This window comes from Acinonyx jubatus, chromosome A3 (genome assembly GCF_027475565.1).
Source record: "Acinonyx jubatus isolate Ajub_Pintada_27869175 chromosome A3, VMU_Ajub_asm_v1.0, whole genome shotgun sequence".
NCBI classification, from domain to species: Eukaryota; Metazoa; Chordata; class Mammalia; order Carnivora; family Felidae; genus Acinonyx; species Acinonyx jubatus.
Genome location: NC_069388.1, coordinates 56,410,264 through 56,554,442, shown reverse-complemented (window position 1 = coordinate 56,554,442; position 144,179 = coordinate 56,410,264). Strand labels below are relative to the sequence as shown.

Sequence of the window (144,179 nt, the reverse complement as noted above, 5' to 3'; positions counted from 1 at the left end):
AGGACAGCCTGAACAGAGTGGTCTGGGACACCTGGTCTGGGGAGGGGAGGCTGGGGTGTTGCCGCTTTTCTCCCTATCACCAACGAGGTGGGGCTTCAGGCACCGGACAAGGGGCCCACAGTGGAGGCGGGACCTCCTACCTCTGGTAACTGCTTGTCTACCAGAGCTAGATTGACATTGACCAAACCAGACAGCCCCTCCTCCAGGCCACCAGTTCCAAGGTATCAGTCCAGCAGTTTTGCATTTTCTGATTTGATTCTTGGTCAATTCTTATTTTATACACACACACACACACACACACTCATTATATTATATTATATCATATCATATCATATCATATTATAAACATGTAATATAGTATTATAGAATATATATACATATATACGTATATATACCTATATATATATTTTTCCTTCCTTTTCCTCCTCTTATTTCTTCCCTTTTCTAGTCTAGTTATTCTGGTTGTTGTTTTGTTTAAGCAGACATTTTTAATCTATTCTTTTTACACTGCTTCTGTATCTCCTTCTTTATTTTCCTCTCTCTCTCTCTCTGGATTAAGCCATATAGCTTCTCTGATTCTCTGCTTGGTCAATTTTTTTTTTCTTTTCTTTTGCCCTGCCCCTGTCCTTTCTCTCTTTGTATGGGGTAAGGCTTCTCTACCACCCCACCTTCTTAAAAAACTGAGATCTCACAGTGGTCAGAGCGGCCAAAATTAACAACTCAGGGAACAACAAATGATGGTGAGGATGTAGAGAAATGGAAACGCTGTTGCACTGTTGGTGGGAATGCAAACTAGCGCAGCGCATTGTTCTCTGTATTTAAGAGTCTCCTATGGTTTGCCTCCCTCCCTCTCTGTTTAAAACTATTTCGTCCCCTTCTCTTCCCCCATGGTCTCCTGTTAAGTTCCTCAAGTTCCACATATGAATAAAATCATACGGAGTTAATCATGCTAATTATAAAGTTCATTAGGAAGAAAGAAACACGCACCACTTTCTTACGGCAGACACAAAGATAAACTCAAAATTGGTGAAAGACCTCAATGTAAGACAGGAAGCCATCAACGTGCTCGGGGAGAAAGCAGGCAAAAACCTCTTTGACCTTGGCGGCAGCGACTTCTTACTCAACACGTCTCGGGAGGCCAGGGAAACAAAAGCAAAAATGAACTATTGGGACCTCATCAAAATGAAAAGCTTATTGGGTACTTATCGGAATGAACACTGGGTGTTGCTCATAGACTCAACTTCTGGGCATGTAAAGCAGAACGTACACGAGAGGGACAGAGGAAGGCCCATACAGGATAGTTCATCAACTGCAAGCCTGTTCAAATTCTATTCAGGTGATCAAATTCAGTATCGAGGTCTGCATTAGGATTCTGAAACTTCAGAAGGACTGCTTCTACTTCCACATGACTCAAATCCAGTTCAACTCAAAAGTTATTGAAGGGGCGCCTGGGTGGCCTAGTCGGTTGAGCATCCGACTTCGGCTCGGGTCATGATCTCACGGTCTGTGCGTTCGAGCCCCGCGTCGGGCTCTGTGCTGACAGCTCAGAGCCTGGAGCCTGCTTCGGATTCTGTGTCTCCCTCTCTCTCTGCCCCTCCCCTGCTCATGTTCTGTCTCTCTCTCTCTCTCTCTCTCCCTCTCTCTCTGTCAAAAATAAATAAACATTAAAAAAAATTCAAAAGTTATTGAATACCTGTCATAAACATCGCCTTATGTTGAACTTTCTCCTTCCATGCTGGCCCCCAGCATTCCATCCTTTCCCCAGCCTCCAGGTCTCCTGCCTTTCTTCTCATCAGTGTGTTGCCCCCATAGGACACTGGGAGCCTGGAGTTCTACATGCCTTTCAGCTGCTTCCTGTGACCTCTCCTGCAATAGGTCTGAAAAACAAACAGTCACATTCTCTTGGAATCCCACACAGATTTATGATTAGTGGCAGGTATATTTGAGGGCTCATTCCTGGCTATAATTGCTAATGCCCTCTTCTACCCTAACCGCAGGTAAACACTTGTTTTGCCTTCATCCCAAAGTGAACTTAGTCTTTACTTGTGTTTTGTGTTCTCCTCCAGTTATGTGTAGAGGTGGTCGTGGGGCTCTGCTGCGCTCAGATGAATCAGCCTTATCTTTCTTAGAATATGAGACTCTTAGAGCACCTGGGTGGCTCAGTCAGTCGGGTGTCCAACTGTTGATTTCAGCTCAGGTTATGATCTCACGATTCTTGAGATCAAGCCCCACGTCAGGCTCAGCACTGCCAGCACAGAGCCTGCTTGGGATTCTCTCTCTCCTTCTCTCTCTCTGCCCCTCCCTGGCTCATTCTCTCCCTCACTCAAAATACATAAACTTAAGAAAAAAAAAAAGAATATGAGACTCTTAAGGGAAGCCAATATCAAGGCTTAACCAACATGCTTTCTAGGCAGAGCCCTTTCGGACCGTGTGGTCTCAGGATCCTTACAAAAGTGATTTTAGTTGTTCTATCAAAGGAATAGTGGTGCTCTTAATTATATGTTATATTTTGAAGCTTTCTATATTAATGAACAGGTACCGAAAACCTTGGTGATTTTAAACTTTAAATGTATTTCCTCTCTGTCAATAAATTATTGCTTTATGTAAAGAGCGTCAGAGAGATACTATTTTTTTCCTTTTCCAGAGTTAATAAGTTAGTCATAAGAAAGGCCTAAGTTTATGTCTTAAGGGTTACACTTTCAGAGGTTAGTGTTATAAGACGAAAAAAAAAAAACAACAAAGTTGAGAAATTGAGTGCTATATTCTTTACAGGAAATCCCTGTAAAGGAAACAGGCTTACTCATTCTTTGAACTAAACCTGACCACAAACCTTATCTAGTCGAGGAGGTGGGTCAGAGAAGAGTTTCAGATGTTTCATCTTCAGTATATTTCCTTCTACTGATACAGGTAGTTAATTTGATTTTTCTCTGTGTGATCACGGATTTGGCAAAGACGATGGTCATTTGCAAACTAATGAAAGTTTTCTTTTGTCCTCCAGGTATAACTCATTATTTCCAAGCATGTGTGAGCCAAACGGCTGTTGCATGCTCTCCATGTTCTCTGGCTAGGAAGAAATAATAGTAGAATCCTTTGAAAATGGATATTATTTACACGTTCTTCGGATGCAAAAGCCAGCAGTTACTGAAATAAAGACTTGAAGTTCCTTCCTCTTTTTTTCTGTCTTCAGCACAGAAAATAAGGTAAGAATTGGTACATTTTTTCCCACTAGATTTCCTAACCAGAAAACATAAGTTGAGAAAAGAACTTAAATAATTTTCAAAGTGAATTTCTCTCACAATTCCTTTTCACGAGATTTTTAAATAACAGATTGCCATCTAAGAAAATTGAGATCTTCCTATCTATGGAGTCTTCACTTTATAAAAACATGATGGTTATGAAATATACCTATGTACTATGATTTGAGCATTTTGTGGGACAGGTTCAGAGTAAAAAGACTCAAGATGTTTGTCAAATTCTAATCCCTATCTTGGCTTGATCATAAGATCATAAGGTCAAGTGAGTGAGAGCAGGCACTACACGCTGGATTTTCTGTAATTCCCAGCCAATCAGGTATAAAGCTAACATGGACCATGTGAAAATCATAATAACATTAATTGAATTCAACAGTTACTATTGTCCTAGACCATATCTCTCTGTGTACCTGTGTTCTCAGTGTAGAGTCACTGCTGATCCTGTGAGCAATTATAAAGTACTTTGTTTATCTTTGGCAGTAAGATTTTCCTTCCTAAAGCTCTGTTGACACTTACCTTCTCTAGCATTTTCCTCTCTTTCGCCTTATCTCATCAAAAACTTAGGCCAGCAAAAATTTTAGTTCATTGTCAACCAAAGATAATTGAAGGTGTAGCTTTGACCAATGGAGGCGGAGGAATCTTCAACTTCTAACAAAAGAATTGTGGCTCTCAAAAAGCAGGTATGAGATGTTTTGGAGAAGAGACACGTCAGATACTTGAAGATGCCCTGTTGGCCTCCTGTCTTCTTCTGTGACAGGATAGCATGTAGTGATGGGATAGTCAGAGGCTTTGAGACCTCTGAATCTGGAAATATTAATCTGGAATAATATTCTTCTAATACTTACCAGATGTGTGATTGTCATTAATATTGGGGACTTCTATTTCAAACAATGTGAGCTTTGGTGGTCCATCAGTAAAACGTGAAGGACAATCATCTTCCCATCTGTGACCAGAAAATAAATGAGAGCAATGCACTATATTCAGTGACACCTGTCCATGGTTTTAACTCCTATCAACAGAGACTCTACAGACTGTTTTAGATTAAGTTGTCCTTGCCCAATAAAGCATATACTATGCCTCTTGTGTGATTCCATATGATTCGTGAAAGTGTTTTGGTGATGGTGGAATGAGAATCATCACATAGATGTTAAATAGTCTTCAAAAGCAGACATTGACAAACAAGCCACACAGTGTGTTAACCCACATAAATGGGGTTTCCAGAATAGGCTTGTCTTTGTGTTGTTCAGTTGCCACCAGTGCTGACAACAGCTGTTATAACTCAGCCCGGACCCACCTCCCCAAGGTCTATTATTTCTTGAGCAGGGCTTCCTGAGGATGCTCCCTGGACCATAGTGATGGTCCTGACACTCATTTATAAGGTAGATTCCAAAGTTCTCTTGGCGAATCTGATTTAATATGATTTGGAGAGTCCAGAAATCTGCATTTGTAATCAGTATTCCAGGTGACTCTTGAAATCAAGAAAATTTGAAAAACGATGTCCCAGAGAGAGCTGTAGCATGGAAAGAGCTCCAGGCAACCTGAAGTCCTAGACCAGCAGGTGAGTGCATCATGGAGAGAGCTTCTGTTGGCTCTGGTTGGGATAGAAATTTCTGAGGTCTGGAGACTGCTAGGTGTGGTAATTAATTTGCTATAGGCTTTGGATATTCAAACATGGAATCACAGAAATGTTAAGCTGAAATGATATTAGAAATCATGTTCTCATGGTTCCCTAGCCAAGGAGCTTAAAAACAATACACATTTCCTATCTTAGACCCCAGAAGTTCTGATTCTCTAGCTCTAAGGTGAAGGAACTACTGATACAGTCCAAATAATTCATTTTGCAGATAAGAAAGCTGAAGTACAGAGAGAGGCTAAGTATCTTAACTGGAGTCACACAGCAAGTGAATGGTCAAACGTAGATTGATGTGCATTTGTTCTGACTCCTCTCGAAGTATTCTGTATTTATCTGGATGACAGAACTGATCGTGATTTATACACAAAGCTTTGTCCAAGGATTTGAAGATAAGATTTCTGAAACAGGATCCCTGTTCTTAAGGAGCTCCCAGTCTAGTGGGAGAACACAGTATATGAAATAACAATTACAGTGTGGTGTGGATAACTTACCAACAAGGAGTTACTAAGGTCCTGTTGTTGGCCAGCCACTATTCCTGGAGAGAGCATGAAGCCTGGAAAAGACAGACTCAGTTCCCACTGGCATGGAGTTTTGATTCTAGTTGAGGGAGAACTTTTTTTTTTAAGTTTATTTATTTTGAGAGAGAGAAAGGGAGAGAGCATGCATGAGCAGGGAAGAGGCAGAGAGAGAGACAGAGAGAGAGAGAGATCCCAAGAAGGCTCTGTGCTGTCAGCCCAGAGCCCAACACGGGGCTCAAATACTGAACTGTGAGATCATGACCCAAGCCAAAGTCAAGAGTTGGACACTTAACCGATTGAGCCACCCAGGTGCCCCGGGGAAGAAATTTTTAAAACAACATATTTTGAGACGGTAACGTGAACTAAGACAAATATAAAATGAGTAATAAAAGATGGTTGCTGGCCAGTACAGTGGTGAGGAGGGAGGGATGAGCTTATTATGCCAATGGCCAGAGAGGGTCTCTCTGGAGAAGAAATTCAAGATAAGACATGAGAGAGCCAAATCAAGTCCCACAGGGTTTTATAAATGGTGGCTGGGATGAATTCGGTGTCTCACATACAGTGGAGCTGGTGAAGTCTATAGCATGAAAAGGGCATGCTCAGGTTTGCTTTTTAGGAAGATGTCTCTAGAAGTTGGAGATGGAGAGATTATTCTATGAGGCAAAGGGAAGAAAGGCGAAGGGGAGGCCACATCTTAAAAGGCAGTTGCTGATCTTGCCTTTTTCCTCGACCACAGTCTTTAGAAAAAGAGCCACCAATGGGGATAAACAAAGCAGTGACTCTAGTCCCTGTGCCTGGCTCCCTTCAAGGTGCTCCACCATCTCATGAAGCCTCTTGCCCCCTGAGCACACTCTCTTCTCAGCAGGTCAGTGGCCAGGTGGAAACATCCTGTGCTCTGGTCCCCACCGGGGCAAACTGGTCTGAATGGACCTTACTGCTATGTATGGCCACGTGCCTCCCACCCAGTCCTGATTTCTCCATGGTTTGGGGGATTCTATCGCTTCCTAATTCCTCACTCTGACCTGCTAGCCTGCAAACTCATTCCCCTAAATGGCGTATACGCTCTGCCCTTGTCCACAAGCGCTCAAACACCACCTCTGGCTTCTCTGCGCATTGTGTGCAGCCTGTGGACTTCACGGCTTGTCCCCACCCCTCACATTCCTCCCACTACTTCTTTTTCTTGTCCTGCTCTCTGTCCACTCAGCCCCGGCCCCTGCCCAAGCTGATCTGATCTATTGGAGCCAAGGCCAGAGGACATTTCTCAGTCCATTTTGTGCCTACTCGGTAGCTTCTGACACTAACATCCCATCTTCCTTGCAGACTCTCTCTGTGCTTAGGATGAAGATGGTCTCTATGTTCTGTTTCTCCTCTTCCTTTTTTGGCTTATTTCGTTTCATCCTTAGCCCTGACCCACCCTTGCCAGGCCGGTGTTCTTTAGGGAAATCTGTCTGCCCTTTCCTGGCAGCTTACAGATGCTCCTGGCTTGAATGCTTCCCTATGCTGCTGACCCCCAGAAGCATTTTTTAAGTTTAATTGTTTATTTTGAGGGGGGAAGGGGAAGAAAGAGAGAATCCCAAGCAGTTTCCACACAGTCAGGGAAGAGCCTGATGCGGGGCTTGAACTCACGAACCCTGAGATCTTGACCTGAGCCAAGGTGGGACGCTTAACCAACTTAGCCACCCAGGCACCCCACAGAAGCATTTCTGAGTCCTACCCAGCTGTCTTCGCAATGCTCCAACTGGATCCCCAAAGACAGCTCAAGCTCACTATTTCTGTTAGGGAAACAGTAATTATTGACAAAAAATTATAGACATTAAAATCACTTTCTCCTCCTGCATCTGAAGATGTTGGAGATATGCCATGTGTTCGTGTGTGTGTGTGTGTGTGTGTGTGTGTGTGTGTGTGTGTGTTGGAAACTGGTTGAAATGAAGAATTTTATAAGATGAGGAAAGTCAAGCATTTATTTATGATACAACGTGGGAATACCTGGAAAGAAAGGTCCTGGGCAAGTTGGGGAGTGGAAGCAGTGGTTGCAGGAAGGACAGCAAGGCAGGGAGGGGTGAGGAGAGGAACTTGGTTGGCTGGTTAGATGTTGAAAGAGAAAGAGATTGATTTTGTCAGCTTCCTAAAGAATATGGATATTGAGGGGAGACTTTTAAAGGGGCCAAGTGACATTTCATATAACCTTTCTTTCCTTTCTCTTCCTTCCTTCCTTCCTCTCTCTCCTTCTTTCTTTCTTTCTTTCTTTCTTTCTTTCTTTCTTTCTTTCTTTTTCTGTCTGTCTTTTCTTCCTTCCTTTTTACTTTTTCTTTTCTGTCATCACTGTATTTCTGTAATGCATTCTTCTGTATTGCTTATTTGCATGTTTATGTTGACAAAGACACTCTTCTCTTTCTTTTTTAACTGCATATTTATTTTACAGAGAGAGAGAGAGAAAGAGAGAGAAAGAAAGAGAGAAAAAACATGAGCAGGGGGAGGGGCAGAGAGAGACACAGGGAGACAGAATCTGAAGCAGGCTCTGCATTGTCAGCACAGAGCCCGACTTGGGACTCAAACTCGCTCATGAACCGTGAGATCATGACCTGAGCTGAAGTTGGATGCTTAACTTATTAAGTCACATGGGCATCCTGACAAAGGGTCTCTTCTTGACCAAACTTTAGTCAAGCTCCTCTGAGACCTCTTCTCCACTAGGCCTCCACCCTGGCCCCAGTCATATGTTTGGTCTACCCAGACCAGCCTTAGCAAAGCGTCCTGCTAAATCATCCTTCTACACTTCATATCTGATCAAAGTCCTCTTCTCCCATCCTTGATATCTAAGCCCTTGATTCACCTTGAGCAAGAACTCCGTTAGATCCATTTAGTAAGAATCTCTCTACCCTTGATGTCTCTTTAGTAACTTTCCATCCCTTGACCCCCTCACCTTGCTCTTTGACTATAAATTCTCCCTCGTCCTTGCTGTATTCTGAGTTGAGCTTGATTTCTCTCCCCTATTGCAATAGTTTTGAATAAAAGTATTTCTTACTGTTTCAGTAAGTGTCAGTAAAATTTTTTTATTTAACATTGTTCTCACAAAAACATGTTTTTGACATGAAATAAAAGTGTCAATGAAATTTAAAAAATAAAACAAAGAATTCAAAATGAAAAAACAACAACAACATTGTTTTTCACATTGTGACAGATCCTTGAGGACAGGGACTTTACTGTTTATTTTGTCCACCCCCTCTCCCAACTTTAAAGAGCCTAAGACTTTAGGCTCTTTGGGAGCCTAAAGTATGGGAGTGTCTTAGGGGGAATTCTTAGACAAAACTCAGGGATAAGTTTTCTTATACCTACCACCCCAAGAGTAACCCACAGAGTAATACAGAGTAATTTTTACATTAGTGACAATAGTTCAGGACTCTAAAAGGACAGATGAAAACAGTCATATAAAAAAATTTACTTTTATTTTCTGCTCAAAACAACATTAAACAACAATCAAATATTACACACACTATTCTGGTCTGAATGTGTTCTTCCCCAAATTCATATGTTGCCATTTTAACCTCTAAAGATGATATCACTAATAATGAGTATTAGGAGGTAGGGCCTTTGGAAGGTGCTTAGGTCATAAGGGTGGAGCCTTCATAAATAGGATTAGTGTTTTATTTTTTTTATTTAAAAAAATTTTTTTAATGTTTATTTATTTTTGAGACAGAGGGAGACAGAGCATGAACGGGGGAGGGTCAGAGAGAGAGGGAGACACAGAATGTGAAACAGGATCCAGGCTCTGAGCTGTCAGCCCAGAGCCCGACGCGGGGCTCGAACTCACAGACCGCGAGATTGTGACCTGAGTTGAAGTCGGACGCTTAACCGACTGAGCCACCCAGGTGCCCCAGGATCAGTGTTTTATAAAAGAGACTCAAGAGAGATCACTAGCACCTTTTATCACCCGAGGACACCGTGAGAAGGCACTATGAACTAAGTAGAGGGTCTTCAGGATAATACGACCATGCTGGTGACCTGATCTTGGACTTCCCACCCCCAGAATTGTGAGCAATAGACTTCCATTGTTTATAAGCCACCCACTATGTGGTAATTTATTATAGCAGCCCATTGGACTAAGACCCACACCCAATATCCTTATCTCTCATCTCTTATAATTCATTTGAAAGTTGCAATGGCCACCCTATCAACAAGGGACTTAAAAGTGCCATGAACGCAGGGCAGGGCTCTCATTCTGTCTCGACATGATCTGCTCCTTTACTTTTTCTATTTCAGAGGATTATTTTGTTCCCCACCCCACCTTTACTTTAACTCTTTTTTTATGTTTAGTACTGTTTTGTTTTTTTTTTTACTTTTAAATTAATTGTTTAAATGGAATTTATTGTCAAGTTAGCTAACATACAGTGTATACAAGTGTGCTCTTGGCTTCAGGAGTAGACTCCCATGATTCATCACTTACATACAACACCCAGTGCTCATCCCAACAAGTGCTGTCCTCAATGTCCATCACCCATTCCCCCCACCCCTTCAACCCCCCACCTTCACTTGTTAAAATTTATTTTTAACACTTATTTATGTTTGAGAAGAGAGAGACAGAGCAAGAGTAGGGGAGGGGCAGAGAGAGACACACACACAGAATCTGAAACAGACTCAAGGCTCCGAGCTGTCATCACAGAGCCTGATGCAGAGCTCGAACTCACAAGCCGTGAGATCATGACCTGAGCCAAAGTCGGACTCTTGCCTGAGCCACCCAGATGCCCCAACCCCCACTTTCACTTTAAAGAGCCTAAGACAGTATGGGAATGTTTAGGACAAATTTTTAGGCAAAGTTCAGGAGAAAGTTTCCTTATTCTAACAACCCCAAGGAGTAATACACAGAGTAAGACAATAATATTGATACCCAGTGACCATTTTTCCTTTCTTATTTGGGGAGAAGAGAGTCTATTCTCTAACAGCTGTTACAACTACTAATAAAAGCAAATAAAACAGACATGTGGACATTCTCAAATTTTATACATATGAGCTACAGTACAGGCTTCTTAACTGTGGAGAACCTGACATTTTCAATCAATTTGGGTCCCCTTTTCTGGAAAAGTTTCACTTAACTTTTTCCAAGATACTCATGGAAATATGCATGCTAGGTGATAACATGAAGAAGAAGAAGAAGAAGAAGAAGAAGAAGAAGAAGAAGAAGAAGAGGAGGAGAAGAAGAAGAAGAAGAAGAAGAAGAAGAAGAAGAAGAAGAAAGAGAAGAAGAAGAAAGAGGAGAAGAGGAGGAGGAGGATGAAGAGGAAGAAGAGGGAGGGGAAAGGGAAAGGGAAGGGGGAGGGGGAGGGACAGAAGGAGAATTCCATGAAGAAATGGCACCAAAAGAACACATGGTATGGTGCAGAGGTCCAAGTGGTTGCCATGAGTTTGAGACGCTGCTCTTCCTCCTTTAGATGTACAAGAAATGACACGTTCAACGAGCCTGCCACACACTATTGTGGGCACGGGAAGGCTCGCTTGGGTGTGACCTGCCCTTTCAAAGCTTCCTGTGTGACTTGCATTTTGATAACTGGTTCTGATTTCTCCTTTTCTCACCTCTTGACTTACAGAAATGAAGAAGGTTCTCAGGCAAGAGCTCTGAAACACAACGTACCACAGCCTGGCAAGGGAACAAATTCATTCAAGTGATGACAGGACCCAGGGAGAATGACGCTTTATTTGGGCTGGATATTTCTCTGGCTTGTCACAGGAGAGAGAACTAAAGGACTGAGTATTTCAGGTAGGGATTTCACTTTTCATGTTAACACTGTGCGTCTTGTGGTCAAAGTATAAAGTGACAGATATTCTGATATATCAGCAACTTGACCTGTTAATACAGAGCATTTCCTTCTTATTGTTAAGACGGGTGCAGAGGGAGAGAAATGACTGGGGTGAACAGCTTTCAGCTTATACCATGCATCAGTGAGGAACCCAGTTACAATAGCTGGGTGTTCAGTGGGAGCAGCTGAAGACAAACGAGGGGTGGTTCAGCCTTCTCTAATAGGAAACTGCTCTGGCGGCCCCTCAAGTCCATGAAGAGGGAGTTAGAACATGAACTTCTAAATGGAAACAGTGAAGAGGACAGACACACAAAAGAGCTTAATCCCTTGTTAAATCCAGCACTGTTTGTAAATGTAAGTTAGACTTTGATCTTTTCTTCCTTCAGTGTTGTTGAGATATAAGCGATATATAGCACTGCGTAAATTTAAGATATATAGCAAAATAACTTGACTTACATATATTGTGAAATGATTACCACAACAAGTTTAGTTAATACCCATGATCTCATATAGCTACCAAAAAAAGAAAAATAAATTTCCTTGTTTTTCAGTTGTAATGAGGACTCACAAAATCCATTTTCTCCCTCTTCTTCTTCTTCTTCTTCTTCTTCTTCTTCTTCCTCAAGAGCATGTAAGTGAGGGAGAGGGGGAAGAGACAGAGAGAGAGAAGAGAAAGAGAGAGAGAGAGAGAGAGAGAGAGAGAGACATACACACAGAGAAAGAATACCAAGCAGGCCCCACACACAGCACAGAGCCCAACATGGGGCTTGATCCCATGATCCTGGGATCATGACCTGAACTGAATTCAAGAGTCAGACACTTAACCGACTGAGCCACCCAGGCACCCCTCAGAATCCATTTTCTTAACAACTTTCAGATATATCATACAGAAGTGTTTACTGTGGTCACTGTATTCCCACCACTCATGTATCTTATAACTGGAAGTTTGTACCTTCTGACCACCTCATCTAATTCCCCCACTCCTCACCCCAGCCTCAGGTAACCACAAATCTGATCTCTTTTTTTATGAGCTTGGTTTTTGTTTTGTTTCTGCTGTTAGTCTCCATGTATAAGTGACATCATATGGTATTTGTCTCTCTGTCTGACTTCTTTCACTTAGCATAATGCCCATCCATGTTGCTACAAATGGCAGGATTTCCTTCTTTTTTATGGCTGAATAATATCCTATTGTGTATGTGTGTGGGCACAACTTCTGTATCCATTCATCTGATGAACATTTAGGTTGTTTCTATATCTTGATGATCATGAATTATGCTGCTATGAACATAGGGGTGCAGAACATCTCAACAGAGCATTTCTATTTCCTTCAGATACATTTCCAATAAATGAAATTTCTGGGTCATATCATTGTTCTATTTTTTACTTTTTGAGGAACCTCTGTACTGTTTTCCACAGTGGGTGTACCAATTTATAATCCCAACAGTGCACAAGGGTCCCATTTTCTCCATCTCCTCACCAGCATTTATCTCTTGTCTTTTCGTTGATAAGCCATCCTCCCAGGTGTGAGATGATATTTCACTGTGATAGTGATTGTTATGTCAAGACCATTCCCCTGATGATTAGCGATGTTGAACAGCCTTTCATGTACCTGTTGGCTAATTGTATATGTTCTTGGAAAACGCTTATTCAGATTCATTGCCCATTTTTAAGTGGCTTATTTGGGTGTTTATTGTTTGTTTGTTTGTTTGTTTTTGTTGGTTTTGCTTTTGAGTTGTATGCATTCTTTATGCATTTTAGATGTTAATCAGATATATCTTATTAAACATAGTGTTTGCAAATATTTTTCCACTTCATAGGTTGTCTTTTCATTTTTTTGATCATTTCTTTTGCTGTGCAGAAGCTTTTTAGTTTGATGTAGTTCTGCTTGTTTATTTTTTATTCTGTTACTTGTGCTTTAGATGTCATATCCAAAAAGATCATTGCCAAGGGAGAGTTTCATCTTCTAATGTATCTCTTTGTTGTTTTGTTCCTTGTGGTTTTCAGATTGCATCACCAAAAAACTTCTTTGGGAATATTCTTCAGGGAGTGAGAAGTTTGTCTTATTTTGTGACTTAACAGAGTCACAGAAATCCCACTTTCACCACAGAAGTCAACTCTCACCAACCCAAGCCCCTGAAAACTTGCCCTGCAGTGGTAGTAAGGATCTATCTGATGTCCAGTGGTACTTTCAACCTCAAAATGGAAATCCATTAGGGGAAATAACTAACAACTATCATCACATCATCCAGGACAAGAGCATCCTACACTTTTCGACCACAGGAATGCATAATGCTGGGTCGTATATCTGTAGACCCAGGATTCGGTATGTCCCGCATGCATTCTTATGAGAAAACGTTCCCAAATCTTATATTACCTGGATATAACCTCTACGTTCACAAGACCTTGTTAACTCTCCTAGGAGCCCTCAGGGTGAGGCCTGTTGTGTCAAGACCATCTTAGAAGTTAAGCCTAAGACCAATGTATCATGTGTACCAAATAACTTCGTATCACACGAGCAACAACTTCTTATTGGCAGCACTGCCTATATTAATTGCCCCAGCTTCCACTGCCAAAGTGATGCCCAAAGTTCAGAGGTGACCTGGTACAAGGTAAGAGCGACTCCTCCAAAACCGATGTGAGAATATGGTTTTCACGGGAACATCTCCATAGGTACTTTATGGAAACGTGGGTTTGAGAACCTGAGGTCTAGAGCTTTGTGAATACGGACCTTGTGCCTACAGAGAAGGCCTGGGTCCCTAAAGTGGTCTTTCTCCTAGGTAGCCAGAGTCTGATATTATCATCGTAAGAACCGTCTTTTTGATCAGTGCCAGAAAAATTTCTAGAATACCAGTGTATTACACATGAGGTGAGACATAACCTTAGGGCCATCTGCCAATACAGAAGGCCAAGTGGGTTCATTTGTACTGTCTTTGGAAAGCAGTGGGCATTCCTCGGGGGAAGGGAGACCCCAACAAGTGAATCCTGGAGGGTTTCTGAATGAAATCGCAGACTGGAACACTTTCCAAAGAGAGCATATCCGAGAGGGCAGTTACAGCAAACACAGGAGGCCGGGGTAACAAGTGTCTTGCGCAGGTGAGATGGGGGTGGGGGTGGGGAGTGCAATGTGAGGATGAAGAGGGAGGAGGGGGAAGGAAGAGGCAAGTTTCCTAATCATTTCGGGTTATGAACCACATGTGAGTAAGCTTCATAACAAAAACACTTCACATTATCATTACATCTTACAGTTTTTCCAAGTGCTAACAGATATATAAATGCTGCATAGGTGTCTCCTTCTTGTTGGAAGTCCAATACTTTGCCTTCAAACATCCTGCAAAGCTTTAAATTAGACTTCAAAATACATCTGTTAGTATAAAAATGTCGTTTTAAATTGCCAGTGATCAGTCAAGAAAGTGGTTCATGTTTACCTGGTGGCTCTATACGTTCCAAGGCTCAGCAATCAGGGTCATGGCGGCACAGGTACCATGGTGTGGAAGACATTTCATCACTTGATTCTCTGGCGACTTGGTGACGATGGGTAGACAGGTGTTATCGTGTCCACTGGGGAAATAAGTACACAATGAGGAAAAGTGGTGTGCTCTAGGTCTCACATTTGTATTTTGAAGGAACAATGAAAATATGCCGGCCTCAGTAAAATCATAATTTTAAGAACCACCTTAATTTCATCATCTCTAAAATGAGGTTAGCCAGGAGAGACCACGGTTCTGCTTATTCTTTTCAGTTCTCTTCAGAATAAAACTTCCCGTGGTTCAAAAGTATTTGTGATCCAGGAAGACAAATCTGACTATGGCAAGGTGGGCTTGTTCCTAGGCCAGTAAAGAAGGCTTACCCCTAGTTATTTCAGATGAAATTGCATTTGAATTTTCAATGATTAGTATCCCTGAAATGAAAGCTATTTTCACTTTCAGGTAAACATAAGCCACACAGTAGTTGCTAGCTTTCTGCATATATTGTACTTGTAAACTAAACCCGAAAGGCATATGGCAGTCCCATAAAGAAGCTTCATTTCCCTTCTCCCGGATCTTGACAGCAAATTTCAGGGTGTGTTCGGTGGTGAATAGGCATCCGCCAAAAAGTGGGCCAGCAATGGCGCTCCTTAAAATTGTACTTTCTGATGCAAATTTGGGTAGGTTATCATTCAAGTCATGTTTCCTAATTGCACGCGTGCGCGCACGTTGCATATACACATACGCACACACGTACCTACACTGGCATGCGCACACACACGCAGTAACCTGAAAAGTCACAGACCTCACAGAAGGAGTGTATCACTAGAACGGGTGACATTAGGCAGCAAATAATACGCAATGCTCCTTTTCTTCATGCTAAGCCCCAGGTGCTCATGTGGTGGGCAGGTCATACTTAAGCCATCTCAGAATAGATGACAGATGCTAAACACTGGCTGAGCAGAGGAGAACATGGCGTTATTGAATTCAGACGAAACTCCTGATCAGGGATGCACCTGCCAGATGCATATCCAACAAGGTAGAGGCTCTAGGAGCTTTCAAAATATGTTTAATAGACACATCAAAAAATTTAGGCTTGGAGATTCCTCACTGAAATATTAAGTGACCAAGAAGTCAGGATTAAAGTGAATTATCTGGTATTTATTCAAAGAACATTTCCTCTGCATTTTGCTAATTTCTAAAAATACGATAAAAAATGGCCTCAACAGACTTTATCTGAAATAAATGACAATGACATTGAACGAGAAGGCATTTTTTGCTCTCCAGCTACGGAAATCTGTGACGTGGGAGAAATTATATAACAGGGCGTTGGGAGAGGTCCTTCTGCACTGGCACCGAGATACAGGTGTCAGTGACACCACTGGGGGCCTCTTGTCAGTTAGAGTTGTGCCCTGAGTACCCTTTCCATTGGTGGTTTAAGACAATCTCCCTCATATGCCACATTCACTCGCCACAATGATGACGTGGCTGCTGCGTCGTCTCTGGCCAGGCATTTAATGGAATGTGCGCACGCAGACCGGCCACTTCTCCTTCCCATTTCCTTTTGGCCTAGTTTTCTTGTAGTGATTCTGAGAACTGGTGAGTATTTGAGACTGGCTGAACCCAAGATCGATGGGATTCCCAATAGGAAAGAAGTAAAGATCATTTCAATTTGATTTTTGGAAAGTATTTTCAAGGTCCCTACAGTGGCCCCTTTTGTTGTTCTCGCTATGGTATTTCAGAATGCTCAAAATCCTGCACAACGTCCTAACATCTGTTCAGTGCTATAACCCCCATGTGGCCTAACCCATAGTGAAAACAGAGGCTACTTTCTTCCTTATTTTGAATAGTGTATCAATGTGGTCTGGATGGCATTAGCCTTGGGACAGCTCCATTATGTGGTTGATTCATTCTTAGTTGGCAGGTAAGCAGTTTTTTGTGTTTTTTTTTTGTTGTTACTGCTGTCGTTGTTTTCTCAGAAGCACTGCAATCAGGCCAATGCAATTTTGTGCTGGGTGGAATTTGTAACTCGTCTTCATGATTTCACATTTATTGCTGTTAAATTCAAATTTGTTGGTTTTAGCAGCATATCAAGAGGATGGAATTCTGAGTTTGAAATCCACCATACTAGCCATCACTCCCAGATTTGCGTGACTTGTAGATGAGAGGCAGGCATGACAGGTCTTAGCAAAAATACTGAAAAGACTGGCACTGAACAGCCCGTCGACTCAGCTATTGATTCTAGCACGATCCTTTTAGTTATACGTGGTCCCTTAATCCACAACTTGGGAGGTATTACTACTCAACTAACTGAAAAAAGGCACCTAAATGTTGACTCATTCAGCCCATGTGTATACATTTTATTTAACAAAGACACCGTCAAAGTATTTTCCAAATGAGTCAGTCACTACAGTGGAGACAGAACATCGACTGTAGTCCTGTATTCCTCTGAGGCTCTGGTCTATTCATTCTATCGTGGAAGGAAATGATCAGACAGCATGCCATGGCCTGAATGTTGACAGTGAGTGCGAGCTGGCTGTTAACCAGCGTTTCCTTTTTAAGGGTTCATAGGAAATAACCCATTCAAGATTTTGGCTAGAGATTAGTATCTAACTCATCAGTCTATACTGTTCATAATGTACCCTTTTCCAATTAAGAGGTAAGCACTAGTACAAAATTTATGTCTGAGTAGAATGTTATCAGTTGATGACTGGGGCAAGAGACCGGGACGGAACAGGCAAGAACAGGCACATGGGCAATGGAAAACAGAAACACAAGGGGCACATTCTGTGAATGGTGAGTGGCTCAGCATGGTGGAAGCGGAGAGTTCCCGAGAGGTGTAGTTAGGGTTAGAGCTGGAAACAGAGGCTGTAGGTTGGTTATGTGGTATGGTTATTGGGGGGGTTCCTGTTGGTGTGATTGAACTTTGTAAGGGTGAATCCTGATCTAGGGAACTAGCAGTGGGACCAGAAAGAAGGTGGTGGGTGCAGTGATATCTTCAGAATTAAATACAAGATTAAATATTTAGGGAAACGTGAAAGAGATGACTCATATGTTGGGTCTTTCTGGCTCAAATATACTCACAGCATTTAGGAAGTTGACCAAATAGAAGTAAATTCAATGAGGGGTGAGAAGAGGTCACAGACACAGATCTGGACATAATGAATCCTTAAAACAGATGTGAAAACGTCAAGTCCATCAGGGAGGATAGGGCTGAAGATGTACATGCCGAGAGTCCTCCCAGACTAGGTAGTGAAAGCCCCAGTAGGAGCTCGACTGTGTCACCCAACTCCAGGCAGCACCATATGCATAGTACTCCCTGGAGTGGCTGCACTGCCCAGTAGTATTAGAGCTTGGTGATATTAGAGGGTAATATTACAAGAACAGTCCTACTAGAATACATTTCCTTTGTTTTTCTGGCTTCACACATACCTTTAAAAGTTCTATTTTCATGTGTTCCTCTTTTCTGCATGCCTCAGTTCTGTCTCGGACTTACTGACCCAATTCATACAGGTTCACGCTGGAGATGCTCCTCCTTCCATATTTTGTTCAAGACTGTTTCACGGCTGAGCAAAACAGGCCTATTAGCACCCCTCTTTTCTGTTGGAATCATTTGTGATCGTCTTACCAGAATGGGTCTCCCATCATTCTTGACACAAATTGCCTCTCCCTTATCTGTTTTCTTTGATGTTACCTTTTAGTTCCATCTTATTAAGTTTTTTTTAAGTTTATTTATTTATTTTGAGAGAGAGAAGAGTACATGTGAGGGAGGGACAGAGAGAGAGAGAGAGAGAGAGAGAGAGAATCCCAAGCAGCCTCCGCACTGACATCATGGAGCCCAGTGCAGGGCTCGAACTCACAAACCATGAGATCATGACCTGAGCTGAAATCAAGAGTCGGACGCTTAACTGACTGAGCCACCCAGGCGCCCCATTTGTTAAGCCTTAATAATACATATGAAGCCATACTTTTCTTTTTATGGAAAAAAAAAAAATCAGGTTGACTTTGTTTTGACCCATCCTCCCTGCAGCTTAGCTGAGGTCTTGGTCACGACTGCATCTTCTCCCCATTACTTTCTCATGGGACTCATGAAACACCTCCACTCCAATTTCTGCTCTTTGTATGTATGTTGTCTAGGGTTTTAGCTCTGAATTTTACCCCATGCTCTGAAAAGGGGTTCTTGACCCCTGAGATCAGCTGATAGATATTTAACCTTATCTGCCCCATTTCTTCGCTTCCTTTTACTTCCTGCAGCCTGCAACTGCCCCTCTCTGATCAGTTCTGACCCCGCACCTTGGTCTCCCTGCCAGTCTACTGGAAGTTCCTTCTTGGGCCACAGGAACCACACCAGAGACTTGGAGTGGGGAAACCCTGCTCCTACCAGTCAGCAGGGAAACGGAAGGGAAACTCCTCAATGAGAACATGAAACTCAGAGTCAGAAAAATTCAGATTGATCCTCAGCCCTCTCACTCGCTAGCTCTGTGATAGAACAACACACAAACGCCAGAGCCTCAGTTTCTTCCCAAAGCCTGTGCAACCCAAGTCAGAGAGTCCTTGGAATGAGTCATATGAGATAATACACGAGAAAGAATTTTATAATCTGTATAGATACTAGGTGATTTCGCTGTGTATGTCTTTGCTTTGGACTGTGTGGTAAGACACACACTCCAGGTGCTATTTGCTGGAGATTGGAAGGCCATGGGCTACATGGAGGTTAGGGGCTACAGAATTATTGGCAAAGGGATACTCAGCCATTCAACAAAGATTTTTTGAGCCCCTACTAGGTCCTAGCCCCTACTGATAACTTACATGATTCTCACGCTTCAAAACGTTTCAATTATATATACTTTATTCACGCATCATTTACAAAGAGCTTACGATTCCTGGCCTGCTTGCCATATAGTAGAGACACAAAGACCAAATCCGTCTACATGCATCAGCCTCTTCACCTTGGCCCTATTTCTTACATATATTCTCCGTTTCAAATATTTCTGAGAAGGCACTTAGCTTAATGGAGTGATTCCTACATACTCCTTAAGGTCTGATTGGCCTGGAGGGAGTAGCCCTGCTTCCTGTGAGTTGAGGCAAGGTCGCCCAAGTGCATCACACTCTGGCTTATTGCTTGGGACCTGCCTTCTTAGACTGAGTGCTCTCTGCAAGGAGGGATCTGTGTTTATTCCTGCCAGTGTGTGCAGGAGCAGTTATGTGTCTTGGCACAAAGGCTGGTCTTCACACCTTCAGAGAAGGAGGTAACTATACACATCGTTATGATCAGAGGGCTATGAGCGATCATGGAGGTCTGGGAGCACGAAGGGACTGGTTCTGCTCAGGGAGTGTGTGATCATCCTCTTCTCTCTGTGAGAATCATCCTTTTGAGTTGGAGTTAAAGACTGAGCTGCAGCCTACCCAGGGGGAGAGAGTGCTGGGAGAGACTTACAAACGGGTGGCTGATGAAGGAATATGGTTATTTCGGGAATGGCAAGTGAGTGGAGGGGCAGTAGCAGGAAAGGAGACCAGGAAGGAATGGCAACTGCAACCGGGGGAGAACTCCAGACCTTAGAAGAGCATCCCTGAAGGATATGCTGAGTAAGGGAGAGAAATGTTCATAATTGCATTTTAGTTCCACGTGACTTTGGGTCCGCCATGAGTTCATTGTGTCTCACTCACTAGTCATTCCTTGTCATATGTCTGTACACCTGTTTAGTTATTTACTTAATATTTTAAATTTACACTTCACCTTAAAAAAAATAAATTTAACCTTTTTTTAGAGTGAAATGTACTTATTATGTTTTTGAGAGAGAGAGGGCGGAAGTGAGAGAGGGGCAGAGAAAGAGAGAGGTGGGGCTCACCCAAAGCAGGGCTCATGCTCACCAGATGTGGGGCTCAAACCCATGAACCGTGAGATCATGACCTGAGTCAAAGTCAGATTCTTAACCAACTAAGCCACCCAGGTGCCCCGAGTGAAATTTATTTAAACAGGAAGTTTTATATTAGCCCCTCCCCGCCACAAAACTATGTCAATTTCTATAACCATAAATATACATGTTTTCAAAAAATTCATTGAGGTGTCAGTTATTTAGAGTACTATGAGTTTTCTAGAATATTCTCAGGGTCCTGAGTCATATTTTGGGAAATACTAGGCCACATAACTCTTGGAAGATTAGTCAGATTTGGTGCCTTGATCTTAAAAGATAATGTAATTGTATGTGAAAATGCCTCTCATTAACAAATAAGACTCTTACCAATACAGTTTTTGAACAGAAGCCCTTCATACTTGGGTGATGCCCTTATTTATGAAGTTTTTCTGTAAGTTTGACTAATATTACTAACAATTCTCTGGTTAGAGAAAGTTATTCACTTTTTTGTCCCTTGCATTAGAATGGAAAACTACTCTCTGAAGAAAGGAGCAACTCAATCCTAGTGGATGAAGTTTATGACCACGACCAGGGCATATATGTATGTGATTACACTGATTCAGATAACACAAGTTCATGGACAGTCAGAGCTGTTGTCCAAGTGACAACCATCGGTAAGTGAGATTTTCCATTTCAAGATTTGGGATTTGAACCCCTATTACCCAATTAAAGCTATCTTCCTTTGGTTTAGTAATGGTTTCCTTTTTGGGAAAGAAAAAAGATAATCATATACTGGTAGTCATGTGAAGCCTTAAATGTGGGAAAACATTAATTTCCCCATAAATCTAGATTCTGTCCCCCAAGGAAGGCCTCATTCTGGATCATATTCATGTTGTCACAAGTTGGGTTTTCCATGCACTGATGAATCCTGCTAAGTTTTTGTAATAATTTAAAAAAATGATTTTAAATATTTCACACACAGAAGTGGCACCATGAACCTATCAGCTTTAACACATATTACTGTTTCTCTGCACACTTAGAATCTTGCTTTTTCTTTAAAGAAATGAGACATTGCAGAGACAGATTGAGGCCTATGCTCTTACCCCTTCCTGCTCCTTCTCTTCCCAGCTGTAGTCCAATCATGTACCCTATATGCTTTCCATTTATGTCTTTATGCTTTTCGACAAAAGTATATATCCATTAATAAAATAGAATACTGGGGCGCCTGGGTGGCTCAGTGGGTTAAGCATCCAACTCTTGGTTTTGGCTCAGGTCTTGATCTCCTGGTTTCGTGGGTTTAAGCCCTGCATCGGGCTCTGTGCTGACAGCATGGAGCCTGTTTGGGATTCTCTCTCTCTCTCTCTCTCTCTCTCTCTCTCTCTCCCCCTCTCTCTTTGTCCCTCCCCTACTCATGCTGTCTGTGTCTCTCTCAAATAAATAAATAAACTTAAAAAAATAAAATAGAATATCGTTTTATATTACAAAATGTGTTTTGTGTTAAAAACACACGGTACTGTTCTATCATTTTGCCAGTTTATACCCCCCTTAGTGAAGAACAGATTCTCGTTATTACCAAATAATGTTTGATGTTTACAGACTTTTTGACTGGTGTCAAGTCGGACCTCTTTCTCTCTCCCCCTTTTTAAATCCCAATTTACATGTCTCTGAGTACTAATGAAGTTTAATACCTTGTTATGTGTTTGGTGGTCTGTTGGGTTTGTTCTTTTGTGCTCTATTTTGGCCCAGTCTTTTCACTGAGCCATTCTTCCCAGATTTATAAGTATCCACATGAATAAATTATACGACGTCATTAATTTAAACATGGTTCTTGTCAAAACACAACAGGGTCAGTCATCCATGCTTTGTATTAAAGAGCTACAGAATGGTTGACCTAGCTCTTAGTAAACATATCGATTATTTTTACCTCTTCTTCTTTTAGTGTAGGATACAAATTACGTTAAACACCTTGAGGCCAAGGTAACCACTTCTGCCTACTTTCCTGGACTTCAGCAATGAACATTTACATTAGACTCTTCTTTCGAGGAGAAGTTAGAACACAAGCACCCCACTTGCGCCACTAGCCCCCTCCAAGGGATGTGTGATTCCTCTTCCCTCGGACATGTCACTCAGCCCATCAAGTTTTTAGGGGCTGAGTCTGCTTTTCTCCCTCACCCGAGGGATTCCCCGCAACATTGATTGCGTCTCTTTCGACCAAGCCTTCTCTGTCATCATTCCTGTCTTCCTCACTCATTCACTTTTTCACATATTCATTTTCACACAAATATTTGTGGGACATCTAATAGGTATCAGACATTGGGCTTGGTGCTCAGGCTGTAAGAACGAATACCTAGACACATTCTCTGTGATCACCCAGAACTTCCCACTTTGTGGGCACACAGGCTGTCACTAGACAGTATGATGAGTGGGGAGAAAGGGAAGCAGCGGGGCATACAAGAGGCCCACTAAGCCCAAACCTGGGCATACCACGCTCGAGCAAGAACAGACGGGTGAGGACCAACCAGCCCAAGGAAGGTGGGAAAATGCCGTTGCGGGCAGAGAGCTGCAGTGGGGATGGACAGATGTGGACAGACTCAGAGACTACGGAGAGGGTACAGTTGAAAGGACTTGGAAATTGGGAGTGAGGAAGAGGAAAAAGGAGGGATCCAGGATGAGAGAGAGTTGGGTTTTAGGTTGGGCAACTAGGTGGATTTTCTGTTGGACACTGATGGAGGATGGCCTTGCACGGCATACATAAGAACTTACACAGCAGGTCTGATGCACATTCTTGGAAGGTATCTCTGATTGCTCACTGCACAGACTTAGCAAAGGAGGTGAGGAGCGGCTTTGTTTGTGCATCCACAGAACTTGATGATGGATTTAATGCGTGAAGAGGGAAACCAAGGATGTTTTTGTTTTCTGGCCTGGATAAGATGGTAAATGGCGACACCATTTCATGAAACAGGAAAGGCTGCAAGAGAAGAGGGTCTAAGGAAGAAATTACACATTACGTCCGAAAGGACTTTGGGTGATCCAAATCACAATGACAAGGAGGAATTTGGACAAACCAGTCCGGAGATGATAGGGCCAGAGGTGTAAATGTGAGGGTGGTCAACATGATAGCTAAAGCGAAAAGACTGGGGGTGCCTGGGTGGCTCGGTCGGTTAAGCATCCGAGTTCAGCTCAGGTCATGATCTCACAGTCCGTGAGTTCGAGCCCCACGTGGGGCTCTGTGCTGACAGCTCAGAGCCTGGAGCCTGCTTCAGATTCTGTGTCTCCCTCTCTCTCTGCTCCTCCCCTGCTCATGCTCTGTCTCTCTGTGTCTCAAAAATAAATAAAAACATTAAAAACATAAATAACTAAAGCAAAAAAAAAAAACCACTGAATGAGCTCATCTGGGGAGTGAGTATAGAGAGAAGAAGGCCTGGAACCGAGGACTGTAGCATTGCAACACTTGGAGAGGTTGGGAGAAGGGAAGGGATCCCCAAAGGGGGTGGAGCAGGGGTGTGAGAACAAAGGGAAACTGTCCCAGGGCATGGTGGCTAAAGTATCTCTGGGCAGAGGGAGTAACACTCTGCCTCAGGGGTGAGGTCTGAGAACTCATCGCTGGGTTTGGGAAGGGCAACAGAGGTCATTATTTACATAAGTTAGTGAGTACCAGTGGGAGAGTGGGGATAGGAGCTGTAAAGGAAGTGAAACTGATGATGGAGGAGACAGATCATGTAAAGGTTCAAGATCTTTAGTAGGGAACAGTTCTAGAGAATGAACGGTACCACCCAGAGACAGTAGATAGAACAAAAGACCACGAGCAGAGAACGAGGGAGAGAACTGATGTTCACGAGAAGCCCAGAGGAAGAAGAGCCCCCAAACACACAGGGAAGTGAGCAGAGAGGCAGAAGGTAAACAGGAAAGTAGGGAAGCAGGGAACGAAAAACGAGAGGATTCTAAGAGGCCATGCCCAACAGTGTCCGAAGCTGCTGAGAAATAAAGCAGAAGAAAAACTCAGCTGTGTCCAGTGGATTTAGGGGCAAGGACGTCACTGGGGACTTTAGCTGAAGCAGTTTCCGTGGAGTGATGGGGGCAGGAATTGAACTCCATGGGAAGCGAGAGAATGGAGGAGATGAGCACATATCGCTCCTTCAAGAATTTGGCTTGCAAGGAAGGAGCATGAATGTGGCAAGGACATAAGGTGTAGGGAATGTTCTCTCTTTTAAAATGAAGAGACTGAGCATGAATAAATGCCAATGGGCAGAAACCCAGAGAAAGAGAGAAAGAGAGAGAGAGAGAGAGAGAGAGAGAGAGAGAGAGAGAGAAATATACAGGGAAGATAATGGAGTCATTGAAGGAAGGAGGACCCCGAGAAGTAAGAGGACAATGTCCAGAGCAGAGGTGATGAATTTTCCTTGATCAGGAGATGGGCCATATTCAGGAGGAAGTATGACCACAGAGCCCTATTTGACAGTTTGTGGCCGGAAACTCAGGCATAAATGAGTAATGGAGGGTCGGACTCACTTTTATCTTGAAATAAACCATGAACTTAAGGATGGAGGAGTGGCCTCTGGTCTGGCTGATGTGGGCATTGAGAAAAAATGCATTTTCTCAAGTGCATTCTTCTTCCGGACTACTCAGCCAGATGGTACCAAAAAGCAATGTTGTAGAAGACAGGAATGGGGGCTCAGGTCTGTAGCAGTTGAGCAGGGCTGGTGTGGAAGAAAACGCACCGGGTGGACAAGGATTTATCAGGGACTAATGTTTCACTAGCACCTGCAACCTGATGTCACGCTCATCTTTGGAGGCTTGCTTTTCATGTGGAAACCTGAGTTCCTACTAACTTTGTAGACAATGCACCAAAATCGAAGAGGGAGCGCCAAAGCATTTAGATCAAAGTGCTACTTTGCACGCACATCTTCAGCAAGCAGGCCTTCCGATTTCCCAATGCAAATAATAATCACTATTTTCATCTTTTAGTGAAAGACACTATTTTCAAGCCAGATATTCTGGACCCCATCAAGGACACACTGGAAGTAGAACTTGGTAAGGTGGGTTGTATTATCACCATTGAATGACATTGTGCTTCTGGGAGCAGGTCTAAGTGTCGTATTAAGGAAAAAAGTATTGGGATTTTAAGTCAAACAGAATTCCGTGTGAATCTTGACTCAGTCACTGGCTAGTTTGTTGACCTTAGAGAGTTATTTAATCTTTCTAAGCCTCAGGTTTTAAATCTGTAAATAGACAAAGGAAAACTGACCTCATCTGGTTTCAGTGAGAAATGTAGGATAATGTATGTTAGGTGGCTAGTGAACTGGTCATGTTCAATAGATTTTAGATTTCTCCTTACTCATCCCAGAAACAGGTGGTTACGTATATTAGGTCCATTGATTAAATCTGTAAACGTAACCGATTTACCACCTTGAAGAGCATTAACCTTTAAAAACATGGTGTTCGGTGTGGGCTTTAAGATACCTATGGAGGAACACTACATCTCCTGCTCAAGTAATTTGTACTCCCAAGTGGTGTCTTTTGTGTAGAGGGGCAAAGTGACCTTTCTCTGGTCCCCTTTTATTTTATCCACTTCAGTAACATCTACATTTTCCCCACACAGCCAAATAAGAACTTCTCTATTTAAAACCAAGTGCTGGTTGTTCCAAGAAAATAAGTGGTTCTTTTAAATGCTAACACATCTATACTTATAGAAATAAAAGTCAACATAGATACTATGATAAGAGACCACTAGGTGGCGGTATCAGGGTATAGCATTAGCAATACCCACAGCATCGCAAGAATGTAAGGAAGGAGGAAAGAAAAAAACATTAATAATTCAAAAATAGCCAAGTTACCTACAGCTTCAATGAATTTGAAAACCCTAAAGGGCGGGGGGGGGGACATTATTAAGGTGCGAAGATGATTTTTAATGGAGTCCTTAACCATTTCACGGTGAAAATACTGAATTTGAGGCAGAGTGTATCTGGAGACCCCTTGTAGAAAAAGCGGGTAGGAAGAGGGTAGTGTCATCACATGCATGCCCACCCATAGTGCATTGTTCAAGAAACTGCTGAATATCTAAATAATTCCTTCTTTAAACTACATTATAGTAACCTCACGATTTTAAGTTAATATGCAAATGTTGGTTAGTAGTAAAATGTTCTTTATTGACACATTGTGTATCAATAGCAGCATTAGAAGACCAGACTGGTCACTGAGAGGACTCCTCATTTTCTTGGTGTCTGCCCTCAAACCATATCAGAATTCTTAGCGCTGTGACCAAAGAGTCACAAGTCTGAGATGTAAGTGTTGCTCAATGGAGAGAAATATACCTGGTCTTATTTGCTTGTGAATGAGAGACCGGTAGATGTTTGGTTATTTCTGGCACGCCTATTTATCCTGCAAACGTGATTGCAGCAGTGAACAGTGTTCGGATGGCGTCTTCCTCCTACACAGGACCAAGTGTCCTCACGGACTTCCTTCCTATTTTGTGTGTCTCTCTCATTTTCAGGAAAGCCTTTAACTCTTAACTGCACGGCACGATTTGGCTACCAACGAGATTTTAAACCTGTAATGAAATGGTACATTAAAGATTCTGACCAGGAGTGGGAAGTTCCAACACCTGAGCAGAAAAGGTAAGAAGGAAATTAGCAGACCATATTCTTCGCAACCTACACTGAACACTTTTTAAAACACCTTTGGAAACCTCTAAAATGGACTCACCGAGATGAACAAGCGCGCAGTTGATGGTGGCCACTGGCGCCAACTAGTGGTGAATAGAAAAGGACAGAAATGCAAAGTGCAGGATCCTTTTCAACCCTGAGATCAGAAGCAGTTTCTTAATAGGGCCGTAAAATGAAATATTTAAGCTGTTTGAAAGCTCAGGGCTTTTTAAAAATGTTTATTTATTTATCTTGAGGGGGGAGGGAGGTAGGGGCAGAGAGAGAGAGGGAGAGAGAATTCCAAGTGTGCTCCACACTGTCAGCACGGGACCCAAGCCGTGTTGGATCCCACGAACCATCCCACCAACGGAGAGTTATGACCTGAGTGGAAATCAAAAGTTGGACGCTCAACCAAACGGAGCCACCAAGGTGCCCCTAAAGCTGAGTTTATAGCAACAGTTTGACGTTTAAACATCAAGCTGGCAAGAAGACAGACATACCGAGCCAGGATGGCAGAAGAGAAGTAGCACGTCCAACCAATGGGAAAGAATGCTGCCCTCTGCCCACACCCCATTTTCCCCAGTGCCATTCATTTAGAGTAGTGGTGAGTTCAGGGATCCAAATATGCAGAGTCATTAACAGTCTGGAATGTATGGAGAGGAAAATGCACAATAATAAGGATTCTGACCAAAAATATGTGAAGTGAGGAATAGTTGAAGAAATCCAACCTGGAAAAGGAAATGCAGAGGTGAGATATCTTGAAGTACTTGGAAACCACAGTGTTTTATGGAAACGAGGCTTAGTTTGTTGTCCAGATTAGTGAACAGAATTTACGGGGAAGACAGTTGGGCTCAATAGAAAGGAAAACTCTGTTATTCAGTGCTATCCAGTGCCTCACAAAACTGGACTCCGGCCACTGGCGGGATTACGGGTTTCGATCCGATTGGTCAGGCCTGTTACTAAAAAACAGAGTCCCTCATCTTTCCAAGATCCGTTCCACAGTAATAGACTATGTATTAAGCACGTCCTTCTGAATTTTAAAAAGATTTCAATGAACAAATGTAGTATCATTTTGAAAAGTTTATGTCATTACGAAAAAATAAAGGATGAATTTTGAGAACAGCAATAAAAGTTATCAGGAGCTTCTAAGACAAGGGAAGTCACACAACTTCTTTGGGTTTGGATTTCTGTTTTCCATCTCCTGTCAATGTGACGCTTGACCCCTGTAAGCTTTCACTGCACCATCTGTAATCTGTGGACACTTACGTCCACTTTACTAGGTCCCTGTACGGAGTAGATACAGTAGAGGTGATACGCTCATCACGGTTCCTGATTGGTAGGAAATATTCAGTGAATAAATGTTGGTATTGTAGGGCTCCAAGCAACACAGCCTAAAATATCATCCACCTAGGCAAGATGCCTTAGTTAGTAAAGAGAGACTGTAGATTGGCAACCTTAGAGAACACAAATTGTGCATAAATACTGAGACTTACAACTTGCTGGATGGGGCAGAATGGCCCAGACCCAGGGCATGGGCTGCCACTTCCAAGCAGAGTGACCATGCACGGTCACCTACCTTCTATGCCTGGTCTGCGTTGCTGGCCAAGTTAGGATGATCATACTCTTTCTTACCTTGTGGGGGTTCCTGTGAGGAATGAAGACTTGATAGTCTACATTTAGTGTTAAAAAGGGTGAGCACAAGGGCACCTGGGTGGCTCAGTTGGTTAAGCGTCTGACTCTTGATTTCAGCTCAGGTCATGATCTCACAGTTTGTGGGATCAAGCCTTACATCCGGCTCCATGCTGAGCGTGGAGCCTATTGGGATTCTCTCTCTCTCCCTTTCTCTCTGCCCCTCCCCTACTCTCTCCCTCTCTTTCAAAATAAATAAACATTTAAAAAAAAGAGTGAGACGGGGAGCCTGGGTGGCTCAGTTGGTTAAGTTTCCCACTTCAGTTCAGGTCACGATCTCACAGCTCATGGGTTTAAGCCCTGCATCAGGCTCTGTGCTAATAGCTTGGAGCATTGAGCCTGCTTTAGATTCTGTGTCTCCCTCTCTTTCTACCCCTCCCCCACTTTCTCTCTCTCTCTCTCAAATAAATAAATAAACATTAAAAAAAATGAGTGAGCAGAGAAACACGGTCAGCCCTTGGTGGAAGTGCATCATGTTCAACATTATTCTTAAATTATTATTATTATAGTCTGTTTTCAAGGAGAACACTTAGAGTAACAGAGGTCAGATGAGGCCCACAGTAAATTAAATGCTGGTGATACATAAAACGATGCCCAGAAGATTCAATAATCAAAAATGAACTCCCTCTGACCATCTTATGGTCTTCTGGCATCTCCTTCTATGCTTTGATCCGATAGCTCTCCTGAAATCCAAACTGTTGGCCACGAATAAGAATTCCAAATACTGCAAAAGTGGTCAACTTATGCTGGTGAATGAGTGGGGTATTTCCCCTTCTTTCCTAGAGTTAAATACACCAAAAAGGATGATGTTATAGAGCGTGTTGTCCACTTGAAAGAAGTCACTCAGAGGGATCTTCACCGGAAGTTTGTTTGCTTTGCCCAGAACTCCATCGGGAACACGACCCAGTCCATCCAGCTGAGAGAAAAGAAAGGAGGTAAGCCTGGAAGGTGGCTGCAGAAGGCACACAACTGCTTTTATCTGAGAGGAGAGGAATTTTCCTAAAGAAATATCCTGCTGATGATGTTGATGATGGTAGCAATTAACATTTGTGAGAAGCCAGACACTATGCACTTTGCTCATATTAAACCATTTGATACTTTGACCGAGGACACATCACTAGTAATCACAATCACATCACAGTGATCCAGAACTGGTCCTCTTGACTAATACTCTTTGTACGGGGCCTGTGTTGGAAAAGCCTGCCATCCATTCATTCATTCATTCATTCACTCATCCATTATTCTACAAACACCTAAAGGGCATGTCTTGTGTAACAGGTATTGTGCTAGGACCTAGCTCCCTTTCAGGGTTTTCTTTTCCAGTCTTCTGTATCCAGAGACCATGATGGTAGGGTACTGGAGAGTGGAGGAGAGAAGAGTCATCTTGCTCACTGCTCAGAGTGATATGTGTGTATCACAGACCACAGTCTTTGACAGGCGGAGTGGAAATTCCTGATAAAGAATAGCTTCGAAATTTCCTTAAGAAGATACTCCGTGATGGAGTTGATATCATTCATTCATTCAATTAAGAACCGATTACAGAACAAGCAAGTTTTGACAGCTAGTGAGGCTTAAATAAGACAAAACTTGTGCTCAGTGTTGTGGATGCTCTGTAGCGGGGCTCCCGTCAGGAGAGGCGTGTGAAAGTTCTCACGCATTAGGTACCGTGAAGAGTGTGAAACCGAGCCACGCGTGCCTCCTGGCCTCAGGAAGTTTAGACTTTTGTAGGGAAGATAGGGCATGAAGATAATTTATAATATGCGATGAGAAGGATGCAAATGGGTTTTGTGGAGGTTTATGGGGGAAAAATAACTAAAAGTGACCATGATTAGTTTCCCCATCCGTTTCCTGTTCAGGAACGCGCCATTCCCCGTGGGTTCTCTCCAGTTCATTGTAAGCCAGTTCCCTCAAGATACGATTTTAAGTGTTTCCAGAGTCAAGAGGAATGCTCCCAAGAGCAGTGATTTTGAGAAAATAATAGAGCCTGAGAAGGCGCTGGGCGGGCCCACAGCGTCAGCCCAAATGTGGTCTCGCAGAGACATTTGTTCATGGCTACCGTGTTTCCCCCAGTGGTGTTCATCTACATCCTACTTGGTACCGTCATGAGCCTGGCAGGCGTGCTGACCACAGGTGCTCTGCTCTACATGTACTGGATTGAAATAGTGCTGCTGTACCGAACCTACCAGAACAAGGATGAGACACTTGGGGGTAAGGTGACCCCGACCTGCCTCTGACATTTCTTCTCAGACTTAGAGGGAGAAGCTCAAGAAATGGATGTTCCCTGATGGATAAAGTCATGCCCCTCAGCCTTTTAAACCTTCTTCCAGGTGTGGTGGCTCAACCTGGGAGAACTGGGAACAGGTGGAGAAAAAATTTCTTTTCATTCCAGTTTCCAGGAATCTTGCTGATCAACAATGCTATTGCAGAGCATGTTGGGCTCGAAAACAATCTCTCTGCTCACCAACCTGACGCAATATGACAGATGAGCTAACATCTCCATGACTTAGTTTCCTCTTCTGGAAAATGGGATTATGATCACAACCACAATGAAATCTATGAGGACCCATTGGGTTAAGAAATATTTATCATTTAGAACAGCATCTAGCACGTGGTAAACAGTCCATGCCAGTCAGGTGTATTAGCTACTTTGTCACTTGAATCCTGCAATCAGACAGAGAGACGTAAAATCGCGTGCCCAAAACCGAACTGCAAGATGGTGTTAGAACTCAGGATTTGGACCCAGGTGATTTGGCTCAGAGCCCCCATTAGCTATTACCTCAGCCTCATCTGTAAAATGAGGGGCTTGAAGATGGTGGCAATGTCCCCAAACATGTGGCACTCTGTAAAAGGCAACCACTATTACAATTAATGGAGCTGTCTGCCCATTTCCCCAGGAGACAGGATGATAGTGCTTCTTTAGAATAGAAGAGCTGCTGGCGTGTTTTTCTAGCCCTGGAGGTCTCTAAGATTAGGTGTACTGTTTTACTGGATGGTTCTCTTGCTTGCAAAGGGCAGCATCCATTCTGCTGGAATCCGGGGATAATTACTTACCTGCCTGGGATAATTAATTCCCACGCCGCTGCTCCTCCCACGCCGGGAATGCAGTGAAAAGCTGTCAGATTTACAGGAAAAGGAGAAGTCAAGAGATGCATCAATCATACCTTCCTTTCAACTAATTATTGAGAATTCACGCTAGAAATCCCTCAGCCAAGAGTGTTTTTTGAGATTTATTTTTTAAATTAGCTTCTTAGCGGTTTTGAATTGAACAAATTATTTAGCCAATGCCTCAATCATCCCCCTAAATGATTTATATTTCCTTTACTAAAATGTTATTTATCTTAAGATTCTAGAGCTTGTACAAAAGAGCCAATCAACTGTGACACTTTTCAATCTGCCCTTTCTCTTTTTACTTTGCACAAGACACTACCCTGATGAGGACGCAGACGCCGGTTTTCAAGCACGGTGATGCAGTGCCCTCTGTAGCTAATCTAATGTTTTACAGCAAAACGGCTGTGTCCTTTGAAGTTAATGCTGAATATCCAAAATTTTAGAGAGATGCAGAATGTCAGAGTTGCAGAGGACCTAAGAGAGCTCTAATACTCCCATTTGTTAATTTTCTTACTAAAGAAATGTAAATGTCTCCAGATGATAGACAAATCCAAGCTTGGAGTTTCACAGGGACGTGGAAGGAATCCGAGGTGACTGTAGTGTCTCACACATTTAAACTGCACAGCACTTCCTGCCGGCCATGCCCCATGAGCCTCCTCCTTCCCACCTGGGCAATGAGGCGCTTCCCAGATGAGCCTCCTGGGTCTCTTTCTTGTCTCCTGGACCTCCTCCACTCCCTCTTCTTCTTCTTTTGCTGGCATTTCCATCCAGGAAGGCCTCTTCTTCCGTCCACATTAAGCAAGCGTTCTGCCCATCACATCAGCCACCGGCGCTATTGTTTGCTATTTTGTAACACTGCTATTTGCCAGCCATTGTGCAAAGCACTAGAATATGACACCGAATGGGTATGTCCAGACTCTGAAGCCCATGAGCGAACTTTTGAGATTTTCTGCCTCTCTTGGTTAGTTCGGTAGCACAACCCAGTAATCAACATGCATTTGTACTAATCAACTCAACAGAGGCACATGAGACTTTACAAATATCCTAAAACGAGTTTCATAAATAGAGTTTCCCATCTGGAAGGCGGGGGGGCGGGGGGTGGTGGATATTTATCTTGTGCCCTGCTGTGAGCCAGACACCACGTGCTTTATATACGTTATATCATGCAACCCTGAAGACAGTCTGCCAGGGAGTTACTATGATCTCATTTTACAAGGTGGGGATTCTAATAGAGGTACATGTGCCGTCAGCTCTCTCGTTCACGTGCAAGGTGCTGGGTCTTGGCCGTGCTCCGCTTGCTGGATATTATCATGCTTTGATGGAACAGACTCTTCTTTGATGTGTAACTCATGACACAGCAGCACTGCAGTGCAAAAAAAAAAAAAAAAAAAAAAAAAAACCCAGAGGAACCCCTGACTAATGTGATTTAATCACAGAAGCCGCAACTGTTTGATCTGACCTCAGTGAAAATGCAGGACCACGTCATAAATCAGAATTCGAATTTGGTTGGGCAATCGATACCGCTCAGCAGTGTGATTCTGAATTGGACGCAGCTGCTGCTTTTTATTGTTAAATCAATTCAGTAAGGAGCCCGGCACTTAATTCTTGCCCGTTTGCCATATGACTCAAGCACGTGTAGATATGCCACGATAGTGAGAAAAACGTAAATGGCTGACTTTTTTTTCCTAACATTTCTCTTCCTCAGATAAAAAGGTATTTGATGCTTTCGTATCCTATGCGAAATGGAGCTCTTTTGAGAGTGAGGCCACTTCATCTCTGCATGAGGAATACTTGGCCCTGAGTCTATTCCCTGAAGTTTTGGAAAACAAATATGGTTACAACTTGTGTTTGCTTGAAAGAGATGTGGTCCCAGGAGGAGGTAGGTCCTATAAGCCAAGAGAAGATATAGAACAAAAAGAACAGTTGAATGCAAGTGCTCTATGGGCTTCCCTGCTATTCCTTCTGTTGGGATATACACCCTCTGGAATGTTTCATGAGCTTAGAACATGTTGGGCAACAGCACAGAAAAACATGCATTGCAGAGATGTGCTGCATCATCCAAGAATAAGCCATCTTCAGAAAGAAAAAATTATTGGGCCCTAGGGATGCCTTCCAGAACAAGATATTGCTCCTGGGTCCTCTGTAGGAAGGACCTCTGTAGGGTCCTCTGTAGGAAGGTCCTCTGTCATCCTGAACAGGTGGTCTCCCTGCTTTGTAGGACTCTGCTGGCCACAAAAATGAACAAATCAGGAGACTATAGATGCTGGAGAGGATGTGGAGAAACGGGAACCCTCTTGCACTGTTGGTGGGAATGCAAATTGGTGCAGCCGCTCTGGAAAACAGTGTGGAGGTTCCTCAGAAAATTAAAAATAGACCTACTCTTTGACCCAGCAATAGCACTGCTAGGAATTTACCCAAGGGATACAGGAGTACTGATGCATAGGGGCACTTGTACCCCAATGTTTGTAGCAGCACTCTCAACAATAGCCAAATTGTGGAAAGAGCCTAAATGTCCGTCAACTGATGAATGGATAAAGAAATTGTGGTTTATATACACAATGGAGTACTACGAGGCAATGAGAGACAATGAAATATGGCCCTTTGTAGCAACATGGCTGGAACTGGACAGTGTTATGCTAAGTGAAATAAGCCATACAGAGAAAGACAGATACCATATGGTTTCACTCTTATGTGGATCCTGAGAAACTTAACAGAAACCCATGGGGGAGGGGAAGGAAAAAAAAAAGAGGTTAGAGTGGAAGAGAGCCAAAGCATAAGAGACTCTTAAAAACTGAGAACAAACTGAGGGTTGATGGGGGGTGGGAGGGAGGGGAGGGTGGGTGATGGGTATTGAGGAGGGCACTTGTTGGGATGAGCACTGGGTGTTGTATGGAACCCAATTTGACAATAAACTTCATATATAAAAAAAAATTAAAAAAATAAAAAAATAGTATATATAAATAAATAAATACATAAATAAATCTATCTATTAAAAAAAAAAAAAGGACTCTGCTGGCCACAAATGTCAGCATTGGGTGAGGCGGGGCACAGTTCTTGCCACTCACCAGATGTACAGACATCACTCCTTCCCCCCATTTCCTCTGCCTCAGACACCCCACCAGGGAGCCTGGGACATCCCATGCCCCTCTGTTATCCCAGCCTGACTGGTGCCAACAAGCTCTTCTCCTAGAGGGAGTGACAGTTTGAAGAGACAGAACACAAAGAGAGGAATGTAGAGAGTCCCCGGATACTTGAGTGTATCTTCAACTGTCCATAGAGTTGATACAGGGAAAGCGACATAGCAAACCAAGCTTCCTTTCCTCCTTCCCTAAAAACCTTTGCAGGGAACCCTCTGGGTAGGTCTGGGAAATTTGGGGTTATCGAAACTCCGGGTTCAGCCATACAATAGCAAATGATTCAATTCCTTATTTCCAGCATATGCAGAAGACATCGTAAACATTATTAAGAAAAGTAGAAGAGGAATATTTATCTTAAGCCCCAACTATGTCAACGGACCCAGTGTCTTTGAACTACAAGCAGCAGTGAATCTTGCCTTGGATGACCAAACACTGAAACTAATTTTAATTAAGTTCTGTTCCTTCCAAGAGCCAGAGTCTCTACCTCATCTTGTGAAAAAAGCTCTCCGGGTTTTGCCTACCATCACTTGGAGAGGCTTAAAATCGGTCCCTCCCAATTCCAGGTTCTGGACTCAGATACGCTACCACATGCCGGTGAAAAACTCCAAAGGATTCAGGTGGAACCATCTCAGAATTATGCCTGAATTTTTTTCACTGGAAATGACTCCGTAAAACAGAAGCCACTGGGAGGAGCTCCCAGCCTACGGAATGGTAAAGCAGACCCTGAACCACCTGCCCTCAGTCCCTGGCGAGTAGAGACGTTGATGGACAGAGCACAGAGCATGAATCGGGCTGACATAAGATGGAGAGTGTTTTGCCGACCCCGAGCAAGCCTGACAGGCAAAGCAATGACCCCGAAACTATGGTTAGAGCTTCTGATTTCCTCTGGACAGAGGAAGAGTAAATTCTGCAGACGCATGCACACGTTCAGCACACAACGCTCTTAAGATTTGCCAAGGGGTCTGAGCAGAAGTGGCAGATATAGCCACTTCCGTGTTGGGCTACCTATTGGCTGTCATGTCTACTATGGATTGTACATATAAATTATATATATTTGCAATCAAATAAATATTATTTTATTAGGAGCAATTGATTTGAACTTTACCTAAAGCTTCCCTGTAAAAACAAAGCAAAACAAAACAATTTTTATTCAATGTCCACCCATTAACTCTGGAGCACAGAAAGCAAGTAGGAAAGGCAGACACCGGGGCGGGAGCTGGGGGGGGGGGGCAAAGGGCAGACAGGACCCCAGTCAATCTCTACTCTGTCCCTGCCAGAAGCACCCCCTGTAAGCAGGTGAAATAGAGGAAGGAGACCCTTCTGGTGGGCAGTGCAGCTCTGTGCCAGACACAAGGCTTGGAGAGCAGAGTAGGGCTGCCCTCCGCATCTCCTCATCCCCTTGGCCTTGGTGCAGGGCAGGAGGTCCCCAACCTTACCCTGGGCCGCTGAAAGTAGGAACGAACTAGGCCAAAATGCTCAGGCCAGTGAGGAGGCAAGGAATGGCCCAGCACATACTTACAAAGTAGAAAGACAGTGACAAGAGCTAGCAGCCAAGGTAAGAGTTTGGTAAGTAAATGTAGAAACTGGTTAAAAGACAACAAGAATGGAGCTTGCACAGAGCTTTAGTCTGAGCTCTTTGCCCATCAAGGCTGGCACTCCTTGTATGTGCTTCCTGACCGAATGATCTCAGTGGAGTCCTAAGTAACAAGGCAGGATGCTGGAGCACCAGGAGAGAAAAGGTGGATTTCACGCTCATAGTCTGTTTTCCTTATGAGGGTTCCAGTTCCAGCTAGAGTTAAAACAGTGTTCTAGTCACGTAGGGATATAAAACCTTCATGCTCTGTCCTCCTCGCCTGACTGGAATGATTCATTTGAGCCTGAAGACTAGCAACTTCTGGACTCATTCAGATGTAATGTGTCACAGTCACTGGGACGAACACGATCCAAGTTCAGAGTGGCTAAAAGTCATTGTCATCTGGCTACCGCTTGGAGCCTGTATGAAATGGTCTTGAGCTCTTTTTCCGCAAAGGCTCCCACATCATAAAAACCACTGCGGCCTTGGCACCGAGAAACATCCTTGTTGGGAATTTCAGTGATAAAGTTAAAGATGAGTTAAAAGGTATAAATTATTCCTGGAGGAAGTTTCTTGTGGGAAGGCTCATTGTAGGGTCTCAGTGGGGAAGAATCCACACTGTCATTGTGCCATTGTGCTATGGTGATGGTCAGAATCCCTGGTTTTCCTGCCAGCTGCTCTCTGAGATCTAAGACTCAGAAACCTCTTGGGGCCAGTTTACCCGGGTTTATTTTATTCTAAAATAAATTTTTCTATAACCGATCTATCCAGTAGTCCAGAATTTTGTTCTAAGCTTAACAGAAACTCAAACTGAGCCTCAGGTTTGTATAGATACTCAAAATAAAAGAAAAAAAAAAAAAAAAAGAAAAGCACTTCTCTAGGCCTAACATTTACAGAATGCACTCTTTCCAGGTTAGTAGATCCACTGAAGATGACAAATTAGCACTTAGGACAAAGGTTTATTTACATTTCTTACATGCAAATCAATCAAAACAAAGTGGGCAACAGAAGCACATTTTCTCTACATAGGAGACTAATGGTAATCAAACAACTGAACTCAGTGAAATACAATGAGAAAAGAGTATAACTCTCTCTCTACATTTTCTTTTTTTTTTTTAATTTTTTTTTTTAACGTTTATTTATTTTTGAGACAGAGAGAGACAGAGCATGAATGGGGGAGGGTCAGAGAGAGGGAGACACAGAATCTGAAACAGGCTCCAGGCTCCGAGCTTTCAGCACAGAGCCCGACGCGGGGCTCGAACTCACGGACCGCGAGATCATGACCTGAGCCGAAGTCGGCCGCTTAACCGACTGAGCCACCCAGGCGCCCCTACATTTTCTAGATAAGGTGACTTGTTTCTGGTTTACACCTGGTGTCTAACTATAATGAAAACGTGTCCTCGTTTGAATGATGGTCACCCTACCTCTAACACACTGGAGAGTACTCCTTAGTAACCCTGGATGATTCCTCAGGCAGATCTCACAGCTGTCCTGGTCTCTTCAGGGTTTCAATATCTACATTTTCTATTTATATTATTTCCAGGTCACAGTTCCAGGTAAGATGGAGTAGGAAGGACACCACCCCCTCTCTCCCACTCATTGCAACTATAAAACCTGAATAAAATGCTTGCGAAATCAGTTTGAGGATTTCCGAAGTTAAATCAAAGCAGAATGATAAGACAAGAGTTCAAAGTTCCATGACTTTATCTTCCTCCAATATCCCTTGGCTTGGACTCAGTGCACTGTGAATCCCACAAATGGACATTAGTAATGACAGAAGGTTCCGGAAGGAGCCCTCTTGTCCCACCTTGAAGACTGAGAAAGGAGTTTCCTAACACTCTCGTACTTTTTCCTTTTTATATTCTTAGTGGCACCAACAAAAACAGAGGGAAGGGGGCCCTTGAGAGCCTACATCTCTGTGGAAGGAGAACTGTCCACTTTGATACCAAGAGAGTGTGGTAAATCTTTTTTGATTTTGATTTTTTGGTCTCTCTGTCCTCTTACCATTTAGGTGTGGAGACAGAAGCAGTCGGGGAAGTGCACTGCAGAGTAGGGTATACACACACCAACACTCTGGCCAGAGAACTGCATAAAAAGGCTAAGAGGCCTCTAGAACCAGAAAGTGCCATGGAGATTGCAGACAGAAAGGTGGTCAGGAAAGCAAACCCATGAAGTTCCTTGCAAATTCCCGGGCTCATCCCTAAGCTGCATATGCGTGAATCTGACCAAAAATAGAATACCATAAACTCTGAGAATTAAACTATAGGATAGACTACTTCCTGAGCTCCAGACTGACCACTGAAAGGTGTATATATGGAATAAGTCTAAATAGAACTGAAAGACAGTGAAATAGAACAGACATTGAAACCACAAGGCTGGTTAGAATTTGGGGCTTGAATCCAACTGGGTCAATTGCTTGCTAAACAAAAATAGCATTCTACATAGGATTTCAGCAAGATCCAAAGTCGCATAACAGAATATTTAAAGTGTTCAGGATATCATCCATTGAAAGCAAAAAATTACATCTTCTGATTGGGTTTTCGATGTAAGTTAAGGTAATATGTAAGTTAAATACAACATAAAGGAGAGAGGGTAGGGGAGCTTATATGGTGGTAAGTTTATCTACGTATCTCTTGAAGTAGTAAAATATTGACTCTAAATTGAAAATGAAAACATAAGTATGTTATATTTTAATGCCTTGGGAAACAACTAAAGCAAACAAAGAAAAAAATTTTAATTAGAATAATGAAATTTTGGGGGCACCTGAGTGGCTTGGTCAGTTAAGTGTCTGACTTTGGCTCAGATCACGATCTCACAGTTCACGAGTTCGAGCCCCACATCAGGCTCCGTGCTGGCCGCTCAAAGCCTGGAGCCTGCTTCTGATTCTAAGTCTCCCCCTGTCTTTGCTCCTCCCCTGCTCGTGCTCTCTCTCTCTCTCTCTCTCTCTCTCTCAAAAATAAACATTTAAAAAAATGTTAAAGTGGTAAGTACTTACATTAGAAAAGGAAAGTATGTCAAATTAATAAGCTAAATTTCCACTTCAGCAAGAGAGAAAGGAAATAATAAAGATAAGGATATAAATTGATTATATTCATTATATTGAATACCACAAAACAATAAGAAAATTAACAACACTAAAAGCTGGATCTTTGAAAAGATCAATAAAATTGATAAATCCCTAGCAATGCTGATCAAGAAAAAAAGAGAGAAGACACAGATTACCAATATCAGGAATGAAATGAATGGTAACACAACAGACCCTGCCCACCCTAAGAAGATAAGAAGGGAACACTATGGGTAACCATATGGGCAATGGACATGTGTTTGGCAACCTAAATGAAATGAACAAATTCTCAAAAAAAACCCCTAAAAGCTATCAAAACACAGCTAGATAAACTGAATTTCACATAGCTATTACATAAATTAAATTCTCAGTTTAAAATTTCCAAAAGCAAAATCTCCAGAACCAAGTGTTTTCACTGCCTAATTCTGCCAAACACTTAAAAAGGAGGGGAAAAAACCCCACCAATTTTATACAATTTCTTCCAGAAAATATAGAATGAGGGAGCACTTCCAAAATCATGTTATGTGGCCTGAATTTTCTTAATGCCAAATCAAACAAAGTATTAAAAAACTGCCAACCAAAGTCCTTTATGAACACTGACACAAAAGTATTCAAGAAAATATTAGCAAAGTGAATCCAGCAATATATAACTATAACAATATACCATAGCCAAATAGAGTTTATCCTACGTGTACAAAACTGGTCTAATATGGAAAAATCTTTCAATATAACCCTCCATATTAACAGCCTGGAGAAGAAACTTCACATAATCATATCAACCGATTCCAAAAAAGCATCTGACAAAATTTACCACCCTTTCATCATGAAAACTCTCAACAAACTTTCTTACTGTGATAAAGGACTCTACAAACACACACACACACAAAAACTATAGCTAAGATCATTATTGATGGTGACACACTGTTTGCTTTCTTCATAACACTGGGGAAAAAAAACAAGGATGTTTGCTCTCACAACCTATTCAAACTTGTACTGAAAGTCCTCGCCAGTGCAATAACGCAAGAAAAAGAAATAAGATGCATGCAATTTGGAAAGGAAGAGATAAAACTGTCCTCATTCCTGACACAGGAATTTTTATGTAGAAAGAAAGCTACAAAAAAAAAAAATCTGGGACTAATGGGTGAGTTTAGCAAGATCTCAGGATACAAGATGAAAATGAAGAAACCAAATATATTTATTTATTATTATTTTTTTTTAATGTTTATTTATTTTTGAGAAAGAGAGAGAGAGAGGGGCAGAGAGAAGAGAGAAACACAGAATCTGAAGCAGGCTCTAGGCTCTGAGCTGTCAGCACAAAGCTGGACTCAGGGCTCGAACCCACGAACCGTGAGATCATGACCTAAGCCCGAGTCGTACGTTCAACCAACTGAGTCACTCAGGTGCCCCAAATCAAATATATTTCTATCTTTAGGAATAAACCGTTCAAAACCTAAAATTAAAAAGCATTATCATTTACTACAGTTACCTCCAAGAAGAATTACTTAAGAGATAAATCCACAGAATGTGTGGATGTTCTGTACACTGAAAAATACAAAATTCTTATGAAAGAAATCAAAGAACAGTTGAATAAATGGAGAGGCATAGCATGTGCATTTACATAAAAACGCAACATATTCTCAAATCAGCAATTCTCCCCAAACTGATTTAGAAATTTAATACAATTTCAATCAATATCCAAGCAAGTTTTTTTTTATAGATACAGGCAAACTGATTAGAAAATCGTATGAAAAGGTAAATCATCTGGAATAACCAAAGCAATTTGAAAAAGGAAGTTGGAGGAGTTACATTACTCAATTTTATAAATCAATATACAATTACGGCAATTAAGACAGTGTGATATTGGCAAAGTGATAAAATGGAACAGAGTCAAAATTGTAAAAAATATACCCACACAAATATGGCTTGTTGAATTTTGATGAAGTTTCCGAGGTAATTCAGTGATGAAAGACAGAGTTTTAAACAAATGGTGTTGGATAATTGGGCAGAGATATGTGATAAGATGAACTTCATACCTTATGCAGACATTAACTCAAAAATAGACCATGTATCTAAATGTAAAACCTAAACCTATAAAACGTTTAGAAGAAAACATGACCTGAGATTAGGCAAAGAGTTCTTAGATATGTCACCAAAAGATGATCTATAAGAAAAAGACTGATAAATTGGACCTTGAGAAAATTAAAAACTTTTGAGAAAAATGCTATTAAACAAATGAGAGCACAAGCTTTAAACTGGTAGAAAATATTTGAAAAATCATACATCCAACAAAAGACTTGGATCCAGAGCATATAAAGATCTCTCTAAATTCAATAATAAAAAGCAAACCACTTAATTAAAGAGAAGCAAAAAACTTAGACAATTCATTGAAAAGGATCTACAAATGGCAAAAAACACATGAAAAAAAACCCATCATCTATTAGAAAAACACAAATTAAAATGACAAACTAAAATGGCCAAAAAATAAAAATTAAAAAAAGGAAATAAAAGGAGGAAAGGAAAGGAAAGAAAAGAAGAGAAAAGAAGAGAAGAGAAGAGAAAAGAAAAGAAAAGAAAAGAAAAGAAAAGAAAAGAAAAGAAAAAAGAAAAGAAATCTGACAATCCCAAATTCAGGTGATGATTTGGAACAACTGGAACTCTCATGCACTCCTGGTGAGAATGAAAAATGGTGAAGACACCCTGAGAAAAGCTTAACAATTCCTTATAAAGTGAAAATCCACTTAATTATATATCCCAGAAATCCCATTCCTAGATAATCTACCCCAGAGAAATAAAAACTTATGTTCACACACACACACAAAACCTGTACATGGATATTTATAGCAGTTCTATTCATCATCATTAATATCTGGAAAAAACTCAATGACCTTCAACTAGTATATCCGTTTGGGTCCAATCAGAAGACAGAAACCACACAGTAGTCTTAAAAGGGAAGTTTTAATATAAAGAATTATTTGGCTATAAGAGAGTAAAAATGTGAATAGAACTCCAGACTATATCAGGGCCAAAAGAGACTAGGAAGACAGACTTGTGGGGGGGCATTTCTCCCATCTGGGGTTCAGATGTTGTTGGAGAAAGTGTGGTACTGCCCACTGAATGGCAAAGTTCTCTCGGTTGCCTGTGTCAGAGCTGGTCCACAGTCGCTGGAAGACAGCAAGCAGACCTCTGGGACATGGCAAACCGTGGCTGGCGGACAGACCTGAGACATGGGCATGGCTGGGGGAATGAGGTCTGGAACACACAGTGTCGGGAGCTTCGGAGAACAAAGGAGAGCTGCAGCTGGTGTGGGCGTGCACAGGGGCATGTGGAGTGCCACCTTGGGCATGAAGAATTGGAGGGTGGTGTCCATGTCAGGAGGCCGTGGGCAGGTGGCCACCTGACTTAGGCCAAGAGAGACTGCTTCCTCTGGGTGCACGGCTTGGGTAGGGCCCCACAGATGTCTCACACACCCACGCTGCTGACTGATGGTCCATACAGCTCAAGCAAGAAAAATGCGGCCTTCAGCGCCTGGACTCAGGAAGACCCTCATGCAATGCCCCTCCAGCGCCCTCTACTGACGGAGCTCAACATTGCACTCACTGTAAAGGATAAATTCTCCACAACTATCTAGTCCGTCACGCAGAGCAGACACTGAATGGTGAATCCGGGGCGGACAGCTAACAAAGTGATAGCTGGCACAGGCCAAGTCAATAATAGCCGTACATGAGAAAGATTAAATACTTCTCGGCAGTAAAAAAGAGTTCACTACCGAGATGCAATAACTTGGACGAATCTTAAAGCGTCGCAAAAAAGCTAATCCCAAATGATTGCATTTTTTTGTCATTGATCTGACATGTTCAAAAAGGCAAGAATGTGGCAGAGGAGAGATCTGGGGTTTCCAGGGGTTGGAGGTGAAGAAGGGTGTGACAAAGGGACACATGAAAGGCGAGAACCTGCTTGTCTTGGGGATTATGTCAACCTACACGTGTGTTAACACTCAGATGGCTGTACTTTATTATATTTTATTTTCTTCCATTGTATTCTATTATTTTAATTGTATTCTATCTCATTTTAAAACAAAAAGTTTAAAAGTCTAGTCCAACCTAATATCAAAACTTTAGTTTTGAATCCAGCTCGAACTTCTCCCTTTCCCCTGGTTGAGACCCAACCTGTGAGTCTGTAGACCGGCAATGGGACAGAGGAATGAAATCTACTTTTCCCTGTCCTCCTGCCTGTTCTGTCTTTTTCCTCATTGGGTTATGATGGGGGAGGAAGTAGAGGAGGAGGAAAAAATCTGAACTCAGATGGTGTTCTTTGAAATGCTCTCTGAACAGTAGAATGCTGCTCCTTCTACCCGATGCCAAACTGCAGGCTCCTTCTGGGTGAGGCATTCTGGTGAATTGTTTGGACAACTTCCCCTCTCCCGCAGCCCCACCAGGACCCCCACTGCTTGTGGTGCACCTGCAGCAGGTGATGCCTTCTCGGGATCCCCTTCATCTCCTGCCCCATACACTGGCCCCTGATGGCCCCTGATGGCCAATTCTTTCAGTGTGATTCACCTGGCTCGGGAGGAATCAGATGCCCACTTTCCCCACCACCGTGGTTCTTCCAGCTGATGTCTTACTGCCAGCGATATTCTGCTGAGGGGTCAGGCACCCGCCTGATCTTTGAATCCCAAAGGAAAAGTGCCACGTTCTCCCAAGAGTGTTTTGAACTCTTCTATATCCAAACCCCAAGGATGCTGTGAGAATGATAAGTCTTCAGCTCTGCATACCTTCAGCTAGGAGTGGTAGGGGTGAATTGTCAGATGTCAGTCTTCCAGCTGGCAGATAAGCCCCACCTCTGGTTTTCTCTTAAAGGCTCTCTCCCTGGTGATAGTGATGAGGGAAACAAAGGCAACAGAAATGTAGCTTAAATGAAATCTCCTTACAGTTTGCAACCTGATGACAGACACCCGAAACATGCGGAGTGTGACCTTGCTCAAGGAACTCATGGCCGCCTTACTTCCTTAACGTTTTTGTTTTATTACAGACGAAAAGCAACCTTATCTTAACAGTAGCTAGCCCCTCAAGGTCCTGAAAGCCTTGCTTCCAAATTCCTTAGAGACTTACACTCTCCCTAACTCCCACTAATTTAGAAGTATATAATCAGTCACTCCTCACAACCCCAGTGCAGCTCTTTCTGCCCACGTGTCCTGTCCCCATGCTCTAATAGAATCACCTTCTGCGCCAAAGAATTCTCAAGATTTTGTTCTTAGCTGCTTGCTCAAGAGCCCCATCAGGAGGGCTGAGGCTCCCCTTCTGTTGGTGGCTGAGGGTTATGATCTGGCAATTCAGCTGCCCTCAGAAAGTCCTGCAGGGGACTTGCTAACACCTTTGTCTAACACCTCTGTGTGGACCAGGAAGGCACCTGTCACTCACAGTCCTTAAATTTGTGATGTCTGCCAAAATTCAAAGTCCAGGGCAAAAGCCCCATCTAACATCTCCTTGTACCCCTCTTGGGTGAGTTTCTGTGACCTCTTTAAATTTTTTTTTTTCAACGTTTATTTATTTTTGGGACAGAGAGAGACAGAGCATGAACGGGGGAGGGGCAGAGAGAGAGGGAGACACAGAATCGGAAACAGGCTCCAGGCTCTGAGCCATCAGCCCAGAGCCCGATGCGGGGCTCGAACTCACGGACCGCGAGATCGTGACCTGGCTGAAGACGGACGCTTAACCGACTGCGCCACCCAGGCGCCCCTCTGTGACCTCTTTAAAACCAACTACAGGGACACCTGGGTGGCTCAGTCGGTTGAGCATCCAACCCCTGATACCGGCTGAGGTCGTGATCTTGTGGTCGTGGAAATGAGTTCTGTGTTGGGCTCTGTGCTGACAGAGTGGAGCCTGCTTGGGATTCTCTCTCTCTGCCCCTCCTTCACTGACCCTCTCTCAAAATAAATAAATAAATAAATAAATAAATAAATAAATAAATAAATATTTAAAAACATAAAACTATACAAAAGCAAGTTTCTGACCACAGCACATTTAAATACCACACACTGGCTATTCTTACCTTTCGAATCTGGCTCATTTCATGTCTGGAAGTTTTTCACAACCTCTCCGACTGTAAGTGGATTGTTGAGCAGGTTGAATTTACTAAGATATCTGCAGGAAATGTCTTTATTCTTCTCTGACCGGTGCCTGACCGTATTCCCTAGAGTCCCTTTCACTTCCCCTGCTCAGATTCCAAAGGAGGATATTTACAAATCACCATTCAGTTGTGGGTGGATGATCACTTACATAATTGCACCTTGAGTCTAATTAGAGCTACTGCAGGGGTGTAGTAAACGTTGCTATGTGTTCACCGAGACCATTTCGTTTTTTTGAACATACGGGATGGTCACTTTGTCTAGCCTCCTTTGCAGTTGGATGAGACACATGACAATTTTTTTCTAGAAAGTGAATGGAAATGATATGCGGTCTCTAGACTGAGGTAGGTAAGTGCAGGTATCATGTTTCCATACTCTCTCCCCCTGCCATTGTGACCTTGGAGTCCACAGCCTGAGATGGCATTTCCTTGTGATAAAGAAGGGCTTCCTGGGGTGCCTGGGGAGGTTCAGTCACTTAAGCGTCAGACTCTTGATTTCGACTCAGGCCATGATCTTACGGTTGTGAGACTGAACCCTGAATCAGATTCCGCGTTGTCAATGTGGAGACTGCTTGGGATTCTCTCTCTCTCTCTCTCTCTCTCTCTCTCTCTCTCTGCCTCTCCCCCGACTCTCTCTCTCAAAATAAATAAATAAACTTAAAAAAAAGAAGGGCATCCCAACCCACTTTGAACTGCAGTGTAAGTGGGACATAGACTTGCTATGTCGAGCCCCTGAAATTCCAAGATTATTTACTACCACAGCAAAGCCTAAACTGTCCTGACTAATATAAGGCAAAGACTTTTCTGTTTGCCTTCTTAATATCTCAGAGAACTCGCCCTAGGCTTTGCTGTTTGAAACTGTCGTGATCTTCAGAGTTAAAGAAAATAATATGGAAACAGTTCTATTTTGGTGGGGAGGATCATCATGTCCCTCCATGTTCTTTCACTTCATTTCTCCTCTATGACCTCTTCCTTTTGCCTTCTTGTTCTGGACAATGTGCCTGTGATGGAGTAGGTCAGTCAGTAATTATTGAATCAAACTGAGCCCTGGGGTTCTACTTTAAGCACTGCTAATGAAGAAATCCGTCGCCATTAGCCCCAGAGATATTTACAACTTATTCTGACAGGAGCTCTTTTTAATTTTCCCATGCCTGTCTTTTTTCCTCCTCTTAAAATTAACTAAATGGCTCTTCTCTTTTGTTGGGGAAGCAGAACGTAGAGATTCCTGAGAGGGATCCAAATACACCAGAATCACATCAATTAGCATATTTCTCGGTAAAATGGGATCCACTATGATTGTGTGGATATGGGTACTCCATTGCAAGTGGGTGTAATTGGTGGGAAAAGGTCACATCTCCAGTCTTTTTCTTTTGCAACACACACACACACACACACACACACCCGGTGTGTACTTGCACATGAACACTGAACTCAGTGGAAAGAAGTTGGCTGCCCCAGAAGGAGCAGATGCAGCCTAAAATGTGGCTGATTTCCCCAGAATTTTAGCTTTCTATTGATCACAAGAAGCCAGTCACTTTCTCCATCCAATGAGATTCCTGGCAGAGTAGAAAGTAGTACTCGACAAAATAGCACCATTCTTGGGACCCCACTAGTCTTGGTCCTCAGACCTTACATGAAGTTGTGCTAACGATCCGTGACTTTGGTTTAAGGAATTTAGAAACCTTATGCGTCTTTAGGTCTCACACCAAATTCAACATTGGTTAGGCCACATCCATGAGTGGGGAGAAGGTAGAGATAATGCCTGGGCCCTTGAATTTACCACTGCCCTGTTTTTTTGTGTCCCAGATACCTTTTCTCTCACAGAGAACATCCTGACTCTGATTAAAATCTCTCCTACCTGGGTGGTTCTGTAATGACTTTGTACTAAGAATCTTGTGTACAAATCCATTTGCCCACAATAAGACATGATCCCAAAGACTTGATCATAAAAATTGACACCGTAAAACTTCTAGAAGAAAACATAGATGATAAGCTCCTTGACATCAGTCTCGGTGATGATATTTTGGATTTAACACCATAAGAAAAGGCAACAGAAGCAAAAATAAATAGGTGGGACTATACTAAAATAAAAATCTTCTGTACAGCAAAGGAAACCATCAACAAAACGAAAAAACAACCCACTGAATGTGAGAAAATATTTTCAAGGCATCTATCTGCTAAGGGTTAATATCCAAAATAGAGAGAGAATTCATACAACTCAATAGCAAAAAACAGAAAAAAACAAAAACAAAAACAAAAAATAAACAAACAAAAAAAACCCCAAAAGCAATTCAATGAAAAAATGGGCAGAAGATCCAAACAGACATTTTTCCAAAGAAGACATACATATGACCAACAGGAACGTGAAGATACATTGTATATCACTAATCACCAGGAAAATGCAAATCAAAACTACAATGAGATATTACCTCACACCCATTAAAATGGTTATTATCCGAAAGACAAGAACCAACAAGTGTTGGCAAGAATGTGGAGAACAGGGAACTTCTGTACCCTGGTGATGGGACTATAAATTGATTACAGCTACCACAGAAAACAGTATGGAGATTCCTTTAAAAATTAAAAAGAAAACTACCATATGCTCCAGCAATCCCACTCTGGGTGTTTATCTGAAAGAAATGAAAATGCTAACTCAAAAAGGTATATGCACACTAATTTATTGCAACATTGTTGTTTAAAATTTTTTTAATGTTTATTTATTTTTGACAGAGAGAGAGAGAGAGAGAGAGACAGAGGGTGTGGGAGGGACAGAGAGAGAGGGAGACACAGAATCTGAAGCAGGCTCCAGGCTCTGAGCTGTTGCTTAGGAAGCAACCTAAGTGTCCATCAATACATGGATGGATAGATGTAGTGTGTTCACACTTACACACACACACACACACACACACACACACACATACACGCACACACACACGCAGGAATAGATTATTCAGTCATAAGAAAGAAGTAAATCTCGTCATTTGTAACAATACAGATGCATGTTGAGGACATTGTACCAAGTGAAATAACTTAGAGAAAGAAATACGGTATAATCTCACTTATATATAAAATCAAAAATAAAAACATGAACTCATAGATACAGAGAATAGATTGTGGTTGTCAGAGTTAAAGGGCAGGGACTGGACAAATGAGTGAAGATGGTCAAAAGGTATAAACTTCCAGTTATAAAATAAATAAGTTCTAGGGATGTGATGTACGTCCCAGTGACTGTAGTTAATAATACTGTATTATATATGTGAAAGTTGCTAAAAAAGGAAATCTTAAAAATTATCATCACAAGAAAAAATTGTAATTATATGTATGGATGGATACTAACTAGACATCGTGGTGATCATTTGCAATATACACAAATCTCAATCATTACATTGTACACCTGAAATAATATAATGTTTAATTAATTATAGATTCATTATATCTCAATAAAACAAAATAAGTTTTTAAAAAAGACATAACCCCATTCAAATTGCTTCAATTATCAAAAAGCTGTAAGAGCCTTTCTCTTATACCTGAGCTAGGCGTTTCATAAATATCCCAGAAACACGGTCCTGTCTTACAGCTTTCAAGAGGGAATTGTGTTTGGGAATCTCCCAGAGTTGATTAAACCTTTAAGCAGCCCCCTCTGTTTCTCTGAGCAGTAGTAGGTCGACTTTGGTGAGCAGGGACAGAGCTCAGCTCTCTTGTCCTGAAAGCAGGGTCAAAGCTCTTGACTTCACTCCAGTGTGGGATGCAGGCTTTCAATTTAGGGGTATGATACGCCAGAACTCAAGCCAAGGCCATCCAGCTTAATTGCTAGCTAGGGGCTTGGAAAGAAAATCATGTTTCTGGACAGCACTGACCAGTTGTCTATCACTGCTTTCTTTTTCTTCTTCTCTTAAAAAAAAAATACAAAGTTTAGCCATAAGAAGGTAATAAGAGATCAGGGGCAAGCAACATATCCTTCAGTCCCAAAAGTGCTGCACAAATACTTTCTGGTAAAGTCAATTACTGCCAGACACTGGGAAGGAAGAAAAGATGTGCTGATCATTTCGTTTAAAACTGCTCTTGGAGAGAAGGGATTTTCTAACTCATCGTGTGCAGGCACAGAATATGGTGTCAGTTTTACCCTTGTTTCTTTTGGATCTTCTCCTAAAACAAAGGTTGCCTTGGGGAAAGTGAGGGTGAAAAGGGAAGAAGACCAAACTCCCAAAACTCTGCTTCCAGCTGTGTGCAGCTGGAGCCCTGGGTGAAGGGCAATCTTTCTGCTGGGTGCACCACCCTTAATTAGTCCCATGAGGGTGGACCGGATATGGTCACTTAAATTATAAGGGATCCACTGGGGAGAGGACATCAGGTCATTCCTTCCCTACCACTGGGCCATATGAGTAGATGGGTTTCCAAGAGCAGATGACAAGGATCACAGGGATTCTTGGGACCTGTCACCAAAGGTCAGAGCAGGTCCGGTTTCTACCGCCAATCCAATTATCTGGATAATCAGACCAAAGGCATCGGATAATTCAGTAGCTTGCTGCTGACCTAAAATTCCAGAATAATTCCTTCAATTCTCTGTCTGGCAGGTTAAAGCTGGTTCTTTTCTCTTTCCCTTTAAAATTTCTCTTTCCATATACAACTGTGGATGGATAGGTGCCTAGCACCCTACAGTGCCCTGAGCCTTCTCAATTGATCTTTCTCAAGGAATTAAATTAACTGGTAATTTTCACGTAGATCTCATTACAATGTAGACTCCTAAAGAAGAATTTGTTTCAGCTAAACAATGCAGATCTAACTGAAGTCTCCTTCTTATCAATTGCCTGGACCCTTCCTAAATGACCGCATCCTCTTGGTTCTAGTTGGAGAAACCTGCACAATGCAAAATGTGTTTCTTGACACATCGCATATTCTTTCCCCTAAACAGCATCTTTTCCTTCCCCTTATCCTCAGGACATATGACAACAAATTCATCGTGTTTGTTGAATGAAGAAACGCCCTCCTCCTCCTCTCCTCTTCTTGCCCTTTTCTTAAGCAAAGCTTACTTACTGTTTCTTATGTGCCAAGCACTGTGCTAAGCACTTTATAAATATCAACCCACATAATACTCAAACGCTTTTTAAGTTTATTTATTTATTTTGAGAGAGAGAGAGAGAGAGAGAGAGAGAGAGAGAAAGAGAGAGAGATAGCACACAAGCAGCTAAAGGGCAGAAGGAAAGAGAGAATTCCAAGCAGGCTTTGTGCTCACGGCATGAATTGTGAGATCATGACCTGAGCCAAAACCAAGAGTCTGACGCTTAACTGACTGAGCCCCCCAGGCACTCCAATACTCAAACACTTTTATGTTTAGGGGCACCTGGGTGACCCAGTTGGTTAAGCATCAGGTTCTTGGTTTTGGCTCAGGTCATGATCTCACAGTTCATGAGTTCTGACAGTACAGAGCCTACTTCAGATTCTCTCTCTCTCCCTTTCTCTGCCCTTCCCCTGTCCTCTCTCTCTCTCCCAAAATAAATAAATAAACTTAAAAAAAAAAAAAAACACTGTTATGTTTAGTATTCTCCTTACATTACAGATGAGGAAATCAAGGCACAAAAATGATGAGGCAACTTTCCCAGGTCACTTTTCCAAGCCAGTAAAGAGGAGAGCTGGGATTTGAAATCATCTACTCTAGAACCCGTGTTCTTAACCACCCCATGGTACTGCTTCGCTAAGAAGTTTTCTCAGTGTGCAGCTTTTCCAGCAAGGCCTCTTAGTGTTGTCTTCCTTAGTTGCGACTTTTAGAAGGAAATGGGTTTGCTCTGAAACTTTGAAGGAAGAGTTTAGTTTTTCCTTATCGAGAAAATCAGAGTGTGGAATAACTGAGATTAGTGGGGAAAACTTTTCATTTCAACATGGATTTTTAACATCTGTCAACCAAGCGCAGCCCCTTTGTGCCAGACAAGGCACTGGGCACCGCAAACTCTCAAAGATAAACACGGAGGTACTTGCTCTGATGAGCTCATCATCTGGTGGGAGGAGACAGGTTCACGAAGTCCCAAGAGAAACCTCTTCCAGAGTAGAAGAAAGTGAGATGCTCCTGGCTTGAATCCTGAAGGACCAGAATGCCTCGTTCAGATTAAGGGCAGTGATGGGATGTAGAACTGAGGTAGCCCAGTCAAAGGGCATTTTCAATTATGCAGGCATGAAGGGCGAGTGTAGGGCTTTGTCTCCAAGGAACTGCAAGAAATTCGGATAAGAGGAGCTGGAGATGTTCTCATGGGTTAGAACCTGCAAACGACTTACATTATGCTAAGGAATAGATGGACCACAGAGGCTTTTTTTTTCTTTTTACCAGAGCCAGTTTATGTCCCATGACCTCTACCCCCTTCCTCCCGCCCCCCCCCCCCCTCACCCTCCAGGATTTCCTGGGCTCCATCTGTATGAGTCTCGACCACTTGCTCTGGCTGCAGTAACCTCATTTGCTCCCCTGGTCCCACATCAGATTGGTCTTGTTGGGCGGATGCCCTTTGAGCCCGTGCATGAGCAGTTGTTGTTGGCACGGTAGCTTCTCACCCAGCAGATGGATCATAGTCTCAGGAAGCTAGGATGCCCGAAACTTTTCTATGTGCTTTGAGGTCAGCTTTCACAACCAGGGATGAGCAGCTACAATGACCTGTAGCTCACCCTCCAGACCTTGCCCCTTCCTATCCCAAGCCAATATGAAGCCCTGCAGTACAAAGTGTATTGTCTGGCTTTCTCACGGGTGCTCTGTAAATACATCCTAACGTATAAGGAATTGATACCCAACGGGGCAAGTGTGGACCGATAAAGAGATAGGGGATAAAAAGAACACTCCAGATAAATCCTTTCTTATTTCCCCCAGTCCCATAGACTTTTCCAAAGCATGGTGATTCCACAAGCGTCCTGGCAGATGTCTCATGTGACTAAGCAACCGATCATGTTTTCTTATGATGCTATAGCTGCTGAGTAATAACAAATGAGCTCCCTTCCCTGTCTCATTTCCTAGATTTTTAAACAGGTTTTTTGAGATGTAATTCAGATTTTGTACAATTCGCCCATTTAAGGTGTACAATTTCAGGTGCCTGGGTGGCTCAGTCAGTTAAGTGTCCAACTCTTGATTTTAGCTGAGGTCATGATCCCACAGTTTGTGGGCTTGAGCCCCACATCCAGCTAAGTGCTGGCTGTGCATCCAAAAGACTTGTCTATCTTGGACACATCATATAAACAGAGCCTTGTGAGACGTGGTCTTTTGTGACTGGCTTCTCTCACTTAGCATAGTTTTTCTGATGTCATTCATTTTGTAGCACATGTCAGAACTTCATGCCCTTGTATAGATATTCTACATTTCATTTATCCATTCAAACAATTGATAGACATTTGGGGTGTTTCCACTTACTGGCTTTTGTGAGTGATGCTGCTAAAAATATTCATGGACAAGGTTTTGAGTGGATATATGTTTTCATTTGCTGAGTTGTGTGGTAACCCTGTGTTTAACATTTTGAGAAACAGCCAAACAGCCCCATTTTTTATTTCCATTAGCATTTTACCTTCCCACCACATCCTTGCTAGCTTTGGCAGCATTGGTTATCATGTGTTAAATTATTATTATTATTATTTATTATTATTATTTATACATTCTAGCATTCTAGTGAGTATGAAATGATATCTCATTGTGGTTTTGATTTGTATCTTCCTTTTGACTAATGGTACTGGGACTCTTTTCATGTGCTTATTGCCCATTTACATATCTTTTTTGGAGAAATGTCTTTTCAGATCCCTTTGCCCATTTTGTAATTGGGTTGTTTATCTTTTTATTATTGAGTTGTAAGAGTTCTTTTTATATTCAGGATACAAGTCCCTTATCAGATATGTGATTTACAAGTATTTTTTTCCATTCTGTGAATGGTCTTTTACACTTCTTTGATAGAATAGTTTGGAGCACAACGTTTTTATTTTGATGAAGTTTAATCTGTTGGGTTTTTTTTTTCTTTTGTTGGTTGTAGTTTTGGGGTGTGTATGTAAGAACATTTTTGCCTAACTCAAGGTCACCCAAACTTACTCCTGTTTTTTTGGTAACTTTTGGTGTTTAGCTCTTACATTAATGCATACTCTATTTTGAATTAACTTTTTTTTAAAATGCTTATTTATTTTTGAAGGAGAGAGAGAGTGTGAGCAGGGGAGGGGCAGAGAGAGAGGGAGACATAGAATCTGAAGTGGGCTCCAGGCTCTGAGCTTTCAGCATAGAGCCCAACGCGGGGCTAGAACTCATAAGCTGTGAGATCATGACCTGAGCTGACATTGGACACTCAACCGACTGAGCCACCCAGGTGCCTCCATTTTGAATTAACTTTTATGTAGTATAAAGATGGGTACATTTTCATTCTTCTGCATGTGGATATTCAGATTTCCTAGCACCATGTGTTGAAATGGTTATTATTCACCTATTGAATTAATTGAATTGGAACACTTGTCAGAAATCAATTGATGATAAATGAAAAGGTTTATTTCTGATTTCTCAATTCTGTTCTATTTATCTATATGCCCATTCAGATGCCAGGATTACATTAGTTTGATTACTATAGCTTTTTAGTAAGTTTTGAAATTGGGAAGTGTAAGTTTTCCAGCTTTGTTTCTCTTGTTTCAAGATTTTTTTTTGAGTGGGGTGCCTGGGTGGCTCAATCAGTTAGGTGTCTGACTCTTGATTTCTGCTCAGATCATCTCAGAGGCTTGAAATCAAGGCCATATAAGATTCTCTCTGTCTCTCTTTGCCCCTCCCCAACTTGCTCACACACCCACACGGTCTCTCTCTAAAACAAATAAATAAATTAATAAATTAATTAATGAATGTGTTTGTTTGGTTTGTTCATTTTGGGACAGGGGCATTTCTGGGCACATTCCATATAAATCTCAGGACCAGTTTGTCAATTTCTGAAAAGAAAAAAGGCACAGGATTTTGATAGAGATTGTGTTGAACCTAGATAATTTTGGGGAAGTACTTCCATCTTAACAGTATTAAGTCTTTTGATCCACGAACAGAGATATCTTTCCATTTATTTAAGTCTTCTTTAACTACTTTCAACATTGCGTTTTTCAGAATGCAAGTTTTACACCGCTTGGTTCGATTTATTCCTGAGAAATTTAGCTTTTGATGCTATTAATTTCACTTTGGTTGATTCGTTGTTACAGTAAAATACAATTTGTCAGTATATGTTGGAGTCATATCCTGCAAATTTGCTGAAATTATTAGATCTAAAAGTATTTTATTCAATTATTTAGAACTTTCTACATAAAAGAACATGTCATGCGTAAATACAGACGGTTCTACTTTCCCCTTCCAATCTATGTATCTTTTATTCTATTTTTCTTGTCCATTGCCCTTACTAGAACCTCCGGTAAAATGTTGCATGGAAATGGCAAAAGTGAACATCCTCGTCTTGTTCCCGATCTTATGGGAATTCATTTAACCTTCACCATTGGACATGATGGTGGCGGTAGGTCTTTTATAGATGGGCTACAGCATGTTGAGGAAGTTCCTGTCCATTCCTACTCTGTTGCGTGTTCTTAAAATGACGGGGTATTACATTGTGTTAAATGTTTCTTCTCAGTCTACTGAAAAGGTCATGTGGTTTCGTCCTTTATTCTTTTGATATGATGTTATATTAAATGACATTTGGATAGTTAACTGGCCTTCAATTCCTGGAACAAATCCCACTTGGTTTAGATATGTTTATAATTGTTATGTCTTCTTGGTAAACTGGCCCTTTTATTTTTATAAAATATCCCTCTTCCTCTCTAGTAAAATTTTGTGTCTTAACATCTGTTTTGTTTTGTCATTTGTATAGCCACTCCAGCTTTCTTACCGTGCTGCCATATGGTATATTTTTTCCATCCCTTTACTTTCAGTCTGCTTATATCTTTGAATCTAAGGGTGGATCTTCTGGGGACAGCATAGAGTCTTACATTTTTGTTGTTAAAAACTGGGCATTTTAACATCTTACAGTGATACCTGATACTGATTCTGCCCCCTCCCCTAACTCCAGGTGTTACTGTGGTTTGCTTTTCTGTTTATTTGTTTAGCGACTTCGCTGGACTATTTCAATAACGTCTATTTCCCTATGCAGACTTTAACATCGCCCTTGAGTCTATACGGTCTTGGGCGTACTCATAATCCCCCTGACCTCTTCCTCTCACACCCAGGATGACAGTGGCCTGAAGAGGGTCCTCTTTGACTCTTGCTGATCTCCCTGTTCAGCTTTCACCTGGTCTGTTGTCTCTGTTAACATTGCACCTAGCTGCTAGCCCCCTGTAATTGCAAGTGAGTTCAACATTGTGTTCAACATGGCTTAACTTGCTCCACAGTGGGATCCAATTAAAGTCAGGTCCCTTTGCAGGACCATCTTTGAAGCCAGTCTTTGACACTTCTTTGACCTCATGATGACCTTTGACCCCATGATGAGCCTTCTGATCTGTTTCCCTCCAGAGTTCTTCTCTTATCTTTTAAGTGGTCTACTTTTCACATGTTGATATCATGGAGCTCCCAGCTCTTCTTACTCATGCTATCTACATCTCCATTGTTGTTGACCATGCCCTTAGGCTTGAACTTCCCTACGTTCTGTTCCAAGTAGTCAGTTCCCTTAGCGATTCTTAGGGAGTTCTTTGTTACTATGGCCTGCCTTCCCCCTTAATAGAAACTCAGCTCTAATACTCTGGGAAGGGACACGGAGACAGCACTCTGCTTCTCTTCGAGTGACACTCCTGCTTTATGAAGGAGGTGCTGGACGGGGACAGTAGCTCTTAGTCTTCTTGGCTTGTCTTCCCTGGTGCGAAAACTCAGCCCTCTGAGTAAGCAAGGGCGAGAGTGACTGGGGGCCAGTACTCGCGGCCTGCCTCACTTGTGGTAGAATTTCAAGCCTGTAAGTGAGTGGACCTGTACAGAAAAAGGGATCTCTCAGGCACGCTTGCCTGCAACACAGCTTGTGCAACACAAGACGTGGGGCGTTGGGGTGGAGGTTGAAGACTGATGACAAATACTGACAGCCTGACTTTCTGAGTAGAAATTATAGCCCTAGACTGGGAGCTGGGGTTAGAGGGAGTCCCATCCTCTTGGCTGTGCCCACACAGAGTACAGTTTTCTTGACACTCGGCTGGGAAACGGGGGCCAGAACCAGGTCATGCCACAGACTCTCCCAGGTTTTACCAATATTTAGAAGGTTGTCTTTAATTTCTGTATGCCCACAGGCCATTTCCACAGACTGAATGGTTGTTCTGTTTTTTTTCTCATGTCTATTTCTTTATTTTGAGAGAGAAAGAGAGTGCGTGCACACACACGAGCAGGAGAGGGGCAGAGAGAGAGAGAGAGGGAGAGAGAGAATCCTAAGCAGGCTCCACGCTGTCAGTGCAGAGTTGGATGTGGGGCTTGATCTCCCAATCTGTGAGATCTGACCTGAGCTGAAATCAAGAGTTGGATGCATAGCCTATTGCAGCATAGCCTATTGCCGCCCAGGCACCCTCGAATGGCTGTTATTTTTATTTTCACTAGTTGTTCCCAGTTATGGTCGTCTCCCTGCCACTAGGGAGAGGGTCTGGAGAGTCCCCCACACTGCCATTCTGGAAACGTTTCTCTCTTGTTTCCCTCTTCCTCGCACTTTTGCTGCCTTTGGTTTGCACCACTCACGCAAGCTTTGTCTCACACTGTTTTCTAGAGAACCGGGATGAAGAGGGTGTTTCAGAAAGAATATCCAGGGCGCTGTGTGAAAGTGCTGTTGAACAGGTGGAAGTGGTGCCAAGGATTGACAAGGCAGACAGCAAACCTTGACCTGGAAGGCAAAGTGGTCAGCTGCTCTAGAACTCAAGATTGCCCCTCACTGTCCCCTACATTGGCCTTACTTCTCTGACAGTACTTGCACTCTCCACTACTATGTAAGGCTAAACATGTGCTAATACATTCACAAAGACTTGAAAGGAAAAGCAGGAAAAAACACCTCATACGGACAGCATCTTCATGTATTATTTTTATTTTTTAAATTATTTATTTATTTATTGTGAGACAGAGAGAGAGAGAGCAAGTAGGGGAGGGACAGGCAGAGAGAAAGAGAGAGAGAGAGAGAGAGAGTCGAACTCAAAAACTGTAAGATCATGACCTGAGCCCAAACCAAGAGTTGGACACTTAACCGGCTGAGCCACCCAGGTGCCCTGTGCATCTACATCTTGTAGATGAGAAAAAAAACCTGAGGCTCAAATATGTACAGTGACTTTCCTAGAGTGAAGCAGGTAATTAATGCCTAGGAACAGAGGTGTTCCGAGTCTTAGTTTCGGTCTTGGCAGAGAGCACCATGGGAAACCCTCTCCCATTTCTTTTTTAGAAAACAAAAGTAAAAGTGTGAATAAGAAGATAAGGTGTCTATTCCAAGGAAGTTTTTCATTACAAGGCTATGCATATCATCTTTTCTGAAAAAAAATATTGACCCGATATGGTGACCTGCTTGTGGTCAACATGATGGTCTCAGTTTAGTGACTAAATCTGATCTCTTTTAGAGCCAAACTGCAAAGGAAAGAGAAAAAAAAATACACATGTGCGTTCTTGAGATGTTGCATCTAGATGCCAGCCTTCCTCAACATGTCCTATCTCCGTTTTCCAGTGATCTTTGCTGAGTATGGGGCGGGGGATGGGAGTCATCGACACTCACTAACATGAACCAAAAATATATATAACTCATCCTGCAGTCTGATACGGAAGACGCGTTGAGACTGTTTATGAACAATAATTCTCATTTTCTGTTGAATGCTATTCCTCATTGCAACAGAGTTCTTACTTCCATATAGAATAAGAAATGTGATTAAAAATAATAAAAACCAACATTTATTAAGTGCCACTAATATGCCAGATACTTTGCTTGTTCTCTCTTATTTAATGCTTCTAGGCAATCAATGAGTTAGATATTTTTATCCTCCTCATTTTCAGATAAGGATGCTTTGAGAGGTAACTAATTAGGTTAATGTCAAACAGTCTGTTGTATCGCTTTTTTTTGAACCAGGGGGCCATTAAAAAAAAAATCCTTTAAAATGAAAAATTTGGATGTGCCATGGAGTTTTTTAAAACTAGGTTTTAGATGTATTTCATGAAACTTGTTCTTCTGTTCATTTTTTTTTTTTTTTCTGCATACAATTCATGGAAAGCTGGAACTTCTGTCTTTGGATTACTGCTCATGCGTTCAGTAATGTGTATGCTGCCTTCTCCTCTTCCTCATTCCTAATTTATAGAGACCATACGACTCCAGGACAATCCAGGCTGACGTCTATGGTCTGGCATAATTATTAATAGCTCTTCTTTATTCTCAGAAATGCCCTGGTGTGGATGACAATTTCACCACCACCTTTATTAAACATTCATCATTAAACACGCCGAGGTGTCATATTGAGGCTGACCACTAGGTGTCAGTAGTGTAACCCCCGGAAAACACTCAAGGAAAGCATTTCATTACAAAAGTCATATCAGAGCAAATAATTAAGTGTAGTGCAGGAGCTACCTGCAGCCTGTCCATTCAAAACAAGTGAGAGAGCTCGGGGAGGAGAGCGGGATCAGGTGCAGGACAGACAGGTAGCTCCTTACTGGGATCTGGTGGAGAGGGAAGGACTCCTTTCTTAGCCAAAGGACTCCAGTGATATCTGGAATGGACACCCTGGTGTCTTTTTTTAATTTTCACTCACAAGATGAAGCCAGTGTGCAGTGACGTGAAGAAACAGCTTTGAATGAAGACATGTTTTCCCCCTTCCTAAGCTGCTCTTCAGATCATGATCGGACGAAGGTCACATAGGCGACCTGGGCTTTAAGGAGTCTACCGAATGACTGACGCACTTGAGCCAGAAGCTGAGTTATCTGAACACGAATCCTTTAAGGGACTCAGAACTCAATGACATGCTCGGACTCTTCTTGGAATGACTCACGGACTGTACGTATATTACCCTTGACCCAGGTGGATGCCCCTGCTCTCCAGAAACCCTCCTCACTGCAGATGTGTGGCACACCATGAGGTACAGGGTCGGGGAAGCCCACAGCATGGGTTTTCAAGTGTTTGTGCCTTTCAGTCCCTGGAGCTGGTTGCTACTGCTGGTGGCCCTCAAGTGTCCTGAAGCATCTTCTGATTTGAACGAATCCACAAATTCCACTGCCCAGCGTGAACCTAACGTTCGGTTTGCTGCTGCAGGCTCAGAGTCAGATGAGAAGATATCTGTTTTTGCACTGGATTATGACTATGTGCAAATTCCTTATGAGGTCACCCTCTGGATACTTCTAGCATCCCTTGCAAAAATAGGTAAGTCCCCGCACACCTGGCTGTGAGAGTTGTTCTCCCCATGAGATAATGTATGTGAAAATGTCTTGCCCCTGGTGAACTACGTGGATTTTAACTGTTACTGCTATTGCATCAAAAAAATCTGTTCCTTCGAGTCAAGGGGAAGCCATAACTGCTTTGTGTAAAGCCATTTAATCCTTCAGGACTGTGCTTTGAAATTTGAGCATACTTCTGGGTTCTGGGTTGTTTTGATTTCTTCTTGTTTCAGGATGACAACCATGTGACTATTTGGCACATGAAAATCTCAAGTTCTGTGCATTAAAAAATAGAGCAAGGCCTGTAGGTCTTGGAATGATGCTCCTTAGAAATTTTAGGAGCACATAATGATTCTTCTGTGAAATACTCTTCCTTCATTCTTGGCCATGTAACTGTGGGCTTCATAAATGACTCCCATTGTTTATTCTTTAAAAGCGTGACATGCGCTCCTTGCAGATTGACAGAAAGCAAGGAGCAAGACAACCACACTCCGTGGTGGGATATGGGGGCATAGAAGATGACATGTCAGTAAGATATAAGTTTATGCCTGAGCCAAATGGAGCCGGTGGGGCACCTCTGGTTTCCTTTGTGAAATAAAGGAATTCGAATTCATGGATTAATTTCTAATCAGGGTTATCTGTGTCAAAAACCAAAGTGATCTTTTACACTCTGTGACCATTTAATCCTTAACTCCACCCCCTTGTCTCCTTAATACCAGCTTATTCCAAAGTGGAAAACTGATGCAGTTATCTCACTTATTAAGCATAACATCTCCTTTGCCTCGGTTATGAACTTTGTTACTTGGGTAGATACATTGTCCTACTGGGATAGAATCCATGAAACATTTTGATGCTTATTTACCCTTTTCTTCTAGCATGGGTATGAAATATGGGTTCAACCACCGGATCTGGCAGTTAACTCCTTGGGATCAGGACTGTGGGTTCCATCTATTCATCTAACTTCCTCCCTGGGGATGACGGGGGTACTGGTGTATTCACTCGATGCTCCTTCACAACTGCTTATCATTATGAGCTAGTAAAGTCTGAAGAATGAATGGAAATTTCTAGTGTGAAGAACTCTTGTGTGATTTGTCAAATCATTAACTTACACAAAGGGTCTCATGTTATTTCTAAAAAGTGCTCAAGTAAAACCGGCTTTCTAACAGGGTAACATTCTCAGTTCAGAGCTAGGGTTCTACTACCTTTCATGCAACCACATGGGTGCTGAGATCATTCAAAGTGACCTTGGGGCGCCTGGGTGGCTCAGTCGGTTAAGCGACCGACTTCGGCTCAGGTCATGATCTCGCAGTCCATGGGTTCGAGCCCCGTGTCGGGCTCTGTGCTGACAGCACAGAGCCTGGAGCCTGTTTCAGATTCTGTGTCTCCCTCTCTCTGACCCTCTCCTGTTCATGCTCTGTCTCTCCATGTCTCAAAAATAAATGAAACGTTAAAAAAAAAAATTAAAAAAAAAAACAAAGTGACCTTATGTGGATCTTGAGTTTTCCTTTGTGAACAATGCTGTAGATTCTGCCCCACCCCCTCCCCCCAACTCCTTTCCTCTTCACAGTAATGGGTGAAGTCGGTCTGGGAATCAAGGAATGACAGCTGACACTGACGAGCTAGTCACCTTGACTTTCTAGGTCTCTGTGTGCCCAGCTGTGAGATTATTTCTAAGACCTCTTTGGGTGCAAATAAGGATTTTCTAGTGGCAAAGAGGTTTACATTCTCTAAACAGGGCAATGCAGAAAGGATATATTTGACCTTGGTTTTATGTTGTCATAAAACATAGATTGTTTTTTAGGGTATCTCATGTGTCCACACTCACTGTGCCTAGAAGTTCAGAGGATGGTAAGACAGTATTGTTCACAGGACTACTGGCTTAAATGATCTTGATTTTCATGTCGATGGAATGCAACATACTTTAGAAAAAAAAATAACTTCAGTAGGTTATCAGTTGGATCATGCTTATTCAAGTTCAATGTCAAACTTGTTAGTCTTTAAGGATTCAGACTACTTCTATACTGTACAAGAAAATAAGGTCACATTTATTGATTTTTATTTCTTACATGTCAAGTACTGGACTCGTAGTTTTATATATGGTGGCTCATGTGTCTGGGGCAAAAAAATATGACATAGAACTATAACATGCAAGAAATCTATATAGATTTTCTTAGATTCTATATTATAAAACTAGAATCAAAATATAATTGATAATCATTATATTTATCATTTATTCTTTCATTCAGTCATTCTATTAAGACACATTTATTAAATGCCCATACCATATGTGGAAATGACCATGGTCCCTGGCCTCAAGGGTCTAGTTGAATGGGGAAAACAGATGAATTTAGCACTGCCTGATAGGCACTCTGACAGAAGAATATCACAGCTCTCCCCCAGTCTTTTTTAAAACATCCAACTATGTGTGTTAGAGAAGAACAAAATTATGGAACAAAGATAATACAGAATCACCTCAGACTTTTTGTTTGTCTTTTATTTTAGATCCACCTCTTGGAACACTACAGAAGGGTGTTCCTTGAGTCATTGGGCAGAATGGAATTGTAGCGCCATCTTTGACTTTCAGGCAGGACTTTGTTATTTGTGGCCATTTAAATTTAGGGCCCTGGAACTGTAAACTCTCTCAAAGTGACTGACTCTATTGTCCATCATGAAAGGGAGGAGAGTTGTACAGTGTGAAATGGTTCTCTTTACAATGCCTTACTTTACAGTGCATGGCACCTCTTCCTGCTACCACTGCGTAGGTGTAGCTTAAGGCAGTTGCATGTGGGATCCATTTCAGGAAACTCAATTCCTGGAAGCAAGACCAAACTGGGAAGACAACGGGGACTGAGAAAAGCACACTATAGACTCTTCCACCTCTTTTACATATTAAAAAGTTCAGTGTAGTTAAAATAAGCACTAACTGAAGAAGATGAAGAAGAAGAGGAAGGAGAAGAAGGGAGACGAAGAGGGGTAAGAGGAGAAGGAGGAGAAGGAGGACAAGAAGAAGGAGGAAAGAGGGGGAGGGGGGAGGAAGAAGAGAAGAAGGAGGAAGAGGAGAAAGAGAAGGAGAAGAAGAATAGAGGGAGGAGGAGGGTGGGAAGGAGGAAGAGAAAGTTATCATTAGGAAATGGAGAGAGCAGGACTCTCAAACTCTTGAAGGAGGCCTTAAAGCCTACTTCAAGCCACTGGCTTGAAGCCAGTGGATAGGCTTGTGGTTTTGGATTGTCCCTTGATACTAATTACATTCTATCATAATAACCTGCCTGCTGATGATAAATGAAATTCAAAGCTGTGATCAAGGAAACCCACATGCTCTTTGGATGGCTGGACTTAAAATTCCTAAGGAGACATTCAATGGCTCTCTGTGGCCTATGGGAGAAATATTCACTCTTTAGCCTTGAACTCAAGACCCCCTATTATATGGCTCAAAATCATCTTCCAACTCTTCTTCCAATATTCATCCAATTCATAATTTCCTCCAGCCAGGTGACCTCCTCGATAAATGTTAGACATATCTGACTGGGCCATTCACACCTCTGTTCCTTTTCCACTGGAATTCTCCCCACCTAAAATCTCTCCCATTCTTTTGTCCAACTATGTAACTCCTTGTCATACCCCAACAGCCTGTTCAACTTCTGCTTCCCATATAAAAGCTTCTTTGGTGAACATTTAACCTGATCAGTCGTTCATTTACACACTTGTAGATTCTTTCAGCAAATAGACCAGCTGCTGTGGGCAAGACACCTTGCTAAGCACGTTGGGGAGATATAGAAATGTATGTCATTCTGTCTGAGTTGGAAGAGTCTGGAGGTGAGCAGGGGAGATGAGTCATGCACAAAAAATGATAGAGAACATTGTTGTTAGATACTGATAAAATAATACAGTAATTCAGAGGAAGACATATGGTTTCCTTGGGAAGTGGTTGGGAAAGGTTTGAAGACTGAGATGGACCTAAACAGGTTGAAGAAAAGACAACCCAGGCAGCATTAATGGTAAACGAAAACTAGAAAGGTGTACCGCAGGGGAAAGATGTGTAGTTGGCTGTGATGTAAGATGGATATATAAGGATAGTGTTGGGTGGGAGGGATATTGACTTGGAGAGAACCCCAGAGTGAACTGCTGTGCTCTGATCTCTTCTTATATTGGTGGAAATAGTCAATGTACACTTTGCTGTATACTTACGCATTGCCTTGCTTTTGTCTTCTTATTTGTTAATGTCTTATTTCTGAAATTCCACCAACAGCTGGAATTGTAATAAGCGTGTTTGGTTCTCCACTTTATACACAGTGCTTCCCGGTGGGTTGGTCTTGGCCCAAGGATGCTTCCCAATGCCCTCAGTTTAAAAATCTGTGAGTTGCTTTATGTGCCTTCAGAGACTTAGGTGGGGACTGAGACGATCAGATACATGTGGTTTGGAAAAGTCGTCTGGCAGCAGGAAATAGAGTGGACGGGGGAATTGAGGGTGAGATAGGAGAAGAAGCTAATGCAGCAGTCGGGATGGGAAATGAGGAGCCTTCAAAAAAAGGTGGTGGTTGTACAAATGGGGAGGAAGAGCTGGTCTTTAGGGGCATGGCTGAGAGACATAGCTGATGAAATAGGGAGCTGGTTGTAGGAGGGGCAAAGCTGACAGGGCTTCAGGGATTGTGACTCGATTTCCTACTTAAGTGGCTGACCGGCTGGCAGTGTCATAGGTTAAATAAGGAAAATAAAATAAAGGACTGAATTTTTGTTTATTGGTTTGGGGAAGGGAGGCTCGGAAGAAGCTGATGTTTAGGTGACTGTGATTGACTGCCTGAGCCCTGAAGGTGGGTTTCGCAGGAATGCAAAGGAACTCCACTCCCTTCTCTCCTCTTCCCCCACTGCCCTGCCGGATCCTGTAAGGTGGGGAAGCAGGGAGGGGCAGGAGAGGGGACGACTGGCTGAGGACCACTCTGGGACCTGCTCTGGGCCTGGCATGTTAAGTACTGGATCTCGTTTAAAGCCCCCACCATACTTCCAGTCCCTGCTATGCATGGGGACCTGAGGCTCAGGGATGCACACCAGCCTACCCAAGGTCCCCTCTGCTTGGTTTCAGATGGTCTCTTGTATACCAGTCTCCTGGTAGCTTAGTGGCCAGAGCCGTCTTATTTGCAAACATCTAAATGTGGTTCTCTGCTTTTCCCTAGGCTTCCATCTTTACCACAGACTGCCAGGCCTTATGCCAGAAAGCTGCCTCCTCATCATCGTTGGGGCTCTGGTGGGTGCCATCATCTTTGGCACTGACCATAAATCTCCTCCCGTCATGGATTCAAGCATCTACTTCCTGTATCTCCTTCCACCCATTGTCCTGGAGGGTGGTTACTTCATGCCCACCCGGCCCTTCTTTGAGAACATTGGCTCCATTTTGTGGTGGGCAGGCCTGGGGGCCCTGATCAATGCTTTTGGCATTGGCCTCTCCCTCTACCTCATCTGCCAGATCAAAGCCTTTGGCCTCAGTGATGTCAACCTGCTTCAGAACCTGCTGTTTGGTAGCCTGATCTCGGCTGTGGACCCTGTGGCCGTGCTGGCTGTGTTCGAGGAGGCGCGTGTGAATGAGCCGCTCTACATGATGATCTTCGGGGAGGCCCTTCTCAATGACGGCATTAGTGTGGTGAGATGTCAAAGCATGTCCCCGGGGAGATGAGGAGTCAGGTGAAGCTGGAGACAGCAGTCCATCCTCTGGGCAAATGGAGAAGGCTGAGCATGACTGCGTCAGGGCAGGACAGGAATAGGCTTTGGTCAATAGAGTGTAGCCAAGTTCTGGTGACTTCCCTTAGGATCTGCTACAAATAAATAATTGCTCACTAATGCTGCTTGTCATTCAGTAACCAGATAGCTTCTTTAAACAGAGGAAAAGGAGAGGACAGATCATTTTTTAGTTAAAATCAGGTTCTCAGAAGAAACTGTTGTCAAAGGCTCTTCTGGTCTTTTCACTAGGATAATCCGTAATTTACCATTTTTCTTTTCTCTCATTCACTGGACCTCACCCTCATTCCCTTCATATGCTTTTTGCTTGTTTTGTGTTTAACATGTTGCATGCAATAATGAATTTAAATAAAAGATGAGGTAGGAAGGGAGTTGAAAAGGATTTGCAAAATTGTGTTAGCAGCCTTGGTTGCATGACTCCTACAGAATATGTGAATGAGGCATTTTTGCGTAAGGACTCCTTCAGGGGAGAAGCTGAGAAAAACTTCACAGGCTGTCAACACAGGGCATTGAGGCCCAGAAGACGTCTTTGGTGCTGGAATATTCAGGCAAGTCAGCCCATTGCTTAGTTTCATTACATTACCTCAAACCTTTACCAGATGTTAGACTGTGAAACTTTTTTTTAAATCGTTTATTTATTTTTGAGAGACAGAGCATGAGCAGGGGAGGGACAGAGAGAAGGGGAGACGGAATCTGAAGGAGGCTTCAGGCACCGAGCTGTCAGCACAGAACCCGACGCGGGGCTCGAACTCACAAACCACGAGATCATGACCTGAGCCGAAGTTGGATGCTTAACCGACTGAGTCACCCAGGTTCCCCTAGACTGTGAAACTTTTATATATAGTTTGATTTGCTTTTCTTATCTTCTTTAAAAACTTATTTTTTTTTTAATTTTTTTAACATTTATTTATTTTTGAGACAGAGAGAGTCAGAGCATGAACGGGGGAGGGTCAGAGAGAGAGGGAGACACAGAATCTGAAACAGGCTCCAGGCTCTGAGCTGTCAGCCCAGAGCCGGACGCGGGGCTTGAACTCACGAACCGCGAGATCATGACCTGAGCCGAAGTTGGACGGCCAACCGACTGAGCCACCCAGGCACCCCAAAACTTATTTTAGAGAGACTGTATGAGTGGGGGAGAGGAGCAGAGGGAGAGAATATTAAGCAGGCTTTGCACTAATAGGGGGCTTGATGCCAGACCCTGAGATCATGTCCTGAGCAGATATCAAGAGTCGGAAGCTCAACTGACTGAGCCACCGAGGCTCCCCTACTTTTCTTATCTTTAAATTTACATCACACCACGTAAGTGATACAGGAATGCATTTTTATCGTAGAAGTTCCAAACAGTACAAAATTACACAGCATAAAAACACAAAAGCTTCCACTTTCCCCTCTCCTCACTCTCTAAGCAAGCCCTTTGATCAGTTTGGCATTTTCCTTCCCTGTCTTTTCTTTTCTTTAATGTTTATTTATTTATCTTGAGAGAGAAAGCACACGCAATGCAAGGTGGGGGGAGGGGCAGGGAGAGAAGGAGAGAGAGAATCCCAAGCAGTCTCCATGCTGTCGGAGCAGAACCCTATGCCGTGTTTGATCTCAGGAATGGTGAGATCGTGACCTCAGCCAAAATCCAGAGACAGATGCTTAACCAACTAAGTCACCCAGGCACCCTCCCTGTCTTTATTATATGCATATGTGAGCGCATGCGTGCATGTGTGTGTGTCTAGATATATATTATTTTGCATAAACTGGGTGAGGTTATATTATATGCATTGCTTAAATATAACAATTCATTCTATATCATTTGTTATGGAGTATTTCCCAGATTATATTAATGGTAAGTTATTTAACCGTTTCCTGATGATAGAAGTTCAGGTTGTGACCCAGTTTTCACTTTTGAAAACTACAACATTGCGATGAATATTATTGTTTCTGCATGAGTATTTTTATAGGGTACATTCTTGGAAATGAAATTCCTGGGTTAAAAAAGTGGGTACCTTAAAAAATTTAAAAGATGCTGCTCATCCAGTTGGTGAGGGAAGGATTCTTCCCCCAGGGATAAGGAGTGACACCCAACAATAAACAGATGACAACAGTTAGATACATACATTCATAGCCCAGGGGAGGAGGACATTGCACACCATGCAAGGCCACGTGGGTGCCGCACTTGGGAACAGAGAGAACAATCAGGGATATGGGAGTAAGGCTTTGTGGTAACAAGAAGAGAGGTACCTCCTGGTTCCCCCAGGATGATGTGATTGGCTTGTTTCAAATCATTCCACAGGCTGTCAGGAGACTGACGCCTGATACTCAGGAATGAGCAAGTATAGGGCCTGATCCCATTGATAGGAAGGGCTATTTGGCCAGTGAGCGGTCAGGCTGAGGAGCAGAACTTGGAGTTATGCCACTCAGGATCCTCCCCGTTTTACCAAATGTCAAGGTAGTACACAATATTGGACCTTAATTTTAGTTGTTATACCATAGCTGCTAGAATTTTCCAGAAACTCTATATGGTCTTACATTTCCGTAGTACATTAAATGCACGTTTTCTTTTATCGATGTCTACAAGAGTTATTTCTTCTTAATGTTTTCCAATTGAATGAGCACAAAAGGGTTAATCTTGTTTGTTTTAATTTGTATGATGATATGAAGCATCTTTGCAACGATCTTGGATCATTAGTGTTTCTCATTCTGTAAATTGGAAGTTCATAATCTCTTGGGGTGGCCAGACTTTAAAAACATGAAGGACGCTCAGTTAAACTGAAATTTCTTATAAACAATGAATTTTTGGGGGCGCCTGGGTGGCTCAGTAGGTTAAGCATCCAACTTCAGCTCAGGTCATGATCTCGCGGTCCATGAGTTCGAGCCCTGCGTCGGGCTCTGTGCTGACAGCTCAGAGACTGAAGCCTGTTTCAGATTCTGCATCTCCCTCTCTCTCTGACCCTCCCCCGTTCATGCTCTGTCTCTCCCTGTCTCAAAAATAAATAAACGTTAAAAAAATAAATAAATAAAAAACAATGAATTTTTTATACGTCCCAGTTATTGTATGCAAGTATATTATCTTGTCCATTTTTCTTTGCTGTTTTTTAATTTTCAAGTGATTTGTAGAAACTCATTGAATCATCTAAATTTTAAACTTTTGAGTATTACATACAAATCAAATATTTTCTCTTATTGTGTCACTTAAATGTTTTAAGGGGCACCTGGGTAGCTCAGTGGGTTAAACATTTGACTTTAGCTCAGATCATGATCTCATGGTTTGTGAGTTCAAGCCCCACATCGGACTATCTGCTGTCAGCATGGGGCCAGCTTCAGAACCTCTGTCCCCTCTGTCTCTGCCCCGCCTCTACTCATTCTCTCTCTCTCTCTCTCTTAAAATAAACAAACTTAAAAGATTTTTTTCTTAGATTATGGTATCTTTTGTCCTATAAAACTTTTAAATTTTTATGAGCTCAAACCTAATGTACTCTTTTATTGACTCTGGGTTTCATATCTTGCTTTCAGAGATTATGCCCAACCAGAGATCATGCAAACATTTTTTTTTAATTTTTTTTCCCTTTCACCATTAGTTATTTAATTCATCAGGCACACAATATTTTATTGTGAGGACTTTGTGCAAAAAATAGATAGTGCAGGGAGCAAAAGGCTCTTAAAATGTAACCCAAGATATCTAGGATGGGTTCACCAAGTGAAGGAGAAAAAAACCATACACGAAGTCAGACATCAATTAACTTATTCATCATGAGAATCTCTAACTGTTCAGCAAGATGCTAGACTCATCAGGGCTACACATTCTTTCCTTCTGGACAAGTTCCACAGGAAGCCAAGTTGTCTGAAACTGGGAGGAGAGACTGGGACTGCCCATGGGACTGCCACGGGAATGACCTCCTGCCAGGTGCTTCAGAATCACTTAGGTGGGACTGATGAGTATTTGGATGTCCAAACCCCATCTCAGACTCTCTGGGAATGGAGCTTGGGAATCTGTACTTTAACAGACACCTCAGGTGATTACCAACGTTTGAGAACTAATGGTTTCTCACCTTTAGGTTGAGAGCAGCTGATGTATCTTGACCTAAAACAATAATACGTTTAGAAAAAGGGTGGTTCTCTCCTCCGACTGGGCTGGATGAAGCTCTGAGATCACCTTTCGCCACCATTTGGTCTTTAGATATTTTCATACCTCTGGTTTTGTTATAATGGAGTTAGTGGCCCTATTCCACTCCTAGGTGGCCCCTCTGAACCATGATGTGTTAATTTCACACTTCATCTCCTAAAGATAATCTGATTTCATTTAAATCTAAGTTATTTGGTATTACTTGCTTACTGTAACCCCCATCACTGGCTGAGCCACTGAGAGCGCTTATCTGTGATAACATCAAAGCCACCTCTTGACTGTCCATTCTGGGGTAATTCTTCAAACTTTCCTCCACAAATGACTTTCTAAATCCCACCTCTTGTAATTTTCACAGGACACCCTATTTCTAACATTGGACTCTGTTGCTTCTTTGGTGTTGCCTCTGAACTTGAGAATCTGACTTCACCCTGAAATTTCTCTAGAATTTATATCTAAAGCCAATCACAGCTCGGTTTCTGGTTGGGGTTTCTTGGCCAGCGACAGTTGTTTGATTTTCCCAAAGTTAAATTGTTTCCACTTGGACATTTTTTTTTAAATGATCATTTCAAAATAAAATTATAATTTTCAACCGACCAGAGTATCTGCTGAGGGCACTGTTGTGACCTCCAATGGGCAAAGCTGCTGTTGTGTTGGCTCCAGGGGGGTTGCCCACACGTCACTCCTGGGTCACTCTGTGGTCACCCAAAGCACAGTGAGTATTAAGTGTGTGCTCGGGCACTTCTGTGCCCCTACGTGAAACCAGAGAAGCTCCAGGGCCAGATTTAGAAAGCAGTTTGAAAGCAACTGGTATTTAATGCAGTCCAGTTGTATTTTGAGCTAAGGGCCTTGAACTCACCCTTTCATTGAGGAAGGGGCCTTCCTGAGGGCAGCAGTCACAAGCATGCTCTTTCAGCAGAAAGTCTGAGTCATCTGGAAAACGATCTGTGATTTGTGGGTTACATATGACAACTCTCCAGATCTTTATTCACTAAAGAATTGCTTTCTTACTAAAGAGAAGCTGTTCCAGAACTGTCAAAATACCAATGAATCTGATTCTCCAGGTCTCTTGCCCCATGTGTTTCTCCCTCTTGTTGAATATCTCACCAGAGCACACCCTTCGTGATGGGCAAAGGGAGCGGAGCCAAAACCCAAATAGCTCTAAAATGATAACTAGTATCCCCAGTTGAATCTCAGGGCCAAAGCCATAGCAGGAAGAGAGGTGCAGCTATTATATCCAGGCCCTGCATGGGGTCACTTTGACACTATTTTATTAAAGTGTTGCTTTTTACTATGAGGCATGAATTAACAAACACATTTCACGGATGAAGAAAACAAAGCAAAGGAAGTTAAAATAAATTGAACAAGGGCATGCTGCCAGGCCAAGGACAGTCTGGACACACAGGACTGTCTCATTCCAACATTTTTCCTTTTATTCTTGCCTCTTGAGTTTTCTTGTTTCCTTCCTTCCTTCCTTCCTTCTTTCTTTCTTTCTTTCTTTCTTTCTTTCTTTCTTTCTTTCTTTCTTTCTTTTCTTTCTCTTTCTTTCTGATTTTGTTTTTAAGTAATCTCTACACCCAACGTGGGGCTCGAACTCATGACACCAAGGTCAAGAGCTGCCTGCTCTACTGACTGGACTGAACCAGCCAGGCACCCCATCCTTCTGAGTTTTCCAACTTATGGAGCCAGAAGGGATAGGAGAGAATCCATGTGTTACCGATGAGTACTCTGGGCTCAGGTCCAGTTGGCAGTGAAGCCAGCATTCTTCCTCTTAAACAGAATTGCCTTATTTGGCCGAATCCAAGGTGTGACTCCAGGAAAGATTCTGATTATCTCTGGGCCTCATTTCTGTAAAATTGGGATGATAATATTACTTAGCTCATAGAGTCACTGGAAAATTCATATTAAGCTTTTTGTTTAGTGAGTGCCCCATGAGTCCTGGCTGTTATTGTTATATCATATCAGCTCATGGACACGCATTGGTAGTTGGCTCCCTGTTCGTAGGTACCTGGTTTTAAACATGGCACTGCTTCATTTATTGTAGGCAGATGGTTCTTACTGTAAGCAGATTGTTCCTCTCTGGTTCTCCTGGGTCGATTTGCTGAATAAGCAACAAGGCGATATTGCCAACGTTTCTTTTGTGTCCCATCTTTCCCCATCGGCCCCCTCCTCCAACTCATCTGAGAGGTCCAAAAGGCTAGTACAAGCCAGGCCTGAGACCTGAACCCAGGCAGATGGCCCCAGAGCACGTCTGCTCCTGACTGCTACTCCATGCTGTCCCTCACCTCTCCCTCTCTCCCTCCAGCTTTCTTTCCCTCTGCCTTTCCTTTCCCAGTGGTATCTTCATTTGGCATCTTGCTGTGCTCGAGTCTGTCCTCTAGGACCATAGTGAATGAGAGAGTGGTAAAGGGGGGCAAATGAAAATGTCTGAGCCCAGACCTTGGGCCATTCACATTGATGGTGCTTTACATACTTTTCCTTATTAAAGCTTCATAACAGCCTAGTGTGGAGGGGGGTTGTTGTCCCCGTTGATGAGATTTTGGAGAGGTGGGGTTGTTCGGAGGTGACAGCCTAGAAATAAATCTTGAAGACATCTTTGGGACAAAAAGGTGATTTTCTTAAAGTACGGGGACAGTACCTGTGGGCAGAAAGAGCTGAACTGGGGTTGTGAAGAATGACTGGTTATATATTACAGGGGTGGGGGAGGTAAAGTCAAAGGGGAAGTTTCCAAAGAGGTTTTCATATGCTAAAGAAGAGTCACAGGACACTGGAGGTCTAGCTATTGTCGAGCTAAGGTTGTTTTTCCTTCTAGCAAAGCATTAACATTAAGACAGTAGGGAGTTCTTGGACTTTAGGCTATTGATAAGAATGCATTTTTCTTGGAATATTACCAAGGTATTTACAAACTGATGGAGACTCTCAGCTTAGCCATTTGTTTTTTGTCTTTTCCTTCGTTCTTGGGCAACCGGGAGTGCCTGAGGAATGTCACACATATCCCACCTGAGGAGGCGGGGTGGGCGGGGGTGGGGGGGGAGGGATAGCTTGTACTTTGCTCTCAGCTTACCTTATGCTCCCTCATCATTCAAGGTGTGAAAGGACTGTATGTAGTGTTTAAAAGCAGGGGCGCCTGGGTGGCTCAGTCGGTTGAGCGTCCGACTTCGGCTCAGGTCACGATCTTGCGGTCCGTGAGTTCGAGCCCCGCATCGGGCTCTGGGCTGATGGCTTGGAGCCTGCTTCCGATTCTGTGTCTCCCTCTCTCTCTGCCCCTCCCCCGTTCATGCTCTGTCTCTCTCTGTCTCAAAAATAAATAAACATTAAACAAAAAATTTAAATAAAAGCAGAGATAGCCACACCCCAGACCCAGACATCTGGGTTCACATCTCCTACTGACTCTTCTTGCTCCTTTGAGACTTGTAGGTGAATTATCAGATCTCCACATGCTTAATGTTCTTCATTGTCATTTTTATTACAAAGATACAGATTGTCAGGAAGTCATTTATTGAATACAACTTTTTTTTTTTTAATTACTTGTTTTGAGGACAACCTTCAGAATGGTGTAGGTTTTCTTTTTTTAATGTTTATTTATTTTTGAGGGAGACAGCATGAACAGGGGAGGAGCAGAGAGGGAGGGAGACACAGAGTCAGAAGCAGGCTCCAGGCTCCGAGCTGGCAGCACAGAGCCCGACGTGGGGCTCGAACCCGCAAACTGCGAGATCATGACCTGAGCCGAAGTCAGGTGCTTAACCCACTGAGCCACCCAGGTGCCCCTGAATACAACTTATTTTATGTGGCTCAGCATCCAAAAGGTAGAGTGAAAAGTTCCCCTCCCACTGCTTTTGCAAGCCAGCCATCCCCAGCAACAGTTTTTCACGGAGAGCTTTTACCTTTCATTCAGTTAGCCCCTGTATTTATTACAAATGCTTGTTGCTAGCCTTATATCCCAAATTTCCAGACGCTGTATGCTGGAATTCCTTGCCCTCCTCTGATCTCATCTCATCTTGTCATACCATTGCCAGCCTAACTTTGCCAAACAGTTGCCAGGTGATCCCCATGATTTCTTTCCTAGCAGCTTCTGCCGTCATCATAGGACCAGCATGTAGCACTGAGCCTTGCAGGCGTGCTAAGTCATGCGCAGGAATGAATGCTGCACAAAGAGCGAATAAATGAATGGAGGATGGGGACTAGGAGACACTGTGCAAAGGCTGTGCTTGCCCTGTCACCTGCAGCTCTGGCCATCTCCAGAGACCACAGCTCTCCTTCCCTGACTCCCTAGTGACACTCAGTTTGAATTCCGATTTGTCAAGGAAGCTGTGAGCAAACAGGGGTGTTCTCCTGACACGTTGCCACCACCTAACAGTAGAATTTCTCCCTGACCCTAATTGCCAGAGGTTGGATGAAACCAGTGGGAAGGAGGAGTCCCAGTGTCCTTCCTTCTCACACCTTCAGGGAGCACCTGTCCATGCTGGGGCTGCCTAGGCAAGGGGCACGAGAAGATGAACGGTGGGCCTGTAACCCTTAGGGCAGTCACTTGATGGAGGAGGGACAGCCATTAACCTTGCTGGTTGTGAGGACGAGATGACAGGTTTAAACCAAACTAGGACAATAGGGAGCAGCTTGCCAGAGGAAGCTGCATTGGATCTGAGAGAAAACATTTGTGTGGGGTTGGATTTTCCTTCATGATTCTCTCTGGTTTATGACTTTCCTCCCTTAAAGGGGTCTTAGCTCCAATAACATCATTCAAGAGGAGTAAAGTGTGGCCAAGAGCACGGACAGCAAGGCCATATGCCTTAGTTCAGTTGCTGGCCACACAGCTTGCATCGGTGTGACTTTAGGTGAGTTATCCTCTGGGCCTCAGTTTCCTTTCTTTAAAATGGAGATCAGGTTGTGTGCGGGAATTAAAGTGAGTTAACACACCTAACCATGAAAATGGTGTCTACCACAGAATAAGTAAAGGATGTTTGGTGTGTGTGATATTGTGAGTTATGATAAATATATATTTGGTCTCCATCCCCACTCAGGGCACGGAGTTCATAAAACCCTTAGAATTTCCATTGATGGCACTTGCAACAGGGTATGCCTTTTTATGTTAAAGAGGTAAATTTTGGAACCCCCCAGTCACCTAATGTTGGGGGCTGGTCTCCTGGGGAGCCAACCATGTGATTAGAGGGTTAAAACTTTCAGTCCTCACCCCTAGACCTCCAGGGAGCAGAGAAGGGCTGGAAATTGAGTTCAACCACCAATGGCCAATGATTTAATCATGCATGCCTATGTGACGAACCCTCCATGAAAAACCAAAAGGACTGGGGCACTTGGGTGGCCCAGCTGGTTGAGCATCAGACTCTTGGTTTTGACCCAGGTCATGATCTCACAGTTGTAAGATCAAGCCCCATGTTGGGCTCTGCACTGAGCACGGAGCCTGCTTGGGATTCTGTCTCTGCCCCTCCCCCACATGTGTGCACCTTCGTGGGTTTGGTCTCTCTCTCAAAATAAATTTTTAATTTTTATGGAAGCTCCATATCCTGTCTCCATATCTTACCTACGCATCTCTTACATCTGGCTATTCCTGAGTTATATCCTTCTGTAACAAGATGGTAATCTAGTCGGTAAAATGTTCCTCTGCGTTTTGGGAACCACTCTAGCAAATTAATAGAATCTGAGGAGGGGGTGTCAGGACCTCCGATCTATAGCCTATTTGTGGGAGGCAGAGGTGACAACCAGGACGTGTAGTTGGCATCTGAAGCGAGGGTGGGGAGGACATTCCTGTGGACTGAGTCCTTAATCTATGGGATCTTACGCTATCTCTAGTGGAGTTCATTGCTTGGTATTGTGGCATAAATCACACACATCAAAGTTGGTGTCAGAGTCGGGCGTTATTAATAGAAGTCCACGTACACGAGCGCTTCTGAGCCACAGAGCTCTCTTCACATCCTAAGGGATGCCACATCATGCAGTCCATCGGGCTGGACTTGGTAGGCTCAGCTTTTCCCAGAGAAGTGCTGTGCACAAACTTAAACAGACTCTTGGGGGCAGGGGGAGCGGCGATAGGCAACTTTTTCTTGTCCTCTTTTGAGCTCTTTATTTCCTTTCATTTCATTCAGCTTCCTAGGATAGGAGGTGAGAGGCTTCAGATACAAGTAGACAGTTTCCTCTGGCTAAGAATGTAGGGAGCTCTGTGTGTAAGGGGGAGGTGAACCTTACAAGCTGTACAATTTTTGAGCAAGTGACTCAATCCATTTGTGTCTCTATTTTCTCAGGTATAAAATGGGATGATTAATCTGACCTCAGACAGTGGTTTTGAGGAGGATGTGAAAAAATACACATAGATGCCTGGCACATAGTAGGTGATGAGTAAAGTTCCTATTGACCTTCCTGTATTCAAGAGGAGGTTCCACACAAGAAAGGCAACCTGTTTGACATCTGTTGGCATCGAAATGGGGATAAGCCCCAAGCCTCAGACAAACTGGGTTGGTTGGCTTTAGTTGCCTGGGGAGTGAACTCCACTCCCCACAGTGATTCAGCAAGTGCACCTGAGCTATAAGGAAGTTCCCCCCAGAACTGCTTCTAACGCACCATGGGGGACAGCAAGTGTCTGGTGCACCCCCAGCCCGGGACTCACCCAGCGGGGGCCTTTTCAGGGTGCACGTGTGTGCGCATGTGAATGTGTGATGCAACCACACAAATAGCTTGGGATAATGCTTGACCAGGCTGGGGAGATGGAAAGAACTGGAAAAAAAGAAGGGCGGAAGACACTCCAATGCAAACAGGATGTTGGAGAGGTCAGAGATTCACCGACCTGAAAGAGGCAAATCAGACTTCTACATTTCCCCCAAGGGATGATACCTTTGCCTCCTATGTGTCCAGGGTCTAAGCTGTAGACTCCTGTTAACAAGCAGCCTGAAACATCTGTCCCCCAAGGGCACCTGGATGGTTCAGTTGGTTAAGTGTCTGACTCTTGGTTTCGGATCAGGTCATGATCTCACGGTTTCATGAGTTCAAGCCCTGCATCAGGCTCAGTGCTGGCAGTACAGAGCCTGCCTGGGATTCTCTCTCTCCCTCTCTCTCTTCTCCTGCCTCATTCATGCTGTCACTGTCTCTCTCAAAAATAAATAAACTTAAAAAAAAACCTGTTCCCTGGACCCATGTGTTAACTCAGTAGCTTAGGCAGGACAGGGTCAGAGAGGGACACTTCAACCATGATTTCATTGGAATTCCTCAAATTCGATTCATAAACACCTGTTTAGTTCATTTTCTTTGGGTTGAAGAAACGACGACTGAAGTTTGAATTGTATAAATTTATTTTCAACCTGCCTATGCTGTGAGCCATTTGTGGGTGGTTAGAACTCCCTGCAGTTCACAAGGGTAGGAAAAAAAAGAACAAAGCCTCACCGGTTATCAAGTTGTCTTTCCTTTGTCAGGAGGTAGGGCTGAGAAGCCATGGAAATAGATTTGGAAAAGAAACACTTAGGGGAAAAGCAAACTCTTTAAGTCTTTAGAGAACAATCAGAATGATCGCAGAAAAGCATGTGAAAGCAGTTCTTTCAAAACCTTAACAACCACGCACCACACGCACCAACTGTGCTAAGTGCGGGGATGCGGAAACAAACAAGTCTTGTCCCTGCCTTTGAGGAGCCCCAAGCCGGCAACATTGGCCTTATTTCTTTTTGTCTGTAAATTATTCTTCTTACCCTACAAGAACGGATCTGCCTATTCCTCTGTGTTTTCTTATTGCCCTTTCAAGCCACAGAGATTTCTTAGGCGATTACATAATACATTAATAGAAATCACTGACTTGGGAGAAAATCCTAGAATTACAAAGAGCCAAGAGAGTTTCCTAGCTCGGTGGTTTTCAAGAGATCCCACCCTCCTCAACCGCATGCATGCATGCATTCTCAAGGGTGAGTTGGGTGTGTTGGGCTGTGGTATGGAAAAAATATGCTCAGTATCATGTGAAAATCCCCATGAGTTGGCAAATAGTTTCCCTATAGCTTCCTCATTGATTATGTAAAGTGAACAGTAGCCAGCAGAACCTGTTGTATAGGCCCTCTCTGTAACGTTATATCCAGGCGATGGGTCGGAGAGACGAGGCCAGTGATTCTGGTTCTGGGCGAAGGTTATTCAGATTTCACCCCTTAACACCCAGGATCAGCTTTGGTCATTAGTGAGTATGAGACTAAGCCTGAGAGTAAACAGAGAGATCAAAAAAATCCAGCTCCTTTAAGTTAAAGGTAAAAGTTCAGTCCTATTTGATTGACCCAGAGTTCACCTGAACCTGAATCATTCATTTATTCATCATTCATTCATTCATTAAAAAATATTATTGAGCAACCATTTTTCAGTTTCTGAAAGTTTGGTTTCTCTAAGCTAGTCTTTAGCTTATTTAATCTACTGGGCCAGGCTGATGTTTGCTTTTCTAGTTAAAAAAAAAAAAAAGTCTTGAGGCTAAATCGCCTTTAAATTGCTTTTCCTGCAATGTTGGTGAAAGATAGTCCTGTGGGCATTTGCTCTAAGTTGATGGGAGGGTGAGGGAGACAAGATGGCATTGACTCAGGGGTACTAGGCTGGGGATTTCCTTCGATGGGATTATGGATGAGGAACAGGTGTTGCTGGGGCCTGGGTGATTACTATTAAGTTAGTTTTGACCTTCTGAGTTTGAGATACCTAGAAACCATTGAAAAGCATTTTTTAATTTGATAATAATTTAATTTAATCAGTAAAATCCTGCCACTTGTACTTCTCTCTATTAAATTTTCTGATGTCTATTCAGGTCAACTTCCTGGTCTCTGTTCTCTGAAGTTCTAAGTAACAAACATTCAGGGATATCAACCCTAGGAGGGTTGGTAAATCTCATGTTAAATCTCCTGTCTATGGTTGCAGATCTTCTATTTCTTTTTTTTAGGAGTGACGTTAAAGCTTCCTTTCTGTCTTTTCTGTCATTATGCAGTGCCTGCTAGGTAATTGCTGGTTTTCTTAGTTGATTTCCTTTGCCAGTCAGAGCAAGTGGTTGTCAAGGAAATGCTCTATGATAGAGTTTAATGTGCCCATGGCCCTTCAAACAAAATAGAAAATTAGCTGGATTCATTATTCAAACAAAATAGAAAGTTAGCTGGATTCATTATTTAATTTCCTCTAAGGTCGATGGATACATTTCCTTATGATATTCTCCATACCTTTCCAGTATCTGACATATAGTAAGGATCATTTTTACTGTACTGTGTTGTGTTCTGAACTTTCTGTGCTTTTCACATGTGTGTAGAATGAGTAATTAGTTAGGCTTTTGTTTTTATGAAACTGAGTTTACAGCAAGCTCAGGTAATGAGGATGAATTAAAAAGATACACGAGGCAATCAGGAAGACATGGATCCCATATTAGTCCATTAGGGCTGCCATAACAAATAGCACAAACTCGGAGACTTAAACAAAAGAAATGTATTTTCTCACAGTCCTGGAGAAGTCTGAGGTCCAGGTGCAGCAGGGTTGGTTTGTGGTGAGACCTCTCCTCCTGACTAGCAACTGGCCGCCATCTTGCTGTATCTTCGGTGGTCTTTCCTCTGTGCACCCTCTTGGTGTCCCTTCCTTTTCTTATAAGGACAGCAGTCCTAATGGATTAGAACCCCACTCTTAAGACCTCATTTTAACTTAATTCCCTCTTTACAGACCCTATCTCTTCTTATCTAGTCACATTCTCCAGTACTGGAAGTTAAGACTTCAACACATAAATTTGGTTACTTTACAACCAGGTCTCATAAAAGCCATAACTAGAACCAAGCTCATTTTAAGGATTTCAGAAGCACCAAGGTTGAGGGAAAAATCAGAAGTAAAACCAATAAATCACTGAATTAGTAATTAGTAAAAGTTTATAGTGCATACACCCAAAAATACAGTTCACAAACCAGCAGCACCCAAATCAAAACATGGAATGAAGATCATAAGTATGTTGTTAGAAAGCAGCTTATATAGCATAAAGGCAGATACTTTTCTTTATAGTGATTGGTTACAGTATTAGAATTTTCTTAAATTGAAAGGAAATTGGTTAGTGGTTACTTCATATCAATTTTAGGGAATTATTTAAATTTTGCTAATGATTTTCAGAGGCACAGCCAAAAATGACCCAGGTCAGGCTAGCCGAGAATGTCTTACAAAATAAGCTGAATTAAGTGTTGCTAGTATGGCTAGACTGGTTTTGTCTGCTTAGGAAATTTTAAAGTCTGGTTTCCATTTGTGTTTGATTTTAACAGAAGCAAGAGTTCATAGATCTTTTCTGATAGTCAGGAAGGGCCAGGTTATGCTGTGGTAATAAACATCCTTCTAAACCTTTGTTGGCCTAAAACAACAGACGTATTTCTTGTTTACACTACTTGCCAGAAGAAGGCTCTGTGCATCATGGTTGCTCAAGACCTTGGGCTTAAAGAGCAGGTACCATATTGAGCATTGCTGGGCACTGCACCAGAGGGAAAAAAGATTTATGGAATCTCATCTCGGCAAGCAAGTGCCCCATCTCATAAACAATATAAATCACTTCTTCCCCAAACTTATTCAAACTCAAAACTTGGCCAGGCATAGACACATGGTGGAGCTGGAAGTGCAATCCTATCAGGTGCCTGAAAGAAAAAGAAATATGGGGTGCTAATAACTATCATGTTGTCATTCCAGAGCCCCACCACCAATGCAGCTTCGGTCAGTTGCTCAGAATCTGCTGCTTTTTATAGATCATTCCGGTTTCACTCCAAACTCTAATCCTTAGTGTTCATTATTCGGTTTCTGGCCCTCATAACCCATACTTCTTTGTGGCCCTTTATCATCTCTTAATTAGTCTCATGGTATCTATTCATCAACACCTAGTCAAGTCTCCCTGTACATCTCAGAAAATGCAGTTGCTGTGGCTCATAACTAGGAGAAGGTTTCACTGGCAGTCCCCGTCTATAAATGGGCTTCTCTGGGGTCTGTCTACTCCTGTTCTTGAATGGGAAGTCTCATGCTGAAAGTCACATGAAGCTACCTCTTCTTCCGATGCAATGTCATAGAAGTTACCCTAACAAGGAGCCATAAGCATGGTCAGGAGTATGGCTCTCATGTCCAGGAGGGTTCATAGTCACAAAATATGCAATAACTGATCATTAAGGTCTCCACTATCAGCATCAGAGGAATCCAGAGATTTCTTGTGGAAACAAATAGCTTTCTCACTTTCGTTCTCAAGGATGGTTAAAAGTTGGTACATTTAATGGACCTACATGGTTATAAGATTTTTGTATTTTATGTGAAGTGGTATAATGTTAATGAAAAGCATCATGTAAAAGAGTGAGAAATTTATATTGTAGAGCAGTAAACATAATGCAAAGAAGTATGGACAAGAATAAAATTAAAATAGAATTCTAGAAAATATTCAAATAAAATGAATGCAGGAAAGGGGAAAAACAGAGGAAGGAAAGAGAGAATAAGTAATAAAGTGGTTGATTTAAATCTAATTATAACAATGGTGGATGCAAATTGACTGAATCTTTTAGAATCTCTAAAAGAAAGAATTTTATTGAAGCCCAAGTTAGGACAGCTGCCCAGGAAACACGCTCTTCACAGGGAAGAAAGTACTCTGGAGAATGAACCATTTTTACAGGGTGTACTTTTTTACATCTTGTAAAAGCTCAAAAGATTACAGATTAACATATAAGTGAGAATCACACTTTTTATCATAAAGAAATACAGGGAGTAAGAACATTGACAGATATCTCAAGACAAGATGGTTTTCCTTTAGGCTGCTCATTCACAAAGCCAGTGTATAGTGCATGTATGGCCAGCCATAAATCAGGCTTTTGGTTTGAACAAATCTTATGTACAGTCATGCTTACACCAATTAGAAAGAAATCTAAAATGGTTTCCCTTGTATATCAGGCTTTTAGAGAGTTTTTCCTCTCGTCACAATAATTACATTAAATATTAATGGACCAATGCTCCAGTGAAAAACTGAGATTACCAGAATTGATTATAAAACAAGATTCAAATGTATTCTATTTATAAGAAACACAACATAATTATAAGGAGTCAAATAAGTTGAAAGTAGATGAATGAAAAAGATGCACCAGGCAAATAGGAAGCATAAGAATGCTGGTGTGGCCATGTTAATATCAGCTAAAATAGATATCACAAGGAGTGATCACTTTCTAACTCACATTGCAAGGTCAATTCCACCCTAATACCAAAATGAGGCAAAGATAATGCAAAGAAACTACACACCAATATCCATCATGAATATAGTCCAAAAATACTTAAGGAAAAAATTAGCAAATCAAATTCAGCAATATATAACAAGAATAGTAAATCCAGACGACCAAATGTACCAGACCAGAAAATGCAAGTTTAACATTGGAAAAAAAATCTATGAATGTAATCCACGCTGTAAACAGGATTAATGATTGTATCATTAGATGAAGAAAACCACTGGACAAAAATTCAGCACCCATTTATGATAAGAAACTCCTAGCAAGATAGAAAGAGTAAGTAACTTCTTCGATCTGACAAAGCATATTTATGAAAAACCAGAGTTAACCTCATACTTAAGGGTATTCACTCTCAACACTTCTATTTATTAAGCAAGAAATAAAAAATCATTAATACAAGATCACTAAGGAAGCAGTATTTGTGGACTACTGTTATTTCTTTATTTGTGGCAGACATGCTGACTTATGTAGGAAATCCTCAAGATGAAAGCAACTACTAGAATTAATAGGTAAATTTAGCAAGGTCACAGGACATAGGGCTAATGTACAAAAATCAACAGCACTTTAATATAGTAGTGGCAAATGACTTTAAATACTAGCAGCAAAAGGATATTTCAAAATTCCACTTATAAGTACTGTCAAAATGAAAATTCATAGAAGCAGATTCAACAAAGATGTGCAAGACAAGAACTTTTCACTGAATATTATAGAACATTGCTGACACGATTTAAAGACCTAAATAATATCATATTTGTTAATGGAATCTTCAATATTATTAGAGAGGACAGTTTTCTCTTAACTGACCTGTAAATTCAATAAAATCCAATCAAAATCCCAAATTTTTTTTGTAGAAATTGACAAGCTGATCTTAAAATCTGACTGCAAGTTCAAATGATATTAAATGCACAAAGCAATTTTTAAAAAGAACAAAGACAAAAGATTAATTTGAAGTTTACTATAATGCCGCAATAATAATAAAGCAATAAAAGTACAATATTGATCAAACAATAGATATGACATCATGGGGGAAAATAGAGAGTCCAGAAATAGACTTTCACATATATGATCAATTAATTTTTGGCAAACGAACCAATGAAAAAGAAAGACATTGTGCCGATACTATGGGCATCCAGGTAGAAAAATATGAGAATTACCCTGTACCTCAAACCAAATTCAAAAATTAGCACAAACTGTATCATAGACTAAATGTACAATCTGAAATTATAAATGTCATGGAAGAAAAAAAATCTTCATGATCTTGGAGTAGACAAAGGCAGAAAAAAACACAAGCAACAGAAGTAAAAAGATAATAAATTGGATTTTGTAAAAAAAAAATTTGCTACTCAAAATACACAGTTCAGTAAACAAAAACGTAAGCCACAGAATAGGAGTCAGTGTTCACTATGCATATACCTCAGAAAAGACTTACATCCAAGATAAATAATTTTATAACTTAATAGTAAGAATATAAATAACTCAAAAATGGTAAAAGATTTGAAAAGATATATCATAAAGCGTAAAATATAAGTGGTCAATAAGTACATAATTTGTTCAACATCTTTCATACTCAAGAAAATGCAAATTACAATCACAATGAAATGCTACTACACACCCATTAGAGTCTCTAGAATTATAAAGATTGACAATATCAAGTGTTGACAAGGATATGGAACAACTGGAAATCTCATACATTTCCGGTGGGAATGGAAAATGATCCAATGACTTTGAAAGACAATTTGGCAGTAGCTCTAGACTGAATGTTCATGCCCCTCCCCCAAATTCATATGTTGAAATCTAATTCCCAATTTGATAGTATTAGAAAGTGGGACCTTTGGAAAGTGATAAGGTCATGAGTGTGGAGTCCTCATGAACGGGGTTAATGCCCTTTATAAAAGAGACACCAGAGAGCTAACTTGTCCTTTCTGCCATGTGAGGGCACAGGGAGGAAAAGCTGTGTAAGAACCAGGAAATGAGCTCTTGCAAGACACCGGGGCGTTGACCTTCGACTCACCAATTTCTCCAGAACTGTGAGAAAAAAACTTCTGTTGTTTATAAGCCACCCAGATTATGATATTCTATTACAGCAGACTGTATGGACTAAGCAGTTTCTTAAAATTGTAACTTGTATGTACCACACTCCCTAGTCATTTGACTCTTAGGTATATATCCAAGAGAAATGGGAACATAAGTCTACACAAAAGACTTGTAGGTAAATGTTCATAGCAGCAATATATATTCCATTAGTAGGAACTGGGTGGTGGGAGAAGCGGGAAACAAATGTCCTTCAACAGGTGAATGGAAGAGCAAAATGTACTGTAACCATCTAATGGAATACTTCTCAGTACTAAAAAGGAATGAGCCCCTGAAACCTCTAACAACCTCCCCAAAACATTTTGCTGAGCTAAAGAAGCCACATAAGAGACCATACTTTGTTATTCAATTTATATCAAATGCAAATTAATCTATAGTGGCAATAGTGTATCAGTGGTTTCCTGGGGTCAGGGATAGAGGGAAGGAAGGACTTCAAAAGAGTAATAAAGAACCTCTCTGGGTTCGTGGAATTGTTTCCATTTCTTGACCGCGGTGGTGATTTTATAGGTATATGCAATAGTCAGAATATATTCATTTTAGATGAAACTTACCATACATAAATTACTCCTCATTAAATCTGACAAAAAAAAAAAAAAACATCAGCACATTTGAAAATAGTTCTCCATCTCTGCTAAGACTTGGTTGGTGGGCTCGTGCTTTTAGCCATTATTTTGTGTGTTGAAAGGGTTTTGCAAACTTACGCAGTGGTATTTGTTAAAGGGTCGTCATAATTATGACCTTGGGAGGTTTGGTGAACTCCTTAAAGGCAACATAGAAGGACCATTTCCTGAGCCACCTTCTCTGTTTCGTTTTACAACATCGTTTCTGACACCAAATGTATGGGTGCATTTCCCTCTTCCAGGCAATTCTCCAACTCTCCAGACACCAACCTGGTTTTCTACAATTTAATTCAATTCTGACACTAATTCTGAATTAACACAGACCCTACAGGTTAAGGGCTCAGTCCCATACAACGGTCCCCTAATTGATGTCTGTCCCCATTACAGACATCAATTGCAAGTCTGGGCCACCCATACTTCTGACTGACTGGCTGTAAAATTGGGGTTACCACAACCTTCTCCTCAGGTTTGGTAATTTGCTAGAATAGCTCACAGAACTCAGGAAAGCAGTTTGTTTGGTTACCAGTTCATTATAACGGATGTAACTCAGGGAGAGCCAAATGGAAGAGAGACAGAGAGCAAAGCATGGGGGGAGGGGTGCAGGGCTTCCATGTCCTCTCCAGGCATGCCACCCTCCCACGACCCACCTGGACGCTTTCTCACCCTGGTTGTTTAGGGTTTTCCAGAGGTTCCGTTACATAGGCGTGGTTGATTAAATCACTGGCCTTTGGTTATTGAACTCAGTCACTAACCCCTCTCCTCTCCCTGTAAGTCATGGGGTGGGGATGGAAGGTACAGCCTTCTAAACACTTGCTTGGTTCTTCTGGCAACGAGTCCACCTCCAGAACCTATCTGGGACCCAGGCAAGAGTTACTTCATTAGCATAAACTCAGCTGTCGTTGAAAATGGTCCACTATGAATAACAAAGGATGTTCTGCTCACTCAGAAAATGACAAGATTTTTTAGGAATTCTGTACCAAGTACTGGGGACAAAAACATATATATATATATATATATATATATATATATATATATACACATACAAGTATATATATGTGTATATATATATATTTTTTTTTCCTGTTATATCACAATATTGCACCTCCACCCTGAGTGAAGAGGGTAAATCTAATCTTGTTTCCATGAATGCCATGGGCATGTTTGAGATTAACATTGGCCAAGATTTCCTCTCCAACATGTGAAAAATACACACACAACTGTGATTGAAATGAGTCCAAAGAAAATCTTTTACGACTGTAATGACATCCAGAGCCGTGTAATTTGAAAGATAAGAATTGTTTTTCATGTAGTCATATGGATTGTGTCTGTAAATGTAGTCTTCTTAAATTATATGTACTACTTTAGCTTCTGAAACTACCATGGCATCTTTCTGGCAGGGCATACTGGTGTCCAGAGACAGGGCTGGCCCAACTGACTTTCCCAGACCCTTGCAACAGACTGGGTAGCTACTTATAACCTGGAGAGCTATGCAGAGGAGTTTTGTTTGTGGCAACAACATGCAAATCTTTGAGTCTTAATCATATCCCCCATGTTTCCTCTGGATTTGAGAGTCAAATCAACTCCCAAGTCCCACTAACACTCATTCAAACCTGCCTTTTTGGGGCCTTGTGGAATGTCTGGTTCCTCATCTTGGCTCCACTTCTTGGGATGTGAACACATCTCCAAAGTGCAACATGCAGGGCTTCTAGAACCTGCACGTGGGTTGCTCCAAGGTCAAACAGAAGGTAAAGCTGGACTAAATAAACTCACTGAGTTGGGATACAACCACTAAGCTTCTTTTGCATGCATTTTGAGAACTTAAGTTACAATTTTCTTTCACTCAGCCAGGATTTTTCTTAGAACCTGGCTTCCCTTCGCTTAAATAAAAGAGACCAATGTTATAACTGTTTGGTAAAAACATGGTGGTTACACAAACAGATCGCTAGATATTGTCCAGATCAGCCACGTATCAGACATTCAAAGGGCATTAGATGCACAAAAGATTTATAGGGGAAACTCCTGTAAGAGAAGATGGGGACAGAGCTCGGAGAGACAGGGAGCCTCAGACCACCGTGCAGAATGACCCCAGGAAACTGGGTGGGAATGTCTGACTGTATTTCTGAGAGAGTTTATCAAGCCCAGCGGGAGTCTTCAGGGCTAAGAACACCCATCAGAGGAATCCTGCACCTTCCAAGATTAGGTCTGCCACAGTGCCCTGCCACGCCAGGTCCTTGGCTAAGGGCAGCAGGGGAAATCAAGGTACAGTGGCTGGTTGCTCAGTTTCATTCCCTGAAGTCGGACACCTGAGGGGTCCTGACTGCCCAAAATAGAGAAGTAGATGGTAGATGCCAGGCAGATAGATAGACGATGGATGGATGGATGGATGGATGGATGGATGGACAGATGGTTGGATGGATAGACAGATGATAGATAGATAGATAGATAGATAGGCAGACAGACAAGCAGGATTAGAAAGGATATATACATGTGTGTTTATATAATGTTACACATTTACATATGTATTTATAAATATATTTACATATACACTATAATATATATATGTAATATTTAGAGTGGCTTTCTCTGGGAAGGACTGGGTTTGTGGGGATTTTCCTCTGAACTTTTATATTTTCTAAAATTTCTGCACATCAGCATGCATATTCTTTTTTTTTTAAGTTTATTTATTTATTTTGAGACAGAGAGAGAGAAAGTGCACATGCACAAGTGGGGAAGGGGCAGAGAGAAAGAGAGACAGAACCCCAAGTAGGCTCTGCACCATCAGTGCAGAGCCCGATGTGAGGCTCGAACTAACAAACCTCGAGATCATGACCTGAGCTGAGATCAAGAGTCAGATGCTTAACTGACTGCACTAGCCAGGTGCCCCAGCAGCATGCGTATTCTTAAGCAAATCTGGTTTGAAATTTGAGCAAGACTCTCCCTCTCTCTTTTTAAGGCAATTCCTTTCCTAATTGTAGAGATATACAGGGCTCGTGGTGGGTATGTGTGTCCTCGCTTGAGCCAATTTGCACCAAGCTTTTTGCTTCTTCTCTTTCACCTTCCCCATCTTCTTCTCTTCTAGCAGATGATACACTAGAAGCATCTCTTTGGGAGAGGAAGCAAGCCTATTTATAATCTTCTGCCCACACTCCAATATCTAAGCAAGCTTGTCGGTTACTGGCTACTAATTGCATTAAAAGGCAGGAACTAATCCAGACCCTGAAAACGTGTGCCCTAAGCTCTCTAAAGAAATAGAGTGGATCAAGAGAAGACAGGCCACAGATTAGGACCTCATGAAATTCAAAATGAAGTTGCACCCTGAGAGATTTACAATGAAAATCTGCTAGTCCATAACACAAGTTAATTTCATTGGAAGGTCATTTTGCTTATAGAAGCTGTACTGCATTGAATAGTGCCCCCCCAAAATTCATGTTCCACCCAGAATCCCAAGATGGGATCTTATCTGGAATAGTTCTTTGCAGATACAATTAGTAAAGATGAGCTACACTGGGCTAAGGGAGGCCCTAAGTCCAGTGACTAGTCTCCTTGTAAGAAGACAATGTGAAGGCATGGAGGAGAAGGGAAGGCCATAGGTAGACAATGGCAGAGACTGGAATGGTGTTTCCACAAGTCAAGGAACACCGAGGCTTGCCAACAACCCACCAGAAACCAAGAAGAAGCAAAGACATATCCTCTCCTAGAGCCTTGACAAGGAGTGTGGCCCTGTCAACACCTTGACGGCAGACTTCTGGCCTCCGGGGCACTTAATCTTATTTAACAGAATAAGTTTCTGTTGACGGAAGCCATCCAAGCTTGTGGTATTTTGGTGCAGCCACTCTAGAAAACTCTTACTCGGGGGGATGTGTCAAAGCTGTACTGGGAAGGGAAGGTGCCTGTGAACCTGTGAGCAGAGGGGACACTGCACACCCTCCTCGTGTCCCTTGTCCCCATTCAACGAAGTCCATTAGTGCTATATCTAGCACCCTATGTGAGGATTAGTGACGACAGAGCTACTTTGAGGACTGTCCTCTCTGCCAACTCACATTCCAAAGCCAAAAGCCATTCTGTACTGGATAATATTGTTTTCTTCTTGAAATTCTCTTTATTAAAGGTATTATTGTTCCCAGGGCTAGAGGATGTCGAGGCTGAAATTTCTATTTAAAGGTAAGTGCTCACAGCTGTGAGGGCCATGCAGGAACAGGAAACCACACAACCCATTGTCATTTCCGTAACATCAGGGCAGTATAAAAGAGTCAAAAAAAAAAAAAAAAAGGTCCAAAAGGATCTTTAAGGGAAGATTAAATGGAACAAAATTGGAGGCTGTAAAATGGCAGAGTGCATGAGAATTCCTTATACACAGAAGTACCATCATATTTTAAGACCCATTATTAGGAAAACCCCAAAACAACAAATGACTTTCAGCTTTCAACTCACAAATTTCCAGAAAAAACAGAGAACTACTTGTGGGTTTTTTTCCGTTTATTATCTTTTGAATTGATTTTTTTTCTGTTTAACTCTCCTCCTTCATAACTCAGTATACAAAGACTAAATGTGAAAAGTCACCACTCCTGCAATATCTTGTAGCAAAACCCTCTTATCTTAAAGAAGGTAATATACAGTCTGTGGTTCAGAAAGGAAATTCAAGTCCAGAGATTCTGTAGGGAAAAAGTAGGGCCAGACAAGAGCATTTTCGCAGTGAACAGCTATATTTGGCACCCAAAGATCCAAACCAGGTTAAGGAAGAATGGAATGGATTTCCAAGAGAAGTAGGCAGGGAGCAAGATCTGAGGTATCATTGTAGGAAGGAATCTCTCCACACTTGGTCCAATGAGGTGCACCCTGTGTGTGGTTTTTTTTTTTTTTTGCCAGGGGAGGGGACCTGGAAGGGGGGATGGGCAGCATCCAGAGAACAGTATTTAAGTACTGGTTACAGCATAAGCAAGTTGTGTGGTGTTCTGTGGAATGCCCATAGTTATGGCAGTAATCAGCTAAATATGTAAAACTTGAAAGAATGGAATAATTAAACTCTTCTTAGATAAAGAACACCAATTCATCATTCAGAGATGTAGTACAATGGTACATTTTATAGACTTCCAGGAAAGGACATGATATGGGCATAAGGACCCACCCTACCCCAGGTGTCACCGGCTCCTGCCCCAACTCCTACCTCTTATCTCAAGAAATAGACTTAAGTATAAAAGTAGGAGAAATTACTTGTTAACAACTGGACTCCAGAGAAGAATAGTGTCTACACCATTTTGAAAGAGAGAGCATGTATGCAAACAGGGGAGGGGCAGAGAGAGAGGGAGAGAGAGAGAGAATCCCAAGCAGGCTCTGTGCTGCCATTGCACAGCCCGACTCAGGGCCGAAACCCACAAACCGTGAAATCATGACCTGAGCCAAAAACTGAGTCAGATGCTTAACCGACTGAGCCACCCAGGTGCCCCACAGGCCGCACATTTTTAAGCAATTCTGCTGCAAAAGTTTTCAGATATATCAACCGAAATTTAAAACCTGTTTGTCAGGTGCCTGGGTGGCTTGGTTGGTTAAGCGTCTGACTTCAGCTCAGGTCATGATCTCACGGTCGGTGAGTTCGAGCCCCGTGTCGGGCTCTGTGCTGACAGCTCAGAGCCTGGAGCCTGTTTCAGCTTCTGTGTCTCCCTCTCTCTCTGCCCCTCCCCTGTTCATGCTCTGTCTCTCTCTCTCTCTCAAAAATAAATAAATGTTAAAAAAAAAAAAAATTAAAAAACCTGTTTGTCGATCCCATTTTTTTTCTTTCTCTTTCCAACTTTATTGAGATATAGTTGACATATACCGTCAAGTAAATCTGGATAAGATGTTTTATCTCCACACAGAAATGGACAACAAAATGTATTAACAGTTTACATGGTGACCCTAGGGTGCCCATGGACAGAGATACTCGTTATAGTCCAGCCGCTCGTTCTGTTTCTGCTACTGGAGAATGACCTCACTCAAACAAATGTGAGGCACTCCTTAGAAAAAAAATGCAAATAAGATGAAATGGGGCTTTGCTTTAAATATACCTTGATGGTTTATGATTGTGAACCTAACAAGAAGCCAGCCTAGGCTTCTTCATTGCCCATCTCTGTCAGATAACAACAATCTTTTATCATAAAGGTGATGTCACTGGGGTGGGGGGCAAAGCAGACCTGGAAGGGCCGGGACTGGGAAAAGGGCTGGGGAAGGAACGGCAGATTGAAGACCACGGGCAGGGGGTCAGCGTGTACACAAAGCAGCCAGGAGTTCTGGTAAGCCCTGTGGGTGAAGCCAAAGCCAGAATGCAAAAGCTGTCAGGGAACCTTGAAGGACACTGAGTGTTTCAGTAAGGACAGACCAAGACCAATTGGGGGGATGGACAGGTCAGAGTGAAGCGGAAGGCACAGGCTTGGGCAAGTCTTGCAATTTGCAGAGTGGGGGATCATTCCAGAGGTCAGGCGAGAACAGAGTGTGAGCTGGGGAAATGAATGGGATATAGACTGAGGGACTGCCCACTCCTGTGATTCTGCACACAGAATATAATCACTGACCCTGTTTCCTTGAGTTATAGCTTCTGCTCCTGCTCTGATATACATATATATATATATATTTTTTTTTTTTTTTTTTTTTTTTTTTTCTAGTATAGGTAGGTGCTATGGTTTATCAGGACTCTTCAGGGCCTGATAGTCTCAAAGGCCTTCGTTTTCTGCAGAGATCTTACTTTATCTGTTCTGTGTGTCTCATTAACTGTGTGGCAGCTGCCTCTTTTCAGAAGCTCAGTCTAACTTCTGGGCTGTCAAGTACATGAATTAGTGATCCCTAGATCACTGTAATTTCAAATAAGTGTTGACGTGAGTAGAGACCTAGCAGGCAAATTGGAAGCGTGTATTACATGGGGGCTCAAGTCCTTTGGAGGATTCAGTGAGACACCATGTACGGAAAGTGTAGCAGGTGAGGCCCGACTGAGAAATAGAAACCACACAGTAGGTTAAACAGAGATTTTAATATCAACATGTTAACGCTAATAAAGGAATAGCTGTAAGATATAAGGGGACGCTCCCTGGCATGCTAGGACTGAGGGATGGCTTCCCTAAAGAAGGACAGACTCGGAAGGGGTTCAGTTCTCACCGGGGAAGGTGTGGATGGGCCACTGGGCAGCAGAGAAGCTGGCTGGTTTCGCCAGGGGAGGTGGTATGGAGCTGCTGGGCAAACAACAAGTCACCATCAGGAGGGCAGGCAGGGAGCAGGCATCAGCAGTGGGTGGCACACGGCATGCAGTGCGAGCTGGGCTCAGGCCAGGGCACAGGGAGGTCAGAGGAGCAGGCTGTGTGGACAGGGGTCCGGGAGAGGGTTTACAGACAGAGGGCTGCTCACACGGACCCGTGACCACAGCCATGCCGCAGGAGGGCCAGGCCAGATTGTCTTCAGCCAGAGGTGTAAGATGACAGAGGAACCGCTTCCATGCCCTTTGGCCCTGACAGGACCCACAGGAAGTCCTCCCAGTCACATGACGGACTCTTGCCCCTCCCACCGGAAGTTGCTGGAAGCTCCTACCTCCCGCAGGGTCCCTTCAGCGCCCTCTACTGAGAAACCTGTGACATGGTGCTCTCTTGAAAGGAGAAAGAAATTTTGCTGAAGGAATTCCATTGTTTGTAACAGAGCCCGTATAGAAAGGTGCCCTGGGAGCGGGGAGGGAATAAACTGGTAACTGACACAGAGTGTTGAGGGAAGAGACTGGCACAGAGTGGGCGTTCAGTGATTGAAAGCTGTGTTAGACAATTATCCAGTGTCACCGAATACATTTAAATTACTTAGAATACATTTAAAAGTTAGCTTTTAGCCCTGTTGATATTCATGGCTGTGTAACTCATTGCTATGTGTTATTTAAGTAGACACGAAGTTAAGAATCTGTGTCAAGTACTTCTCATTTCTAATTTGTTTCTTTTCTTTAATTTTCTTTTTGCCTAGGTCTTATACAATATATTAATTGCCTTCACAAAGATGCATAAATTTGAAGACATTGAGCCTGTCGACATTTTGGCTGGATGTGCCCGATTCATTATTGTGGGGGTTGGGGGAGTCTTTTTTGGCGTCATTTTTGGGTTCATTTCTGCGTTTATCACACGTTTCACTCAGAATATCTCTGCAATCGAACCACTCATCGTCTTCATGTTCAGCTACCTGTCTTACTTAGCCGCCGAGACACTCTACCTCTCTGGCATCCTGGCGTGAGTATAAACCAAGGACCAACTCTCACAGCAATAAAAGAGAATTTAGGACCACATTGTGTGCACTTGCATCTGAAAAGGCAGGGCTTTGGGCACCAATCCTTAAAGGTATTGCTGGATTCAGGCTTTTTTAGCTTTTGTACAATCGGATTCAGGTCCTTTGCCAAACAAATATGTTCTCTGAGCATTTGTACTTGCTCTTTTCCTGAATTACCTTAGCATAGCAGAGCATGGCAATTATAAGGTCAATTTCAAAGGCTCAGAAGAGCTGATCCAGGGAAGAACTAGAAGTTCAAGGTTAAAGTCTTATTTCAATAGTTCTTTTTTTTTTCCTTGAAAAATTCATTATTTTAAAGGGTAGAGGGAAGCATGCCATGAAGGACTGTCATTCCTGAGCTCTGCCTTCTGCTATTTCCCTTAAATCACACCACAGCTCCAGGACTTATCAGTGTGGAATGAAACTAGGTAGATGGGATAAGACCAGAAGTCCAGATTTCTTTTTCCTAATGAAAATATTTGTAAATGTTTATCTTTCCGTAGATCTCGGAATGAGGCTTCTTAACTTGGCTCGCCACATCTGGTCATGTTGTTTTCTCTATGGCATTATCCTCATACCCAGCTACTCAGGCAGAAATATTTAATTTTAGTGTATAGAAATATCTATTTTAATTAAATATAATAGTGTAAAATCTAGATTCACTATTGTCCCACCTACTACTTAGACAAGGCAAAGTTGTATCTCCTCTCCCGCTCCCAACTGCCACCCACCCTGGACTTCTTAGTGGCTCTAGAACAAAAACATTTTAAATGAAAAATTTCTCATTAAATTCTTGTAAGAAACGTTGCTCAGGTGTAGGAAACGAGAGCCTCTCTGGATCATTTCTTATACCAGAAACAGTTCTGCTTCGGGTTGGTGCATGGTTGATGCCGTGTTCTTGTGAGGAAGTCGTGCCACGCCCACCTTCCCCAACACCCTCCACTGGCGCAAGCCCCTTGGGGAGGGAGAAGAGTAAGAAAGAAAGCCCCATGAGGAAAATGCACCCAGAAAGGGGAATGGAGAAGATGCTTTCTCTGGGTAAAAACGGGAAGAGTGTATCTGTGGCATTACCAGTAGGGAGTTATTCGTGGAGGGGCAAAATCTTGTGGCTGCTCCTAAGACTCTGCTCCTTCTGTAGGATCACGGCCTGCGCGGTAACAATGAAGAAGTATGTAGAGGAAAACGTGTCTCAGACGTCCTACACGACCATCAAGTATTTCATGAAGATGCTGAGCAGCGTCAGCGAGACCCTGATCTTCATCTTCATGGGCGTGTCCACCGTTGGAAAGAACCACGAGTGGAACTGGGCCTTCATCTGTTTCACCCTGGTCTTCTGCCAGATCTGGAGAGCCATTAGTAAGAGGCAGTAGGGCCCCCAAGGGGCTCCTGCCTGCTGCTTTTTGTTTATTTCTCTTATTCCTTTATGCAGTGTAATGGCCTAAGGAGTGAGGTGAAGCGAACTGGTTTTACTGGTTAAGGGAGTATAGGCACCTTGTAGGGACCTGGAATGGTGTCTGTTTGCTACCCCAATCAGTTTAGAGCAATTAGTGGCTGATAAGTTTGTGCACTGCAGTAAGGCTGGAGCAAGGAGTTTGTTTTTCTTGCTTATTTGAGGAGAGAACTTTCGCATCTACACGTTTAAATATAACTCAATGAATTTCTCCCTTGCTCTTCACTGCTTTGTCAATTTTCCCCTCTTGCACCTTCAATCAGATATAGATTATAAACTGTGAGCATTTACACTTTTATTACAGGAAAAGTGAGATCTCACTAAGTGTATTTTATGGAAGGCAGGTACTGTTAGGAAACCTTCCCCTAAATAATACAGGTGGTTTTGGTTGAAGGTTGTGTTTGTTGTAGAAAAACGCAAGGATCAGAAAGTAAATCTTTATTTTTAAAAGTGCTTACTTTAACTAATGAAGGCAACTCTATCATGTAACTGGCATCACCCCTATGAAATATGCCTAATTTTAAAAAATGAGATATCTTTTTTTAAGTTTATTTATTTATTTTGAGAGAGAAAGAAAGCATGAGTGGGGAGAGGCAGAGAAAAAGGGGGAGGGAGAGAATCCCAAGCAGTCTCTGTGCTGTCAGTGTGGAGCCTGATGTGGGGCTCGAACTCACCACCCATGAGATAATGACCTGAGCCAAAATGAGATGCTTAACCAACTGAGCCACCCAGGTGCCCCCCGAAATGAGATATCTTGACCAAAGGCTACTTATTTACCTTGAACATTCATGTTTCTGGGGCTAGCAAGAACATTAAGTACGGGACCACATTATATGTGCTGCCTTTTGATTAGAAGCAGTTTGATTTTAAAATGATTTTGACCAGGATTTGAAGCATTTTCTTAATTGACTTTGACTAACATTTTCAAACCAATTATAATGAAAGATAAATTATGGGAAATGACTGAGAATTTACCTTGAACATATCAATTTTAAATTAATCCCAAGTGGGTTTTAGAATCTAGGAAAGAATAACAAGAATGCAGAAATATTAAAATAGTCATAAAACTTACTCTGAATATATATGCCTGTTAGGGTGCCAGGGGAGAAAGAATTAAGAAAACTATGTTATGTAATTAGGTAAACTTATAATTTCAAATCAAATCATGGCACTGTTACTAACTAGCTATTTGACCTTGGATGGACATTTAACTGCTCCAAATCTTCCTCCTCAGCCACAAAATGGTAGGCATGAACAAATTTCTTGAGTTCCCTTCAGTTCTAATACTCTAATACTCTCTAATGTCAAGAGAAGTAACACCACCAAGCTTCAGCCCAGCCTACAGGAATATAAACCATCTGAGAGAGTGTTAATATTATGGATACCTCAATATTGTTGGTCTTTGGTGACAATCCAACCCAATTCCTTCATGTTCTAGCTGGTGGAAGAGTCATCGAGAGAATGGCTGACTTGGCCATGACACAGTGAGGGACAAAGCCAGCTGTCAGAACCTAGTTCCCCCTCCCAGCATCCCAGCCTGACTCCTTGTGGCTAATAGTAGTTCACACTCAGGAAGGCTTATAACATTGTAAGTCCCTGTTTTCTATGGTTTACAGATAGTAAATTTATCTAAATCTTCCATCTATCTTCTGAGAGGAATACTACCATTACCTCCGTTGAGCAGATAAAGAGACTCAGCACATCAAAAGATAAGAACCTTAGCCAAGGTCACATGACTAGTAAGTCTGTGGAGAAGCCCGGACAAACAAAACACAGTGAAAGATGTTAAATTCTACTGTCTCTCACACTGTCCATGTGCTGGGTATCACAGGTTGCTTGCTGTGGGGCACCTGGTTGGCTCAGTCACTTAAGCGTCTGACTCTTGATTTCGGCTCTGGTCATGATCTCAGGGTTCGTGAGATTGAGCCCCTGTTGGGCTCCATGCTGACAGCAAGGAGGCTGCTTGGGATTCTCTCTCTCCCCTTCACCCCTGCCCCCCCCCCCAGCCCTTCCCCTGCTCATTCTCTCTCTCAAATAATAAATGAATTTTTTAAAAAAATTCAAAAAGTTTTGCTTGCTGTGAGGCATGTGTGATTAGAAGTCATGGGAGGATGCTGAGAGCTTTGTTCCACAGTAAAACCTCCTCTTTAGCCAGAGCTTTAGTGAAGGGACCTTTCCCACCAGGAAGCGCTGTGTTGGTGGGAAGCTAGGACATGTGGCCACAAGGGGGGATGGAAAGTCAGTGTGGTAGAAAACACCTCTGTGTTTTAAACAAGCTCTGCCATCCTCCACCTTCCACTTAACGACAGTGAGAACCCCCCTTTGAGCCCTTGCCAACTTTCTTGTTTGCACTGAACCTCAGGAAGAACCAAACCAACCACAAAAGTTTTGCTTACCCGGAAGAGACCACAATCACTAAGAGAGTCTTCTTATGTTTAAAATTATACACCTCCTTTGGTTACTCATTGAGAACACGAGATGATAAAAATGTTTCTGTCCCCAAAGCAATACCCTTGCTTTACCTAGTTTTGAAAGGCAGAGCAAAATCTATGAGTATAGATTAGAAAATATATGATATTTCTTATATGAGAAAGTATCAAGATTTTATTTTGTTAAACGTTAAACACACACACAGACACACACACACACACACACAAGGTAGGAAAGTAACAATCTGAAGCACTATTGTTCACAACTACTCAAAAAGTGAAAACTTTTGTAAGATATTCTATTTGGGATGGGCAGTCATGGGTATGATGGAATTAGGTTGCCTTGTTTTGTGGGTGCATGCGCAAGACTTGGGTTCCCTAGTACTGAATGTCTACATATTCATAACCTTATGCTCTAATATATATTTCTCCCTTTCTAGGCGTATTTGCTCTCTTCTACGTCAGTAACCAGTTTCGGACTTTCCCCTTCTCCATCAAGGACCAGTGCATAATTTTCTACAGTGGTGTCCGCGGAGCTGGAAGTTTTTCACTTGCATTTTTGCTGCCTCTGTCTCTTTTTCCTAGGAAGAAAATGTTTGTCACTGCTACTCTTGTAGTTATATATTTTACTGTATTTATTCAGGTTGGTAGACTTCTTTCATATTTGAAATAAGTAGATTCTTTCAGGATTATGCATTAAATTAGTATAGTAATTAGTATAGTGTCCCAAAAAAAGGGACACTCTGTCTAATTTTTCAGCGTGTGCTCAATTACTCCAGCCAAATTCTTAAATATTTCTAGATCATGTTTGTTCATCTTTTAACCTCTAAAATATGTTTCTTTTTAATCAATAAAACATATTAATCAAAGTATTCCTGGGTAACGGGCAAATGATAGTTATTCTACTGTATTTTGCTGAAAACAAGATTCCAATTAGTACTAGATAGTACAAGTTTTTGTTTTAGGTGGAGATATCTCTGAGTAAACTAGCGAGAGGTTATTTTAAGAGATGGCACTAAATTCCTGTTTTAAAGCAATGCCCATTTTCATTGCTTTTTTTCATTGCTTCACTGAAAAAATTAAATCAGAACTAATTAAATAAGAATTAAAGTAAACAGTAGAGCATTTATCTAGTAGCAGGTAGTACAAAACAAAGATATGAACATTAGAAGCTCTAATAATTTTGCTAATAGATTTGCTCTCTTTAATGAGAATCTTCACTGCAATAATATTGTTTATTTTGCCATTTGTGATCTAGGGAATTACAATTGGCCCACTGGTCAGGTACCTGGATGTTAAAAAGACCAATAAAAAAGAATCCATCAATGAAGAGCTTCATATTCGTGTAAGTTTTCTATCATAATTAGCAACTTAATAGGATGTTTTCCTTTGCCACTGGTAGGAGTAATCTAGAGCTTTGGTGCAGTGTTGTGTCCATGTCGCTGAACATAGCCTCTTTCCTTGCTTGTGCTAGTTTCTGATTGCTGCTGTAGGAAATTACCATAAATTTAGTGGCTTAAAAAAACCCACAAAGTTATTATCTTATAGTTCTGGAGATCACAAGTTCAAAATGGTCTCAGTAGGCTAAAATCAAGATGTTGCAGGGCTGTATGTCTTTCTGGAGGTCCTAGGCAAGAATCTGTTTTCTTGCATCTTCCAGCTTCTAGAGGCTTCTAGAATTCCTTGGTTCGTGGACTCCTTCCATCTTCAAAGCTAGCAATGGCCGGTCAGGTCTTTTCTCATGCTGCATCACTCTGATACTGACTTTTCTGCCTTCCATGCCCACATTAAAGACCTTTATGATTATATTAGGCCCATGTGGATAATTTAGGATATTCTTTCTGTCTTAAGGTTAGCAACCCTTAATCCACCTACTATCTTAATTTTTCTTTGCATATAAACTAACATATTCACAGGTTCTGGGGATTAGAACATGGACATCTTTGGGAACCATTATTCTGCCTATCACATCTGCTGCCCCTCAAAGATTCACATCTATTCCACATGCAAAATACATGAACTCTATTCTGACATCCCCAAAGTCTCAACCCATTATAGTGTCAACTCAAAGGCCACAATCTCATCTAAATTTTATCAGTTCAAAAGCCCCAAATCTCAGCATCCCAGTCATCTAAATGAGGGAAGAGGAGTGATCCTCTGGGTATAATCCATCCGGAAGCACAGCTCCTCTTTAATGCCAAACCTGTGGAACTCGAGAAACAAGTTGTCTGCTCCCAAAATACACTGGTTGAGCACTCACAGGGTAATGGTTATAGATATTCCTTTTCAAAAAAAAGGGGGAAATTAAAGGGAAAAAGGATTCATATCCAAATTTCTAAGTCCACTTGGTTTCAAGGGCTAGGAACAACCTCTGTTCCACCAGATTAGAAGTCCAATCTGGGTTCCACTCTTTGGGTTCTCAGCTTCCACCCTTTAGCCTATAGCCTATGTTTTCAGCTCATTCCTTTGATCAGCTTGTTTCTTGCCTGCAGAATGTTGGGGTCCAACCATCCCCTTTCATTTTGTCTTTTCTCTGTCCCTTTTCATCCAAGTTAGCAGTGTTTCTGTCTGGTTTCAACAGGGAAGCAGAACAAGTAGGAGATAGATATAGATATAGATATAGATATAGATATAGATATAGATATAGATATACTTATACATATACATATACACATACATATAGATGTAGATATAGATGTAGATAGATTATATAGATATAGATATCAATATACATACACATATACATAGATATAGATATAAATATAGATATAGATATACATACACATATACATATACACATACATATACACATACATATAGATGTAGATGTAGATAGATTATATAGATATAGATATCAATATACATACACATATACATAGATATAGATATAAATATAGATATAGATATAGATATAGATAGATATAGATATAGATATAGATATAGGTATAGGTATAGATGTTAAGAGCTTTGTTGTAAGGAATTGGCTCACTAGGTAAGTCCAGAATCTGTAGGACAAGCCTTCAAGGAGGGTAGACCAGAACCTTCAGGCATGAGCCACAACTGCTATGCAGTTGTGAATGTTCTTTATCGGAGAAGCTTCAGCTCTACTCTTCAGGCCTTATAACTGAGCAAATTAGACCCACCAAGATCATCTAGGATAGTTTTCCTCACTTTTAGATAACTGATTATGGACTTTAATCATATCTACTAAATATTGTTACACCAACATCTAGATTACTGTTAATAATACTTGGGGACAAGCCTTGCCAAAGTGACACCTCAAAAAACTATCATGGTGACTAATATTATGAATTGTCCTATGTACTTCTGAAATAATTGTTCCAATGGAATATGGGATCCTCTGCTCTTTCGGAATTTTTAATTACGAAAGGGTAAAGGCTTCTACTACTTCTGCAGGAACAGCCTAGTGGCAGTTTTCAGTGAAAACATTCAACCCTGACAAAGATGAAAATGAAGTTGGGCACGGCTTCTACCTGTTGGTTTAAGTTCAACACAATGTTGGAGGGATGCCATTTTGTATGGCTCCAGGGAATAAAAATGAGAGCGAATACATGGAAGACAGAAGGAAAGAGACTTCAGCTCAGTTAATGAAGAGCATTCTGGAAATAGCTATGGCGTACCCAAAGGTGAAATGGATGTGTACAAACAATGACTGGGAACACTTGGCATAGCTGCTGAACAGGAGATTCAGGCTTTTAGGGGATTATTGACCCAGATAATCTTTAGGTTTCTTTTATCCCTGAAAGTTCATGGTTCTAATGCTGGAGAAACTGATGAAGCCTTTCAAAATCAGCCCTGAATTTTATGGCCAAAGTCATCCAAATCTAAACCCAAAATTTTCAAGACCATTTGAAAATACTCGACAGAAGGGATAGGGAGTGAGTGTTTTAAAATAAGAATTGATTTAACTTGATGGAAGATTTTTGTTTCTGTCTTTATCCCCTCTGTTCGTTATTTTTAGAAATTAAATAGTATACCTAAGACAATAGAACATAGATATTCCCTCTTTTCTTATTTTTCTCAAATAAAGTTACAATTATTGGTTGAGAGTACATCAATTAAGTATTTCAGAATTAATTTAGTATTTTAATGTACTTTGCAGAACAAATTTTAGAAGTCAGCAAAATTTCATTGATTGCAAATTTAAATTATAAAGACTAATTCATAAGTTTTGAAGAGATTATCGTTTTTCTTTTATGAAATTCCTATAAGCAATTTGGGTAAAGCAAATTTAGTACAATTGGCTTGCATGGTGAAATATAAATACTAAGACAAAATAATCAGGTAAAAATGAGGCAGATAGATACATTTTGTTGTTATATATTATTATTATTATTTTTATTATTATAGGATATCCGTAGAATTATGTTTTCAGAAACTATAAATTGGATACTGACAATGTTTGTGGTAAAATTAAAAGGAACAATTAGTTATGACATTCATGTGATTTCAGTAATGAGACATTTTCTAAATCATTCTAGAAAAATATTATTCAAAGCAAATGGCAGGTATCCTGTTTTCATTGAAAGTTAGGCACATTATTAAGGAGCTTATCGACGGGATCTGTGAATCCTGCAACTCAGTTGAATTACGATGGAAGGCACTGTAAGTTTCAGTTACATGAATGGGGTGATAGAAAAGAGGCTACACTCCAGGAAATTAAAGCCTCCTGTGTTTTCTGAAGTGTGTTAGCTTTCCTTGTGTGTCTTTTAGGGTTAACGTTTCACTAGCAATCATTTTCCTGTATTTGGCTTGGCAGCTGATGGATCACCTGAAAGCTGGAATTGAAGATGTGTGTGGGCACTGGAGCCACTACCAAGTGAGAGACAAGTAAGGAGGCCGACAGTTTCACTGACTTAGGAAGGATTATTTGTGGCCTGGGGAACCTCAAAACGTTACACTGAAAACTGAGCAGTTGACTAGAAAGAATCCAGAGGAATGGGACCAAGAATATGAAGGGCCTGTGAGCCATGGCACGGAAGGGGCAGGTGGGAGCACTGGGAATGCCCAGCCTGTAAAAAGGAGAGCGCTCAGGGGGAAGGGGCTGCTGACTTAGCCGAGGCTGTGTCAGAACTAGACTAGAGAACAACTTTCAGATTGAAAGGAGACAAGTCGAATCTAAGTTTAAAACAAGAAGTTCCCCAGTGAGAAGAGAAGCTCAACCATGACTTCATAAGGCTATAAAGGGAGTTTGGTGAATCGTCAGGGTCCTGGGAAGGAGAGTCCTCCCCTGGGGAAGGAGGTGGTGGAGGAAGACCTTCAAGGGTCCTTTCCACATATGATTCCGTAAGAATGTTAAATGTCCCTCTCCTCTGCCACCATCTCACATTTCAGAACACATTCTCTCCCTGGATTTAGTCTACAGTATATTTCTTCTGTGGCCCCGAGGAGAATTTCACTCAGGATAAGGAAGATAAGAGTTTGTAAGTTAAACATAGCTATTTAGCAAACGTAGGAGTTAGCAGTAGTTGAATTAACCGAGTGGTAGATGTCTTCTTTCTAGGGATTGCCAACATATTAATGTTGGTGATTCCAAGAGAAACTAGACTTTGAAAGTTCTGGCTGTCAAGAAGTAGTGGCACCTACATGAGAAACTGGGAGCTTATGGGTGGGCTTTTTACATTTTATTTATTTATTTATTTATTTATTTATTTATTTAGTGTGTGTGTGTGTGTGTGTGTGTGTGTGGTTAATCTACTTTTTAATTTTAATTCCAGTTAGTTAGTATACAGTGTTATTATTAGTTTCAGGTGCACAATATAGTGATTTCAACACTTCCATACAATAATACTCTGTGCTCATCACAACAAGTGTACTCTTTAATGACCATCACCAATTTCACCCATCCCCCCCCCACCCCTCTGGTAACCATCTGTTAGTTCTCTATAGTTAAGAGTCTCTTGGTTTGTCTCTCTTTCTCTTTTTTTTCCTTTGCTCATTTGTTTTGTTTCTTAAATTCCACACATGAGGGAAATCATAGGATATTTGTTTTTCTCTTTTTTATTTCGCTTAGCATTATACTCTCTAGCTCCATCGATGTTGTTTCAAATGGAAAGATTTCTTTCTTTTTTATGGTGGATGAATATTCCATTATATATACACGTATATATGCCACATCTTCTTTATCCATTCATCATTCAATAGACACTGGGGCTGCTTCTATAGTTTGACTATTGCAAATAATGCTGCTATAAACCAGGGTGCATGTATCCCTTTGAATTAGTGTTTTGGTGTTTTGGGGGTAAGTTAGTGCAATTCTGCGATCAGAGCATAGTTCTATTTTTAACTTTTAAAGGAACCTCCATGCTGTTTTCCACAGTGGCTGCACCAGTTTGCATTCTGAGTGGGCTTTCTTTATGAGATAAAAACTATAGTTTTAGCAGTCCTCCTAGTGTTAAAATAGAACTTAAGTCATGGGAATGTTCACCAATCTAGAACCTAGGTCATGGATTTTTTAAGTTTAAATCCTATAGTTCTTCCAGTGAAAAATCATTTAATATTATTCTATTTAACCAAATCGGTACCAAATTTTCTAGACCCCAAGGCAGATATTGAGAGCAGTAAGATGCACCCAATGCACTCAAGATCCTCACAATTTGGTAGACAGGATCCTGGGGGAACAGAGAGAAAGAGCTCCAACAGATACTGATGATCTGTATAAGAAACACTATAACGGAGGTAAATGCACGGAACTGCTATAATACAGAAACAAGAGTGCATTTTGAAAATAAATGAGGTGTTCTACAGGCAAAGAAGAATGGAAAAAATGCCAAGCAATAGCAGTAACAGCAGAGTATTTCCAAATGTAAAGGCAACAAAGAGCATAGCATGGTTTGGACACAGTCCGAGAAAGGAACATGGTAAGACAAGAGCTTGGAAAGGCAGAGATACGCTTCTGTGGCACAATGCTAAGGAGTCCTAGAGAGCCATTAATCCTATAAAATTCTATTTGACCTTTAATAGATCAAAAGGCTTTTAAATATGAGAATAACATGACCATACTTGGCTTTGGGGAGGCAAACAACAACAGAGATATGGAAGCTGGGTTTGAAACAGATACTGTGGGGAGGGAGACCTGTAAGGGATGTTCACATGGATGTAAGAGTTTCATCTTGCAAGCATAAAATAAGCCTCAGGTACTGTGCTATCTGTTTCATATATGGTATCTTACCTGACATCCTGAATCTCCTGTGTTAGCACTATTTTTCTCCTTGAAGATAAAGAAACCAACTCCAAGAGATCAACTAACCTATTCTACAGTGGAACCTTGATTGAATTCAGGTCTGGCTTTAGGACCTCTTCTGATTTCAATGAACCATAGAGCTTTCAGAATCATAAGGATGAGGAATTAGCAGAAAGAGCACTGAAATATTTCTGAGGTGGAAATGGTGACAGGCTATGGATATAACCAGGAGGGCTAGGAAAGAGGCAATAAGAATGACTTTCAGATTTCCAGATAGCGAGTCTAGGGGACTAACAATGCCATGGTTAAATGTATAGACTATAGAAGAATGTTTAATTAAATAATAGCTAGGTGAGGTAACGACATGGGTGTGAAGAGGGGAAGCTGAGGACAGGATTCTGAGAAGTTTCCATTCCTCTGGAGCAGGTAAGGAAGAGGAAGAGATTTGGAAGAAGTCTTTAGGGAGGCTGGAAGGGAAGCATGTGTGAATCAGGAAGTGGAAGGCACAGAGGAAATGACCCCGTGGCACATCAGGAGAAGCGATGGGGCAAGTAAGGCAAGGGCAACAGCACCAACCAGCATTGAACAGTAAAGGTCAAGGTGAGCTCAGTGTGAAGAGTGTCAGAGAAGTCCTGATGGGTGGGGAGCAATGTCGGTAGATTGAGCAATAAATAGGAACAACAGACTCTTGTGAAGAAAGAGAGAAAACAAGAAGGCTGAGGGTTTGACCCATTTGGAGCAAGAGCAGGCACGAGCTAAACATAGATCATAAGGTATCACAGCCTGCTAACCCCGGAGGAGACTTGAGTGATAAAGCATCCATCCGCCTCACAGACCAGGAAACCAATCACCAGATAATAAGCCAGCAGCTCAGGGAGTTATGTTCCCCTCCAGAAAATAAAGCAGGCAGACAAATTACTCTTTGAATGTAAAATGATTGGAAGTGTTGACAACGTCTACCCCAAACAAATGGCCAACTCTGAAGGCACCATATGCATACGTGCAGCTCAGTCTAATGGGCCAGCCAGAGGTTTGCTACAATAGTCGGCGGCCATCAGCGCCTAGCCTATTCAGATTCTCCATCATTCAGACTGTCAGGATAGATGTGGGGTCTCCCCCCAGCCCCTCCTTAATTGTCAGGATTCAAAATGATCTGCAGCATAATGGGCAAAACTACTGTAACTACCAGGCCATTTAAATTTATTGGGTTCTGGTTGAATAGGCCAGTATTACTGTAAGAGCAGCTGCCACTGTTAGGAGGCTATTAGAATGAAACATTTGTTCAAAAGCCTCAACCCCTCATTTCTTCTTTTACAATTGGAGCTGGGCTGGGCTGGGCCTCCCCCGCTCCCCACTTATGCATACTTTTCTGCCCTGATTGCAGCTTGTCCCCTCCTTTTGTTTAGTTGATTTTCAATGTATTCAGGCCAGTAGGCTATTCTTCCTTTACTTAAAAAAAAAAAAAAAAAAAAAAAAAATATATATATATATATATATATATATATATGTATTCTATGATTTTTTTAATGTGTCCAAAGACTGAATTCTCAGCCCTGTCCTCATGTTCAGAATACAGTTAGTCTGTTTTAAGAAAAATATATACTTCCATAACACATACAGAGATCAAAGATTGTCAAACTGTTGGTCTTTGTTTTTAGGTTTAAGAAGTTTGATCACAGATATTTACGGAAAATCCTAATCCGAAAGAACCAGCCCAAATCAAGCATTGTCTCTTTGTACAAGAAGCTGGAAATGAAGCAAGCTATTGAGATGGTAGAAACTGGGATCCTCAGTACCGCAGCCTTTTCTGTACCGTGCCAGTAAGTTCTCTATGCCCTTTGATCTGGACTTTACATGTCAGAATTCCAAGGGCATACATTCATTGTTCAACTGAGAGATAATACTAGGATCAGAGAGGCAGAAATTGAAAGAAAGGAATTGTGAAAAAAGGATGACCTGAGTCTTGGCAGCTTGTAGTCTGGCCCACGCTCAACCTACGTCACCCAGTTTTTGAAAAGTACTTTCTAGCAAAAGTTGTGTGCGACAGTTGTATGACACCTTTCTTTGGGAAGGAGGGGCAAGTGAACTTACAGAATTATGGCATGGTTTACAAGACTCTTTCTTTCTCTTTTTGATTAATTGCTACCCTTTAACCGCTGTTCTTTTGATTCTGCTAATCCTATAGTAAAAATTATATGCATTTCTCCCATAAGTCATTTCTCTTCCATCCTCGTATGAGGAGAGACCTGGTCAGCACCTTGTGATGCTAGCTGGGATTCGGGGATGAGTGGTGGAAACCGGAGGTGTGGTGGTTGGTGGGCTACTTAAATTTACCACCCTCCCCCACCCCGTCAAGGATCTCCAGGTTTCTTCCAAGAAGCAGTTTATGAATTGAGCAAACTACTCACAACATATTTAAGATAACGAACACCTGCATTCTGCCATCTTCTGTAGGTAAAGTCACTTGATCGTGAGCTTCAACTGTATCTTCATGTTTGAAAAGCAGGTGAAGAACAGGTAGCAATAAAATTTTCACTCATGCCTGAGTGTTATCTCACATCCCTTACTTGCTAATGAATCAGAAACACCCTCACCTTTCTTCCATGGCCTGGAAAAAATCTAAAGTAGCGTCCTGGAAGGCATCTTGGTATTAACAGAAAGCTTTCTGCCTTATTTCTCAGTGAGACTTTTTGTGGTTGGTTGGTTGATTTCGGTGCTGCCCACTGCATGGCTTGCTTTAAGGAAACTTCTGATATTAAAATGGCAGTGAGCTAACAAATATTTATCGGCAATACCATGCGGAGCCATATTAGAGCCTCAGGCAGAGGAAAAAATCAGGAATATTGATCCTGTCTTTATTTAAAGTGCTGGTATTTAATTCATCGTGGCTTTTTTCTTCTTTGCATTGACCTTTGTTTTCTAAATTATTTCTAAATAATTTCTAAATATTTCTAAATATTTCTAAATTATTTCTAAATAATTTCTAAATTATTGCATTTGAATCCTACTTAACTTGATTTAACTTAACTTAATTTTTGGCATCACCTTAGGCCCAAACCTGTTCCTTGGGCACTTATTATGGGCCAGGGACTGTAAAACAAACACGTCACGGAGCTCATACCCTAGCAGGGTCATGGCATTAATAAAAAAGGTCTGGGCCACCTGGGTAGCTCAGTTGGTTAAGCATCCGATTCTTGATTTGGGCCCAGGTCATGATTTGACAGGTCATGACATCTCTTGGCAGCCTTGCTTAGGGTCCTCTGTCCGTCTTGCTCTCTGCCCCTCCCCCGAGTGTGCTTGCTCTCTCTCTCAAAATAAATAAATAAACTTATTTTCTTTTAAAGGCCTTACAAACACATAATCATAAAATCTAGGAAGCTATGAGAGTATAAGAGGTGACCCTCTGGTCTCCAGGCATTTGGCTTGCTCTAATGGGGGTTAATGCATTGCAGGAGGCCTGGATAAGTTCAGGTGCTTTAGACCATTAGGGACTTCCTCAGTTGGTTTGCTTACTAGTTATGTGAGCTCTCGGTCTAAGAATGTAGGGGCACTTATCTCAAATGCAATCTGTCATGTGTTAAACCATATTTTGAATCTCTGTATTACACTGCACCGGTTGCAAGCAATTGCCCCTGTTTCTAACCTCAAGACAGTTTTCAAGCCAGTTTTATTGGGAGGGATCCTGTCTGTCAAGTCACTTATTTTTTAGACACTGATTCAAGATTAGTAAGAGAGACTTATAAATTAGAGACTTTTTTTCTTCCTGTAGCCCAAACCAGTTAGTAAACTGGGGTAGGAGAGGAGATTCTTTTAACTGATATTTAATGCAAGTTAAACTGTATTTAAATCGCATTTATTTGATCTCATCAGAAATCTGGACGACATCAAGCAGAAGGAATTCCTCTCCTGAGATCAAAGCAGCCAATTTCTTCAAAACAAACCTTCGTACAATAATAGGAAAAAGAAGTGTGTACCCAGCTCACTTTTTATTATTCTGTATGAGACGATAACAACAAAATGCAGATACATTTGTGTCTTTAGAAGTTGAAGCAATTGTTCTGCAAGAGGTTTAGCTTTGCAAAGTCTTCAGGAGAACACCGCCACCAGAAGCTGTCAATAGCGTGGTGCAGATGGTGTTAACTCTACGAAATGCCCTTACTTTTACGTGCATTATGTTATTTGACCCTCAAAACAACCCCATGGGATAGGTAGAGTATGTACTGGGATTATTGGCTTCAATACAAGGCACCTCGTTTTACCAAGGAGTGGTAAGCTTTTAGAAATATTAGACGATAAAGGCTCAACCTCCTGAAAGTGTCAAAGCTTTCAAAAATATGTGGTCAATATTAAAGAGATATTAAAGTAAATACATTTATAGGCATAGCAAACTACAACTGTACAACTTCAAAACATCATACTTAAAAACTCCCAAATAATTCTAACATGTCGTCTGCAAAAAAGCACAAATTAATTTATTGTAGTTTAAGGATTTTTGAATCGATCACACGCTGACAGGTATAGGTTTGCATTTCTGCGTTCTTATACCAAAGATTCTGGGATGACGATAATGGTGCCATTTTCACCTCCATAATGGAACATGGTGTTGTGCAGAGCTGGGCCCTCTTCTGTGCCACTCTTCACTCATTCTAAATGTTGGTCATCTTCGTGACCTTTCTACAAAGACACAAGGAACCCACACTAGAGAAGAGCAGTTAGGTGCCATTAGTTGATCAGTGGGCACATTCTTCAGTCACCTTAGCATATGTTTCTCATGGATTTCACGTGTAAAGCTATCACAAGAGAATGGGTTCTTACAAATGAATCAGGGGATAATATTTGATCTTTTACGAATTTATATTATGGCATGAATAAGAACATCTACAAGTTCATATCTATATTGCTGTGTTTAGAACTGAAGCCTCTTTTTACATTATTATAGCATCTGATTTAGAAAAATTAAGAGAAGGGTGCCTGGGTGGCTCAGTTGGTTGAGCGTCCGACTCTGATTTTGGCCCACGTCGTGATCTCATGGTCATGGGATTTAGCCCCTTGTCAGGCTCCAAGCTGAGCGTAGAGCCTGCCTGGGATTCTCGCTCTCCCTCTCTCTCTCTCTCTCTGCCCCTCTCCTGCATGCGCACATACACTCTTTCTCAAAATAAATAAATAAACTTAAAAGTTAAGAGAATTATGAAGCTTTTATTGAAATACACTTAGGTTCAGATTTTCCCAGTTTGATTCAATAGCTATGAAATTACCACGGGGCTTTCATTTAAGGTGATGGAAATTTCCTTTATGGATAATGAATAAATGTTCCAGTGACAAGTCTTTCAACTTATAATTTAACTTATTTGATCTAGAGATTATTAACATTCTGTTTTTCTAAGGATTGTACCTTTCCTGATAATAAGATCATTTCAGGGATGATTTTGCTAATGAGTGGCATGTAGAAAACTCCAGGTATCCCCTTGCCTAAATTAATAATTCCTCTGTATAATTTCATATCTGTAGCTTCCCAGTGTGGGTCAATGAAAGATAGTGGTTTTGGGATACCTGTATTACACATCCAGCCAACAGCCTGAATGGACCTTAATTAAGTCTGGTCTTTCCCAAAGTGGGCAATTACAAACCGGGGAGAGTGCCAAGTTAGATCTCCTGCTATCTCAAATTTAATTTGACCATCTTATGACTTTTTCCTAGTTGGTTGTGAATCTCATTATGAACATAGGAATGTAACTTTTTGATTAGCTGTTGTTTCTGCTTGGCAAGAGATTGCTTCCACTATAACAAAAGAATGTGCTCAGATTGTGGGAATGTGTAGGTGTACCTCAATCAGAATAGATTTTATTTCAAGGACTTTTAAACAGTTAGGTTGAAATGCCCTGATAAGACTGTTTAGATCACCAAGGGTGGTAACCGAATATCAATAGTGTTGACATTTGCAGCTCTGAGATACAGAAACTCTGATTTCAAGGATTTTGTAGAAAGGGCATTAGTCAGTCTACAAATAGTATTGCTAAATAAATTCTGGCATACTGTGATATCTGGTATCCAAGTCCTTAAAGACATTTTACCAATCGTACTTTTAAAATGTTCTTACAAAATGTACTTACAAAGTGTACCAAAATACTTACTTGCAAAATGTCCTTGCTATTTATGGCTCTATTGCTACTAACGTTTGGGAAAAAATACTTTAAAAGTGGCCTGTATTGAAACCAATAACTACTTATCTTCATGATCAATTATCCTAAGACCTCTGCATGGTGATAGTGGCATCTCAGCACCCTTATGCACTGAGAAGAGCTGCGGTAAGGAACGAAAAAGAAATCAATAGTCTGTAAGGTTTTATACCAAGATATTAATGGAAGGGATAGTATTAAAAGACAGATTTAATTTTCCTTAGTTTTCTCTTTTTTGTTCTTACTTTCTATAATGAACAGACATTATTTATTCGCTGAAACATTTTTTAGAAATTCCTGCCAGCGGATTGAAATGATTGAAATCAAATATATTTGTCACATGAGAATTCCGCACATAGCGATGTCATGCCTTTGACATCCTCAGAAGACAATTGTGCATTGACTGATAACCTGGACATGACTTGATTTTTAAATCCTTTCGGGGGTGCGGCAGGGGGAGGGCTCATGGTGAAGGAAGCCCTGGGGAGCTGTTCATGCGGAGGCCGGGAGCAGTCAACTGCTTCTAGAGTCTCACAGAGTGCCCAGTGTCTCAGAGCTCGCCTGGCTTTCAGAATATAAATGGCCTAAATATGATTCTAGTTTCTTACAACTGTTCTTTAACCAAATATAAAATCTCTGAAGGGCCAATTCCAAAATTTTAACACTCCCTTAGATCAGAGCCATCCAAAACGTGGTGTGCAGATGATGTCCGTGAGCTGTTTGTCACCTGTTTGAAATGAGAGAAGTACAGCCTTGACTGAGTAATCTTATTGCCGTGGACTCTAACAGTAAAACATTTGATTTTAATTTTATAGTATCTTTTTAAAAATTTATATTCTAACAATTGACCGTTGTATTTAACCAACATATCTCTTTGTAATGAATATGGAGGAAAAAATAACAGATTTGTAACCACCTTAAACCCCTTTTAAATAAAGGGATTAGAATAATTCCCACATAAAAGCTATAGGGAGGAAACCTTATCTTCAAAATGTAAGTCATGACACACGTACCGACATTTCACATGAATTGACTAAAACAATAGAAAAAAATGATGTAAAAATAGGGGTTCTGGAACTTAGAATGCCCACACGTATGTTGATACTTCTGTGGCACTCTTGCCAAGATGCAAGAATAATGCTTGGCTTCCCTCCAATGATGTTTGCAGGGCCCAGAGGATACACAGAATCAAAAGGCTTTCCCCTGAAGACGTGGAATCCATGAGGGACATCCTGACACGCAATATGTACCAAGTTCGACAAAGGGTGTGTATAAACTATCTGCCTTGCTCCCGGGCCTGTCCTTGGAACCAGTCATTCAAGAATCAGTTCTTATTCACATTATCTCCTCTGCAGCAGCCTTCTTGCTAAACGACTTCTTTCTGCTTAATTGCAAGAACAGAAAGTTAATTGTTACTTTTCTGCTAAAAAAAAAATTGGCACGTGTGGTGTAGAAAAGAATGCAAATCCAACTGCTGGCCCTAGGGGTCAGGCTGCCCTAGCCCTGCAGCCTGGTACTTTCCAGAAGCAACAGGCCTCCCTCTGCCTCCGGAGATGAACAAGCAGTGGATCTCACTCACCGCCCCACAGAGAAAGATGGCAGCGGGATGCCAATGGTAGTCAAGTTGTCCTGATCTGATTGACTGTAATAGAGCTTAGAAAATTGAGGTGGTTGTTGCAACTACAATGCTGAACGCCTACATCAAAGCAGATGTACTCGGCATATTATTTTTCAATTCTGGATAAAGGTATGGAGTCTATACTACCACTTGGGAACTGGTGCCAAGTGTATAGTCAGAACATTCCCGGGGGCGGTGGGTGAGTCCTTCTGAAATTTTGATTCAGTCAAATGACATTTAAGCCTGTGAACTCTACTTAGGAGTTGTTGTTGTTGTTTGTTTCTTTTTAATTTTTTTTTAAGTTTGACTATCCCAATTCTTACGATATGATTATAAGTAAAGTCATTGTGAGGCCCTTGGTTATAGATCATAGTCTTGATGGGACCAAAAAAGCCATCAGGTGAAAGCCCCTCGTTTTCAAGTAAAAGATGCTGAGGTTAGGAGAGTTGTTTATCTGACCTGTTGAAGGTCACACACACAAAATCCGAGTTAAGAACCTAGGTCTTCCAGCAGTCTACCCAGTGCTCTTTCCATGACTCCAGACTTATGCGATCCAGTTAAAGGGAATGTTTTCTGGCTTCCCATTTTGGAAAGGTCAGTGATTAAGGGGAATGTGTCAGCAAAGACTCTGCACCTGCTGAGGGAATATAGGTCAGCATCAATCATAGCAAGCTTAGAGTAAATGCAAGAGCTTTCAAATCATTCCAAGCGAAACTGTTTCAGTAAGACTATCACATTCTGATAAATAGATAAATTGTTAAGAACTTCCTGGTTTGAAGAAGGTCGGCTAGCTTAGTGAGGGCCAGAGCTCGATGAAGGCTGACTAAAGCAGCCTTTTCCCCGTGTTTATGAAGGTTGAATTTAAGGAAAGGCCCAGAAATGGAGATGGAGATCCTGGGACTCCAACCCAGCTTAAAATGAGGCCAAATACCCATTCTGTCTTTATTCCCTTTTATGCAGGTTCCCAGATAGCCACCTTTCTTCTTTTATAAGGGTGCTTATTCAGTCTGTCTTCAGGCTTCTCCCTTCTAAGCCACGTAGCATCCTCCTTTCTTGTTGCCCCCAAATAAGCAGATAGGTCATGAAGGTTACATGGGGAGAACGTAAATAATAAATGGAAGGGAGTTTCAAGCTCCTCCACTTTTGTTCCTTTGAGAGAGTGAAATTCACCAGTCCTTCCCCTTCCTGTCTCCTTTCTTCACCATCTTTTACGTAGGTCATGTGACTCCTCTTTTCCCTGTGGTCCTCTTGCCCTCTTGAAGGAAAAACTGCTCTAGAGATGCAATGCAGGACAGCTGTTTGTCTCCTTTGTTTCTAGTGGGCAATCTACGGTTTTGAAGATTGTCACAAAAGGTGACGGCTGTAGTCTCTAGCCTGGGTGATAGGTCAGTGGGCCTCATGTGGTGTGGGGCTGGTGGCTGGAACATTTCTCACAGTCCACACCTCAGAAGAGGCCATCTTGGGAGTCAGGAGTCATTTCAGAGCAAGGCTGGAATGAGTGCACAGTTTGACTCTAGGGGATCCTGATATATAGTTGATCTGAAGCTGAGCTGGTCCTGCCGGGTCCATTGCACCTGGGAGGGCTCTGGCCAATCCTGTTTAAAGCCACTCCCCTCAGCAGATTGTCACTGCTCAGCAAGCTGAAGAACTAGCTTCTAGAGGTTTCCAGTGAGACAGCCCTCTGGGACACAGAAGCTCTCTGGAACACAGTGGGGATGGGAATTGAGAAAAGTTCTCTTTAAACCTACAAGGGAAGAGACTGACCTCAGCTCAGACTCTAAGGATAACTTAGAGATTGATGGGCAGTCCCCTGATGTGGCCTAAATGATCAGGTCACACGCAGAATTCCCACACACTTTCAAAGGAGGAAAACCATTTATGCAACTTGAGTTCCCTTCCGCAAATATTTAATGCACTTCTGGCACTTTGTCCCATAAAGCTCGAGTTTTAGAGGGAAATACGGTCTTTAAACAATCACCAACTCCTTCATTAAAAGGCTGAAATGGAAGGAACAGAGGGAAGAAGCTTGCATATACATTATATGCATAGGACCAACTACGCTTCCTGCAGATAGGCAAGAATAAGCACATGGGTGATGTGATATGAGACAAAATAGAACAAAAAGTGTCCAAATGTTCCTTAAAGTACAGCCCTCAAGTCAAGGTGTGGGAAATTCCTAACAGCAACGTATACATATACATATATATGTACAGATACACGTATATGAGTGTGTGTATACAAACATCCATGCACCCCGAATTCACTTTTGCATGAAGTTAACATTGATGAAAAATTGTAAGTCTGTCTTGGTGTTCTGGATGCCTAATTTTAAAATATGTTTTGATAGTGTCGTATGTCATTTTTTAATATCTCCTTAGCAAATTGTCCCCAGCCCCTTCCTGTACCTGTCTCACTTCTCACCATACTTTGAATAAAATACTAAATTCTCTTGAGGTAGAAAATAAATTCCCAGCTTGTCTCCAGCAAGTCCTCCTACCTCCCGTCACATATTTTTTATAGCTATGTATTGTTTCATGTGTTCCCTCTTCTTGGAGGAAACGTCCACTCGTCTTTCAAGACACAGCTCGGTGCAATGCACCTTCCCCGCCCCCCCCCCAAGACTGGATGAGTGTCCTTTGCCTATACTCTTTAAGTCCCTGCAGACTCGAAAATCTTACTTCCTGAGCACAAAACAGTATATGCTTGTCGGACTCCCCAAGTAGACCATGAGCCTTTTGAAGACCATAATTCAAATGTATCCATTTTTTTAAAACCCTGCACCTACCATGGCACCTGGCACGTAGAGCATCTGCTGTTTTGCTGTTGAATTGAAAATGCTTATTACAGCATCCATTAACCAGGAGTGGTAATGCCTGTAGCCCTGACTCTGTTATCCAGTGGGACCCACTGACCCAGGGGAAACAGTATATTCACTGCTGCACTTTGACTGAAAAGAAAGGAGAGACGAAACTCCAGCTAAGCACTTTGTAAACATCTGAGGACCAAGATTGGTCTGTGGTTCAAGACAGGTTTTCAGTGGCCTGATAACAGTAAAGAAGATGAGGTGTCTGGGTGGCTGGGTCGGTTAAGCATCTGACTTTGGCTCAGGTCATGATCTCAAGGTTGGTGAGTTCGAGCCCTGCGTCTGGTGAGCACAGGCCCACTTTGGGTGAGCTCATGCTCTGCTTTGGGGGAACTCATGCCCTGCTTGGGGTGAGCTCGAGCCCCTCTTCAGTTGAACATGGGCCCCGCTTAGGTTAAAAACAGGATCCCTGTTATGGGTGATCCCTGCTTCTCTTCTCTCTCTCTCTCCCCCTCATAGGATTCTCTCTCTCTCTCTCTCTCTCTGCCTCTCACTCACTTGTGCCCTGTCTCTCTCCTTCTCGAAAAAAAAAAAAGCAATAAGGAAGAAATTTTTTATAAAGATAATTGATTCCATTTAAAGGACTGCTCTTTATCAGAGCTTATGGATTACGTCCTTCCTACAGTTTGGTTAAAAGACCTCTTCCTTTCTGAACTGGTAATGGTGATAGTCATTGGCTGACATCTTGAATGCATCTTCCATCGGCAAAATTTAAGAATAGCAAACTTAATGAGATTTCCAATGGAGTTTTGACATTTTTCTGATCCCTTCGATCCAAACACGCAGACACCACCGTCCGAGCATAAAGAACACAACCTGCGAAAGAGGGTGGGTATGGAGCAGCCAAAGTCCATGAGCCCGTCGGGGCGGGACTCCTGCAAGGACACCAGAGGGGCAGTGCCCGCGAGCTGGGAAAGCACAGGCTCCAACCACAGTTCCATCCTGATGAGGGTGGCCTTGCTCACAGACCTTTCTTCTCGGGGCCACAGCTCGCTCCTCTGTAATTGAGGCGGACGCTCAGGTGGCGTCTTCGGTGTCTTCTTTTTTGGGTCGTCTTATTCTGCGACATTTCCATGGCCTCCTAAAGCTGAAGGTTGTATGCAGATGTCCTTACGTATTTGACATGCCCTTCTCTCTGCAGACCTTGTCCTACAACAAATACAACCTCAAACCCCAAACGAGCGAGAAGCAGGCTAAAGAGATTCTGATCCGTCGCCAGAATACCTTAAGGGAGAGCATGAGGAAAGGCCACAGCCTGCCATGGGGAAAGCCGGTAAGTGGGGTCTGTAGAATCGCTCTGGGAGCTGGGCCAGCCCCTCACAGGGCCTCCTCCTCGGGTGATTGCCAGCGGCAGTGAGACAAAACCACCACCTTGTGGCCAGAGGAATACAAAACTAAGAGGCTGTTGGACACTAGACAACCTGCCTCTGGGGCCAGAGCCTCGGGGTTGGTTGGTCAGGTTGAGCCTCCAGGATGGGTCAGTGACTGGAACACACTCACTGGACTGTGCGTCTAGACCAGATGCCATGGCGGCCAGGTACTGAGCAGTCCAGGGAAACCTCCCTGGACTGGGGCACCGGGCTCTAGGAAGCTTACTTCTCTCCCAGGAAGATATAGGGAAGAATATGTTCTTGCCAAGACGCGTGGGCCTCATCTTTCGTATCACCCACTATGCATCTGAACTATTCTCTTTGAGGCCATATCCCACCAATCTCACTGGAACGTCTAGACGAAGGGTAGGTCTGGAGCAGATTCTAATTTCTACCCTAACCTCAGTGGCTCAAATGTAATAATAACGATGCCAGTAGTAATAATAGTAAACAACCACCTGAGGAGATGGGTTAAGTGACCTTGTTCAAAGATTTTAGTTTTGCGATTTGTTATTTTCAAAATAAAATCAAACTAAATAGTCGACCTGTGATCTTGTAGTGAAGCCTACCTCAGGTATGCATCTGACTGGGTCACATTAAAAGGTACCTGGGAAACTATTAACAATATCATGGCATAGCATTCATATCGTGTTTTCAAAGAATAAAAGTGCTCTCTAGTGTTTTACTTTGTCCTCAAACTATTCCTGTGAACAGTGTAGCACAGGCATTTTATCCCCTTTTTCTAGACAGTGAAACTCACACAAAAAGGCTAATTGGCTTATCCCCCTTAATTATAATTATCCCCGTTATCAGTGAATAGAACGCAGACCATCTCCTGACCATGGACTAAATACTTTTTTTTTTCCTGTAAAAATATATATGTCAACAATCCATAATTCTGGATTCCTTATTAAAAAACAAATGCTTGGGGGCCTGGGTGGCTCAGTCACTTAAGCGTCTTTTCGGCTCCGGTCGTGATCTCGTGGTCTTGTGGGTTCGAGCTCCACATCGGGCTCTGCATTGATGGGGCAGAGCCTGCTTGGGATTCTGTCTCTCCCTCTCTCTCTCTTGCCCTAAAAAAATAAACATGTAAACTAAAAACTAAAAAAAATTAAAAAACCAAATGCTTTTCTCAAAACAAGAAGTCACTTTGAGGGGTTCATACTGGTCTCTTTGATCATGAGAGGGGAAGGAAACACATATTGAAGGCTATAGCATTCTACGTTGTTTAAACCAGAGTAGTAGGAGTACAGGGGAACCCGTGATCCAAATGAGGTGCCCGGTGTGAGTCTGCACCCGTTACTTTGTTTTCCACGTGACACTCGGGACCACAGGCCTAATTCTGCTTTTTCTTTCCACTTGCTGCCCACAGGCTGGTACCAAACACATTCGTTACCTCTCCTTTCCCTATGGCCACCCTCAGCCGGCAGGAAGAGACACGAGGGTTGCTGAACTCACAGGTAATCTGCCTGCCTGGCTCTTCTTCCTCTTTTCCCGTAAAGGGTCAGAGGGCAGATATTTGGGGGCTTGTGGGCCAAAAGGCAAACCCGAGAATATCACGTAGGTACTTACATGACGAGAAAAAGAGAAAACAACGTTTTCATTAAATCTAATTCAGAACTTGATGTATGAACATTGAAATTTGAATGTCACGTGATTTTTCCCTGACATAATATATTCTTTTAATTTTTTTGCGGCCGTTTAAAAATGTAGCAACTATTCTTAGCTCACAGGCCATAGGAAAAGAGTTACAGGCTGGGTATAGCTTAGGGGTCATAATTTGCTGATGTAAAATGGGCGCTTTTTTGAAATATTTGGGGTTCACCCAAGGTTTAAAAGTTAGCAAGATTCTCCAAAGTTGGTTAGATTTTACTAAAATGATTTCATAAATAAATAAATAAATAAATAAAATGATTTACCAAATTTACTGATTAAATGTTTCCAATTTAATATCTAATTCTCAAGTAGAATTCTTAGATTTACTGAAACTGCCTTTTGTTCTAGTAAAAGCCATTATTATTTTTCAAATGTAGATATAAAATAATTTCTCTATTAGCAAAAGGTGATATGTAATATATAATATGCCATATTATCTATTTTAATTTTTTTCAAATTTTTAAGACAAAAACACATTGGAAATTCAAATAAACTAAACTCAGGATTTTGGAATTAAATCTTTGAAGAGTGAATATAATTATTCTTTAAAATGGAACTTTATTTACTTCTGATTTAAAAATGTAAAAATAAAATAAAATAAAACTAATAAAATAAAATAACTAAATCAGTAGATATAAAATAAAATAAAATAAAAACTAATATTAGATATAAAATAAAAACTAATCAGTAGATAAAAAGCATAAAATAAGAAAGTTAAAAGCACATGAAACCCCAATACCAAGATATAATTACTATAGAACATTTTGGTAAACATTCTTCTATAATTCTCTCTGCACTATCCTAATCCCTATCCCACCTGTATCTGATATAAGAAAGAAAAAAAAAAAAAACCAGCATCATCAAAATCGTAGTATCATCATTGTTTTGGAATTTTTATAAATTGTCTAGTTTATTCAACCATCTACTGTGGACATATTTCCATGTCGAATAATAGCTAATTATATAAAATAATCCTAGCTTATTTCGCTAAATGCTTATTGACAAATATTAAGGTATTATGACTTTTTATAGAATGTAAGCAATGATATTTATTTAAAAAGCACCTTGGCTCACTTGTGAATCACTTTGTGATTTTCGCACAAATAATTATTCCCTTAGTGCGTTTTCTTGGAACCAAGATTTGGGGGTCAAAAATGAAATACATTTAAATTTACTCTCACAACAGTCTGTGAGAAAGGTTGCTTTCAATCATTTTAACCATCACTGGGCTATTGTCAAACTTTTGAGTAATCTATGATGGAATAAGATAACATTTGTATATCATATTAATTTTAATCTGAGTCTGATTTTTAGTGAGGTTGAACATCTTTCACATTCTTGGAAGCAACTATTACTTCTTGGGAAGTTTCTGTTTCTGCCTTTGGCCACTTTTTTTTTTTTTTTTTTTTTTTTTTTTTTTTGTCTATTCCGTTGTTTGTTTTCTTACAATGAACTGGAAGAACACTGTATAACAAGGATATCATCCATTGTCTCACATTTTTTGCTAATGGTTTCTCTTCCAGTTTCACATTTATCTTTTAGTTTTTAGATATCCTTGCCATCAGATATGCATTCTGATTAGTCAAGTCTGCTCAGTCTTCCACAGAAAAATTAGAATGTGATTTACCCAATGTTTTTCCCTAGAACTTTAATAGTTTAATTATCCCCTTTATATCTCAAACCCCTCTGATACTTCTCTTTGCATAGATTTAGACACACACACACTTCAGATGGTTTTTCAATAGCCATGCACCTGTCCCAAACCCATCTTTTCCTCCAAGAGGAGATGCTACCTTTGCTGTGCTACAGTCATTTATCTTGAGAGAGTTTTGGACTCTCAGTTGTGTTTCATTGATCTAGGCATCTATTCCTAGATCACACTCTTGGAACTAGTGTCATTTTATGTCATAAAAGAGCTAATCCACAAACAAAAGCAAATGAACAAACAAAAGAGCACCATTGTAGGGTTTATAATAATTAATTTCTAAAAACCTTCCTGCTACAAGTAATCTGTTGCTATTTACATTGTTTGAACGAATACAAAATGTGAAATTCTCATGGTCATTTCTTATGATGTCGTTTCAATATCACATGCTCCCGTAGCAGAAGATTACCACATAGCAAACTCACATGAGCACACATGTGCAAATCTTAAATAAAGCATTATAAATAAAATATGGCAGGACATTAGAGAAATACTACACCTTACAAAGTGGGATTTATCCCAGAAGTGGAGGTTGTTTAACATTTGGAAATGTGTTTACGTTACTCATCAAATGACTAGGTCAAAGGATTCTATTCTTCAGATAGATGCCTTAAAAGGCATCTCACTCTTATTTTCTGTAAACATAATAAAACCCTAGGAAAATATATATAGGACTTATATGAAGAAAACATAAAAGTCCACTTCTCCATTTCCTCTCTGTAAAGGGGTGAATATTGGTACCTCCCACATACAACAGTTCTGCTTCAAGCTGAAGCCAGGCAATGCATGCAAAACTCTTAGAACAGTGCCTGGAACCAAGTAAATATGCAAGAAATATTAGCCATTGACAATTAATACTATTGAAGAACATCAAAGAAGGCTTGACATGGGTAGATAGAGGTGTTCTTGGAAAGAAAAGACAACACTTCAGAAATATTGGTTCTACATGAATTAAACTAGGCATGGTATGAAGTCTTAGTCCCAGTGCACTTTTTTTCTTTCAAATGTGCATAACTGGTTCAAAATTTTATTAGGTTATCAAAAAATAGTTGTTAACAGGGGTGCCTGGGTGGCTCAGTCGGTTAAGCATCCGACTTCGGCTCAGGTCATGATCTCACGGTTCATGGGTTCGAGCCCCGCGTCAGGATCTGTGCTGACATCTCGGAGCCTGGAGCCTGCTTCAGATTCTGTGTCTCCCTCTCTCTGTGGTCCTCCCCTGCTCACACGCTGTCTCTCTCTCAAAAATAAATACTAAAGATTAAAAAAAATTTTTTTTAAATAGTTGTTCACCTAGAGATATGAGAAGAGTAAGTAATGAAGTCAAACTTATTTTTTTATTTCATTAAGTTTTTAATTTTAATTCCAGTATAACTAACATACACTATTATTAGTTTCAAGTGCATGATATAGTGATTCAATAAGTCTGTACATGACTCAGTGCTCTTTAAGATATGTGTACTCTTAATCCTTTTCACCTTTTTCACCCATTCTTCCACCCACCTCCCTTCTGGTACCCATCAGTTTGTTCTCTATAACTAAGAGTCTGCTTCTTGGTTTCTCTCTCTTTTTTTCCTTTGTTAATTTGTTTTGTTTCTCAATTTCCACATACGAGTGAATCATAAAGGATTTGAATATTCCATTGCGTGTATATACACCACATCTTCTTTATCCATTCATCAATCGATGGTCACTTGGGCTGCTTCCATAGTTTGGCTATTGTAAATAACGTTGCAGTAAACATAGGGGTGCGTACATCCTTTCAAAGTGGCACTTATTTGATCACTTATCCCTAATAAGTTTTCAAGAATTATAATAATCAGGGTTAGACTGAGATAGTTCTTAATGTGTCTCCGGGCACAATTATTTGAATCCACATTCCCCCCAAATTTGAAGTCTTTCTGCACCTGGACAAGTCAAGGAATGGCCAGAGGGCCTCTAGGGGAGAACACGGAGGGAGTGTTGGCATCCAGCAGGCAGTCCTTGACTAACCAGGCTGTGACTTGGGGAGCATTTGCCTTCCTCACTGTCCCCTGCTCTCCAGTGTTGGAGCATTCCTTACTCTAAATGTCTGGGGGCTCCACATACTCTTGCAATGCTCTTTTTCAAGGAGCCGAGGCTCACTTGGTGTTATAAGCAGAGATGGCCTTCCTAGACACCCCTCCTCTGCTCTGAGACAGCTTACAATCCATGTGGATTGGGAAAAAATGAAGACGGTGGTATTGACTGCATAACTCTGTGAATGTACTTAATGCCACAGAACTGGATGCTTCAAAATGGTTACAATGGGGGGGGGGGGGGAGATTAAAATGGTAAATTGTAAAGTACCATTATTAATTAAACAGAATTAAAACAAAACCATGAGGAGAGGCAAGAGAGGGGGCTATACCCCAGATCCGGGTCTCTAAAGAGCACACATTGTATGAGGTAGTCCAGTGTCAACCCCTGGGTATCAGGCTCTGCCTTGCCCTATGCAGAAGCACTGTTCTGCTTCTCCTTCACCTTGCCCCCGGGTGCCCAAGTCCAAATGTTAAAATGCAAGATAAAATAACAGATATGCAGATTTTGCTGCAAGGTCTCCATTGATCTCTCCCTGGAACTGCCGGCCTGAGTGCTGACCTGCGGGAGGTTGTGCAGTTGGGACAGAGCCCAGCCCCCACTCTTCCTCCTTCCTCTTCCACTTTCAGCTGCCCTCTTCCTCCCCTTTTGGACAGATCTACTGACTTGAGATGAGTGGAATCTTGCAAGTCACCTGCTCAAAACCCTTCTGAGTGCTTGGAACGCACTTTTCTTTTTTTTTTTAATTTTTTTTTCAACATTTATTTACTTTTGAGACAGAGACAGAGCATGAATGAGGGAGGGTCAGAGAGAGGGAGACACAGAATCTGAAACAGGCTCCAGGCTCTGAGCTGTCAGCACAGAGCCCGACGCGGGGCTTGAATTCACGGACCGCGAGATCATGACCTGAGCCGAAGTCGGCCGCTTAACCGACTGAGCCACCCAGGCACCCCGGAACCCACTTTTCAATAAGCAGAGGTGGTCAGGAAGCATCGGCTATGATCTTTGGGCTGAGGGGAGCATACACTCAGAAGGAGGGGTTGGAAACCAGGACAGGGCAGAGGAAAGTGAGCCAAAGAACTGCTCTTGAGGGCAGAAGCATCCAGGCCATTGTTTTCTTAAGTAATATTCCAAGCAGCAAAGAATCAAGAGGAACTCGTGTTCCAGGCCAGATGGTAGAGCACAGATTAAAGGGAAGTAATAAAAAAAATGGACAAATACACTTAACTAATTTTTTTTTTTTTTTAATTCAAAGCAGTTGATTCCTGTCCCCTATCCCCCTCAACTTCCAGGCTACCTTCTCAGGATAATTCAATCACATTTAGAAAAACATCAATTGAACAGGTTTTTTTAAATTTTTCTGATGACTAAATACCTTTTGTCATGTGTAAACCTCTGAGCATATTACTGTGGGGTTCTTCTTTTGTGTTGTGTTTTGTTTTTTTAGGAGGGAATGGAGAGTGGGGCAAAGAACCCTGCTTTCCGATTTAAAGTTCTTAAAATACTTAGAGTCTCGAGAGAATATTTAAAGGAAAGACAAGTTTATAAGGTTACAACTTGAGGAAATGAGAATCAACGAGATTTGTGAAAAATACTCCCTTGAAGATGGGTGCACAGGGAAATAGGGAAAAGGCAATGTCCTAGGCATCGAGGAGGCCCTTCGGAAGGTCATCTGAGAGGGGATGCCATGTAGATACCCAATGGCTTCCCTCCGCTCTTGGTGTACCCTTCCGACCCACATAGGGCATGTATCAGGGAGCCAGGCACAGCCTGGCAGAGAGCAGATGCACAGTGGGACAGACTCTGTGCACACTGCAGTCCCATCTTCTTCACCGTGTGATACTGAAAGTCATTTAACATCTCGAAACCTCAGCCACTTTACCTCTGAAATAAGGATGCTAAATTCACTCATCTCCAACGAATACGATAAGGACTAAATGGCACAACAGATATAAAGTGGTTAGCACAATGACAGGTGCATGATGAGTTCTCAATACATGGACATTCCTACCACTGTCGTTGCTGTCACGTGCCAGTGGAAATCTGTGCACCCTTTTACCTCTCTTGAAAGGAGGACATCTAATCACTCTTTTGTTTTGCCACACATGACTCTCTGCTGTGGCTCTCTCCTCTCCCTGTTCCATGATTGGCTATTTCAAGGTCAAAGGGATGAAACTCAGATCTCATGCTTTCTGGTAAGCACTGATTAAAAAACAAACCAACCGTTTAGAAGCTCATGGGTGACTCAGTTGGTTAGGTGGCTGTCTCTTGGTTTGGGCTCAGATCATGATCTCATGGTTCATGAGTTTGAGCCTCCGTGCTGACAGTGCAGAGCCTGGTTGGGATTCTCTCTCTCCCTGCCCCTGCCCCTGCTCGATCTCTCACTCTCTCTCTCTCTGTCTCTAGAAATAAATAAATAAACTTAAAAAAAATTTTCATATCATTGTTAGCCATGGAACCTTCGGTTTAGTGTTGGTCTTTGACAGTGCAATGCATCTTTGCGCCTACTGGCCACTTGATCTGCTTTTGTAAAAAAAAAAAAACAAAAAACTCTCTTACTTACCTGCGGGAGTCTAGCCTGATACACAGGTTTCCAGGCATTTCTATTTATTTATAACACGGCCCACAACAGGGCTTCTATTGGGTGCCCTCCTTGGGGCAGAGAAGATCAGCCAGGTGAATGTAAGAGTTAGAACATCAAGAAGGACTCTTCTTCACTCTGAGTTCTTGCCATGCAGATATGAAGTCTTCTCTCGGATCTTAAGTTGTGTTCTTTCCTCCTCTTGTCATATTTTCCTAGACAATGACAGCAGCGATTCAGAACTCCCATCCATCATGTTCAAAGCACACTCTCGAGCAGGGATACTTCAGGAAAGATGGCTGACGCAAGAGATAATCCCAATGAAGAGCTTACCCAGAGGAGGGAAACCATCCCACTTCGGTTATCAGAGAAACACCAGCCAAGAAGAGCATGATGGCAGGGGCAGAAGGGAGGCGCTACGGCCCAAACCGCTGTTCCACGCGGTAGATGAGGAGTTTGAATCTGGAGAGGAGAGTGGAGAGGAGACCTCAGCAATCAGATCCAGATGGTCAGGGGAGCACAGACCCACTAGGCAACATCACAGGTCCCACAGTCCTTTGCTCCAAAGAAAATAGTTTCATCATCCACACAGTAGTCTCCATGTATTTCAAGAGTCCATTTTCCTATTGTTGTGGAAGAAGGAGTTTCAGAGTTACGAAGAGAGCTACTGAGTTTATTTTTTGGAGCCTATGAGCCATACATCTATAAGAGGCACGGAGATTTTTTTTGGAGAAAAACGTGGAACAAACTTGCAGGCTCTGCTGTATTCTTAGCTGGTGTACTTTGTAGCTGAAGTCCCCAAGGGTGATAAATGTTAATCATCACAGGAATTATTACTAAAATTCCTAAAAGTCTGTGATCCATGAACTGTATTGTGATACAAGTATGATTGGTCAGTAATTCACCTTAACTGTATGCCTGTGCAGCTTATAATCAAGTTATAACTGGGAAAGGCCTGGGAAATCATCTGGCCCAACCCTCTGTGTTTACAAATAAGGACCTAAGGACACCTTTCCCAAGGTCATGTGGTGAGTTGCTGCTTTCACAAGCTGGTTGTCCTCCCTCCCAAGAGAATGTATTCAGTTTTGATTTTGATATGCACTATGCGATAATTATTTTTCTGGGGAAAGGTAAAATTTGCCATAACAATGCTATATTTAATCAGTAGCAATAATAGACAGATGTGATATGTAGTAGTGGATTAATTTGTGAACAATGGGCTTGTAATCTATTTTATAACTGGAATATTTATTTTAAAAGCAAAATAGCCATAAACAGGATGTAATAGCAACGACACGAACAACAGGTATTTATTAAATGTGCATTTGTAGGCTGCGGTACTGTGCCCTAGATTTTGAAACTCTTTCCCAGTTTAATTTCCATCAGGAAATTAAATCATTCCCCCAGACTTGACCTTGAACCTCTCACACTCCAGCTCACTGACTTTGCTAGATGACTTTATCTTTCTTCCCTTCTTGCCCTCTCTTCCTCTTTTCTCTCTGGGGGCCACCTATAGATGAACACATATTTATTAAGTGCTATTTATTGTGCCAAATGGCTGATCTATAACAATTAACCATAATATCCTTTATCATTACTATTTTTGACTTCTCTAGCCATCCCCAACTGATTCAATCCCATGCATCTTTAAAGGTTGTTTTCCAATGCACCTGGCTGCCTAGACCAGCTTTGATCCCCTTAATCAGAAGCAATGAAGTGATCCCCTTCCTCCTGGCTGTGCCCACACCACACTGGGTGTGTCACAGAACTTATCTGGTAATTACACTTATACACGTGTGTGTAACTACCCAGGTCTGCAGGACAGGGAGGATAGTTTGTCCATTTTAAACTTTATCCATTCATCAGTTGTGTTTCTTATCTCTTGGCCTTAGCCTTTTGCAAGTTTTGTTTTTTGTTTTTTGCGTTTTTTTTTTTTTTTTTAGCTTTTATCCATTTTTTGTCTTAGTTGTTACAGTGCCTTGTTCATGGTAGATCATCTATAAATGTTGGGGCAACAGTGCCCTTTTTTTACAGCTGAAAAGGAGGTCGGAGAAGATATGGTCAGACGTTCTTATTTTCCAGGTTACAAAGATGAGGTGTTGAGAAACTGGCTGGTGCCGCTTCAGGGGTTTAAAGGGTGTGGGCTTATTCTCTAGTGTAATCCATGGACACCATTGCCTGACAAAGGATATACGGCCTTCCCGGGACTTATAGTTTGTGAAGGGCATTTAACTGCCAGTGGTCACTGCTGTAGTGGTAGAAATGCCATTCAAAAGAGCCCACTTGTTTCTCCTCTTCTGAATCTGAAATATAAGCCTGCTTCTAAGTTGTCTCAATGTTTTAAATTATCTACTACCAGATAGTAGTAATCCGCCCAAAGGGACAGAAGTATTTATAAAACTCAGGGATCTCTGGGTTTGGTTTTTTGTTTCTTGTTTTTGTTTTTCATTTTTGTTTTCCCATTATTGCTTAAACAAACAAGCAGGCAAAGCAACGGAAAAACCTTATGACCCATGAGAGGGAGTCATGGAGTCGTTATCCTCACACTATAGATGAAGATACAGTGACAGAACGGTGGCGTCAGAAATCACCTTTACAAAGCCATATGCAAAGCCAATTCCTGCGAGGTAGAGAACACTGTATTCCTTGCTGGATTCTCCATATAACAAAAGAAATCCAAACTGTGAAGACCCCTTCCCAGAGCAGACAGCAAAGTCTAAGGATTAGTGGAACTTATCTGATTCTTCCGTTTTTCTCTGAGATGCTGGTGCCCTGTGGGAGAGGGATGGTGGGGCTTAGTGAATAGAAGGGAACTTGCCCTTTTAATTGGTAGCAGCCAAAATGAGTCATTTGCCCCGAGGCCGTCTGTTCATCTAGACAGTGTCTGGCCCTCGCTGCCTGAGTCTAGAAATTGGCCCTGGAACGCCTTCCCGAAACGTATGGTAGGTTGAGGGCCCTTGTGGTCCTGGTGGCTCTGGTAGCTTGGAGAGCTCATGGTGGACATGGCCTCTTTGCTTAGTCACCCAGGATCGTTTCAAAATGCAGTGTGATCTGATCTTCATTTCCTGGCGACAGCCCACGCTGGGGTTTGGTTGAGCGTGTGATAGGTGCCCCAAGAATGCTCTTGGGTATCAGTTTCACATCATGAGTTTTTCCAACAGGCACCAAGCCGTGCAGCAGAGAAAGTTCCCTCTGGAGTGCTGAGGGAGCTCTGCTGTTTACTCCCGACTCAGCTCGGGGAGAGGTTGGAGTCCCTCAAGGGGCTCTCCTGGGCCTGGCCGCTGGTCCACTGAGCCTCGCAGTTTGCCCTCTTATCTTCAACCTCGGAGAAGCCAACACACAACCCACAGAATCCTAGCTTCCCTCCATAAGTTTTTTTTCTTTTTTTCTTTTTCTTTTTTTTCTTACTTTCTCAAACCTGCTCCTATTGTGCGCCTCGGTGGTCTTTAGGTTTCAGTAACTTCCGAAATAGGGTAAAGTCGCATTTCCTTTCATGTATCCTATATGGCAGCTTTCTACCTGAAAGGTTTTCCACATGTTTGCTGGTGTTTGGGATGTGGCAGATATGTGTATTCACCCTGCCCAAACCTGACATGATGCCATGGGACCTCCCCGGTCTTTATCAGCCTCCTACCAGAGAAACAAACGTTGGCTGTAGATGGGAATGCGCCATGGCCGAGTAGTGATGACATTCCAGACACTTTGTCGCGCTTCCCCGCGGGCTTTTGCCTCTCTTTCGTGAAGGCCATATACTTTTGTGCTTCTCTTCTTAGAAAAAGTTAAAGGGTCATGGGAAGTAGGTCTGGAAATGCCACCAGAATTCAGTGATAGAATTATCATTCCTATATGTAAGAAGTGACTACTACTGCTCGGCTCTTTAGCCTACCATTTCGGTTTCAGCCTGCAGGGAAGCTTCTAGAACACTTCCTTGCCTATCTGGATGCCTGCCACTGAAATCATTTCGATTTTTAAATCAGTGTAGTTCAGAGCTCAGGCTCTGAAGTCAGACCACTTTTAGCTGTGGGGCTGTGGGCAGCCTGGTTATCTTCCCTAAGCTGAAATGTACTGATTGATAAATAAGGTGATAATCTTATCTACCTCAGAGAATGATCATGAGGGTCAAATGAGATAGTATTTGTAAAATTCTTAGCTTAGTGCTTGTTTTGTAGGAAGAGCTTGATCACTAACAGCTATGCTAATTTAGGCCAAAATGTATGTACTCGTGACAGGGGACATACATTCAATTAATTACATAAAGAGGTATAAATAATGGACACCTGAGACTTTTCTGAGAAGTAGTTTGAATGACATTATAGAGGATATTTGGGGCTATCCATCAATCAAGAGCAAAACCAGAGATCAGATCTGGATATGGATTCATGGTTTTCCGGCAAAGCTTATTGAATTTTTTTGTCATCACCTCAAAATTATTGTGTTTTCTTGTTTGGAGGATGGTGACCATGGTGTCCAATCCAAATCGCGGTTTATCCTCAAAGAGACAGTGAATTTAGAAGACCTACCTCTGTTTATCATGACAGGCACCCTGTGCAAAAAGGGACAATTGCTCTTTGTCGGGGAAACATTCAATGTGGTTTAATTCCTCAGCTTGGAGTCTTTTCCATAAGAGACCTCCTCTCCAAAGGAGTGATTATTTGAACTTATAAATATTAACTAGTTAAATAAGTGTTTAAGGATTTTCAGCATGGAAAAAAGTAGTTTCTATTACATTTGATAACTTTCTGAAATTAGGGAGAGTAGTTGTTTTGTTTTTCTCTTTATAAATAAAGTCAGTGAGTGTGTTGGTGTTATCTAGAATTTTTACAAATATATTTCATGTATGAGTAATACAGGTGGTTTCTTGTAGTTTTAATTTTTTTTTTTTTTTTTCATGACTAAACTCTGTCAAGTATCCTATTTGTAACTCCTCCTGAGAAAAGCCAGTAGTGCAGACAGAAAGCTTCCTTTTAGGACATCAGTCACTGCTAATTGTTAATTGGGCCATAAGCCGAGGGGAATAAAAGAGATGCCTGGATCAGCGCTAGTCACTTCTGTAATTAACAAGTGATATGTTGTTTCTCTGCGCACAATATTTGATTGAATAAATTCTTTTTCTTTCTGAGAGTCTAACCAGCTTCTGAGCCCAGGGTGCTCAAAGTGAGTATGATGGGTTTGAAATCGAAATTTCCATTGCCCAGCCTTCTTCCGGTTAGGGCTTATTCAACAAAGTAATCGGAGCCACGTTGTAAACTGAACCAAGACAGTCACTACTCTGTTTCCAGACATAGTGATACAGATCTTGAATTAAAATGGGTGGTCCTAAAATCAAGGTATATACCCTGTGTTCTAAGAGATCAGTCTTGAATAGAACAGTAATAATAGCCAATATTCATAGAGTGCTTACTGTACTTCAGGCAGTATTCAAAGTACTTTACCTACATAGATGCAGTGTCGTCCCATCTTAAAACAAGGTTCAGAGAGATCGAGTAACAGGTCCAAGGTCTCCCTGCTTCCAACAAAGACCTTGGGAACCAGGTCTATTTGGTTTGTAACCATTGACCTAAACTTTCTCCCTGAGGAGAATTAAGAATTTAACTTTTTCTCACTGGGGAAAGATCCAATGGAAAGAAACAGAGGACCTTCATCCTACCAAAAAAGAACTTGGCTTTAAAATGGACAAATAAATACAGTGGAAGCTGATGTGTTTGAAAAATCTGTTTTTACAAACTTAATGGATGATTATATCATGAGAAGAATTGATCATTTTTGGCATTGAGATTGTTTTCTGATAACAATTAAAATGTTTTGTGTCTGATTTTACATTGAGCTTTTTTGAATATCAATTATAAGTTGTTTCCAAAGAACTTTGTTCTTGATTCCCAAATGAGGTCCCAACCAAGCAGTCTCCACATGCTGCTTACCCGTGATGGAAATACAAACCAGCAACCCACTGAGAGGGTGGGAAGGGTTGGGAGAATGACCAACTATTGTTAAACTGCTAAACAACTTTAGTAGTTAAAGAGGTACACATATGCTTGGTAAGCATACCATTGATTGGAAACAAATTATGTGTCTGGCTTTTACTAGGAACTTTTCATATACATTTTAAAAAATTTAATTCTCATAACAGTCTTATGAAATAAGTATTATGATTATTATCCCCATTTTACAGGTGAAGAAACAGAGTCTCAGAAAAGCTTTCTTTCATCAAGGGCACACAGCTGATCCAAGTGTTCATCAAAGACACAAATGGCATTTAGAGCTGTCTGACTCCAAAGCCACTAATTTTTTTTTTTAATGTTTATTTATTTTTGAGAGAGAGAGGGAGACACAGAATCTGAAGCAGGCTCCAGGCTCTGAGCTGTCAGCACAAAGCCCGACACGGGGCTCGAACTCACGAACCTTGACCTGAGCTGAAGTCGGAGGCTTAACCGACTGAGCCTCCCAGGCGCCCCCCAAAGGCACTAATTTTATCCACTAAACTATAGTAGCACCTTCATAGCTTGCAACAGCATTGGGTAACCTAAAACACTGAGTAACCTAAAAAATGAATTCGCTGTTGGCCACCATCATTTGAATTCTTAAGGTCACTTCACTATATCGGGTAATCGTTCTGGTCTTGTTTACGCACTGCTTCCACAACCACAAGTTTCCTTGCTGTTTGGCTTGCTGTTCAAGTGCTAATTGAAGCTAACAGTGCCTGTGGCCAAATCATTGCTTCCAGGAGTCTGTATCTTAGATTAAGTCTAATGACATGAGAACGCGAATTATCTTTTAGCTGATTTTTATAATTCCAATATTTTTATTCCTTTGGACTTTATCCAATCGAGCCAGGTAGAAACTTTCAAAATAAGGGGTCACCTAGCACCGTGGCCCTGGACCCGTGGAAAGGGAAGGAAGGGCCCCACAGTGGTTCATTTATTTTGTTTCCTCACAGGAATTTCTCTGGGTAACTAAGAGCGAGTGAAACTCGGACTCTGGGTTTCACTGGCATACTGTTTCACCGGTGAAGGCTGCCCTTGTTTGGAGTTTGTGCTTGTCCTAGACCTGGCTCAGGACGCAGCCCTATTATCTAACTGTGCCATCTTCCAAAGGGGTTGTGTGTATGGGCAGGGGGGATGTCCCAGCCTTACCAATGCAGAAGTAAAAACACCAATCTGAAAAAGGAAAGGGAGGATAAATGTTCTGTCCTCCAAAATAGAGATAGTCTTAAAACAAGAGGACAAAGGACAGGTCCTCACCAGGGCTACGCCCACGCCCACGGGAAAGGCACACAGAGCAGGGCAGTCCAAACCAGCAGTCGTGAGAGCACGAGGCTTAGCAAACAATGGTTGCTGTACTCCACCCACGCCCCTGGAGCTGAATTTCAAGTTCTGAATTTAGACAATACAGCTGGAATTTCTGCAGCGTCACTCCGTGACACTCGGGGCTCCAGGCAGCTCTTGTTAAAAATATCTGGACACACATTGCAAGAACGAAAATGAATATTTGAAAAGGAAAAGACATCTACGGTGAGTTGGCAGGAATTCTTCCAGGCAGGATGAAAGGAAATAGTTATTTGGAGAGTACCTTCAAGCAGGTTAGAAGTTTCATAATGGCTTGAAGAGGTAGGATGAATTTGTCGGGGGAAAAAAAGATAGGATTATGGTTGTATCACATTAGACCCTTCCTCGCATTTAGGGTAGACTCAGGAAACTTTCATTCACAGAAAGGTAACTTTAAATTTGATAGATTATTTGCAAGGCTTGGTGTACCGCCCACTGTTCTCTTCTAGACCATAAACTCTTTGGATGTCAGATATAAAGAAAGCCTTGGGAAATGTTGCTGCATCGATGTGTCCCTAATAAATGGTAAGATATAAAAATCTTAGAGCAGTGGTCAAATGTTGGCTTAACACCACAGGATCAGTCCTTCCAGGGCTGCTGAACACTCCAGGATTGTTACGTTGACACAGGTCACCCGGAAGTTGGCTCTCCTGCTGGGCATTACCACCTGCCTGGGGTACCACCTGACCTGACAGCCTCCTCCTCCAACAGAGCAACATAGATTCAGAATCTCAGAATTGGAAGGTTCGGATTGCTTCCCTCAGTACTTACGTGATGCTGATCAAGCCCTTTAACTTCCCCAGTTAGTTCCACATCACTAAATAAAGAGCAAAGACATCTACTCTACCTACCCCGTGAAGGCAGTGCGACTCTGGAATGAGGCCAACTCTGAAATATGGATCCCTGCATCAGTCTTGATCAAGCAGAAAATCTGGGGGGTTATGAAAGAGCTGGAGGAGGAAATCTAACATCATGTTTAAGAGCTGGAATACAGGAAGGGCGTCTAGGTGGCTCAATCGGTTAAGTGTCCGATTTCGGCTCAGGTCTTGATCTCACAGTTTGAGTTCGAGCCCCTGGTCTGGCTCTGTGCTGACAGCTCAGAGCCTGGAGCCTGCTTTGGATGTTGTGCCTCCCCTCTCTCTGCTCCTCCCATGCACATGCTCTGTCTCTCAATAATAAATAAACCTTTAAAAAAATTTTTTTAAAAAGAAAAAAGAGCTGAAGTGCAGGAGTAAAACGAATCTGAATCCTTTCCTGTGGTTTTGTAAAACTTTACTTAGGCAACATGCTTATGTTCTCCCAGCTGTTAGTGGAGTGTCTGATGTAGTTACTGCACTAAAAACTTTACCTGTTACCATAACGAAGGAGTTAGCATCGTTTTATGGTGAAACATGTAGGCGCTGGAGTCAGATGACCTAGACCCTGGAAAGGGGCAAATGTTTTTTTAAGAAGTAACGTCACAACTCTCAGAAATAAAATGCACACTTGTTAAAGATATATTTAACTCCTTAATTCATGAGGGAACCAATACAATGTCTCTAAAGAATTCCCAACACCACACATTTAAGAGGCAGTCAGGAATACAAAAATGAACGGCTAGATGCAAAATAAGTTTTTGACATGGTGGGAAGAAAAATCAGTCATCTTTTCACCTGACAGAATGCACTTGCATATCTACAGACACGAATTATTTTCAATGCTATCAGTTTTCTACAGTTTACAGAATTGAGATGAGCTGACAGACAACAAAATAATTCAAAGACAATGAAAGCCTAAAACGGTAGTGGTTGGAGCAGGTTGAAGTTAATCTAGAAACAAAATGACATATTTTTTTGCACCTTAATATTGTGAACTTAAATTCCCATTTGCTAAAAACTCACGGGAAACGCTATAACCGAGAAAATTCCAGTTTCTTGATAAGCCTCATCTACATTACTGCCTACTGTTCAGATTTGCAACTAATTCAAATCTGACTCCTTTGTCTTAGGCTTTTAAAAAAAAAAATTAATGTTTATTTATTTTTGAAGGAGAGAGAGACAGAGCACCAGCAGGGGAGAGACAGAAAGAGAAGGAGACACAGAATCCGAAGCAGGCTGCAGGCTCTGAGCTGTCAGCACAGAGCCCAGTGTGGGGCTCGAACCCACGGACCGCAAGATCACGACCTGAGCGGAAGTTGGACGCTTAACCGACTGAGCCACCCAGGTGCCCCCATCTTATGCTTTCAATAGATTTGACACTTAACGAACCCATGTGGTATACTGATCCAGCTCAGTGGCCTTCATGTGATTATTCCTGATTGTGACAGCCAATGTCTTAGGCTATAGTTTGTCTTATTGCCTGTTTAAAACTTTCTTACCCCATGAGTTATCTCTATGTTTGTTTTTAAGCTACTCCCAGCTTTTGCAAAACTGTCCTAAGATTACAAAGTTTTCTCCTATTTCATTATTGACTGTTCGTTTCATTTGGTATGTTGGAAAAAGCATCGGTGTAGGGTGTGTTAATGTTGTATCCAATTACAGCTGTGTAACATTCCAACTGTGGGAACTTAGACAAACTACCATAACTCTTTGAACCTTGTTTATTGATATACAAAATGGAAACAAAAATATTTCCACTGAGGTGAGAAATAAATAAAATAATGCATGTAAAACCCCAGGCAAAGAGTATATAGCGGGCCCTAATGAAAAAAAAAGAAGAAAAGAAAAAAAAAAATAGCTCCCCTATCCTCCATTTATCCATGAAGAGTGTGTGTGTGGTTATTCCATACTTACACCATGATTTGGCATCATTGGATTTTTTTTTTCCTTTAAAAAGTAGCATTCCAGACCATTTGGGAGAAAATTACTAAGTTTTGGGGAAGATATTAATGAAGACAACAATTAAGGTGAGAGGATAGATAGGAAGACCCAACATAATACAGTAATTCTCCCTGAATGTATCTATATTTAATAAAATTTAAGTTAAAATATGAACATGTCCTAATGTGGAATTTCTCAAGACTTAAAAATTTTAAATTTAAAAGACTATTTATAAATGTATATAAAAGTGCAGTCTCAGGATAGACCAGACAAAGACGAAGACAAAGAAGAAGTAGAAGGAGGGGTGCCTGAGTGGCTCAGTCAGGGAAGCATCCAACTCTTGGCTTCAGATCAGGTCATGATCTCATGGCTCATGAGTTCAAGCCCCGCATGGGGCTTGACACTGACACTGTGGAGCCTGCTTAGGATTCTTTCTCTCCCCTTTCTCTCTGCCCCTATCCCACTTGCTCACTCTCTCAAAATAAATAAACTTAATTTTTATTTATTTATTTTTATTTTTATTTTTTTTTGTAAAGGAGGAGGATGGAGGAGAAGATCTGAAGGACTAGTCAAATCATGTCTCAAATCTTTTTATAAATCTGTAGCAATTAAGGGAGTATTAGTGAAGGGATAGATACACTGACCACTAGGACAACACCAAAAGACTCCAGAAATGAACTCACACATACTTGGAAACATACTATCAACAAATGATCCTGAGACAACTGCCATCTTTCATCATATGTAAAAATGACTTTTCAAATACATCTGCTGTGCTCACTCATTGAGAGCAGCCCAGGGTAAATATGGCCTGGTTTGAGACTCTCATGGTTTATGGGTTCAAGCCTTACATCAGGTTCTGTGCTGACAGCTCAGAGCCTGGAGCCTGCTTCAGATTCTGTGTCTCCCTCCCTCCTCTCCCCTCCCCCACTCGTGCGCGCGCTCTCTCTCTCTCTCTCTCTCTCTCTCTCTCTCTCTCTCAAAAATGAATAAACATTAAAAAGAGAGAGAGAGACAAGGAACCACTCCCACTTCTATCTCTGATTCCTGGATCCATGTATTCAAGTAACAATTATCACAAAGTCACATATTGATGATTAGTTCAGCCTCTGTACCACACAGTCTTAAGACTATAACCCAAATTTGCGAAGTGGTTTCTCCCAGCTGGCTCCATAACTGAGTCTTCAATTGACTATTCCACTATTCTGCTTCTGGATAGTGGGATATATGATAAAATTGGTGAATTATGTTGGTTTCAGCATACTGTATCATTTATTTTACTATACTGAGTTTTGTCAGGACAGTGTTTTGTGAAATATTGTGATTATAAATAAGTAAATACCATGACTATAAATAAATAGCATGGCTTCTAGAAGGATGCAAATCAAGGTAAATAAATTCATTCCAGGATAAATGACTAGGGAATGGCTGAGGGAGAAGCTGCATAAATCTTTCCCTTCATAAAAAACAATGAAAATACTGGCAAAATTATCAAAATTATCTTCAGAGCTCTGACAATGGGCTGAAAGCTTACAACAATCTGAAGATCATTTGTTTATCCAAGAAAAACTACTAGTTCTTGGCAAGAATAGCAGATTTTGTGGGGTTTCATAGGGCTTACTCCAAAAAGCTCCATGACCAGAGAATTGTCTGACAGCTCCTTGGAAAAGTCCAATTCATAGGGCCTGTGTTATTTGGCCTGATTCAGTCCTTGTTCAGTGGGAAGAACTCTATCTTCAGTTTGTTTGTCAAATACAATCAGCAGGAATTGTTCAATATCACAGCTGCCTAAGGCTCTGAGATACCAGCCACAGTAAACAATTACTAGCCAACAATTTGAAAGGAAAATCTGGGAAATGAGATATCCATAGAAACTTAAAAAGGCTATGACCTATTCCTGGGGATTTACAAGTCCTCACACATGTGCAGAATAGACACGAGACAGTCCTGGTTACTGCCAGCTATCTTTAAATACCTACACAAGCAGGAAATAAAGCGTAAGTCAGACTTATAAACTGCCTGAGCATTGAAAGCTTGAGTCATCGAACACATGTATTACAACTACAAGGATTTTGGTTATTTTGCCATTTGACTGGATACGTTGGCGATTACATTGATGGCATGCTGATAAGGCTAGGTGACCAGAAAATATCAAGGAACATTGATGTCTTGTTAAGACATACATGTGTAAGAGAACAGGTGACTCAAGCAATGAAAATTTAAGGGTCCTACAGGTCAGTGCAGTTTCTCAGGTCAGTAGTCTCAGGCAGGTTATTCGTTCTTACATTCATCAGGGTCCTATCAAGAAACCACGAAATCCTCAAATATTGGTAAGTAAGGATTTCTTAATGAGGAATCTATTTAGAAAGGTGAAGACAAAGTTAGGAATATCAACAAGGGATGGTGAAGTACCCTTGGGCTACCAAAGGACGGAAGTCTTCTCTATCCCTAGACTAAAGGCTTCTAGAAATAAAGGGTCCATGCCACCTGCTTGTGCAGTTTACTTATGCTCTTTGGCCCTGTCCTGCCTGATCCCAGGTGTACCAATCCGATATTTTGCTCGTTGCTTGGCCTACCTAAACTTCTGGTTCAATGGGGTCAGAAAGAACTCAGCTCATGATAGACAATTTGGCAACATAGTCACTTGATGTCTTGTGGTGAGAAGCTGTGAGGTCCCAGCAGCACGCCAACATTTTTAAAAGCTGTTTTTAAAACGATGTGTCATTTTGTGTGGCACATGGTGTGATTCTTCTACACCATCCTGCCGTAAAACCTATAGAGCATCTTTTATCACTAGGTATCTCTAATTCCACAGGGTCTGCTGATGTAGCAAGGCTGCTTATCCCACTGCCTGGAGCTGTTGAAGAGCCCTTCTGACCTGAGTCCCACTCAAAGCTGGCAGCCTTCTGTGTTACTTGATAACTGGATCAGAGACACATTCCCAAGTGTGGAATACACTGCCTCGGAAACCCAGAGAAGCCTACCAGACCTTGAGGTGGCTTCTTAGTGATGAGAGGTACAAAACAAAACATTCTGTCCTTTCAGTTGGAAGGGATTGTCTCGGTATGCCCCAGATCTTCGGGGCATAAATACTTCACTGATGTGGCAGATCCCTGAACCTTCGTATTGTTTCATCTCCCAACTTCTGCTGTCCATGCATCTTATCGAGGCTTCCAAAAACGTGCCACTTCTTGCTCATCCAACCAATTAGAACGATGTCATTATGATGTTTTATACATAAGACCCATAATCATAAGATTATAAGACCCAGCTCTCTTCAGATTATGACAGAGGAATAGAGAGTTAACATAGCCTTGGGGCAAGACCATATACATATACTGATGTCCATCCCATGAGAATACAAACTGGTTTTTGGTTCTCCTTCCGAGTAGGGTTGAAAATATACACATCCAACAGTGGATGGCTGCCTATATTGTACCTGAGTCCATGTTATCAGCTCTACCAGATAGTACCACATACAAGTAGCAGTTGCAATTGGGGCAACTCTTTGTGTGAATTTGCAATAATCCACTATTAACCTCCAGTATTTATATGCTTTTTATAGGAACCAGATTGGTGAATTAAGTGGAATATTATTGGGACCACACTCACCATATCACTTAGGTCTTTAAGGGTGGAATTAATCTCTGCCATGTACCATGAGTTTTTAATTTAATATCTTGGCCACAGAGAGGGGTGTTAGAAGCTTCAGCTTGGATTTCCAAGCTATGCTAGCATGGGTCCAGGAAAAAGTGTGGGGTTCTGCCAACCTCCAACACATATGCTTTAATTATAGATTAGGCGATTATGGAAAGGGCCACTGGGTGGGTCTATGGAGACAATGGACCCATAGGAAGATGAACATGGGTTAGGAATCAATTTATTACTTTGCTCCTGTATATCCCCACTTTAACAGGTAAGTCATGATGATCCTTCAGATCTCTGGGTATTAAGGTCAAATCAGACCCTGCCTGTGTCCAACAGTCCTTGAAATATCTGGGTACCCTTCTGTTCCCAGTGGATGGTTCCCTGAGTAAACGACCATAGGTCCCTTTACAGAAGGACTAGGAAATCATCCCATGTATACTTGCTCCAGGGTTACAAAGTAATTGATTTGGGGGATCTGACCTCTACTTTAGTCCTTGGGTTCTTGTTCTGAAATCTGGCTCAGTTCTGAAAACTGGCAAGTAATGGTCATGTTTATTTGGGTAGTGTGATAAACTGAGTAATGACTCCCAAAGGTGTCCACATCCTGATCCCCAAAACCTGTGAATGTGTTACCCTTTTTGCCGATATGATCAAGTTAAGGATATTGATACTGGGAGATTATCCTGGATTGTTCAGGTGGACCTAATATAATCACAAGGGTCTTTATAGAGGGAGGCAGGAGGGTCAGACTCAGAGGAACAGATGAGAGGCTGGAGGATCAAAATCAGAGAGAGATTTGAGGATGCTATGGTGCTGGCTTTGAAGATAGAAGGGACCATGAGCCAAGGGATGCATGTGGCCTCTAGAAATTGGAAAAGGCAAGGAAATGATTCTCCCTTAGAGCCTCCAGAGAGAACTACCACTGCCAACACCTTGATTTTGACTCAGTGAGACCCATTTCAGACTTCTGACTTTTAAAATTATAGGAGAATGAATTAACATTTGTTCAATCCATTAAATTGGTGGTAATCTGTTACAGCAGCAGTAAGAATCTAATACGAGCAGCTTCCATCAGACTCCTGAATCATTCATCCTTAATACTTGGTTAGAGATATTGAACGGTACCTTTGTTCATTGCCCCCCCCCCCCATCAGACCCCAAAGCAAGATAGATTCCCTTCTAAATGCCTTCTCTGTAGCTCTCTGCAGGCCAGACCCACAGCCTGCCACTCCAGTCTTCAGGCTCATCACATTTCCTCCACTTGTCTCTCCTGGTTTGGGATCGTTTCCTCCTCATTGTCATTAATGAGTCTTCTCTCATCAGGCTTCCCTGTAAAGGATAATGACCACTGAGCTTCTCAGTGGTGCTGTTGCCCTCTCAACAGGACGTTCTTTATTGGTTAGTAGATGGAGTGTCTTGCAGAAGCTCCAACAGAGAACCAAGTTGGCTGGTGGTTGGTTTCTGGCTTTTCATGATCGATCCATTCACACATTGCCAATTCTTTGAGCCTTTTGATCCCCGCCCCCAACCCCCCCGGGCTTTTATCACTTGCCATAGAAGTTTGGGCATTTTTACTTGACTTAATATGGAACATCACTTTCTCTAGGATTTCAGGAGCTAACCTGCTTGCTTCTTAGCACCATCTCCCAAACTCTTGCTAGGACGTTAAATCCTGAATGACAGGAGAGTGCTTCTATATTTATAAACCTCTTTGATCAAACTTTATGCACCCCTCACCTCCCTGATGCAGCACCCTCGGGACCTGGTCCCATACATACTCCACTGGCTCCTACCAGTGCATGAGGTCTAGGTCCTGCTGCTCACTTGGGGTGTGCTCGCTTTCCGCTTTCTCAGGTCTAGCACTTCCCCAGCTGGGCAGTGTTGAGAACTAATACTACCTACTGGTACGGTGGCCAGGAGGAGAGATGAAGGTAGCTCATGAGGGAGCACATGTAGTCTTCCAAAGCAGAGGCCTCAATACCATCTTCAACCAAAGGTGGGGCGGGGTGGCACTGGCATTTGGGAGAGAATAGTGGGCCATTCCAATAGGCTCAGAATTCAGAGAATCTGCCACTCAAGACGTTCAGGTTCACAAGCCCTGATGTCTCAGAGCCAACATTTCTTTATCGGGACCCCGATCTTGGGGATTCCTGGGATTGAGAATTCAAACTCTGTGGAGTTCTGCTATTTCTGTTATTAAGTTCTGAGTTTGAGCCTCAGCTTTTTCTGCTGTCTAGCTGCAGGAGGTAAGAATGTCTTTAGAGCCTTCCAAGGAGGCTTCTGGTTTCATATTTTGTATTAAATTGGTAATTACCCTCAGAATTTCACTACTTCTTCCTAATTCACGAATGGCATTCACAAATTGCCATCTAATCTCATTTTCCTTATAATTACTACTTCCCTATGCCCCTGAAATACCTAAACTATTGCCCCTGCCTGTGTGTCTCCTTCCACTGGTATACAGTCCCAGTACATGACCATTGAAAGTTTTAATAGCTACACAATAACAGCATGCCAAGGGCTATGCCACCATCATGTATGAGGACTTTATTGCCAACTGATGGGTGATACAGCTCCAAAGTCTCATTTTGAGTCTAATTCCTAGGACCAATCCTGGCACCAACTGTCATATGCCTGGTTCCCTAAGAAATGGGCTCTGAAAAGCAGATTTGCATAGAGGAATCTTAATAGAGTGTTCCCAGGAACACCTGTGAATGAGTAAGAAAAGATAGGGATTGGGCAGAAGGAGACATTTAACTGTGATAGAATTGCAACCAAGGCCTTTGCCAAAGTCACGAGGGAGTCTTAAGCTGAGATAGCTCTTGAGAGATGACCTGAACTAAAGCAAGAGGGCCAGGCTGTTATACCTCCGCTAAGACCCATCACTAGAGGTGGGCTGCCCTGAAAAGAGGTCATAACCTTGGAGGAGGCAACTTTCTTAACTAAGGGTGTTTCTCTGGAAGGAATAACTGCAAACCTTCAGCAGGTGATAGCCATGCCTCTGTCCTAAAGGAGGTTCTGAAGGGTGCACAGTGTCTACCATGTCCACAAAGCTCTCAAACAGTCTAAGAAGACGAGCGAAATGGGGAAATGAAAGAAATCACCATCCTTGCACGTTTTAAGCTTTGAAAATGGCACTAATATTTGTGATTTCCCCTAGGAATATAGTGTTAATATCAGTTGACAATTTTGCACAGGAGGAGAAGCACCTATCATGCTCTTTCATGATGTAGTGGCCCCCACTTGATGAATCAAGGAGCCAATTGTTTTTTTTTTTTAATTTTTTTTTCCAACGTTTATTTATTTTTTTTGGGACAGAGAGAGACAGAGCATGAACGGGGGAGGGGCAGAGAGAGAGGGAGACACAGAATCTGAAACAGGCTCCAGGCTCTGAGCCATCAGCCCAGAGCCTGACGCGGGGCTCGAACTCACGGACCGCGAGATCGTGACCTGGCTGAAGTCGGATGCTTAACCGACTGCGCCACCCAGGCGCCCCAGTATTTTAATTGTTCATTCAGGATCTGGAAAACTAACCACAGATAGATTCATAGATCTAGTGGGTCATCAATCATTGGAGTCTGACAAAAATTCCACGTCTTGCTTTACCTCATAAGCCCCTATTTTGACTAGTTTTCCACTGTGGAATTTGAAATTTGCAGGAATGAAAGTTGTCTCAAGGACCCATGTCCAACAATTCCCTACATTTTTCTTTCTCTCCGACACAATCATAAGAAGAATACCTACAACTTTCTTTGGGAAATATTAGGTGGAAGTTTAATGTGTGTGTGGCTTCGATTTCTCACAGGACACTCAAGTGTACCTGGTCTCCCCTTTATTCAAGGGCCTCTGGGTTTGTGAACTGAGTTAACTCTGAAAATTAGTAAGTGGCCATGAATCTACTGTGGTGATCTAATAGACTCAGAGTTTGAAGGGATCACAAAGGAAATTAGCAGGTTTCCCTACTAATTCAACCTAGAACCCAATCATCAATCAATGACTGCCAAAGACCTCTGAAGATCGGACTGTTCTCATAACGACACCAACCAATCTGATGATCACGGTAACAGCAGCTACCCTGTGTGTGGTTAGTAAGCACTGCTCTTTGGTCTCTGTCATTTCAAGAGTTCATCACCCACTTTGACCTCAGGAAGCCCATCTGAAAGCCAATATCTCCCAAACATATCTATGGCCTATGGAAATGGCCATTGCACTGCTTTTTAAGGATGCTGGTGTTCCCTTCATCATGGTGAAGAGAAGAACTTCAGAGTTTTCTTTCAGGGACAGAGCTATGGTTGGGGTAAAAAGTAACACAGGTACGTCCACAACACTGACTGTCTTTGGAATCCTTTCGTAGGTACCAGTGAATTTCTGTCCTCCGAACTTCATTCAGTGTAGACCATGAATGAATTCAGATGTCAGCCAATGCAATGAGCAAATAGCGCTCAAGCAAGTACATTGAATCTAGAATCTCTGGAAAAGTGCATCTGTATCAAAGTCATCTTGATCTAAAATTGTATTTCTTCCTCCTTAATCTGGAACCCTGTGAATTTATGGCCATGGAAATACTTTTCACATTTAATCAATGTAAACTAGAATATATCTTGTGATTACTTAGGGAGGAAATCTCTTGAGATTGGCCCCCTGTGCGATGCTAGGACATGATAAAATCCTGTGGTGATAAAGGTGGCTCTCCTTTGCAAAACACCTACCCCAGTTAGATCATTGTATGGTCTTCAAACCTAGTAGGACTTTATCATGCAGAATGGAAGGAATTGCCTCTTCTGTCTAGGAGATTCAATGGAGTTTTGTAGTTTGGGGCATTTTGAATGACTCAAATATTCCTTGCTATGCCCATTCAAATTTTCTGCATCTCACTCTTTCCCAAGCAAAGTCTATGGTCTCACATAATAAAACTTGTGAGTTGTGAATTCAAGTGACGTGTTCATTAAATAATTCATATAGTTGTTAAAAATAAGACAATAGGCCCCACGTAGAGCCGCTCATGCTAAGCCCCACATCACCAAACTGAGACTTAGCTAAATTACACTTTCAGCTCTCCCAGAAATGGAATCTTATATCACTTAATCAGGAATCCCTTGATCAGCACTAATTAGGTAATTTGCCTGACAGACCCCTGCTCTCCCGTAAAGCAAAATGACCTTACTAGAACCAATTTAATTTTTTGCCTAATATAACTTCTTTGTTCCTGTTCCCCTCTGCCTGTGGAAGTGTTCCTTTGTACAATTCCTTGGAAACACCTCTCTATCAGCTCGACTGGATGCCACCTGATTCATGAATCATTGAATAAAGCCAATAAGATTTTAAAAATTTACTCACTTGAATTTTGCATCTTAACATGGTCAAGGAGTTTGTAGTTTTCAGCTGTGTTTACTGTTGTAGGTCTTTATGTCCAAAACATTTTCTTAGGACAGAATATGCTGTATTCAGAAAATTTAAAATGTAAACCTAATCTTGTTTTCCTTTACATTCTCCAGCACAGTTGGAAGTAGCAGCCCACCTATTATGGACTTCCTCAGGCCTTCCTCTCTGCCCTAAGGCAGTGCCCACTTAGTCCTCCAAGGCCTGTCTGTAATGGGCATGTTATTCAGGGTGAGCACTGATGGCCTTAGAAGAAATTCTTCCAGGGACACCTGGGTGGCTCAGTCAGTGAAGCATCTGACTTCGGTTCAGGTCATGATCTCATGGTTTGTGTTTTGAACCTCACTTCGGGCTCTGTGCTGACAGCTTGGAGCCTGGAGCCTGCTTTGGATTCTATGTCTCTCTCTCTCTCTCTCTCTCTGCCCCTCACCCGCTCATTCTCTGTCTCTCTCTCTCTCTCAAAAATAAACATTAAAAATTTTTTTCTTAAAAAAATGTTTCCAGCATTGCATGAAATGGACTACCAGAACCCCATTTTCTTATTCTTGTCAATTCTTTCTGTTTCAGAGCAGGCCAGACAAGTTTCTTATTTAAGCAAAGGCTTGTCCCTGCACCCACCGCTGGTAACAATTACTGAATAGGTTTAGGATCTCAGTCATAAGCAACAGAATCCACTATCTAGTTTCCAGGAAATATATTAACTGACATTCAGCAGCTCATAGTATCATTGGGAGAGAAGGAGAAATGGGTCTGGTGTT

At 41.8% G+C, this 144,179-nt stretch overlaps 2 protein-coding genes across 3 annotated transcripts; both read left to right on the top strand.

The window, feature by feature from the left end:
• The first annotated feature begins 2,823 nt into the window (after positions 1–2,823).
• Positions 2,824–36,170, top strand: IL18RAP (interleukin 18 receptor accessory protein). Of its 2 annotated transcripts, XM_053200376.1 has the most exons (12): positions 2,824–2,907; positions 2,999–6,267; positions 10,982–11,151; positions 13,196–13,514; positions 13,611–13,800; positions 21,034–21,184; positions 25,476–25,541; positions 27,001–27,124; positions 29,624–29,775; positions 30,911–31,048; positions 33,654–33,827; positions 35,384–36,170. In XM_053200376.1, the coding sequence occupies exons 3-12, from the start codon at positions 11,079–11,081 to the stop codon at positions 35,755–35,757; spliced, it is 1,761 nt and encodes a 586-aa protein (XP_053056351.1). In that variant the 5' UTR covers positions 2,824–2,907; positions 2,999–6,267; positions 10,982–11,078; the 3' UTR covers positions 35,758–36,170. The 2 variants fall into 2 exon arrangements, with proteins under 2 accessions (XP_053056351.1, XP_053056352.1); XM_053200377.1 differs by lacking the exon at positions 30,911–31,048.
• A 23,174-nt stretch (positions 36,171–59,344) lies between these two features.
• Positions 59,345–127,667, top strand: SLC9A4 (solute carrier family 9 member A4). The gene is made up of 12 exons (XM_015065183.3): positions 59,345–60,142; positions 65,325–65,788; positions 92,871–93,130; positions 94,306–94,523; positions 97,487–97,689; positions 98,305–98,391; positions 101,827–101,897; positions 105,909–106,070; positions 111,595–111,691; positions 116,049–116,180; positions 117,650–117,737; positions 124,494–127,667. The coding sequence occupies exons 1-12, from the start codon at positions 59,857–59,859 to the stop codon at positions 124,847–124,849; spliced, it is 2,424 nt and encodes an 807-aa protein (XP_014920669.3). The 5' UTR covers positions 59,345–59,856; the 3' UTR covers positions 124,850–127,667.
• The last annotated feature ends 16,512 nt before the right edge of the window (positions 127,668–144,179 follow it).

Bases quoted from the DNA above. Each gene is read 5' to 3' on its own strand.
- IL18RAP (XM_053200376.1), top strand. From the start codon at position 11,079: ATGACGCTTTATTTGGGCTGGATATTTCTCTGGCTTGTCACAGGAGAG. The intron at 25,542-27,000 runs GTAAGGTGGGTT...TCTCATTTTCAG, and splicing joins CACACTGGAAGTAGAACTTG to GAAAGCCTTTAACTCTTAAC. The intron at 33,828-35,383 runs GTAGGTCCTATA...CCTTATTTCCAG, and splicing joins AGATGTGGTCCCAGGAGGAG to CATATGCAGAAGACATCGTA.
- SLC9A4 (XM_015065183.3), top strand. From the start codon at position 59,857: ATGAGGTACAGGGTCGGGGAAGCCCACAGCATGGGTTTTCAAGTGTTT. The intron at 98,392-101,826 runs GTAAGTTTTCTA...TTGGCTTGGCAG, and splicing joins ATGAAGAGCTTCATATTCGT to CTGATGGATCACCTGAAAGC. The intron at 117,738-124,493 runs GTAATCTGCCTG...ATATTTTCCTAG, and splicing joins GAGGGTTGCTGAACTCACAG to ACAATGACAGCAGCGATTCA.